Source organism: Sceloporus occidentalis, unplaced genomic scaffold (genome assembly GCF_023333645.1).
Source record: "Sceloporus occidentalis isolate IW3139 unplaced genomic scaffold, rSceOcc1.0.p SCAF_1, whole genome shotgun sequence".
NCBI classification, from domain to species: Eukaryota; Metazoa; Chordata; class Lepidosauria; order Squamata; family Phrynosomatidae; genus Sceloporus; species Sceloporus occidentalis.
Genome location: NW_028316981.1, coordinates 13,798,594 through 13,942,153, shown reverse-complemented (window position 1 = coordinate 13,942,153; position 143,560 = coordinate 13,798,594). Strand labels below are relative to the sequence as shown.

Sequence of the window (143,560 nt, the reverse complement as noted above, 5' to 3'; positions counted from 1 at the left end):
ATGTCCCAGTTTCTCTCTCTCTCTCTCTCTGCCTACTTCAATTGGTGCAAATTGAGTTGAAAGAGTAGTTTGCACTCAGTTTGCTCAGCAGGATGAGGAGGAAAGGAGAGGGAACATCCTGGGGGATTGAGCCCCTTCCAAGATATTAATATTTAAGTCCAGTTGGGAATATCACTAAGCACCAAATGGCTAAGTGTGATCAGCCTTTGCTCCTTCTTTTCTTTGTGGGCACAATAAAAGAATACAAATAAGGTTCTTATGATGAAGATTTTTAATTGCCCGTCTTAAAAGGGTGGAAGACATACAGACCTTTTAATATCCAAGCATGGTTTAAGGGTATTTGGACTATTGTGCTCTATGATAACATCTTTAAAGGGTTTAAAGCATTATATGAACACGAGCAGTTTGTAGTAACATAGCTTATTTTCTTTTAATATATTAAAAATAATTCTCAAAGCACAGGACCACCTTCAAGCCACAAAAGAGTTCCTACCGGCCAAAGTCCCAATTAGGGAGGGACAGTCTTCATTAAATCTCTGTCATCCCACTTTTCAGCAGTTTTAAAAATGTCCCAGTCTCTCGTCCGCACTTTCTCCCTTTGTCTTCATTTTATTTTAACTGGTGCAAACTGAGATTAAAGTGCAGAAGTAGTTTGCTTTCAGTTGGTTTAGCTGGGTGGGAGGAAAGGAAAGGGTGGAACATTGTCCCTCCTAGTAGGCTTCGGCAAAAACAAACTGCTGCAGCCTCACTTAGCTCTTGTCAGGCAGAAATTCTGCAATCTTGATCACACTCTGGTTTTGCTTGTTCACATCTGACATAGTTATAGATGAGGCTGATATTGTGCCTCATTTGTCTTCAGAAAGACAGTGAAGCAAGGCTTTTTCTGTCCAGGGAGGAAAAGATAGATCAACGAAGGCTGAATCACCATTAAGAACATACCTTATTACAGTTTCTATTCCATTTTTGGATCCTGGGTTTTGACAGGTTTTGTTACTTGTTCCTTTGCTTTTCATTATAAACGACATTTAATAATGAGTGTACTTTAGACCTAATTAAAAAGATGTTCTTAACAGATTAAAAGGAGCCAGCTCCAGGTTTGATATTATCCCCACAACATCCCTGTTAGGTTAAGGCCAAGAGATACTGACTGGCCCAAGTTAATTTTAATTGGGGGAAGACTAGTGTGAATCTCAAGTTCTAACCTTGCAACTCTTCCATACAATATAGCAAGAATAGGCAAAACCTTTTTCTTTGGGGGCAATACCAAAGCAACAACTAACAACATCAACAAAACTATGGCGGGATACAGACCACCCAAAGCTGGTGGTCTCCCGCTGCCCTAGTTTGCTCCGCGGGGAAGCCGCAGCCTCCAGACCGCAGGGCTTCCCCGTGGAGCAAAAAGAACCCTTAAAAATCAGGTTCTTTATGCGGTGCGCCTGTGACGCCCCAATGCACCAATGGCACACTTGCGGCGTCACAATGGTGCCGGGACGTGCGGACGTTAAGCGTCCGCCATGTCAAAATGGCAGCGCCCATGTGTACTGGGTGTCACCATTTTGACATACAGATTACGTACTAGGGTTGCGGGGCATGTATGCAGGCCGGCGCTTTCGTCGGTCTGTACAGCGCCTATATTAATTAAAACATGCAACAGTTTAAAAGGACAAATAAGACATACACATTTTAAAACAGTCTAGATTTAAAAATCAACATCTTAATTTACAATTAATTTATTCACTCTAGGTCTGTGTGGGGGGGTCAATTTTGCCAGTTTGAGGGGGTTCAGCCAGAAAGAGCCCCCCTCCCCCCAAAAAATCACAGAAGTGAATAGATGTAACTTTGATCTAAAACGCACTGCAGACATCATCTAGTTTGAGACTGCTTTAACTGCCCTGGCTCAGTGCTGGGGTAATCCGGGGAGTTGTAGTTTATTGTGGCACCAGAATGCTCTCTGACAGAGAAGAATAAATATCTCACAAAACTACAGTTCTCAAAATTGCTTAGTATTGAACCAGGGCAGTTAAAGAGGTCTCAAAGTGGATTATTTCTGCAGTGTGTTTTGGACCTTAAACAGATACAGTGAGCCCTTTTTATCTGCTGATGTTTGGTTCCAGGACCCCCCACGTATGTCAAAATCATAGAATCATAGATGGTTGCTCAAGTCCCATTAAACATAATGTCACAGTAAAATGGTGCCCCGTATATAAAATGGCAAAATCAAGGTTTGCCTTTTGGAATTTATATATTTTTTCCAGTATTTTCAAACAGTGGATGCTCAAATCAGTGGATGAAAAAATCCGTGGATACAGAGAACTGACTGTACAGGTGGTTGGCATCAGTCCTTGCAACTTTGGCCCCTAAAAGGTGCTGGGAGAGGCTTAACCTGTCAATGTTTTTTAAAAATGGGGAGGTTATACTTGGCCCCCAAAGTGCTATGCTGGAAAGGAGCAGTAAAAGCACTTGCAAAGTAGTTCCAAAAGTCAGCAGCTGTTGCTCTAAATGAGGGCAGTTTATGAAGTTCAGGATTAAATGAGCTGGTAGCTTTGCTCTCCCATCCTGCGAGCTCAGCAGCCTTGCACTTTTGCAATGGGTGGGAGTGTGGGGATTTCAGGATTGATTATTTAGTCCCTGTTCTGTCCTTCATCGCTCCCTGATGTGCTCTATACAGCTCTAAATGTGGAACTAGAAAGTAGGTCACTGAAGCTTCGCCAGAGCCACTTTTCATTAGTCTCCCAGAAATGCTGGAGAGAAAGGCGATAGAAAGCATGAAGGAGAGAACACAAGACAAGACGAATTGCTTTATTATAAACCTAATTCAACTAGCTAAACCTATTTCAACTAGCTAAACATGCCAATTTGAAAAGCTTGCGGGGAAGTCCTGATAAAAAGGAAGATTGGGGACTATTCCAGATAAATGGCAAGCTGCTTTAGACCTTGTGGTTAAGTCACAGCTATTCAGATAACCTTGAAAGAGGAGCAAGGAAGGTTGGATCTGAAGCATTGGCGTCCCTAGGGTTGGTGTCATCCGGTGCGATCACTGGTGGTGTCACCCGCCCCCATTGACCTCCTTCCATTTCACATCATACAGAATCCTTAGCCATGCTTTTTTGCACTAATGTTACTCATAAGTCATAATCCCCAAGCCTTGTTCTCGATTGGTTCACATCTTACTTGTCAGATAGATCTTTTTCAGTGGTCTCGGGTGGCCAGACCTCATCTTCTGTCACCTTATCTGTTGGAGTTCCTCAGGGCTTTGTTTTGGGTTCCCTTTTGTTCTCTTTATACACATTCTCCCTTTTGGTTTCTCCTACCATCTGTATGCCGATGATACCCAGCTGTATCTTTCCACCCCTAATCTTTCACCAGAGCTAGAGCAGCAAGTGTCATCCTGTTCAACAGCTGTCTCCCACTGGATGCACCAACGGCATCTGAAGCTCAATATGTCCAAGACCGAGCTTCTTGTTTTCCCACCTAAGCCCACCCTTCACTACTCCTTTTCTATTTCTGTCAATAACGTCTCTATCCAGCCGGTCCAGGAAGCCCGCAGTCTCGGTTTCATCTTTGACTCCTCCTTGTCATTTATCCCTCAGATCCAGACTACAGCCAAAGTCTGTAGATTTTTTCTCTATAATATCGCCAAAATCCATCCATATCTCTCAGCTTCTACCGCAAAAACACTGGTCCATGCCCTAGTGGTCTCACGACTAGACTACTGTAACCTCCTCCTGGCAGGGCTTCCTCTCTCTCACCTCCACCCATTAATTTCTGTTCAGCATTCAGCTGCACGCATTATTTCACTTGCTCGCCGTTATGATCATGTCTCCCCTCTGTTGTCTTCCCTTCACTGGCTCCCTCTTCCTTTCCGCATCAGGTACAAACTTTTGCTACTCATTTTTAAAGCCCTGCATGGGCTGGTCCCTCTTTATTTAACTGATCTTCTCTCTCCCTACATCCCTACTCGCACTCTCCGCTCTAGTAGCTAAAGTCTCTTCTCTCAACCCAGGATTTTCTCTGCCCCGTCGTGGATCCGTCCCTTCTCTCTTGCTGCCCCTCATTCCTGGAACCTTCTTCCTCTGCATGCATGGCTCATCACTTCCCTAACCAGCTTTAAGGCTGAGCTGAAAACCATATTGTTTAGGGAAGTGTTCTCAGGGAATTTGTGATTGTCATCTGGCTGTCTGATAATGTTTGATGTGATGTGATCTGCTTTTATATGTGATGTTTTTAATTTGTCTTTTCTTTTCTACATGGTAATTTTATCTACTCCTCTATTTAATTGTTAATATCTTAGAGTGTACGCCTTGAGCAGGCTTTTATATACTCCTTAATTTTACCGACTTTGTACAGCGCTGTGTATAATTACAGCGCTCTAGAAATAAAGTTTAATAATAATAATAATAATAATCCCCATATACCACTGAATGTAATGCTAATAGTTGTGAAATAAACAACCAGCAATATTGAAATTATACCTTCAAATTACAATATCATATGCACAACTTAAATGTATTTACATATACATGGTGAAGATTTGGTTTAAAATGTAATGTTTTTAAGTAACCTTTTAAAAGAATAAAAAAATTAAAATTTTCAAAAAAAATCACTGTAGATACTTGACTATAAGTCGACATCATGTATAAATTGAATGCAACAAGAAACTACAACTCCCAGGATTCCCTAGCCAGCACTGAGCCAGGGCAGATAAAGCGGTCTCAAACTGAATTATTTCTGCAGTGTGTTTTGGATCTTAACCAGTGGGTTTTCATGCTGATTGAATTATAACTGATAAAAATTAAAATGTCATGCTTCTTAGCCATGCTCAAGATGTGAGCCAAGTGAGAGGAGGGAATAAAAACTAGGACATTTTTTGAAGCCACTAGAAAAGTGGAACAACAAGAGATTAATGGGGACTTTCTCTGCCAAGTCAGGACAATTGGAGGGCATGCATCTCCAAGGCAGCAGCTTGGCTGGGGATTTGGTTCACTGGGAGACCTTCCCCGCCTCTCCAAAATCAGTGACTGAATCACAGGAGTGCGCTCTGCCACTGAGCCCTGCGTTCTGGCAGCTGATTAGACAGCGACAAAGTTGGTCTTGCCAGGAGCCTGCCGTGGCTTCAGCGCCATGGTGAGAAAGGGCAGTTTGAAGCCCACACTAGGCCCTTCTTTTCCAGTACATGTCCATCTGTCCAGGAGGAATTCCAATATGTCCTCCATTTTGAGCATCACTAAGGAGCAGGATTTTGTATTTATATTAAGTGTTTTTAGCTTTTATTTGGCAATGTCCCACACATTTCTTGAATGTCCCACACTTTTGCGGTGCCTTTTGTCCTCATTACTACTACTACTACTACTACTACTATTACTACTACTACTATTATATTTATATTAAATTGCCATTCCCTTCTCCTTTTGCATCATATCTTTTTAGATTTTAAGCCTGAGGGCAGGGAACCATCTAATTAACCATTTGTAAGCCGTTCTGAGAGCCTTTGTGGCTGAAGAGTGGGGTATAAATACTCTAAATAAACAAATATCTAGTGAGTCATGCCTTCTCATGATATGGCCAAAGTATGACAGTCTCAAAATAGTCATCTTGGGCGGGTTACAGACCGCCATTTAGGACGCGCTCCGTGTGTCCTAGGGTTAGGAAGGGGCATGCTAGGGTTAAGAAGAGTTGCCCCTTCCTAACTGGTCCTGTTCCCAACATGCGCGGAGCGCGTCCTAAATGGCAGCGCCCATCCACATGGGCGCTGCCATTTTTACATCATGGACGCTGTGCGTCCAGATGTGGCGCGGCGGAAGTGATGCTGCGAGTGCGCGCCTCGCAGCGCCACTTCTGGGGGCCAAAAAGGAGCGCCGAAACCGCTCTTTTTTCGCTGTGGCCGGAAGCCTCACGGTCTGGCTGCTGGGGCTTTCTGCCGCACCTAATGGCGGCGGCGGGAGAATGGCTGCTTGAGGGCGGTTTGTAACGCATCTACGTTTCTAAAGTTTGATTTGCTCTAGGGTCCATTTATTGGTCTTTGTAGCAACACACAGTATCCACAAAACTCTTTTCCAGCACCACATTTCAAAAGAGTTAAATTTCTTCCTATCAGCTTTTGTCACTCCAGCTTTCACAGCCACTCATAGAAATAGGAAACAGGATGGTATGCAGCATCCTGACTTTAGTGTTCAATGATATATTGTTATACCTCAGGATCTTATCTAGTTCATTCATAACTGCCCTTCCATGTTTTAGGGTGCATCGCTCTAGAAATAAATGCAGTTTGGCACCACTTTAACTGCCATAGCTCTCTCCCGGTGCTGCAGTTGTTAAATACCAGTACTGTAGCCACAAGGCTGTGAGTTTGATCACAGGGCTCCAAGACCGACTTAGGAGTTTATCATACGGGAGGAATTTCTCTTAATTTCGAATGAAAAGAAAGTGGGGCCAGAACGCATTCATGTGAATTCGCTACTTCAGCGAATTTACGTGAATCTGAATTGCGTTCGAACTGACTTCCCATTGCCTGAAAATAGCTTGCCATTGCCCAAAATTGCATGTGATCACGTCTCACGCAATAACGTGAAACCCCATGATTGCATTCGGACTGACTTTCCATTGCCCGAAATTGCATGTGGTAGTCTATCACGCAATAATGTTAAACCCCATGATTGCGTTTGGATTGCCATTGGATTATACTTCCAATTTCCCTTGTCTGATAAACTCCTGAGCCTTCCATCCTTTCGTAGGTTGGCAAATGGATAAAACAAGTAACCAGCTTGTTGGAGGCAATTGGCTTACAGATTGCAAACTGGTTAGAGAATGCTGAGTTCACTGATAAGTGGAATAGAAATGTAAATACTATTGCTATCCTACAGAGTCCTGGGATTTGTAGTTTTGTGATGTGCCAGCACTCTTTGACAGGGAAGACGAAAGACCTATTTCACCAAAGATGGGCAGCTAATGTCTCGTGGACCAACAATGGTCTGTAGATCATGATTTTTGAGTAGCACTCCTTTACTGCTCCTTTAGAGCTGTATACTTTATGCTACAAAATAGAAAAAAGATTAAGAGTGTAAGTTAAATAACATAATCATGGTTACATAAAGATAGAGTGTTGTTGAGAGTGTCGCTAGGCTATTACAATAACATATCAAGTGTTTTGCTTTCCCCTTCTTACCAGACAAGCGTCCTTTTAACGTAGGGCTATGACACTTTTCCACCTAGGAAAAATAGCAGGTCAGGACCCTATTTATCTTCTTTTTTATACTAAAAGGGCAGTGGAAATGCTCTTGGTGGCTGCGGGAACGAGGCGGCTCCCAAAAGGAGCTCTGTTTCGGAGCTCCTTCCCGCGCCATGCCCAGGCCACCATAAGCGGCCTGGGGAGGCGTGGAAACGTCATGCACACGTCACACCATTTGGATGCGGTGCGTGCGTGACATAGTCATGGCGCTTCCCATGTAGATGGGAGGCTGCCATGATTACGCCCTCATCACGTGCTAGGGTTGTGGAGTGTGTGGAGGCTCTGACCCCATGCAACCCTAGTATGTAGCCAGGCTAGCGCAAAGCGCTGGTCTGTATCAGGCCCAACTTATATTTTAGCATGTAGAGAGACCTTGTAGCACCTTTGAGACTAACCAAAAGAAAGAAGTTGGCAGCATGAGTTTTCATAGACTTCAGTCTACTTCCGTAGATGTTTTTATATTTTAGCATAAGCTTTTGTGGTTATCAGTCCACTTTTTCAAATGTAAAAACACAGTGATATTAAAGTCCCAGGTTATTAAGTCCATTTATATAGATATGTTTGTGTGTGTGTGGGAGGGGAATGTAATAGCATCCAGAATGATGCAAATCGTGATTCTTGTCATTAGTTGAGAATAAAGACAATGGTTTCATGTCTTACTACTTATTAATACACGAGTCCTCACAACTGCACGTATATTAAAAAAGAAATTGTGAACGCTTTGACCCCAAGGGAACTGATATGATGTAGTGCTTGCACTGGTTAGTTGTTGTTCTGTGCCTTCAAGTTGTTTCCAACTGATAGCGACCTATCATTCTCAGCAAGTTTTCCTCCGAGGTTTGCTCTGGCTATGCTCTGAGGCTGAGAGGATGTGACTTGCACAGGGTCACCCAGTGGGTTTCCATGGCTCAGCCAGGATTCGAACCCTGGTCTCCACAGTCAGAGTCCAGAAACCACTATGCCACATGTTAAGACCCCTGTTGAGCCGCCCAGGTGAAAATCAGAAAATCTCCTTTTTAACCTTTCACTGTTATGTAGAAATGGGAATTTCAGCAGGTGTTGCTTCTTACCTGTCTGCCTGACAAGCAACACCTGCTGAACTTCCCTCTCCTTCCAAGCAACCCTTAAAGGTACAAAGGCCTCATTTCCACTATGATTTAAAGTGAATTACTGATTGGCTTATACAGTGTGGCTGCGTCATACGCAGGTGCGCCTTATGCAGCATTCAGCATACGCTGAATGCCGCGCTGGGAAAAGGGGTGGCATGCCCCATAAAGGGTAATGGCCCATGCACTTGTAGTGCGCATGTGCTGCTGTGCTGCTGCACCACTGCGCCGCCACATGCACAAGCCCCATTCATTTAAATGTGGCTCGAGCATAGGCGGAATTCCCTTTATGTGGGGAGGGGGAGGTCCAGAACGGATCCCCCATGTAAAAGAAGGGTGGACTGTATGGCTGTCGTTCCCATTTGAAACTGGTTCCGATCCTACTGTGATAGGTTGAAGAAAGGCAAATATGAAAAACCAGCTCTTTCCTGACGGTGGTTCTTTTGAAAAGAATTGATTCCAAAGCGTGTTCAAGAATGGGAACAACGGATCTGAATCGCATCATTCTGGAGGGGAGGTACTAATGGCAGAGGGGTTGTTTATCCCTCCTTGGTTTTTGGTACATCCACCATTCCCCCGCTCAGCGCTGCTTTTGTGCTTGCAGTGTGACCTATGTGCGCATGATTATTTTTTTTAAAAAATTGATAGAAAATTTGATTCATTGGTTTTGCAACTACTGTACTTGCAATTACCCAGGCAACCTAATGGCAGCTCATAGTGAGGCAGGTAGTTGCAAAACCAATGAATCGAATCTTCTGTCAATGTATTTTAAATATGTGTGTGTGTGTGTGTGTAGTTCCCAAGCCGGGCTGCCCAGGCTGCCACTTACGTCACTGAAGACACTCATTTGATTTGCATGCATTTTGAAATGATGCAAACTAGTGTGGATGACAATTGTGCCAAAAAAGAAGCTATTACAGAGGATAATGAAAAGGTCTGCTTTCGGAATCGGTTTACCAACATGGAGCGAAGGTGAATTGCAAACTGGTTTCAGTGTAAGCAAAGAGTATTTAAAATCATGCTTTTAAATATCTTTTTAAAATGTAATTTAATTTTTTAAATAAATCTTTTAATGTCTTTGCCGGATGAAGAAGCCAATGAAGCTACGAAAGCTTGCAACATGTATTTTTTTTTTGCATTTGGTTGGTCCAATAAAGGCATAACTGTATTGTAGTTGCTGCTGCTGCTGCTGCTGTATGTCTTCAAGTTGTTTCTGATGTATGGAGATCCTATCATGGGGTTTGCTTGGCAAGTATTTTCAGAGGTTTTCTTTTTTTTTTTTTTTCCCATTGCCATCCTTTGAAACTGAGAGAATGTGACTTGCCCAGGGTCACTCATTGGGTTTACATGACTGAACTGGGCTCCAAAATCTTCAGAGTCATAGTCCAACACCTAAACCATTATACCACACTGGCTCTTGGTGACTATGTCACGAAACTACAAATTCCAGGGTTCTGTAGGATATGTCATGGCGGTAAAACTGCTTTGATTCTACAGTGTGGCTACACCTGCAGAGAGTGGGATACACATGTTGAATCTCAGTTCTGATTGTATGAGAGGTGCAGTGCCATCCTAAAAAGTGCTAACCTGTGGTTAGGATGTCAAATTAAGATAAGGGGAGAACTGCTGTTATGTGCTTTATCCGATAATCCGACTTATGCCAACAGTAAGATGAACCTAGATTAAGGTTTTCTTGGTAAGATTTGGTCAGAAGGGGGTTTGTCAGTGCCTTCCTCTGAGGCTGAGAGAGTAGGGCCTGTTACAGACAGCCAAAATAAAGCTGCTTCGAGTCACAGTGGAGGTATGGTGTTTCAATGATGCATGCGTCCTAAGAGTCCAGAAGTTGCACCAAAGCCACGCTCCAGCCCTAAGGACTGGAGCGTGGCTTTGGTGTGGCTTCTGGACTCTTAGGACGCATGCATCATTGAAACACCATACCTCCACTGTGACTCGAAGCAGCTTTATTTTGGCTGTCTGTAACAGGCCTATGACTTGCCCACGATCTCCCAGTGGGTATCCATGGCTGAGTGGAGATTCAAACCCAAGACTTCAGAGTTGTAGACCACTCACCATGCTGGAAAGGGACATTTTAAAATCCAGTCAAAGGCTGCTCTGACTAGGATGGGTAGTGGCCACCCATTTGCAAAAAATGAAAATAGGGACCTACTGTTATGGTTTGAGTGCTAGACTACAACTTTGGAGACCAGGGTTCAAATCCCGGCTCAGCCATGAAAACCCACTGGGTGAGCTTGGACAAGTCACACTCTCTCAGCCTCAGAGGATGGCAATGGCAAACCTCCTCTGAAGAAACTTGCCAAGAAAACCCCATGATAGAGTTGCCTTAGGATTGCTGTAAATCAGAAATGACTTGAAGTCACACAACAACAAGGTGGCCTCTGAGCAACATTTACTGGATAGGCAGGGACAAAGGGAAGACATACAGTGGCAGTTTGAAGGCAAGCTAGTTACTATTTTACAATCCAGGTAGTAGCAAGTCACATGTTCTCAGCCTCAGGGAAGCCAATGGCAAACCTCTGAATAAACTTTGCCAAGAAAATCCCACAATAGATGTGCCATATGGTCACCCTAAGTCAGAAATGGCTTGAAGGCACATTACAACCAGAAAAGGTTGGGCATGGGAAATATATTTAGTCTGCTCCAGCACAAAGAATACAGGAAGGCTCCTGTTTCTTTAAAGTGTTGTGCAAAAGAGGGAATTGCAGCAGGTGTTGCCTGTTACCTGACAAACAACACCTGCTGAAATCCCCTCTTCTTAGCCACCATTAAAGGTGTGTGACAGAACCACCTCCATTTTTTGTGCTGGCAACCCTAGCTTTTATGTATAGGGGTCTTGTAGCACCTTTGCTCTCCGACTTTACTTCTATCCCACTTGTTTTTCAAAAAATAATTGTTGGACTATAGCACCTAGGATCTCTAAGACAGGTATGGAAATAGTAGTTGAAAAAGTAATTTCTTTCAAGCTTTGCTTTCGCACAGTAAGTCTAATGAATGTATGTGTTTTCACCTTGCAGCATTGCTTAGTCTCTGTCCCCAAAACCCAAAGCCTGCCTTCTTGTTTAAAAATCTTTTAAAGTTCCTTAGGATTTCTCGCTGCTACTAACTCCCCCAACATCCTAGGCACAAATCAGTTTTCTGGCTGTTTGACAGGGCTTGGTAAAAATTTCCCCAGGGATGGTTTTAATCGAGGAAGTATGTTGAAAAGTGAGAATCATGCAAGGAGATTTTTCAACCTGGTGGAAAAGGTTCAGCCTATGAAGAGATTCAGTTTCTAAAGCTACAGACATTTAGTTTAGCACAGGGGCAAGCTGTGGCTTTTGAAATATTTTGTTGTATATATTTTGCAACTTTCTGTATTTACGTAAAATATGTTTTGCATTCTACGGTTCTATAGGAACGTGTTGTGTTCTAACCTTTGCAACTTTCTGCCAATCATTTGAATGTCAGTGAATAAGAAAATAAGGAAAGAAATCCTTATTTTAAAATCCCCTGCCCTCCTCCTTGTGGATTTAGATCCGAGATTCCCCATAACCACATTGCTGCATCTTTTCCCTATGCAATGGCTGCAGATACCATGGAGAAAGGAAAGGAAAGGCAACTCATGGATTTCCAGCATTTGAAAGAGAACTTCCGAATTTCTTCAGATTACCACTCAGGTGAGCAACAGATGTACAAATCTGTGATTAGAAAGAGAGATGAACAATTCCAGCAGGTACAGGAGCCATTTTTTTGTCCCTGTATCCTTTGTGGGTAGATCCAGCATAGTGTAGTGGTTTGAGCATTGGATATGACTCTGGAGACCAGGGTTCAAATCCCCGCTGGCCTATGAAACCTACTGGGTGACCCTGAGCAAGTCACACTGTCTCAGCCTCAGAGGATGGTCAGGGCAAACCCCTCTAAAGAAACCTGCCAAGAAAACCTCATGGTAAGTTCACCTTAGAGTCACCATAAGTCAGAAACGAATTGAAGGCACACAGCAACAACATCCTTTGTGGAGGCTGCATACACTTTAATTACAAAATTACAAACAATTTTTTAAAAAAACCATCGCCTTATAGCAAAACAGATAAACAGTAGAGCACAGTTCTGCAGGGCTCAGTGTCTTTAAGCAGTTACTTTTCAAAGGCCTACTGAAATAAAGAAGTCTCAAGCTCCTGGTGGAACAATAGCAAGGAAGATGCCAGTCCAGAGTTACCAGGGGCTCATAACCACAGAGTAGGACAAGGCACCACAAAATGTAGGACATTCAAGAAAAATGTGGGACATGACTAAATAAAAGCTAAAAACACTAATATAAATGTAACTTCATGCTCAAATGGAGGACAAGGCAATGTCTGGATAAAACTTTGCCCATCCCTTCTTTAGAATCTTAACTCCAGTAATTCACAGAAATTAGGAGGGTGATTTCTTATCTGTTTCCTTATTTTTTGCTTTGTTTTGGGAGTTTGTGTGTGTGTGTGTGTATTTTGTCTTGTCTTTCTGACTGCCGTTAAAGATGCTAGAGCAAGTCCACTAAAGGAGGTGGCAACTCTGTATCAGAACCATTTAAAATTTTCAGTCATGTACCTGAGAATAGAAAGAGCCAGCATGGTGTAGTGGTTTGAGTGTTGGACGAAACTCTGGAGACCAGGGTTCAAACTCCACTCAGCCATGGAAATCCACTGGAGGTCCTTGGGCAAGTCGTACTATCTCAGCTTCAAAGGAAGGCAATGGCAAAAACCCCTCGGAACAAGTCTTGCCAGGAAAGGGTCACCATAAGTCAGAAACAACTTGAAAGTACATAACAATAAAAACAATGAATTGGAATACTAGTCAAAACAATTCTAGTTGCATAAAACAGCAGCACAGGGTGTGGCTCAAATTAAGAAGCCAACATTTCAAAATGTTAAAAAATGTTAGTCCATCTCTGGTGTCTGAAGATAACCTGAAATTTACCACTGTCAACAGTCCTTACATCTTCCGCTTATGTCTTGTCTCTTCCTTAGGACTTTCTAATGGGACAGTGAAAGAGGAGGAAAAACCATGTGTGTTGCAGCATCAGGAACTTTGGAAAAATGAGATTTTCCCAGATGCTGACTCAGGTATGGGTTCAAGGAAATCTGGATTAATAGAATATGAATTCAAAGTCTGTATTTACCCTGGTTGCAAAATAAGACATACGCATACATGAAGCATGGCCTGCTGAGTGCAAGATGAAATGATATAGGGCCAGGTAGACTTTTAGGCTGTGTCCACACTGATGGGGAAAACCTGGCTTACTGCTGGGGTTTCCAAATCAACAGGGAAGATGGCTGTTGGCACAACCAGCACCCACGATGGGCCAGGATCAAGAGCGCTGTCAGTACACTCCCCAGGATACCCCTCTCCCTCTTTTCCCATGATTCATGGAGGCAACCACCCTCCTATTGAGTGTCAGTGTGCTGTACTGATGGTATTGTTGTGCTAATATGTACTTGCTTGATCAGTTTGCACATCTGTAAAAGGAATGGCACCGGAGGAACCACACAAACTCAAAATTGAAAATGCTGTGGTGGGGTGTTCGAAGTTCTGGGCAGGAAGAGATCAGTGCAGGGTAGCTAGATGCCCTCCTTTTTCTGCACACATCCTACATTTCAGCCTTCTGCCCAGGAGGAATTCCAAATTGTCTTCCATTTTGAGCGTGTTTGACCCCTGGTGCGGGTCATTTTTTTAACATCTCCAACAAAAGAGAAAACCAGGGATGGGGAAGGGGTGATTTAAACAAAGGCAAGTTCATCAGAAAAATATGGTTGGGTACATAATAAAATATAGTCTTTCTTATATAGCTGTAAAGGAACCATATGAAATGAAATTATCTTTATATGAGTGTGTTTTAGCTTTTATTGTATAATGGCCTATAATTTTTTTGAATGTTCTACATTTAGTAGTGCCTTGTGTTCCTTTGTGGTTATGATATCTGGTCACCCGGGATCAGTGGCTCACTTGTCCGCTGGCATTTCTCCCACCATCCCTGCACTGGCACCCAGGTGATTCTCTGGAATTTCTGCCCTGATCTGGAGCAAAAAGGGACCCTTTTTATTCTGGCAAATTGCCTTGTGACACAGATTAGGCTCATGTTCCACCTGTTTTGGTGGGAATGTTTCTTTTCCTTTGTGTGGACACCACCTCAGTCTTCCTCCTTTTACCCTTCTGTGTTGGTCAGGCTTTCCCAAAGTGATGATTAAGACTGAAGAAGATGACATAAGAATCTATCCTGCAGAGGAAAACAGGACCCAGGAAGGCAGAGCTGTGGTAAAGATAGAAGAAGGTAAATGGAGGCACCATCCTGCTCAGGAAGGTGCAGCTGTTGGACCTTCCTGTTCAGGTGAGAAATGGGACCATTGCTTGACTTGAACCATATTTAATGGTCTCACCTTGTATATATATTACATGCATATGTGTATGTGTGGGTTTCAACCTACATCAGGGTTTCCTAACCTGGCATGCCGCTGATGTGTTTGAGGACAATTCCTATCGCCACAGCCAGCATAGCTCTTCATGGTTGGGGATGATGAGAGCTGTCCTCAGATGCATCAAGAAGGTACCAGGCTGAGGAAGGCTATCTTACACATCATATTTTGAAAGACCCCACCTCCTCTTCCACAAATTACTCTAATAATTAGAGGTGGGAATCATGCAACCTTCCAACCATTGTTAGACATTGGGGTTTATCACACTGGGGCTAATTTCGACATTATAGAGAGATTAATGCACATTTAAAGCATCCTGCAAATGAAGTGGAAATGGCGAGGAATTGCGTGAATGATTATCACACACAGTTGCACAAATAAAGTGATATTGGAAATGCATTGTCGCTGAAATCCTGAAAGTAAAAAGATGCACATTAAAGCTTCTTTGTGACCACCTTAATGGCAGGTTTTGTGTGACATCATGTGAAGTTGTTATGTGTAATTTCACAATTTTCCCAGGATATTTACAGGATAAACTCCCGATCTCCTTTGTGTGATAAACTCAGGTGAGTCTCTTTAGCCTTGATCAGCATAATATGAGGAATATTTAGAGTTGCAATTCAGCAACAGCATGATTCCTGCTCCTGAACTAAGCCAGTGGCTGATCACATTTTGTGCATGCTAAATGCCATAAATCAGTGGTACTCAAACTTTTTACCGTTGTGATTCTCCCCCCGCCCCCAGTTTACATCTACATGTGGACGTTGCGCCCCTCACTTGATACAATATATGAATAAAAACATTTTGTTTATTTAGTGCACATTTTTTCATTCGCACATTAATGTATGTTCATATTTTAACATTTTATAAGGAAATAATCTTGTTTGAATTATAAGTTTTATTTAAGTAAATTAAATATTCAACATGCATGTGTAAATTTTACACATAGAAAGGTTTGGAAGAGGGACCAGGGCCTTCAAATGTTGTGCCCATCTTGAGCAACTCTTCCTCCCTGGGCCCTGCCTCACAGTTTGATAATCACTGCCATAATGATAAATGATTATCATGATAAATGCTGCCTTGGCCTGGGGAATCTCGAGTTAGGAGAGAGGGATGCAAATGTGCTTGGTGTTTTTCTCTTGCACATCTCATGGCAAGTCTGTGTGCTTTTCAAAATCATGAGCTCGGGTGACTTCTACTGGACTGCATGAGAATTGCAAGGTTTGTATCCTTTGGCTATCAAACCATTGTGTCCAGTTGACAATTACAAATAAACCTAAATTAAGCAATATTTCGGGAGGAGACACTGAAAAGCTTTATTTACTATCAGGAATCTTGTGCATTGATAATGTGGTCTCTGAGCTGGAGGCATGGTTCTGAATTTAATGCTGTTACTATCAGGAGGAGAGAGGGAAATAGGACCTCACATGGCAATGGCAATCAAGACTACACAAGACTAAAAGAATTTCATTCTTTTAATGAGTGATCCGTTTTAATATCGTAATAGTTTAATTTTGTTTTAATGCTCATATGTTTTTATTTTGTACTGGGTTTTTTCCCCAATTGTAAGCTGCTCTGAGTCCCAATTCCTTTGTGGGGAAAGTGGGATATGAATATAATAAGAATAATATACAGTACTGGACTAGAGGAACTGACAGGCTCACTCACTAAAAGGCAGTTTCCTTGTTTGAACATTGCTTTTACAATGAGAGATGGAAGTGCACTCAGTGCACCAGTTGATAGGAACCCAACATAGATTATAGCCTTTTTCTTTCTTCTACCTTACAACTTAATTATGGACATGAGTGCTGTGTAAAAGCATATTGTAATGCCCAGCGATTCTGTTCTGTGTGCCAGCTTATAAGCCATGCCCTTCTGAAGATCATTCTCTAGCCTTGATTTTCTCTAGTCGATAGGTATCTGAACATGAAACTAGGGTAACAAGTGACCCCACCAGGTACACTACTCCCTCCATATGTTGGATGTATTAATGGGAGCATTTAGGGTGTATCATATGATTTGGTTAAATTTGGTTAGAAGGGTTTCTTTTGTGCTTGGCAGGGTTTTCTGTCACCAAGCCTCAGTGGAGCCCCAGGACTGAGCAAAGGAAAGAGGCTTCAATTCCAAAGGAAAAGACTAGGGAAGCAAACAAGGTTTCAGGGACCAACTCTGGTAAGTAGAGTTGCCAAATTTACAGTGTTCAGCCAGAATCTCCAGAGAATTGTGCAGCTTTCTCTCTTCCTGGGAAGGGAGATGCAACCGTGCCCAATAGTAGCACTTTTGCTATTGCCATTCACATATATACCTCACTCCCTGCCAACCTGGTTTCCAATCTTTTGGTATATCTGCAAAGCAGTGACTGAGGCAGCATCTACACTGCAAAAATAATGCAGTCTGATGTTGCTTTAACTGTCATGGTTCCATCCTGTGGAATCCTGAGATTTGACATTTGTTGTGGCACAAAAGTGCTCTCTGACAGAGAAAGTAAAATAGCCCACAGAACTACAAATCCCAGAATTCAATAGCATTGAGCCCTGGTAGTTGAAGTGGTGTTAAACCGCACTATTTCTGCAGTGCAGATTAAACCTGAGACACTATAAGTGGCACAATGGTTGCAGGTAACTGAGACATGCCTTGCCCTGTAAGTGAATGATTTTGCCATTTAGGTGTTTTCTTAAACAGGTATGGGTGTTGAAATCCTTATTCACTTTCATATATATTAGCTCATTATTCTCTGAGTTTTTGAATGGGCGAGATCATATTATTCCATGATTTTCAAACACAGGTAAATGCACTGGCTTGCTTGTTTGCTTGCTGGCTTGCTTGTGCATAGTACAGGTAGGGTTCCCACACACATGGGCTGCAATTCTGTTTGTAACATGTAGTGTAACTTAGGGTTACATACTGAGCAAAGTGGTATTCTCTGCCACTTTGAGGAATGAACACACAGGTATTGGATTCAAACTCCAGGGAAAGAGAATCCATCTAAATATTAGGAAGAACTTCCTGACAGTAAGAGCTGTTTGACAGTGGAACTTGCTGCCTTGGAGAGTGGTGGAATCTCCTTCTTTGGAGGTTTTTAAACAGAGGCTGGATGGCCATCTGTTGAGGGTGCTTTGATTGTGTGTTCCTGCATGGCAGAATGGGGTTGAACTGGATGGCCTTTGGCATCTCTTCCAACTCGATGACTTTCAAACCCTGGGGTTCATTGCTTGAAACTGCCTTCCAGATGTGGGGGTAGCACAGCTCTGCACAGGCACAGCATTATGATGTGGCACTGCAAGCAATATTTGTTTTTTATGCATCTTTTGTTTTAGGGGTTATTTGTGTGTTTGTGTAGGGCGGACAAAATTTGAATACTGTAGCTGTAGGTTTATATCCTTTTTCTTTTTAGCTGCTGCACATCTCAGCAGTAAAAAGGATCTGTCATCCGTTGGCAGTGTTGTACGGAAGAAAAGGTAAAATTTCCTCATACTCAAATTTTATTGTGTGGGAATATGGGATTTGAGTTCTGATGCTTTCTCTTTTCTTTCTTTTAGTTGTCACACTACTTGGCATCCGAAAGTATCTCCTGAATGTGTAGGTAAAAAGGTAAAGTTCATCATATATTTGGGATTTTTTTTAAACTTTAAAATTACTTTCAATGCTGCATGATGTTTACTCTCAAAAACTTAATTATCATCAGTTGTAGAATCCAAAGATATAATAATAACAATAATACTGTTTATTTATAGCCCGCTTTTCCAAAGAGATCAAAGCGGGTTACAACAAGGGTACTAAACAATGTACAATTTACAACAGTATCTATATTATAAAATCGCATAACAATACATCAAATTTTAAATATAGTAGTGTTTGTCTGTAGAGTCAGTATATAGAAAGATCTTGTAGCACCTTTGAGACTAACTGAAAGAAAGAAGTTGGCAGCATGAGCTTTCCTAGATAGACTTAAGTCTACCTCCTCAGATGCATTTGGGGTTACATGACCAAGCTGGGATTTGAACCCTGGTCTCCAGAAGTCCAACCAGTACAAGGCCTTTCCCCCCTCCTGATCCCTATCCAGGTGAACCTTGAAGATGAGGAACAGAGTCCAGCAGGCCTGAAAAAAAGACACATGTCATCATTTCAGGAAGACTGGAGACACAATGGTGATTTTAAAGAATGGATCTTGAAAGTTGACGATACTACTGCACAGTGTGGATACTGTGGTACCAAATTCACTGTCAAGTATGATGGTGTCAGAGCAGTCCGGAGACATTTGGAAAGCGAAGGACATGCTAAGTACACAAGAATGTTGATGGGCAATTCCCTCTCTCCAGAGACTCCCAGTTTTGAGGCTCCCAGTGTTGCTGCTGTTGAGGTTGGGAGTTTATACCATGCTGTCATGCATCAACACAGTTATTTAAGTACAGATTGTGGGATGAAGCTTTCCTCGGTCATGTTTGAGGACTCGGTGGTTGCCAAGAAAATACACTGTGGAAGAACCAAGGCGAAGTGCATTATTGAAAACATACTTGGACCCAAATCTGTTCAAGATGTTGTGCAGGCACTGGGTGGACATTCAGTTCAAAAAATCCCCTTTTCTATTGCTGTGGATGCTTCTAGCAAGGGGAACCATAAAATGGTTCCCGTGGCTGTGAGGTACTTTGATGCTGAACTTGGAGTCCAAGAAAAACTTCTGGATTTCTATGAGTTGTCGTCAGAGACTACTGTTGCAATTGGCAATCGCCTTCTCAGGACACTGAATGATCTGAGTTTATCCATTGCCAATGTAGTGGCATACATGTCAGACAATGAGCCCATAAACTGTGGGGCAAAGAACACTGTATTTCAGGTACTCAGAGTGCAGAAATGTTCACTTATGTGGGCTAGTTGTTATTGCCAGGTGCTCCATAATGCTGCCAGATATGCCTGTTTAAAAATCAATTTTGATGTGGAGATTCTTGTACAGAAAGTATATGCCGAGTTCTCCCGGAGCAATTTTAGCAAAAAGAAACTCAATGAATGCTTTGAAGAACTAGGCGTGCAGTTGAACACACTTTTTACTCAGGGAAACACAAGTTGGCTTTCTCTGTTTCCAGCTGTTGAACAGTTGCTCCTCTCATGGCCTGCCATCAAATTGTATTTCTTGGAGCTGGGGGAGGAGGAGACCAGCAACACCATATGGCAGTTTGTTTGTGGTCATGTAGAGGACATAGAGCATGGTACCACTTCAAAAATTTCACTTCCAGAGTGCTATCTCTATTTTGTCCATCATTTCATGAAAATGTTCCATGGTTGTGTTGCTGTTTTGGAAACCAAACATGCTGCAGTCCCACAGCTCCACACAGTGATGTGCAACTTGAGGCAGAAACTTGTTGATTATAGGGACAATGAATTTTTTGGTGAAAAATTGTCATTGAGCTTAGAACAGCTACCATATTCTCAGATAGTACATTTCAAAGAGGATGCCATCAAAATGTATAATAGGGCAGTTGCTTACCTAGAGAAGTGTTATGATTTCAATAACTCATCCCTTAAAGAATTTATAGCCTTTGATCTTGACCTGTCGTCTGAGGAACTAACCCTTGAATGTGTATGTAAAGTTGCTAAGATTTTGGACCTTGATGTAAATGTAGACAGTCTTTTTGAGGAGCTCAACTTGGTGCAGAAGTTCCTGCCAGAGGTAAGAAAAATGGATCTTCCTCTGGATGAGAAATGGGTGCAACTGCTGAAGCACATCAAGTCTAGATCTCTTGTCCAAGTTGTGAGTGCTGTGTTAGCCATCCCGATAAGCAATGCTTACACCAAAAAGGTGTTATCTCACATGGGTGGCATATGGAGAGGTGACAGGAACCGGATGCTAGCTCCCCTGGTTAAAGCAGAGCTCTGCATTAAATTCAACTATGAAATGACTTGTGTTCAGTTTTTCCAATATGTTAAGAAGCAACCACAGTTGCTGAGAGCATGTATTTCAAGTTCTAAATACAATTTTTAAGCACTATCTAAATACAGTTGGCCCTTCACATTTTGTGTCTTTGACTTTTGTGGATTTTATTATTTATGGATTTTATTAATATATTTTCTGTAGGACCTCCAGGGTAACTCTGCCAGAAATTGATCACAGAGTCCCACTAGAGGACCTAGAGATTCCTAGAGAAACTACTACTCTAGGCATTTGTAGGTCCTCCAGCACGATTCCCTGGTCAGTTTCTGCCAGATGTTAACCGCAGAGTTGCACTGGAGGACTTAGAGTTTTTCGGAGAAGTGTTCTATCTCAGGTAGAAAAAATAGTGGCTTTTTATTTGTGGTTTTCCTTCTTTCACAGGGGTCCTGTGCCCTAACCCCAGTTAATGTGGAGGGCCTACTGTATTTATGGGATTGTGAACTCAGATCTGAGAGCAGTGTTGTCTTCTGTCACTGTGTTAAAGGGAAAAAGTACTTGCCTGCCCACCATTTATATGTTGGATCCCCAGAGTTCTTTATCCTATCATAACAAATCGTGGGATAAATGTGGTCAATGCTCACTTTGCAATTTCTTTCTTCTTTTTCCTTCTAAGGCAAATACTGTTTGTAAATCTTCTTTGTAAAGTTCATTTCCAGCCAGCTGTGTTTGATTCTTTATTCCATCCACACCTAAACGTGTGCTGTAAGTTGTGCTGATGTTTAATTTTGTTTTTCACTCGCTCATTAGGCAGGAACACTGGAACTAGGGTTGCCATATCCTGCCGGGGGGCGGGACAATCCCGGTTTGGGAGGGGCCAACCCGGTCCCGGTCCGGTTTGGCGCCCAAACCGGGACGGCCCCGCCCACCGCGGCCACCTCAGGCCCCGCGGCGACTCCAAGGCCTTGCTGAGGCCTGGGAAGGCTCTCCGCGGTTGGAGCTCCAGCCGCGGAGACGCTCCCTCCCGGGCCCCAGCGAGGCCTTCGAGGCGGCTCCGCGGTCGGAGCTCCAACCGCGGGGTCCTCCAAGGCCTCCGCAAGGCCAGGGAGGAGGAGCAGGCCGCTTCCCCTTGCGGCGATCGCCGCGATGAGGAGCAGCCTCCGCCTCTTTCCCGGCCTGGGAGCCGGCCTAGGCTTCCTCTCAGGCCGGGGGGAGGAGGAGGAGGAAAAGGTTTAAAAATCTAGGACTTTTTTTTTTAATTTCCTAGCCAGGAAATTAAAAAAAAAATGTCCTACATTTTCAAACCTTGTCCTACATTTGTCCCGGTTTCGAGGTCCTCCAATATGGCAACCCTAACTGGAACACTAAAAGTGATGAGTAATTGCATCATATCCCCCAGAGAGATCTGCCATCACCATAAATAAAGATTTGTCCCCTGGAGTCAACCAGGTCCCAGATGCCCGGCTTTGAGGAGCAATCATTGTGGGAAGCTACCTGTACTGTTGGATCATATTTGTCCATGACAATATTGGAGGGCAGTATCAGCTGCATTGTATGGTTGACAGTGCCCTCTACAGAGAACTGGCGTGGTGGCAAGCAAGTTAGGAGAGATAAAGGGAAGTCTGAGGTGGAGGATGATCTCTCCTACTGCATTTGGACATCCTGGGCACATTCCCACTGGAAGTATAACCCGTGTTCTGCTCCAGCTCCAGTCAAGCGATTCCAAAAGGTCCATCGTTCTCACTACAAAAAGGAATCCCTTGTAGAATCGCTTTTTTTTTGGTTGGCATGCTTGTCGTTCCCATTTGAGCGGGGGAAGGTGGAGCAGCCCTTCAGCCTTTGGAAAAAACACCACCACAAGCTGCCAATGCCTGGCTGGGGACTTGGGAGCTGCTGATCTGCAGTGCCTGGCATCTGTGGCTGGGGATTGCGGCTACTCCGAGATGCCTGGCTGGTATAAGAACGCCCTCCCTCCCTCCCTCAAGCCTTCCTCCCACCAGGGACGTAGCCAAGGGGGGGTTCTTGGGGTCCGGACCGCCCCTTCCATTAGAAAAATGAATGGTGTGTGCTGCTGCGCCACCGCACCCAAGCCCCATTATAATGGTGGCACTTAGTCTGGACCCCCCCCCCCCCTTTCTAAAATCCTGCTCCGACCCTTTTTGCCTCTCACCTGCAGGTGCCCTGGTCTATCCAGGGGCTTGCAGAAAGTGGCAGTGGGATGGGTGCAAGTGTCTGCCCTAGCCTTGGGAGTGGTGGCGGAGCAGGCGAGGAGGAGGAAGCGCAGAGGCTGGGGAAGGGACCGGAGAGGAGGTGGAAGTGGAAGAAGAGCAGGCAGACGAGATGGAGGACAAGACTGTGGAGGAGTTGGAGGCAAGGTCGAGGGACCGGGTGGAGGAGGAGGAGGGACAGAACCCCCCCTTTTTCTTTTAAATTTTTTAAATAAAAATATCGCTAGATTGTTAAAGCAACCACTTGCCTTTATATGTGGATGCTTCAACAATATAGAGATTTTTTGAAGTTTATTTTTTAAACAAACAAACAAAAAAAAAACAGCTCTGGGGGTGTCTCTAGGGAGAGATGGTGACAGCCCTCTGCCATTTGTTCCTCCTGCAGAAAAAGAATCAATTCCTATCCGGCGTCCCCACCTGTTGGGAATGCGTCAGAATCGATTCCTAGGAAAAGAACCACCAACAAACTAGTATCAGGATACCTCAGGTTTTTTTATGTTTGCTCCGCTTTTTCCCCACTGGAATCGATCAAATGAGCATCAGAATCGATTTCCAAATGGGAACTAGGGGCATATACTGAATCAAAATCCGAAGTTTATCATAGTGGGAATGACCTCCACATGAAGAGAAGGGTGCTAATGTGATGTTTGGGGGGAAGTAGTGAACCGCGAACCACCACTGGTGTGGGAAAACTGTGTGCCCCCATGGCATTGCTGCACCCCCTAAATCTCAGGATTTTTAATTGCACTCCCATGGTAAATTGCCATTCCCAAGGGATTTCAGCAATGGCACAAAGGTAACTGCATGACCATCACCTCAAGAGTGTGGAAAATATCTGAAACCAGAGGTCACTTTCTGTATTTTGACTGCACCGTAGGCAATTTTTGGGCCACAACAGCCATAAAAAAAGGTTCCCCGTGCCCTTCAAAGTTGCCCACCCCTATGTTAGATGATAAAACAATACTAGGCTGGCAGAAAGGAGTGTGTTTGGGACTTGGAGAGAATTACAGCTGCAAGAGCGAATCCCTTGACATATTAAACATGGAGGCAATGTCATTTTTTCTCTCCATTACGTGTCCTTTATGGATTTTCTTTTTTAAAAGAATGCTAAGAATGGAGACTGCAGTCAAGAAATCAGAAAGTTAGGATTGGGAAGGGCAGCTATGAACGAACTAGACAGAATCCTAAAGTGTAAAGATATATAGCCAAACACTAAAATTAGAATTGTTCAAGCCATTGTATGCTGTATTACCATGTACGGATGTGAGAGCTGGACAAGGAAGAAAGTAGATTGGAAGAAAAGAAATTCATTTGAGATGTGGTGCTGGAGAAGAAGAGTGCTGCGGATGCCACAGAGAGCTAAAAAGACAAATAAATGGGTCCTAGAACAGATCAGAACAAGTCAGAATTCTCCCTGGAAGTCAAGATGACTAGACTGAGGCTGTCATACTTTGGACACATCATAAGGAAGGAAGGACTCATTAGAAAAGACAATGATGCTGGGGAAGGTAGGGGAAGTAGACACAGGAAGATGGTGTGCCAGATGGATAGACTCAAAAAGAGAGACTATGGGCCTGAGTAGAGAAGTATAGGATGGGGGGAGGGCTTGGATACGTCTCATTCACAGGGTCGAAATGAGTTGGTAGACGTGAAGGCAGCTAGCAACAAGCACCAAAAGCCACTGGGTGATCTTGGGCAAGTCACACACTCTCAGCCTCAGGGGAAAGCAATGGCAAACCACCTCTGAATAAATCTTGCCAAGAAACCCCTATGATATGGTTGCCTTAGAGTTGCCATAACTTGGAGATGATTTGAAGGCACACGACAACAACAACAACAAGGTGCTGGCCTATGGTACAAATTGCACTGTCCCAGGTTGTCTTAAGACACCCATGCTCCCAACACTAACCAACCAACAACAGTGCAAGGAATACCAACAGGAGGTAGTGGTTGTTCCTGCTCCACTATTTAGTGAGGTCAGATCCCTTGTATTATAAAAATAACTTGAAAGTATAGTGCCCCTGCAAAAGTGGTGAAGTTATTCCTTGATAAGTTGCAACCATAGTATGTTCATTAACTGGAATAGTATGTTTACTAACTGGATTACAGTCCCACCAAATTTACCAAGCTGCCTGGGGGATTTTGGGCATTGCAGTCCAATAAAAAAGGATCACTTCCTAGCTCTGCCCTAAGAATCAAATGGCAAATCCTCTTTCATTTTAAATCTGAGCAAAAATAAAGTAAAATAAAATAATATTAGCTATAACTATATAAAATAAATAAATAAATAAATAAATAATTTTTTAAAAATGTGCAACATGGGTTTTTTGGGTGTATTTTGGCTGGCCTGGTATCACTGTTTTGTGGATTTTGGATGATGATGTACTTCTACAGCTCCCCCATATGATCCAGCTTCCTGGGGGATTGTGGGCATTGCAATCCAAAATGTTTCTTCCTAGCCCTGTCTCAGGATTCAGGTGGCAAATCCTCTTTCATTTTAGGTAGAAGCAATCAGATAGACAGACAGATAGATATAGGGTTGCCATAACCCGGCGGCCCTCGTGCCATTCACGGTTTCGGGGGGGCCCTCCCGGTCCTGGTCCGGTTTGAGCCCCCACCCGTGCCTTGTTCCCGGTTTGGGGGCCCGCTCCGGCCATTGCCGCTGCTGCTAATGCGGCTGCTGCGGCGCCAACCCACCTCCTCCTCCGGCTCCGCCTTCCTCCTCCTCCTCCTCCTCAGTGGGCCGGTGGCAGAAGCGCCGCCGCCACCGCACCCCCACTGGGAGGGCTTGCGCGCCTTGGCGCGCGCCGCCCAGGCCTCAGCAGGGGCCAGTGGCAGCGCGCGCGCCTGCCCATTCCATCCGCACGCGCCTGCCCGCCCCACTTCTTTCCCCGCGCGTGCGCACCTGCCCGCCACACTTCCCTCCGCGTGCGCGCACCTGCCCCACTTCCAGGAGGAGGAGGAGGAAGGAGCCGGAGGAAGGGTGCCTGAAGGCCAGAACACAATTGGGCCAGAGGAGGAGGAGGAGGAGGAGGAATGCTGAGTCAGTGGCCATTAGGTCTGCCTTGGTATTTTGGTTTTTTTTAAATTATTTTTAAAAATATAAAATACTTATTTTATTTAATTTTTTAATTTTTATTATTGCTTTTTATTTTTTATTTTATTAATTTTTATTATTGCTTGTTTTTATTTTATTTCATTATTTTTATTATTGCTTGTTTTTTTATATTATTAATTTTATTATTGCTTGTTTGTTTTATTTTATTAATTTTTATTATTGCTTGTTTTTGTTTTATTTTATTAATTTTTATTATTTCTTGCTTTTTATTTTATTTTATTAATTTTTATTATTGCTTGTTTTTTATTTTATTACATTAATTTTTATTATCAAATATATAACCCCTGCCTTGTTTTTTATTTATTTTTTCATTATTTTTTATTATTAAATATATGCAAGTGCATTTTTTGTGTATTTATGGTGCTTTGAATGCTAACAAATGCCTTTCCTGGACAATTATAGTGATGATGATGATGATGATGATGATGATGATGATGATGATGGTGATATTGATATCAACAAGCCTCTGAGGCACGGCCAATGTAACTTGCTGTGATTTTTACTAACTCATGCGCAGTGAAGAAAAACCACAGTCCCTTGACCAAGTACACATTTCTGAGAAGTACAGTTGAACCTGAGGGCAAGTCCATTTCTGCCATCTGTCTAGGAATAATGCCAAAATGTCCTCCATTTTGATCATGCCTAAAAACATGCATTTATATTAACATTTTTTAAAAAAAACCTCAATTTTTTGCGCGTCCTCCATTTTTATAAAAATGTGTCCTACATTTGAAAATGTTGCCCTACATTTGTCCCGGTTTGGAGGTCCTCACTTATGGCAACCCTAGATAGATAGCAATGGGAGCAGATAGATAAACAGACTGACAGCAATGAAAGATAGATGGGTGGATGGATATTGATGATGATAATAATAATAATAATAATAACCCCGCTCTTCAGCCAAAAGGCTCTCAGAGAGGCTCACAGATTGTTCATGAGACCTTTCCCTGCCCTCAGTCTTACAATCTAAGAAGACAAGTCAGATAGATAGCAAACCCCACGAGGTTTAATTCATTTGTTTTTTAAGATCTGCCAAATAAAGAAATAAAAATAAACTCCTAACTCTAAAAAAACCCCAAACTCCTCCTACCCCCCAAACCCTCCCAACTCTCTCAAGCCAAAGCAATGGATGCCCAAGTAAGGCCTGCACCCTGGGCCTCCAGCCATTGGGAGGAGGGCTTGGGAGGCTGCCTTGCATTGCAAAACTACTTTTGGGGCCCTGCCCTCCTCCTTCCCTCCCTCCTTCCTTCCCTTCCTTCCCTGCCTGGGATCACATGGTGGGAAGCGGAAAACAAAGGCCCAGCCTCCTTGCTTCCCCCTCCGGCTGAATGCCTCCTCCTTGATCTGCAGAAGGATCTCTGGAGGGGAAAAGAAATATAAAAGAGGGTTTGGGGAAGAAAAGGAGGCCCCTTCCTCCCAAAGCTCCCCTTGGAAATCTGCAATGGCGCTGCTGGAAGCAGAAAAAGAAGAAGCAGAAGCAGAAGAGGCTCAGGGCTGAGAGGCAGCAAAGAAGAAGACATCGCTGGGAAAACCCAGAAAGGAAAACTAAACATCCCAGCCCCTCTTTGCCTGGATCTCTGGTAAGGTTAAGCAACATGGGAGGTTACTTATTTTGGAAGTCTATCTGTTTACTTTTTTGTGTCCATGTTGCTTCCACCCTCTGCCCTCTTAGGGTGCATCTACACTGTAGAAATGATACAGTTTGACACCACTCTTAGGGCTGTAGCTCCATCTTGTGCAGCCCTGGGATGTGTAGTTTTCCAAGGACTTCAGCCTTTCCTTCCAATGAGCTTGCTGCTGTTGATGATGCCTGCCTTCAAGACATTTCTGAATTATGGTGACTATAATAAAGTGGGCTTTTCTTGGCCAGGTGGGTTCAGAGGGGGCTTGCCTTGCTTTCCTCTGAGGCTGAGAGAGTGTGACTTGGCCAAGGCCATCCCTAGTGGCTTTCCATGGCTGAGCAGGGAATCAAACCCTTGGTTTCCAGAGTTGTAGTCCAGCATTCAAAGCACTGTGTCATTCTGGCTCAGCACTACAAATCCCAGGAGTCTGGAGGATGGAGCCATGGCAGTTAGAGTGGTACCAAACCGCATTATCTGTGCAGTGTAGAGGCACCCATGATGTCAGTCCTAAACCTGTACTGTTTTAGGGATTCAGTATGGGACTCAATATGGATGGACAGGTTGCTAGTAATTTTGACTACTTCCAGGTGCTTTCCAAGGGGAGAGCAAACTACATTTCTCCTCCATTTGGGGAGTTGGGAATACCTGTATTTGCATTATATGTACATAATAAGAAACCTTGGAGAGGTTTTGGATACATCTTATAGGCATAGCCTGAAGTTCAATTCAAACAGGTATTTGTTAGAAAGCCAAGTTTTAAATTTTCTATCTCTTATACACAATATTTTTAATAATTTTGTGCATGAAACAATGTTTGTGTATGTTTGAACCGTCAGAAAGTACTTTCTCAGCTACCCATGAAAAACAGTTTTTGGAATATTTCGGGTTTTGGAATTCCAGATAAAGGAGATTCAACCTGTCATAGCCTTTCAAAATACCTTCATTCGTTAATATGAAAGTTAAAAATCCATTCAAAAGCACTTAAAGAAATCACACTGAAACATCAGGGTCCACACTTAATCAGATCTGAGTAACAACAGAATTGAATTTGTGAAAGAACTGTCTATGATACAACATTTTTATTGTTGTCCAGAACAGTGTTATTAATGCCAGGAGCCTCAGTGGGTGACACATTCTTAGCCTAACCTACCTTGCAAGGTTGTTGTGTTGAACAAATGTGGTGAGTAGGAGAACTGTGTAGGGCACCTCTTTGTACTCCTTGGGGGAGTGACAAGAAAGGTTTAGTAGATCAGTGTTTTTCTACATAGGCCCTGTTGCTTTAGCGGCACCTTAGCAACTGTTTCCAGAGAGGTTTTTAAGCAACTGCAGCTCTTGCTAAATTTAGGATTGTAGGCATGTGGACCTCTCCATATTTTAGCTTTCATTTGTTACTCATCTTCACATGGATTCGTTCGTATATGTACATGCAAATGTACAATCTGTGTTCCTCTGATTAAATAATAATAATAAATAATAATAATCTCCAAATGAGCAAACCTAATCCTCCTTTCCAATGTTGTTGTTGTGCCTTTTCCGACTAATTCTGACCGTAAGGTGAATCTATTGTGGGATTTTGTGGGGCTGAGAGTGTGTGACTTGCCCAGGGTCCACCACTGGGTTTCCATGGCCAAGTGGGAAATTGAACCCTTGTCTCCAGAGTCGTCCAGTGCTCAAATCACTGTACTGTGCCCTGTGTGTGTGTGTGTGTATATATATATATATATAATGTGGGGTGGGTGTGTATTTTCATAGATACATATACACACATACATACAGGTTGGTTCTCCCTTACCCAAAATGTGTGGCACCGCAAGTGTTTTGGATTTTGGATTTTCTGGGATTTCGGAATATTTGTGTATACCTAATGTGATATCTGGGAGATGGGACCCAAGACTAAACATGTATGTTTCCTATACACCTTGTACACAAAGCCTGAAGGTAATACTATACTCAATATTTTTGAAATTATTTTGTGCATGAAGTAACATTGTTGTGGGGGGGGGGACTACTTTCTGGGGCAAGTTTTCTATGAATGCTGTAACAAAATGTTATTCTAATGTGCCCCCATCTTCCTGGATGATCAAAGTGTAGTTTGGAAAAACAGAAGAAAGAAATATATAACTGTTTGTTTTGAGGGGCAAAACATTTGTATGTTTGTATATAATACAGTTATATCCTTTCCTGCAACCCCAGGAAGTCAAAATCTCTGTCCTGATCACTTTTTCTTTCATTGTTCTTCCATCAGATAGTCTTGCTATGATGGAACAAGAAAAGAGGCAACAAACTGTAGAGCTCCAGGGATCGAAGTATGTTGAGACTTCCCTGGGTGACCACTTAGGAGGTGAGTAAGAGGCTCATAAAAATGTTGTAATTGGAGGTAAGTAATGTATTTGGGATTGTTTTCAGACTTCTCTTTAGAACTGTGACTGTTCATGCAGAATTGTTCTTCATTTATTTATTTATTTATTGCATTTACACCCTGATGTTCTTCCAAAACTTCCAAATCCAAGGTGGCTTCCAGTAGTTTAAAACACAATAACAGCTTAAACATTGATAGCAAAAGTTAAAAGAGAATTAAATAACAATATTATTTTTTTTAAGAAAAAGCATGGTTAAAAACATATCCAGAGGTAGCCATGTTGGAGATACAGCAAAGTACAACAACATCCAAAATCCACAAAACAATGATACTTTTATTAGGCCAACCAGAATGCACAAAGTACTGTACATAACAGCTTAAACATTGATTGCAAAAGTTAAAACAAAATTAAATAACAATATATATATATTTTTAAAAAACCATGGTTAAAAACATATCCAGGGGTAGCTATGTTGGCGATACAGCCAAGATTCCCATGACTAGGATGCGCCTACATCATAGAGTGCTGCATTCTGGCAGGGCAGAATGTCTCCTTCCTTTACTGTTTGCTGGTGGGAGGGAGCTGCCTTTGAGGTCTAGAGGCTTTGCTTTTCCAGTGATTCATGCTTTCTCATGATGTGGCCAAAGTACAAAGTATAACAGCCTCAGTTTGATTGTCTTGGCTTCCAGGGAGATTGCAGGCTTGATCTAGGACACATTTGTTTGACTTCTTGACTGTCCATGGTATCCTCAGCACTTTTAATAATAATATAATAATAATAATATGTTTTATTTACAGACCGCTATTCCGCGATGATCATAGCGGTGTACAGTAAAATCGTAATACAATATAAAACACAGTTAAAGGAGGGAGAAGTCTCGTCCTTCAGGCAGTCCCTGATGTTGCTGGTCTGCCTGATGGCTCCCTCTGAGGCCGAGATGACAGTTGAGGAGGGAGGGGCCTCTTCCTTCAGGCAGTCCCTGATGTTGCTGGGTCTGCCTGATGGCTCCCTCTGAGGCCGAGGTGACAGTTGAGGAGGGAGGGGCCTCTTCCTTCAGGCAGTCCAAGATGTTGCTGGTCTGCCTGATGGCTTTCTCTGAGGCCGAGGTGACAGTTGAGGAGGGAGGGGCCTCTTCCTTCAGGCAGTCCAAGATGTTGCTGGGTCTGCCTGATGGCTCCCTCTGAGGCCGAGATGACAGTTGAGGAGGGAGGGGCCTCTTCCTTCAGGCAGTCCAAGATGTTGCTGGTCTGCCTGATGGCTTTCTCTGAGGCCGAGGTGACAGTTGAGGAGGGAGGGGCCTCTTCCTTCAGGCAGTCCCTGATGTTGCTGGGTCTGCCTGATGGCTCCCTCTGAGGCCGAGGTGACAGTTGAGGAGGGAGGGGCCTCTTCCTTCAGGCAGTCCCTGATGTTGCTGGGTCTGCCTGATGGCTCCCTCTGAGGCCGAGGTGACAGTTGAGGAGGGAGGGGCCTCTTCCTTCAGGCAGTCCAAGATGTTGCTGGTCTGCCTGATGACTCCCTCTGAGGCCGAGGTGACAGTTGAGGAGGGAGGGGCCTCTTCCTTCAGGCAGTCCCTGATGTTGCTGGGTCTGCCTGATGACTCCCTCTGAGGCCGAGATGACAGTTGAGGAGGGAGGGGCCTCTTCCTTCAGGCAGTCCAAGATGTTGCTGGGTCTGCCTGATGACTCCCTCTGAGGCCGAGGTGACAGTTGAGGAGGGAGGGGCCTCTTCCTTCAGGCAGTCCCTGATGTTGCTGGTCTGCCTGATGGCTCCCTCTGAGGCCGAGATGACAGTTGAGGAGGGAGGGGCCTCTTCCTTCAGGCAGTCCAAGATGTTGCTGGGTCTGCCTGATGGCTCCCTCTGAGGCCAAGGTGACAGTTGAGGAGGGAGGGGCCTCTTCCTTCAGGCAGTCCCTGATGTTGCTGGTCTGCCTGATGGCTCCCTCTGAGGCCGAGGTGACAGTTGAGGAGGGAGGGGCCTCTTCCTTCAGGCAGTCCCTGATGTTGCTGGTCTGCCTGATGACTCCCTCTGAGGCCGAGGTGACAGTTGAGGAGGGAGGGGCCTCTTCCTTCAGGCAGTCCCTGATGTTGCTGGTCTGCCTGATGGCTCCCTCTGAGGCCGAGATGACAGTTGAGGAGGGAGGGGCCTCTTCCTTCAGGCAGTCCAAGATGTTGCTGGTCTGCCTGATGGCTCCCTCTGAGGCCGAGGTGACAGTTGAGGAGGGAGGGGCCTCTTCCTTCAGGCAGTCCCTGCTGTTGCTGGTCTGCCTGATGACTCCCTCTGAGGCCGAGGTGACAGTTGAGGAGGGAGGGGCCTCTTCCTTCAGGCAGTCCCCGATGTTGCTGTGTCTGCCTGATGGCTCCCTCTGAGGCCGAGATGACAGTTGAGGAGGGAGGGGCCTCTTCCTTCAGGCAGTCCAAGATGTTGCTGGGTCTGCCTGATGACTCCCTCTGAGGCCGAGGTGACAGTTGAGGAGGGAGGGGCCTCTTCCTTCAGGCAGTCCCTGATGTTGCTGGTCTGCCTGATGGCTCCCTCTGAGGCCAAGATGACAGTTGAGGAGGGAGGGGCCTCTTCCTTCAGGCAGTCCAAGATGTTGCTGGGTCTGCCTGATGGCTCCCTCTGAGGCCGAGATGACAGTTGAGGAGGGAGGGGCCTCTTCCTTCAGGCAGTCCCTGATGTTGCTGGGTCTGCCTGATCCCTCCCTCTGAGGCCGAGATGACAGTTGAGGAGGGAGGGGCCTCTTCCTTCAGGCAGTCCCTGATGTTGCTGGGTCTGCCTGATGGCTCCCTCTGAGGCCGAGATGACAGTTGAGGAGGGAGGGGCCTCTTCCTTCAGGCAGTCCAAGATGTTGCTGGTCTGTTGCCCAGCACCACATCTCAAATGAGTTTATTTTCTTTCTGTCCGTATTCTTCACTGTCCAGCTCTCACATCCATACATGGTAATGGGGAATACAATGGCTTGGACAATTCTAATTTTAGTCCTCAGTTGTATATCTTTAAGATCTTATTTACACTTTAAGATCTTGTTTAGTTTTTTCATGGCTGCCCTTCCCATTCCTTGTCTTCCCCTTATTTCTTGACTGAAGCCTCCTTCCTGATCGATATTTGATCCCAGGTACAGGAAATCTTTTAACTATTTTGATTTCCTCATTGTCTGGGTTGAAATTTATGTAGATCTTCTGTGGTCATTATTTTTGCTTTTAAGAGCCCTGGTGGCACAGTGGTTAAATGCCTGTACTGCAGCCACTCACTCAAAACCACAAGGTTGCGAGTTCAAGACCAGCAAAAGGGCTCAAGCTTGACTCAGGCTTGCATCCTTCCGAAGTTGCTAAAATGAGCACCCAGATTGTTGTGGGCAAATTAGCTTACAGTTGTAAACCGCTTAGACACTGTTAGTTCTGTATGAAGCAGTATATAAATGAAGCTTGTTTGTTTTATGTTGAGCAGCAAGCCTGCCTTGCACTTTTTGTCTTGACCTTCCTTAATAATTGTTCCAAATCCATGACGGCTTCCACTAGTAATATAGTGTCATCTGTGTATCTTGGATTGTTGATGTTCCTTCCTCCTATCTTTGCTCCTCTTTTTAAGGGAGGGGGGTATTAAAAAATTATCCATCAGATGTCAAACATACTAGGTAACTTATTAGTCAGAACAACACAGAGATTTGTGAGAAACCAGGAAGCATTTACGTCTAGCTATTTGTGACTAGAGTCTCTGTCCCTACTCTATCTTTTGATATTTTTGTATTGACAGAGCTCCCCCATATGAAGATGAAGGAGGAACAAGTTTCTGAGGAAACCCAAACCTTCCCAAGTGCTCATTCAGGTGAAGGATTTGTTCAGGAAATCAGGTTGTATGTTGAGGTTCTTCATGTATTTATTCAGAAGCTTTTGAAGATCTTTGCAATTCCCATGGAGTCTGGAAGAGTTAACCGTGAAAAGGCCCCCTTGATGTTCTTTGGCTGCATTTCCCATCAACTCCTAACTTCCTATTCTCAGTTGTGTTTTTAATATGCTTCTATGTATATTTTAAATGTGTCTGAGTTGCTCAGATTTTACTGTCAGCCATCTAGCATGCCTTATTTTGGCAGAAAAGATATAATAACCAGTGGTGAAGAACATTGGGTGTTGGAGTGTAACAGCATTAGGAGACTCCATGATTCCCAAGCCTGCATTGTTTCTTGGGAAGAAAGTCTGGAATTTCCAGTAGAACTAGCTGCAAATCATGATTTCCTCTGTATTGATCAGGTTATCTTGGTATGCCAATAAAGATGGAAGAAGAAGAATTAGACATCCCCACTGGCCATGAAGGCTTTCCGCAGAATGAAGCTGCCGAGGATTCCTTTCCAGGTGAGAGATGGGATACATTGATAGATTTATTTACACAAGTGGTGTACCTACTTGTGAATGTGATGAAAAAGAGAGATTGTGTGTGTGGATGTCATGTACTGGCTCACTTCACTTCAGAAACACAAAATTCAGTAAACAGAAAGCTTTATTAAAGAAACAAAAGTTGTTCTGAGCATGGTGTTATTGCCAGGAGATAGTATTAAAAGCTGCTAGTAATTCAAACCTTTTTGCATGCTCACCACCCAATGCTCTCTAAATGTTTTCAAAGCAATTGGAAAATCAGCCTGCAGGGCTTTTTTTATTTTTAAATGTGTTCCCACAGTTTATGTCTAACAACTGAACTCAGAGCATATTTTGTAAAAAAAAAAATGTAAATCCTTCTTAATATAAATTGTTCATGAGTTACCTTTTCACACATTTTCCGCAGCAGTATCTGGGCTTTGTGCATGCTCAGAACTTGGGTGACAGGATTAAGAAACTTCAGGGGTAACTTTGTTGGCCATTTAGTAAATTCAAACAAAAATCCACCAAACAGTGATACCTTTATTGGCCAACCAAAATGCACAATATACTTGTTGCAAGCTTTTGAAGCTCCACTGGTTTCATCATCAAGCAAGATGTTACATACCAAACAGGAGAAACATTAAAGATGTTAATAAGATGCCTGCATTTTTTTGTTTCTGGCCTAAGTTACTTCTTTCATGAAACCTTCCACCAAAAGTTCACAGTCAGGACTACTGGTAGTTATCTCCCCAGGACCATTTCATGCCACACTGTTATAACACAGTGGTTCCACTTTAGCTGTCACGGCAACAATCTGTTGAATTAAAACAACTTAAAACAGATTTTAAAAAATAAGGGGTAATCTAATTGGTCTAAAAATATATTAAACAAATAAAATTTAGAACAAGTTAAAACTGGTTAAGACCATTTTGTTGTGTGCCATCAAGTTGTTTCTGACTGATGGTAGCCCTAAGGTGAACTTACTAGGTTTTCTTGGCAAGTTCCTTCAGAGGGGGTTTGTCATTGCCATCCTCTGAGGCTGAAAGAGTCTGACTTGCTCAAGGTTACTCAGTGAGTTTATGTGGCCAAGCTGGGATTCAAACCCTGGTCTTCAGGATCCCAACACTTAAACCACTACACCATACTGGCTCTCTACATGTATAGATTTAGACAGAAGCTCGACATTTCCAGACTGGTTCCTCTTACAGGTTTTTCATTTTCTCCCAGTACACCATATCAAGCTCATCAGGTTTTACTATAAAGCCATGTTTTAACTTGGTGCCAGAATGAACCCAGTGTCAGTTTCAATCATCCCTCTAGCCTAGGGGAGGGCACGACACAGCCAGGGTGCTACAGCAGAGAAGGCCTTTCCCCTTGTCCTCATGGAGTTCGTTGCTCTCCTTGGTGGGGCACAGAGGAGGCCTTCTCCTCCTCCAGCAACTCTTAATTCTTGGACAGGTGTGTGTATAGAGAGGTTTTAAAATATTACTAGTCTTTAAAAATCTACTCATTTGAGATGTGATGTTTGAGAAGAGTTCTGAGAATACCACAGACTGCAAAAAACCTCAATAAATGGGTCCTCATTACCTAAAAGCAAAGATGACTATGCTCAGGTTGTCATATTTTAGCCATATCATGAGAAGAATGGACTCACTAGAAAATACTATAATGCTTGGTAAAGTTGAAGGCAGTAGGAAAAGAAGAAGACCCTCATTCTAGGTGGATAGACTCAATAAGAAAATGCCACAACCATGAATCTACAAGAGCTGACCAGGGCAGTTGACTTTGCAATTTCTTGTTCATAGGGTCACCATAGGTCAAAGTCACTTGAAAGCAGTTAACAAAAACAACAAAGGTGCCACAAGACCCTGTCCTTCTGTTATTTTTTTACAAGAGTCTGTGGAATACTGGTTGTTTTACTTCACATCATTTATCTTATCAGGTTTTCCCATTGTGACCATAAAGATGGAAGATGAAGAAGAGTCACAGGCATCAGATAATCAGGATTGTGAACAAGGTAAGACCTTTTCAGGTGAGAAAAACGGGTGAAGTGATGTTAAGGGTTTTGGGCAGTGTGTGTGGGATTTTGCACTTATTACATAAATTAAGGTAAGGTATATCATTATGCAAAGGGATCTTGCAGCACTTTTGAGACTGACTGAAGGCTAGAGGTTGATAGCCTGAGGTTTCCTAGACGATCATCCTTCCTCAGATGCATGGGGTGGACAGACCTATATAACCGTCTATGTGTAAGACTATCTATAGGAATGTAAATTTTTGTGGGTGTGGAGGTGAAGTGACAAGGTCAGTTTTAACAATGGTTGGTTGTTGGGGGACCAGGCAAGGATGTTTCCTCAAGCAAAGGTTAGTAGATAACAATATGAATGAGTACAGTTGGCCTTCCACATTTGTGGATTTGATTATTTGCAGTTTTGATTGGTATGTTCTCTGTAGGAATCCCTATGTCCTCCAGAACAAACAAACAAACAAGCTTCATTTATATACGGTTTCATACTGCCTAAGCAGTGTCTAAGCGGTTTACAACTGTAAGCTAATTTGTGAAAACTATATGGAATGGGGTGAGAACATCACATTTTCTCTTGCATCCTTCTTCTGTTCAGGATTTTCTGGTGTAATAATAAAGATGGAACCTGAAGAAGAGCCTTGGATTTCAGATCTCCAGCAAAGAAGTACAATGTTCTCAAGAGTCCAGCCAGGTGAGCGATGGCCTCTCTCGGTTGGAGAGAGCAGTATAGTTGGCTATGCCTGGCATTTTGCTATGTGAGGTAGTTTCCTCAGTCTTCCTGATGGAACGTTAGAGCCTTTTGGAACATTTGGGGCATGTGGAAACATTAGAGATGGGTTTAGTGTGCAGTGTGGACAGTGAGAACTTGTGCTCTCTTGCTGCCTTCCACTGAGGCAATGGGGCTAGTATTGCCCAGTCCCATCCAATAGTTTCTTTACACCAGTATAATTGTATACTAAGTCAGAGAGCAGAGGAAAAGTCTTCACCTGTCTTGCTAGCTGAAAGAAGACCAGTTTTTTGGGGGGTCGGATTAATTCCTTAGGTTTATTGGCATCACAGACAAAAAGCCCACGTCCAACACACTGTCCATCTTACTTCTAGTGGAAGAGGAACAGAACTTCCTGAAAATCCATCTTTGGCCTTTGACTCACACAGTCAAAGGAAAAGGAGGTTTCTTAATATTATCTGCTCACAGGCCAGAATTCACATCTTACATTCATATACAGTAGTCCCCCCCTTATTCGCGGTTTCACTTTCCGCAGTTTCAGTTACCTACAGTCAACTGCAGTCTGGAAAATTCCAGAAATAAACAATTCATGTGTTTTAAATTGTGCACCGTTCTGACTAGTGTGATAAAATCTTGCTCCGTCTCACCTGAGACGTGAATCATCCCTTTGCCCAGTGTATCCATGCTATATATGCTACCCAACCATTAGTTAATTAGTAGCCATCTTGGTTATCAGATCAACTGTTGTGGTGTCACAGTGTTTGTGTTCAAGTAACCCTTATTTTACTTAATAGTGGTCCCAAAGCGCAAGCGTAGTGATCGTGGCAATTCGGATATGCCTAAGAGAAGCCGTAAAGTGCTTCCTTTAAGTGAAAAGATGAAAGTTCTCGACTTAATAAGAAAAGAGAAAAAATCCTATTCTGAGGTTGCTAAGATCTACGGTAAGAATGAATCTTCTATCCGTGAAATTGTGAAGAAGGAAAAAGAAATTCGTGCTTGTTTTGCTTTCGTGCCTCACACTGCAAAAGTTCTAGGCAGAGTGCGTGATAAATGCTTAGTTAAGATGGAAAAGGCATTAAATTTGTGGTTGGAAGACATGAACAGAAAAAGTATTCCAACTGACAGCAACATGTTGCGCCAGAAAGCATTGAGCCTATATGAAGACTTCAGCAAGGGATCCCCTGAAATGCGTGACTCTAAGCCATTTATTGCAAGTAAGGGATGGTTACACAGATTCAGGAATAGGTTTGGACTGAGAACTATAAAATTTACTGGAGAGGCTGTATCTCCCACTGAAGATGCTGCCGTCACATTTCCGGTAGACTTGAAAAATTTGATTATGGAGAAAGGATACCATCCGAAGCAAGTCTTCAATTGTGATGAAACTGGGCTCTTCTGGAAGAAGATGCCCATTAGAACCTACATTCATAAAAATGCTAAGGAGTCACCAGGGCATAAAACATGGAAGGACAGATTAACTCTAGTACTATGTGGCAACACTGCAGGGCATATTATAAAGCCAGGCGTGGTGTACAGATTGAAGAACCCACGTGCTCTCAAAAACAAACATCATCTGCCTGTGTTCTGGCAACATCATAAGAAAGCATGGATGACAGCCATCTTGTTTATGGACTGGTTCCACCAATGTTTCATTCCACAAGTGAAAAAATACTTGGAAGAGGAAGGGTTGGAATTTAAAGTCCTATTGATAATAGACAGTGCACCTGGCCATCCTGAATCTGTTTGCTATGAAAATGAAAATGTTGAGGTTGTATTTTTACCTCCAGATACAACCTCATTGCTTCAGCCCCTTGACCAAGGTGTCATTTGGTTTGTCAAGGCCACATACACCCGCCTGGTATTTGATCACATTATATCAGCAATTGATGCAGACCCCAGTGTGGACATAATGCAGTGCTGGAAATCATTCACAATTGCTGATGCAATAACATTAATCAAAGCTGCAGTGGATGAATTAAAACCAGAAACTGTAAATGCCTGCTGGAAGAACTTATGGCATGAAGTCGTGAATGATTTTAAAGGCTTCCCAGGGATCGATGAAGAAGTTAAGAAAATCATTCACGCAGCAAGACAGATTGGTGGAGAAGGATTCACTGACATGATTGATGAAGACGTGAAAGAACATATCGAAAGCCATCGAGAAATGTTAACAAATGCGGAGTTGGAAGAACTTTTTGAGACTTCTATGGAGGAAGAGGAAGGAGAAGAATCCAAATCAGAACCAGCAATGTGGACATTACCAAAATTTGCTGAAGTTTTTCAAATTGCACAGACTTTAAAGGACAAAATTATGGAATATGACCCTTGGATGGAACGCAGCATTAAAGTCACCCGTATGATCACCGAAGGATTGCAACCTCTTCAGGAACACTTTGATGAATTAAAAAGAAAGAGACAACTTCCGAATGCAATGTTATTTCAAAAGGTTTCGACAAAACACCCTTCGACTACTGATGACCCCCAACCATCAGCATCGTCTGCTCCTGACATCCAACCATCAGCATCGTCATGGCTCAATGATCCAGGATCACCTGAAGCTGATGATTCTCCTTCTGACTTGTTGTCAGAAGGTCAATAGTAGCCTAACATTACATCACAGTGCCTACGTCATTCAACTCACTTCATCCTCATCACGTAGGCATTGTATCATTATCACATCATCACAAGAAGAAGAAGGGTGAGTACAATACAATAAGATATTTTAAGAGAGAGAGAGAGAGACCACATTCATATAACTGTTATTACAGTATATTGTTATAATTGTTCTGTTTTATTATTGGTTACTTTTGTTTATCTCTTACTGTGTCTAATTTATAAATTAAAAACTTTCTCATAGGTATAGGCATGTACAGGAAAAAACATATTATATATAGGGTTCAGTACTATCCACAGTTTCAGGTGTGTTGGAACATATCCCCCGCAGATAAGGGGGGACTACTGTACAGTGGGCCCGCTGTATCCATGGGCTCAGGATCCGCAGATTCAATTAACCTTGGATTCAAACTATAGTACTGTACATAACACAGTATATAATATTTTACACAAGAAGTGTAGTACTTACAGTGCTGTATTTGTGAGGCTGGCGAGGCTGCAGACAGACACGGGGTGGAAGTGGCATGGTCCCCAGAGGTGGGAAGAGAGACGTGAATGCAAGTCTGCAGAGGGATTGCTTTTGGAATCTTGTACTTGGAATCTTGTAAATGTTGTCTCCCTTAAATAACTCCTTATTTATAAGTTTCTTATTAATACTATGGCACAGGGCAGCAGCAGATGCAATGGCAAGCCCCAGCTGCCAAGTACACATTCTTCCTTCTCCCCCAGCTCCAGAGAGCCTGCCAGCCAACTGCTTCTGCTCTTGGAATGAATAAGCAGAAGAACTGCAGCCGCTGCCTCAAAGGCAATGTGTATGCTTCTCTCAGGAGAGCCCAAAGAATATACACCCAGTGGCTGGGGCTTGCCGCTGCCTGCACTGCTGCCCTACACCATATTATTAAAAAGGATTAAATTATCCACATTTTAAACTATCCAGGAACAGAACTCCCACAGATACTGAGGGCCCACTGTATGTGTAAACTGCTTGAAAAATGTGCTGTGGTATAAAATGAAATTGCATGCTGATTTAATCAAACAAGCAAAACAGCTCAGTTTCTTTAACACCCTGGTCTATTTGTGAGTTGTGTAAGGTTGCCTTTCTTTATGTTTGCATTACTTGTCATTGTGGTATGCTTGAAATGCTTTAATTTTTTTGCAACAATAGGCACAGTTTCATGATTTTCTGTTGTTTCTCACAGGCAATGGTTATGTGAAAGAAGAAGATTTTCTACCAAGAAGCATTAAGCACATGGCTATCAATACAGCAATGACTCAAGGGAGCATTGCCCATTGTTTGGGAAGAGCCAATCAGTATAGGGCAGAAAGACAACAAAGAAGCCACAAAGGCAAAAGAGGTAGTAAGAGACCATACAAAAGTTCTAATTATGGCAAAATCTTCATTTGGAGAAAATACTTTCTTGCCCAAGACAGAGCTCACACAGGAGAAAAACCATACACATGTTCCTATTGTGGAAAAACCTTTAATGTGCGATCATACCTCTTTGCACATGAGAGAACCCATACAGGAGAAAAACCACATAAATGCTCGCTTTGTGGGAAAGGGTTCAATGTGAGGTCTTACCTTATTGCACATGGAAGAACCCATACAGGAGAGAAGCCCCACATATGCTCGTTTTGTGGGAAAAGTTTCAGTGGACGGTCCAACCTCAATAGACACCAAAGGAGCCACACAGGAGAGAAGCCATACACCTGCTCAGCGTGTGGTAGGAGCTTTAGTCATAAAGCACACATGATCAGACATGAGAGAATTCATACGGGAGAGAAGCCCTATAAATGTTCACAGTGCCTAAAGAGCTTCAGCCAGAGTTCAACCCTCATTTCTCATGAGAGAACCCATGTTGAGAAACCATATAAATGCTCACACTGTGAGAAAAGCTTCAGCCAAAGTACCAAACTTGCTACTCATGAGAGAATCCACACAGGCGAGAAACCTTATGAATGCCCAGTTTGTGGGAAAGGCTTCAGTCACAGATCAGATTACATTATACATGAGAGAACCCACACCGGAGATAAGCCCTATGCTTGTTCTATCTGTGGGAAAGGCTTCAGTGGGAGGTCTAACCTTACTAGACATGAGAGAAGCCACACAGGGGAGAAACCGTATCTCTGCTCACTTTGTGGGAAAGGCTTCTGCCATAAAGCACACCTGCTTCGACATGAGAAAATCCATACAGGAGAAAAAGCTTACAAGTGCTTGGATTGTGGGGAAAGTTTCAAACACAAAACAGATCTCATTGGCCATGAGAGAAGCCATTCAGGGGTTAAACAGTATACCTGCACAGCCTGTGGGAAAAGCTTCAGTGGGAAATCAAACCTTAACAGGCACAAAAGAAGCCATACAGGCGAGAAACCCTATACATGCTTGGTCTGCGGCAGAAGCTTCAGTCATAAAGCACATTTGATTAGACATGAGAGAATCCATACAGGTGAAAAACCATATACATGTTCTCACTGTATGAAAAGTTTCAATCAGAGTTCAACCCTTGTGGCTCATGAGAGAACTCACAGAGAAGAGAAGCTGTATAAATCCTGAGTTTGCAGAGAAAGCTATTTTTGGACTTTTGAAATTCCTTGCAAAGTGATGTTTGTGTATAGTACACTTTTAAAACCTCATACATTGCCTGAGACTGCCTTTTAGGAAAAAAACGACAACTTTAAAAATGTATATGGATAAATGCTAGGAGGAAATAGTATTTACATTATGACTGGAAAGCACATCAGTCTTTTTAGATATTAAAGACCTGCCCAGGGAGGTTTTTGTGTTTTGAATGCTTCTAGGCTCAGAAGAGAAACTAGAAACTAATACATTCACGCAAGCAAATCAAAATATTACCCATTAAAGAAAGGTGCTGCAGCTAAATAGTAGAGTCATCCCACAATGGACACATCCAGTCTCATTTGGCTTCAGAAGCTAAGCAGGTGAGGCCTGGTTAGTACTTGAATGTGAGACCACCAGGAATCTCCAGGAATGGCTAGCAAAGAATCCCTCTTGACAACCTGAAAAGCTATTGCTGCCAGTTAGAGTTGACAGTATTTGGTTGGATGTAGCAATAGCCTGACCATATCTGTTGGGTATGCTTTGACTGAGATTTCCTGCATGGCAGGGGGTTGGACTGGATGGCCCTTGTGGTGTCTTCCAATTCTGTGATTCTATAAGGTAGTTTTCTGTATTCCTAGGAGAGTGCATGCTGTGCATGTACACCAGGAGTGAGCAGCCTGGGTGGCTAGGGGGCCATATTAAGTGTCTAGGAGACCTTGGGAGGCTGCACTCCTCACCCCATCCACCGTCTCAGAAAACATATTGCCCCAAATGCCTTCTAGTTCCCGGGGGCATTCTGCCAATATTTTTCAGTCCCCTGGGGCTATCTTAGGCCCAAGAGAGGCCTTTATTCAAAACAGCAAGTGTCTAAAAGTCACTTCTGGTCTAAAAAAGGCCTTTCCTGGTATTCAGATGGCCTCAGGATGGGGAGAACTTGACAAAAATGCCCCCAGAGAATAACTGGAAAATTTTACAAAGTTTTTTCGAGCTCTTGTCATGGGCCACAAAAATTATACAGATGATAAAAAATGTTGCTCACGTCAGCAATATCAGCAATGGGACCTTATATTTTAGCAAACCATGCCATTTGCTATATTTAAAAAGGGGGATATTAGATGTCTTGTATTTAGATGTAAATGTTGAAGCTATTGGGCCTGGAGGAAAGATGACTGAATGGGGTCATTATAGTACATGGGCTGCGTGTTGTGTGTGTTGTCCTCCTTCAAGTCATTTCCGACTTGCGGCGACCCTAAGATGACCCTATCATGGGGTTTTCTTGGCAAGAGTTATTTAGAGGAGGTTTGCCATTGTCTTTCTCTGAGGCTGAGAGCATGTAACTTGCTCAAGGTCACCCGCTGGGTTTCATGGCCAAGCTGGGGGTTGAACCCTGGTCTCCAGAGACGTAGTCCAACAACTCGAACCACTGTGCCAACTAATACCTGGGCTAGTCCCACTCTGTTAATAATATTATGAGCCTAAGTCATAGCTGGTATGGGCAATGTCACTGTCAAACTACCTGACCAGATGTCTCCAGGTTAGGAACAGGTGAAAGAGCTAACTTGACCACCACTGCTTCGAATTCCCAATTGTGATACATGTTTGTCCCCAGGGTTGGGATCAGAAGCTCTGTGTGAATACATCTCTCTGTCTCAGGACTTTATCACCCAAGCCTCAGGAGATTATCGGGTGAGGCAAAAAAGTGGAATTAAAGCAGAATACATGCCTCTGTGGCTGAACCTTATCAGATGATGCTGTGGCTGAGCTGTAGCTGGCCTGTCTTCCATTCATGACTATCACACACATTTTCATTTATGGGCTTCCCCCACCAATTGCTGTCAGTGTCACCACTGTAGCATTAGATTTATGTGCAATAATGTCTGGGCCACAGTCACTTGGTGTCAGTTTCCTCCTCTCCCTCATTCCCTGCCCCTCCTATTCCCAAGCAACCTGTTTTGTTTTAAAAAAATATTTTATTTTCTTTCCTTCCTCCCAGCGAAATCGCATTGCCATAATGCCTAAGAGAGAAAAATTAAAATAAAAAACCCAAAAGGCATGCTGATAAAACAATGGGAGAGGGAGCCAGGTTTAAGGAGCAGTCTGGTAAAGTCCCAGACTGGCAATGGCTGGTACAGTGATTGCAGATACATGCGACAGGAATTGCTCCCAAGCTAGTATGAATGTGTTTCTTTAACACGATTGTGGTGAGAATGGGAGATCTTGCGATAATCTCCTTGGTCTTGCCACAATTGCATTATTAAAAAAGAATGAAAACATACTGGCTTTGGAAATTTTATTGCCACCTGTCTTCACTAGTACAACGGGCTTTTGTATCATCAACAGTCCCCCGTGCATTGTTGTCTTCATAGTTCCTGCCCTATGCCCTACTCAGCATGCCTCCCCCCCCCCCTTTTAAGTTTGTTCTAGTAATTCCAGAGTTATGGGAATATGATTTAGTTTTTTTAAAAAGTGGAAAAAAGTTGGGGGGGGGGAGGAAAGAAAAGAGTCCACCTGGGAATAGTGTGAAGGAGGGGGAGAAGGGGAAAGGGAGGAGACTTACACCACTTGACTGCCCAATATTGCGACTGCCATGGACTGTCACTATTGCACTTGTGGAGTAATGGGGTGGCAGCATGATTGTCTGCTTTCTGACTGGTTTTCCCATCGATGAAAAGAGGCCTTCCAGCAACACTTCAGAGGTACAGTAGCAATGGGTCGGAGGTGATAAGGTACTGCCAAAGGTGCTATTTTCTTGTTAAAATTGCAGTTTCAAAGCATGTGTGATAAGGCCATATCTCGGTCTACATTAGATTGTACTAAACAAAAACTGGGCATTCTGGGATTGCGCCAGACATTTTTTATTGAAATAGAATGATCGTGGAAAGGACAAATTGGGAATGTATCCCTGTGCATTAACATTTTATACCAGGTGCAAACAAGGCCTGCAGGGCCTGGTACACAGAGAAGACAGTCAGGTCTTGAAGAGGAGACATGAAATTATGCTAACAGTGTTCCACTGTACCTGTGCCGATGTGGCCCTAAGCACAGAGGGAGACAGTGTATGGCTGTTTTAAATGTTGTTGGGCTACAACTTCCTATCAGTTTTTGCAACTACAGCTTAATAGTATAAGAGCTGACTGCTTTTGTCTAATATGGACCAGCCTCTGGCTACTCAGTGACGTAGCGGCCTCCCCACCTGGAGTGAGGATTTTACACCACCTTGAATGATTTGCATCATCTGCTTTCCTGCCAAGGGCTGTAAAAATCCTTGATGGCAAAGGCTGCATCAACACTGCCGAGACCAAGCAGATTGACACCGCTTTAACTGCCATGGCTCCATGCTATGGGAATCCTGGAGTCTAATTTGTTGTGGCACCAGAGCTCTCTGATAAATCTCTCCCCAAACTACAAATGCAAAAATTCCATAGCCTTGAGTCATGGCAATGAAAGCAGTATCAAGCAGTTTCAGTATCTGTATCATTTATGCAGTGCAGATAAAGCCATAGAGTTATTGGTGCTATGGTAACCCTGCAGCAAGTCCCCCTTCCTCTTTGCTTCACGTCCTTAGGCAAAACTGTGACATAGCATCATCATATTCTGTGGCTGCTGCTCCCCTGATGTGGAAGGGGAAAGCAAATAAAAGCAGTGAGCGAGGGAACCATATCACAGGGTTTCCATAACTCCATGGTGATGATGAAAGTGGCAGGGAAGTGGAAAAATCAGCCTAGATTCACCATGGCAAGAAGAGGAATCCTATACTTACCCCCAAAGTGGCTGAAATCCTAGATGTGGGTAGTCTTATCCACAGGACTATGTAAGAAGTGTACTTTAACTATCCGAAGGGAGAAGTGGGAGATATAAATAAAAATTATTATTATTATTATTATTATTATTTGAAAAAATAAAGGAGCCGTCTAATTTCTGTGAGTAGAGTGAAAAAGGTGGGCGCTTAGTCCATCCTGGGGGCACCTAAGAGAAGCACTGCCCCTCCTCTACTCTCTCATCCATCCAGGCTTTTTGAGTGAGTACAAAGAGTTATGCCTGATGGAATTATTTGGCATCATTTTCCTTTGCTTCATTTTTAGATCCTTTGTTACACGCCCCTATGTTTTACCCTTGACTTACACGGGACTTATCAAAATCTGTAATTTTGGTCCCAAAACCTGCCCTCGACTTACACATGAGGTCGACTTATAGTTGAACATACACAGTAAGTTACATTTTCATAACTAAGCAGCTGATCTAGGATTCCAACTGATGTGTTTTGATAGCCTTCTCCACAGAGCATGTTGTCAAACCATGGAGTTCTCTACCAAACAATGTGCAGCTATTCAGGATGTTCATACTGAAGATGGAGTTTTGTTTTCTGCAGCTCGAGAGACAAGGTCCTGGAACAATGGATTCAAGCTACAAGAAAAGAGATTCCACCTCAACATTAGGAGGAACTCCCTGATAGGGAGAGCTATTTGACAGTGGAATAGGCTTCCTTGAAGTGTGGTGGAGTCTCCTTCTTTGGAGGTTTTTAAACAGAGGCTGGATAGCCATCTGTCAAGAGTGTGTCCTTCATGGCAGGGGATTAGACAGGATAGCCCTTGAGGTCTCTTCCAACTATAAGATTATATGATCAATTTGGATGGCTTGAAAAGGGAATTCGATAAATGCTAGGAGAACAATGCTATCATGTCAACTGTATACTACAGTTGGCCCTCTGGATCCATGGATTCTGCATCCACCTGTTCAACCAAACAAGGTTTGAATACTGACACACAAAAACCGAAAAAGCATTTTCGTTTTATATAAGGGTTGCCATTTTACCATTCCATCGTATATAATGGGACTTGAGCATGCTCAGATTTTGGTGGATTTTGCTACCACCGGGGGTTCTGGAACTCCAGAGGATACCAGGGGCTCACAGTACATTTTATCAGAGGCAATTTGTCAGTTAATGAAGAATGTAAGTGGGAAAGAACAGCTGAAATCATGTCCTGCTTATTGGCTTCTCACTGGCCATTTTGTGAATAGAATACTGCCATAGTTTTTTGTGGGTTTTTCGGGCTATGTGGCCATGTTCTAGAAGATTTTCTTCCTGACATTTCACCAGCATCTGTGGCTGGCATCTCGAAGATGCCAGCCACAGATGCTGGCGAAATGTCAGGAAGAAAATCTTCTAGAACATGGCCATATAGCCCGAAAAACCCACAAAAAGCTATGGATGATGGCCATGAAAGCCTTCGCCTTCACAGAATACTGCCAAATCAGGGCAGTTGAAGAATGTGACTATGCAGTCTGTCACAAACAGACCCCACACTTCAAAATGTACCACTCCACCACTGATGATACCCAGCTCTTTTTGCACATGGATCTTCTTACCTACCTACCAAGCTGGGATCCCCATAGTGTTCCTCAAGACCTCCACGGACAGCTGCATCTTCACAGTGTTTAAGAGAAGAGGTTCTCTTTGGGATGAAACAACCGTTTCCACATTCGGTATCTGGGGACAGAAAAGTGAGGACACTGAAAGAGATGTTGGTCAAAGTCTGCCTATTGTACTACTCAGGACTTAAAGATTAGCATCAGTGCAAATGAGTAGCATGGACAGGAGATGGCTTCTCTCTGGGTACATCTACGCTGTAAAGGTAATGCAGTTTGACTCCACTTTAAGTGTCATGGCTACATCCTATGAAATCCTGGGATTTGTAGTTTGACAAGGTCTTTAACCTTCTTTGCCAAAGAGTGCTAGTGCCTCACAAAACTGCAAACCCCAGGATTCTGTAGGATGGTACTATGGCAATTAAAGTGGAGTCAAACTGCATTATTTCTACAGTGTAGATGTATCCTCTGCGTTTCTTTCACTGAGGTTTTGCAGATCCAGATTTATTTATTCATCTTGTTAAAAACTGCTCCATTGAAACACTTTTCCCTGAAGAAGAAGCCAGTGGAACTTTGAAAGCTTGCAACATGTTTGTTTGTTTGTTTTGCATTTCGTTGGTCCAGTAGAGGCATCACTGTTTTGTGGATTTTGGATGATACTGTACGATGCTAGGAAACATAACCAGGGTAGACACATTGGCCATATAGCCAAGTATAGTATCATACAAAATACACAAGACAGTGATGCCTTATGGGCCAATCAAACTGCTTATTATACATATTGCAAGCTTTCTAAGGTCAACTGTCTTCTTCAACAGGCAAAGTGATACAGGAGGAATGAAAATGATGATGTTAGTCCTAGCCCTGCATTTGGTAAGGATGTTGTAGTTGTAGTCCTCAGTTCAGATGATATGGAAGGATATTGATGCAAGCGGGCCGCTCTTCTTTCTAGTCATGTGGGTGTGCTACTGCTTTTTGTCTTGCAAATGGAATTTAAAGTTGGTTTCCTGGATTGAATCTCCCAGCATCCACATGGCCATAGAATCATAGTTGGAAGAGATCACAAGGGCTATCCAGACCAACCCCCTTCCATGTAGGAAATCACCATTAAAGTATCCCCAACAGATGGTCATCCAGCCTCTGTTTAAAGATATCCAAGGAAGGAGACTCCACCACTCTCCAAAGGCGTGTGTTCCACTGTCGAATAGCTCTTACTGTCAAGATGTTCCTCCTAATGTTGAGGTGGAATCTCTTTTCCTGGAGCATGCATCCATTGTTCCATGTTCTAGTCTCTGGAGCAGCAGAAAACAAGCTTGCTCCCTCCTCAATGTGACACCCCTTCAAATGCCTAAACAGGGCTACCATATCACCCCTTAACCGTCTCTTTTCCAGGCTAAACATCCCTAGCTCCCTAAGTCTTTCCTCATAAGGCATGGTTTCCAGACCCTTCACCATTTTGGTGGCCCTTCCTTGGACACACTCCAATTTGTCAACATCCTTTCTGAATTGTGGCACCCAGAACTGAACAGAGTATTCCAGATGAGGCGTGACCAAAGCAGAATAGAGTGGCACTATTACTTCCCTTGATCTAGACACTATACTATCGATGCAGCCTAGAATCGCATTGGCCTTTTTATCTGCCACATCACACTGTTGATTCATGTTCAACTTGTGGTCTACTAGGACTCCTAGGAGTTTATCACACAAAGGAGATCAGGAGTTTATCCTGTGAATATCCTGGAAAAATTGCGAAATTATGCATAACGACATCACATGACGTTGCACAAAACCCACTATTAAAGTGGACACAAAGAAGCATTAATGCACATCTTTTTTACTTTTGAGATGTCAGCGACAAAGTATTTCTGATATCACTTTATTTGTGCTATTGCCTGTGATAATCATTCATGCAATTCCTCGCCATTTCCATTTCATTTGCGGGATGCTTTAAATGGGCTTTAATCTCTCTTTAATGTTGAAATCAGCCCCAGTGTTATAAACTCCATAGTCTTATTATGCCAGGTGCCCCCCATTCTATATTTATGCATAGATATATCTATGCATAGATACACCAAAAAGAGGAGGGGCCTACCTGCATGAATGCCCTTCCATACCATCTGGACTAAGGACAACTACAAGATCTTGATCAAATGCAGGGCTAGGACTAACATCCTCAACTTTTTTCCCCTTCTGTATCATTTTTAAGACCTTTCTCTGATGATGAAGAAGCCAGTGGAGCTTCGAAAGCTTGAAACATGCATTTTGTGTGTTTTGGTTGGCCCCATAAAGTTATCATTGTTTTGTGAATTTTGGAAGAAAGGTTGAATGTAGCGCAAGAGAGGAAGACGGATAGATTCAACCAGGTTTAATTTTTATTGATTTTTTTAATTGTATGTACAGTGCTGTGTAAATCTTCAGCGCTATATAAATAATGTTTAATAATAATAATAACAACATCAACCAGGGAGGTCACAGACATGAATTTGCAAGACCTAAGCAGGAGGTGGAAGGCAGGCAGGCATGGAGATAGTTCATCCACAGGCTTATCATGAGTTGGGGTCAACTTAAAGTCAATTCACCACCACCACCACCAGAGATGGACATCACCTGTTTTTCAGTCTGTCTCTAGCCTTGCATCTTTTCTTCCCAGCAGTGTCCCTGCACCCCTTTCCAAATCTGCCCTCAGTCACCCCTTCTTTGCAGCCTCTGCATTGCATTCAACACAAGGTGTGCAACCTACAGTTCACAACTCTTACTACACCCTAAAAGCATTGATGATCCCTTAGTGGAGGAAAGTGGGAGGAACAGGAAAAAGCCTTGAATTTTTTCTTTTCTTTTTTAAAGTCACATCTGCCCAATCACACATCTCCTGCCTTCTCACTCCATCTAGGAAGCTCAGCTCTGTTTGTTTAACTGTTTGTGGAGCCACATGCAGGGAAGGCACTAAGGCAGAAAAACTGGGAGAGCATCCCACTGTATCTGGGTTCATCTGCACTGTAGAAATAATAGGGCCTCCTATTCCCCTCCAGCTATACTCTGACTGTGTGGGGGAGAGGCTTGCGTACCATAATGAAGTTGTGAGCTATACTGGCGGTGGTATAATAGCTACTGGTAGGGCCTCCCATGCCAGACAGGTCACAACCGAAGGGTCTGGCCAAGAGCGCCAAAGGGCAGGATGGGCTCTCTAACCCGGGCAGATGGTGCTTGTCTAACCCTGTAAGGTCAACCATCTCAGAGAAGGAAACACTAACCAAACCTACGACCCAAGGACCTCGCTGCCACCATCTATGATTGTCAAGGCCTCAGCAGTCAAACCTCTGGTTTAAAGGGTGAGGCCAGTTCTGTGCACGCTGCCCTCCACCAGAAAAATCCATTGCACAGGCTTGAAGGATACGTCCAACGTCATCAACGCGCTTGTAGAAAGCACGGATGAGTCCTTCCTGAATCTTTGTTCGTGAAGTAAAGCCAAGAAGAAGAAGAAGAGAAATAATGCAGTTTGACACCACTTTAAGTGCCATGGCTCCATCCTGCAGAATCCTGGGATTTGCAGTTTGGTGAGGCCTCACCCATATGCTTTGGCAGAGAAGGCTAAGGACCTTGTAAAACTCCAGATCCCAGGAGTCCAGATCATGGAGCTATAGCTCTTAAAAGTGGCATCAAAGTGCATTATTTCTACAGTGTAGATACACCCTGAGTCTGGGCAGGATGATTTATGGTCAGGCTGATCTGCTCTTAGGATTTTAGCAGATGTTTGGTCTGCAGAAACCAGCTGGCTGGGGCTGCTTTGCAAAACGGGAGTTACAAACAAATAAACAAACAAACCTTTTGTTCCTTCAACACAATCTGAAATACATAGAAGCTGAATTGGCAGCTGGCCATCCCATTGCTCTAAGCCTGAATTAAACCCTAGTCTCTGGGAACTGTAATCCAACATGCAAACCGGTACACCATGTTACTGCTAGGAAAACATCAATAGTAGTTGTGTGATTCTTTATGCTGCATCTGCACTGCAGAAGTAGTGCGGTCTGACACTGCTTTAACTGCCATGGCTCCATGCTATGGAGTCCTGACACTTGTTGTGTGTTGCTGCACCAGAGCTCTCTGACAGAGAAGGCTAGATATCTCACAGAACTACAAATCCCAAAATTCAAGGTACTGAGCCATAGCAATTAAAGCTATGTCATACTGGATTATTCCTGCAGTACAGATCCAGCCTCAGGGGGTACTTACACTGTAGAAATCATGTAGTTGGACACACACCCACTATGGTGTCCAACTACGGAATCCTGGGATCTGTAGTTTTGCAAGGTCTCTAGCCTTCTCTGCGAAAGGGGGATGTGCCTCATCAAACTACACATCCCAGGGGATGGAGCCATAGCAGTTAAAATGGTGTCCCCTTGACATGGATGTCTAGTCACAGTGATGGGGAATACCAGGCTTGGACAATCCTGACCTTACTCTTGACATTTTAGGATTTTGTCTAGCTCTTTCATAGCTGCCTTGTACATAGTGATGGGGAATACGATGGCTTGGAGAATTCTCATTTTAGTCTTCCAGGTTGTATCTTTACTCTTTAGGATCGTGTTTAGTTCTTTCAGTCTATTCTAGTCTAGTCTAGTGTCTAGTCTAGTTGTCTAGTTGATGGGGGGAAAGCATGGCTTGGACAATCCTGGCTTTAGTCTTCAGAGTTATATCTTGACACTTCAGGATCTTGTCCAGTTCTTTCATAGCTGCCCTCCCCATTCCTAGCCCTCTGATTTCTTGACTGGAGTCCCCATGCTGAAGAAGGTGTCATCCCAGGTGGGGGACCTTGCTCATGCCCTCCTGGGGCCGCATTCCTACTTACAAATAAGTTGCTTTGCGATCCAAATCAATGGATTGGTTTGGCAGTGGAGTGTGGTTCACACTACCTTTGCCCCAATCACATTTTCTTGCTACAGAATAAAATAAAATAACCCACTTGTGGTTCACGTTGACATATGAATCGATTCAAAACGGACCCGCTCCAGCCGGCCAATGGGCAAAGTCAAAATGATTCCAATCCGCATCTGGTTCACACTTGCGCAGAATCGATTTATCCAAAAAGATGCGGGGGGAAATCAGTGTCAAAAAGATGCAGGTTAAATGGGTCTAGCTCGTGGCCTCCCTCTCTGAATGGCTTCAGCGATTCGGTTCAAACTGATTTGCAATCTGGTTTAAAAGGTAGTGGGAATGAGACCTGGTAAATGGGAAAGTCCCTTTTTCAGGTTGATGGAGAGGAAGGGCTCCCCCCCCATTGCCTGGACCTCCTTCCTCCAAAACACCTCAGGCTAGGAAGCTGCACTGCTAGGAAGCAGAGATCTCTTGCCTTCCTTCCCTCCCTTTCCAAAATCCGATGGGAAGAAAGGGAGGAGGAAGGAATGGATGGGAAAGATACATACAGAGAGAGATTCCTCTGCAGCAAGCTGGAGGGCTGCTTTGCAAGGCAGATGCTGGAGCTGGGACCCAGATGGGAGGCATCTTGCAAGAAGGTGAGCCCAAGGGAAGAGAGGCCAGGAGGAGGTGGGACCCAGGGAAGGAGGAGGGCATAATAAGAATGAAAAAGAAGCCCAGAGAGGCAGGAAATCCGTGGGATGACGCGTTAGAGACAAGCCCTCCGATTCCCCCCCCCCCCAAAAAAAAATCAAAATCAGATCCCATCCTTTCCCTTCCATAAGATTTAGAGGGAAGGAAGGTGCTTTGGATCTCCTGGGGTCCCCTTCCTGCAGACCTAGATCCAAAGAAGAGCCAAATGAAATACTCATAGGTTGCATTTTATTTCTGATGTGAATCAACAGGGCTTGCAAGGGTGCTTGTATCCTTCACCAGGACCTGACTTGTCTCCAAAGTACCTGGGAATCCCACCTGCCTCTCAGGTTGGAGCCTTGGAAAGCCTTGGGTCCATTTCCAAAAGACTGACTCCCAGGTAAGGGTACGGTTAAAAGACTGAGTGGTTGTTGTTGTGTGCCTTCGGTATGGTGATCCTTAAGGGGATCCAATGCTGGGGTTTTCTTGGCTAGATTTGTTCACAGCAGGTTTGCCCTTGCCTTCCCCAGAGGCCGAGAGAGTGTGACTTGGCCAAGGCCACCCACTGGGTTCCCAGGGCTGAGCAGAAATTTGAACCGTCGTCTCCCACAGTCCTTAGATTCTTCTTCCACTTCTTCTTTTATACTTTGTTTTCACCATTTTTTAAAGAAATGTTTTACAGTCTATACACATATATTCTTCAATAAAACTATACTCAATAGTATTCAAACTATTAACATAACATTTCAAGGCATATCTTTTCACTTCCAATAGATCCTTTTTTGTGCCTTGTATAATTATGCTAACAAAATTCAGTAATTTTGTCAAAATCATTTTGGTTTCAGTGTACTTGTTCATTTTGTTATTACTACTACTACTATTTATTGGTAACCTGCTTTCCTACCAAAATTGTTACTCAAAGCGGCATACATTTAAAAGCACAGTACAATTAAAATTTTACAAATTAAAATGGAATTAAACTCAACTGCAATATTAAAACAGATCATTTGTTTAAAAACAGAATACAGTTAAAAAAGAGAAAAGCACTTAAAAGCCATATACTGTACTTTAAAACAATACAGCCATAAAAAACGTATTTTAACAATACTACCCCTCTCCTTTTCCAGATGTTCTTTTAAAACTTTCTGTTTTAAATGCCTGTATATGATTTTGTGCAGTCATATCAACCTTAAACAGTCAGCACTCCGTATGGGTTCCTTATCCATGGATTCAACCATCTAGGGCCACATTCCCACTTACAAATAAATTGCTTTGTGATGTGGATCGATGGATCGGTTCGGCAGCAGAGTGTGGTTCACACTACATTTGCCCCGATCACATTTTATTGCTGTAAAATAAAATAAAATAACCCACTTATGATTCACATTGATGAATGAATCAATTCAATTTAAACCATTTCCTGTGGGAGTCTTTCAAAATAACCCACTTGTAGTTCACCTTGGCAAATGAATTGGTTCAATTTGAAGCGTTTTCAGTGGGATTTTTTTCCTCTGTCCATCACTGCAATCGTATTTATGTACTTCCTTACGAGGGTCAAAGAGTGGGCAAACACTGGTTGTTAATTTCCGCTTTCCCACCCAGCGACCCCTTATCACGGCATAGTAAATCAATTTCAATCCACATCTCGTTCACACTGACACTGAATCGATTCATGAATTCAATTCTTCAAATCGATTCTTGAAATAGATTCCAATCTGCATCTGGTTCACACTTGTGTGGAATTGATTTATCCCTCCCAAAAAGCAGGAAAAAGACGTGGGTTAAATGGGTCTAGCTCATGGCCCCCCTCTCTGAATCGCTTCTGCGCTTCGGTTCAAGTATGAACCAGGGTCATTTAAACCACTTCAAATTGATTTGTGAACCGGTTTAAAACATAGTGGGAATGAGGCCCACAGCTACTAAGGCTCAAACCATTACGCCACGCTGGCTCTGCATTCTTGATACTTCAGTCCTCTACAGATTGAGTCATCTTTATCCAGAATTACAAAATCTGAAATATTCCAGAATTGTCCACATGGGTGGCTGAGATAGTGATACCTTTGCTTTCTGATGGATTAATGTACACAAGTACTAACCAGGCTGCCCCTGCTTAGCTTCCAAGATTAGACAAGATCTGGTGCCTTTAGGGTATTTAAAGCGTAGATATTCCAGTTAACAGTATTAGAAGTAGTGTCATTTAATAGCTAGAAATTCAAACATTCTCCCCAGTGTTACATTGAGGACTTCCAGATTCAGATGTGTGCTTTTGTGTTCAAAATGAAGTGTTTATGAAAATTACATTTGCTTTAATTGTTGTAAACCATCTTGAGTCCCAAACCGGCGGGGGGGGGGGGGAATCAGGATATTTGTAATTGTTGTTGTTAATTAATCCTTGGGTCACCTTTAGAGCCTGTACACATCTTGCAGACTAGCCTACATTACAGGGTTGTCGTGTACACCATTGTATTTAATGGGACTTGACCATCCACAGATTTTGGTATCCATGGGGGTCCCAAATTCCAGCAGATACCATGGGCCCACTGTATAGCAGATTAGATACTTTGTGAGTGTTGTGCAGTCATTGTTAAAAGACAAGCCAAAGTAGCTGGAGATTGTTGATAAAAGTAAGTTAAATTTTGTCAAGAGTTCCTTTTAAACGCACAGGGCCTCCTTCACCTTTCGTTTGACTAATGCGCAAGGCAGGCTGAATCAGTTAATCGTCTGGTCACACAACTCTTCACCGCATGGATAAGGAACAAGCAGAGGCAAGTAAGCTTGCCAGTTTACCAAGGAAACAAACTGGCTTGGCTGGTTGGTTTGCTTTAAGGCTACTCGCCATAAATAAAAAGGGGCTAGACCAGTTTCCCCCCCCCCCCTTCTCTGTTAGTTCCCTTTTTGAAAAAAGCTGTACACGTCAGACGAACTTTTGAACTGGCTTGTGTCTGTGTGTCCCTGAGTTTGTCCACAGGTCCTTTCTTTGAGAGAGAGATAGCAAATAATTGTGCCTGCATTCAGTAAGATGTACAGTACTCCCAAGTAAAAATGAAGTCTTATAATTCAAACATTTGTGTGCTTACTCAAACGAAAATCTTGCTGTGTTGGGAGACTTGTTGTTGTGCACCTTCAAGTCGGCGACCCTCGAAGCAAATCTATTGCAGGGTTTTCCTGGCAAGATTTCTTCAGAGGTGTTTTAGCTTCCCTCTGAGGCTGAGAGAGTGTGACTTGCCTAAGGTCACCCAGTGGATTTCCATGGCTGGTTTGCACCCTGGTCTCCAGAGTCATAAGAGATTATCACACAGGCAAAAAAGATGGGAGCATAGTGATATGCCCCTGTCAGTATCGTGTGATAATGTGAAGATTATCACATGATGTTGCGATGATCCCGCAGTTGTCCCATGCATAAAGAGGAATTCTAGCGCCACGTTTTATTCATGGAAAATCCCTGTGAATAAAAAGTGGTGCTAGAATTCCTCTTTATTCATGGGATAATTGCGACGTCATGCGACGTTATGTGATAACCTTTGCGTTATCGCATAATATTGACTGGACATACTGCTATTCTCCCGTCTTTTTTGCCAGTGTGATAATCTCCATAGTCTGCTTTAGGCAACAGATGCTGTAGGAAAACAGTACTCCCATAGTTATTCATTCTGAGCCCTACAGCCATCCCTCTCTGTTGGAGAAAAGAAAGGATAACATGTGGCCTATCTAGCCCACCCTTCCAACTAACATCCATCCTGAGGTGATGTGAAGGAAACTTTTTTTTTTGCTACCCTTGGGGTATTATTATTATGATGTTTATGTTTATTTATATCCCACCTTTCTCTCAGTACAGGGACTCAAGGTGGCTTACAAATCTAAAACAGTCCAAGTTAAAACACTATAAAACATGCACAATACAAATTTAAAAAACAATTAAACAATTAAAACAATTAAAAATGTTACATTATTAAAATTTAAAGTTAAAAACTTTATTTCAGCTCTTGGCTTTTTCACAAGAATGAAATTGGGGGGGGGGGATTGTCTTGCCCTTTGCTACAGTCAGCAAAATGTCTTGGGTCCTGCTAATGTCTGGCCAGAATTGGCTCTAGGTTTGAGTGGGGCCCTCACAACAAACAACTATGGAGACCTGGATTGGAATCCCTGCTCAGCCATGAAACCCACTGGGCCACCTTGGGCAAGCCACATGTTCTCAGCCTCAGAGGAAGGCGATGGCACAGCTCCTCTGAACAAATCTTGCCAAGAAAACTCCATGATAGACTTGTCTTAGGGTTGCCATAAGTCAGAAACTACTTGAAGGCACACAAGAACAACAAGTATTGCAACAGCACTCCATGTAGTGCTAAATGGTGGAGGACACTATTTAAATTTCCCACAGTGTTTCAGTTTTACTCTGGGACATTGCGATTTGGGGGGTTACGGAACAACAGGAATGTAAGTTGTCTAAATAGCCTTCTGTTTGTTTGCATGCAGAGAGATGCGGGTGAGATTTTCTAACTCACAACTTGGTCAACACAAAACAACTGACACAACTTGCCAAACACTTGATGTTTCTGCTTTCAGGCCAGGATGTGCAGTCAGGAATGAAAGTGGAGGAGGAGAACACAGCTGAGCAAGTTCTAGGGGAGAAAATGGAAGAACAAGGAAGAGACTCTAAAGTTGGGTCTTTTAGAAAGTTTTTGTCTGGTGTTGATCCAGCCCAAATTAAAGGGGAGCCAGATGAAGAGTTGCGCCAGGATGCTCAGTGGCAGCATTTCCAGGAGGAGAATTATTCGGAAGTAAACAAATCCCAGCTGCCTCGATCTGAAGATGAGGACAACATGACATTTTTCTCAGCACTGTGGAAGGATGTTACTATTAATGCAAACCACAGGCCTAAACCTGGAGGAAAGTTAGTGCCTGAAACCTTGTTGGGTCCCAGTGAGAAAGCCCATGAGGACTCCAAAAAGCTGAATTCCTCTAGGAAAGAGAGAGAAGCAATTGAGGATAAAGACATGAATAACTTGGAGAAACTGCGCAAGCAGTTCAGGACATTTAGCTACCAGGAGGCTGAGGGACCACAAGAGGTGTTTGGACATCTCCAAGATCTTTGCCATCAGTGGTTGATGCCAGAGAGTCACACGAAGGAGGAGATCTTAGAGCTGGTGATTCTGGAGCAGTTCTTGGATATTCTCCCAGTGGAAATGCAGAACTGGGTTAAGGAGGATGAGCCAAGGACCTGTGCCCAGGCCGTGGCCCTAGCAGAGGATTTCTTGCTTTGGAAGGAGGAGGCAGAGATACAGGGACAACAGGTGAGTGAATTTTGCCTTGGTGACCCAGGCGAGAAACATAGCCATCCCACTCTTGATGTGGAGTGGCTACGTTATTGAGCTATCTCCTGTCTAGTAGTGTATGTTCTGGAAAGTTTTGAACTGGAAATTTTTTGGAACCTATTTCTGGAAAAGTTAACAGGTTTGTTTTGACTGATGTTTATCAAACAGAACTCTAAGAGGTTGTCCTTGTCAATATTTTAGGACACAACAACTCAAGATTATACATGTTCATTCAGTTAGATTGTAAAAGGAGGAAAAACAAAGGCACTGAATTGTGAACATATTAACCTCAGCACATAGTGATGAGCCATATGCATAAACCGAGTTGTTTTGTTCTTGTTAACTGCTATCAAGTCAACTTCAACTTATGGCAACCCTATGAATGAGAGACCTCCAAGCCATCCTGTTATCAGCAGCCCTGATCAGGTCTTGCAGACTCATAGCTGTAGCTTCCTTGACTGACGCTATCCAATACAGTTTTCCTCTTTCCCTTTTGCCTTCTACTGTACTACATATTATTGTGTTTTCTAGTGAGTCATGTCTTCTCATATTTCCAAGGTATGATAATTTCAGTTTCATCATCTTGGCTTCTAGGGAGAGCAGGCTTGATTTGCTCTTGGGCCTGTTTATTTGTCTTTTTGGCAGTCCATGGTATCTGTAGAACTCTTCTCCAGCACCACATCTCAGATGAGTTGATTCTCTTACTATCAGTTTCCTTCACTGTCTAGCTTTCACAACCATTCATGTTGTTTTGTTGTTAACTGCCCTCAAGTCAATCTTGACTCATGGCAACCCTGTGGATGAGACATCTCCAAGCCCCTCTGTCCTCCACTGCTCTGCTTAGGTCTTGTAGATTTAGACTCATGACCTCCCTAACTGAGTTGTGATCTTCTTCTTTCTCTTCTGTCCTCTACCTTTCCTAGCATTATTGTCTTTTCTGGTTAGTCTAGTGATGTGGCCAAAGTACGACAGCCTCAGCTTGGTAATCTTGGCTTCTAAAGTGATTTCAGGCTTGATCAGTTCCAGGCCCCATTTGTTTATCTTTTTGGCTGTCCACGGAATCCTCAGCACTCTTCTCCAGCACCGCATCTAAAATGAGTTTTTTTCCCCTATCATCTTTTTCCTAATGATTCATGCCTTCTCATTATGTGGCCAAAGTATGATAGCCTTAATTTAATCAACTTGGCTTCCAGTGAGATTTCAGGCTTGATTTGTTCAAGGACTCATTTGTTTGCCTTTTTGGCTGTCCACAATATCCCCAGCACTCTTCTCCAGCACCACATCTCAAATGAGTTTTTTTCTTTAAATCCACTTTCTTCACTGTCCAGCTGTCACATCTGTGCATTGTGATCAGGAATACAATGGATTGGATTATTGTAACTTTAGTGCTCAGTTGTGATAGAAATGGGAAATACAGTGTCACGGACAATCCTAACTTTAGTATTCAATTGTGTATCTTTACATTTCAGGATCTTGTTCAGTTCCTTCCAAGTCCTAGTCTTCTGCTGATTTCTTGACTGCAGTCTCCATTCTGATTATTGACTGAGCCTAAGTATGAAAAATCTTGAACTGTTTCAGTGTCTTCATCATCTCCTTTAAAGTAATGTAAATCATCTGTGGTAATTATTTTTGTTTTCTTAATATTCAGGTATAAACCTGCCTTTGCACTTTCTTCCTTGATTTTCTTCAGTAATCATCCAAAGTCTTTGCTATTTTCTCCTTGTAGTATAGTGACATCTGCATAGCTTAAATTGCTGATGTTCCTTTCTCCAATTTTCACCCCTCCTTCCTCCAAGCCTAATTCTATGTTACATATCATATGTACAGTAGACAAGTTAAACAGACAGGGTGATAAAATGCAGTCTCGCCAGTTGGAAACAATTTAGTGTTTCCATATTTTGTCCTGACGGTAACCTCTTGTCCTCAGTACAGGTTTCACATCAGGACAATCAAATGTTGTGGTACACCCATTTCTTTAAGAGCAATCACACATCTGAACATCCCTTCAGCTTGAGTCCAGTTGCATCATTAGCCACAGTTCTACTCATATTTGTCATCTGCTGTATCCCAGTAACTCATTGAGTGCCATCCAACCTGGAGGTCTAATCTTTTAGCACTATTTCTTGTTTCATTTTGGACTGTCTCATGATATGATTTTCATGGTAAAAGACATTCAAAATGGGCTCATCATGCTTCTTTCTGTGTAGTACTAACAAGCATTAGCTACAGTGCCACTGCCTTTGTCTCTGAGAGTTATTCCATCTGTGTTATCCGCCGTCCACTACTGTTGCTGCTAGGTATCTGTTTGGTACATTTCATCTGATTCCTCAGCAAAAGCCTGTCTGACATGGGAGGCCCTACCAGCAGCTCTGCTACTGTCAGCTTCGCTTCCTGCCTCACACTAGCATGAAATCCCCCTACACAGAAAGTTCTTTATCCTCTGCATATTACACAGTATAAGGCTGTCATCTTAAAGTGTTTCTTGCAATCTGCCCACATGGTGGGCTGCTGAACTTGTTTTAGGGATAGGACTTCCTAACTTGCCTTGCAAAGCAATTGCTAAACCTAGTTATGGTTGCCATTTGTCCCGAAAAACCTGGAAAATCCCAGATTGAAAAGATTAAAAAATGTCCCAGCTCACTGGGCCAGTTGAAGCAGTGAATCCTGGATTTCTCCTTTGTTACAGGTTGATAGGCAGATTAAAATGTGGCAGTGGCAATGAAACAGGAAACCATGCAAGAAGACTGGCACTGACAGGAGACTCATCCCATTCTGCAGGCTGCAGTTGCTACTGCCCAGGCATAGCATTGCCACCTTATTCTTCCAATCCTTCCCCACTTCCCCTGACAGGCACAGAAGGCAGGAAAGGAAAGGAGGTGACAAGAGATGGCCTTGTGTTGTGTGGTGATTATGTCGGTGGCTTGAGCCTAGGGCTAGGCAGCAGGGTATTTAGCTTCCTAAATAGCCTAGAAAGAGTAAAGGGAGTTGCTTTACTCTCTGGGGCTGCTTGGAAGCCCCCCCTTTCTTCACACCTGCTAAGAGAAGAAAGGAGAAAAAAAGAGCTCTTACTTGGTACTAGAATCATAGAATCGTAGAGTTGGAAGAGACCGCAAGGGCCATCCAGTCCAACCCCCTTCTGCCATGCAGGAAATCTCAATCAAAGCATCCCCAACAGATGGCCATCCAGCTATACTATATTCAGGGTTAGCTATTTTGGCCATATGGCAAAGTTCAATAACTTCCAAATCCATAAAACACTTATACCTTTAATCAGCCAACCAAAATGCACATAATGCACCCTCAGGTTGAAACATAATGGTAGAAAAAGTGCGGTGATCAATGTGTTCAATTTGTATAATCAGAATGCAAATTAATAATAGGCATAATTATAATAATTTGCATAATATACAAATCAGATATGAGGGACTGGAATATGGCAACCCTAAACCTAGTGGACTTTGAGAATGATCCAGTCAAGTGAGTCTTAACATACCTAAGCCATCCAATGGTGTCAATGTGATCTGTATTGTTTTTTTCCAGAAGTCAGAGTTGTTTGAGAACAACAAAGTTGAGCATTCTCCGCTGGATCCTGTGACAGTGCAGCCCTATCTGAAGGTTCAACAGAAATGTGAAGAGAAGGCCCACCTCCTAGGTAATGTTGTGCTGGCTTGGTCCTTACAAGGTTTAAAAGGTGACTTCCTTGGAACTGTTCTCTGCTTTGGTGTTTACTTTGAATTCAGAATATAAAAAGACATAAGTGTTATTCAGTGTAGCCAATAGCTGAGAATGCTGGACATTGTGGTTCACCAATGTCTAGAATGCTGCACAATTCCCAGACCTGTGGTACACCAGATATTTAAAGACTGACTGAATTATCAGATCTGTAGTCCCCAAAAAGTAGCTTTTCCAAACTCTGGTGCAGAGCAAGTATGGCAATCTGATGGGAGGTTCTTCCTCTTGGTCTCCTCCACTGAATGTGTGGTTGGACTCAAAGGTCTTTAATCTCCTCCTGTTTGACTCCATCAGAGATGCTTTGCTTGATGTTGTGCTCAACCATGCTTAGCCCAGCTGTTAGATAACAGTTCCCATCATACCAGAGCATTGTTTATTGCTGGCTGAAGTTAATGGAAAATAAAGTCCAATAACAATCTGGAAGGCCATAGATTTATCATCCTTTGTCTAAAGTGTGGTAAATACCACTATGGATTGGTGTGGTGTCTGAATAGATCTGTGATTTCAATACATTTTTTTTTTGTTTTAGAGTCTCTCTTAATAGAGATGGATAAGACTTCCTTTAGCAAAGAGATTGGGAGTACATTTACCTGCTAAAACTAGCAAGCTTCTGCAAAAGAATAAACTGGAAAAGAGAATGGTATCTTTGAGAAACATATATTTAATTCAGTTCCCCAACACATTATAGACTTCTGCAACAATCTGGAGCCCTCTTCAGGGACTAAAAGATCAAACCAAGCAAAGTAAAATAGAGTGTTTAAAACACAAAACAAATGTATATTGCCCTGGAACCTATGTATAATAACTTACAATGATGAAGCCTTCCTGGATTTTGTAGCAAATTCTGAAACAAACAGCTGACAGCCTTTTCTATCTGACTCCTGTGCTGTACAGGTGAGATTAGTAGTTCATAAAGCTCATGTTTTACTAGTTTTAAAGAAAGAGTTAAGGGACTGTATGCAAAAAAAAAAAAGAAAAGTGTTTTTGGGACCTGGTGGCCTGTACAAATTAGAGAAGAGAAATAAATACTTCCTCTTTTAAGATGGGGTAGGGGTCAAAGTTTTCAGTCTAAATATTCACTGCAATTCCTTTCTTAGTAAGAACCTGGCATTACCAGTATCCACTTTATCAGTTGCCCATAATTTCCTGTTTAATGCCATGTGTCCTTTCTCTATGAAACGTTTTACCAGTGGAACACCTGACTTTGTTTCTGATATTGTAAGGATGTCCTCCAGTTCTCCCAATTAATGTTTTTCCAATATGCACTTACTTACAAGGACACTAAATAATAAATACCATAGTGGTTGTTGTGCCTTCAAGTCATTTCTGAATCATGGTAACCCTAAGGCCATCACAGGGATTTCTTGGTAAACTTCTTCAGATGGAGTTTGCCATTGCCATCCTCTGAGGATGAGAGAGTATGACTTGGCCAGGATCACTCAGTGTTACTAGTGTTATAGTGAATACCAGTGAAATATCTGAAGGTTTGTTTTGTTAATGCAGCCTTTGGGTTCTGTCATTCCAGTAGTATGATTGCTGTAAATATATTTGCCAACAGAAACAATATCCCATTGATGGTATACGTTCTGGTAATTTATTAGGATACTTATGTTGCATTCTGTAGCCTTAGCTGGAGGATTGTGGGAACTGTAACACAAAAAGTAACTTTTCCAAGTTCTAGTTATAGCTTATGTGAACTGGGCTCTGTATGTTGGTCTAAATGCAGAAGTGTCAACCAAACTTTGGGATGTTAGGATGAAGGGCAGTCTGGTGGGTACTTTGGATGGGTGCAGTTCTGATTGTGTTCACACATACTGCATCCAGTTCTGGGCACTAGAAATTAAGAAGGATGTGAACAAGCTGGACCGTGCAAAATGGTGAAAGGTCTGGAAACCATGCCCTGTGAGGAGTGGCTTAAGGAGCTGGGTATGTTTAGCTTGAAGAAGAGAAAGTTAAGAGGTGACATGATGGCCATGTTTAAATATTTGAAGGGATGTCATATTGAAGATGGCGCAAGCTTGTTTTCTGCTGCTCCAGAGAATAGCACAGGGAGCAGTGGATGCAAGCTCCAGGAAAAGAGACACCACCTCAACATTAAGAGGAACTTCCTGACAGTGAGAGCTGTTTGACAGTGGAATGCACTCCCTCAGAGAATGGTGGAGTTTCTTTCTTTGGAAGTTTTTAAACAGAGGCCGGATGGCCATCTGTGGGGAATGCTTTGATTGTGTATTCCTGCATGGCAGAAGGGGGTTGAACTAGATGACTCTTGTGGTCTCTTCCAATTCTGATTCTAACTGCACATGCTTAGTGTGTGTCTCCACTGAAGAGTGTTGCTCATGCTGTGATTCGCTTTTTTCCATCAGGTGATGGTCAAGTGGCTGAAAATGAAAAGAAGCCTACTAAACCAGAAGCTCCTAAGCACTTAGAACCTTCTGGCATTTCTTTTGATGAAGTCAGCTGGAATCTCTTCACATTTCCTCAAATGAAAAACAGGCCAAAAAGTCTGCAAAAGATAAAGAGGACTGAGGGGAGCCTCCCAGGAGGGAGTAAAGGAGGAAAACATACTTGGGAGAATGATGGTGATAAAATCCTACACAAAAACAACTTCCAAGAGAGAGCACACAGAGATCAGAGTATTGGGATGAAAACTGACTGCAGAAAAAGCTTGAACCAAACCCAAAACATTCTTAAATATCAGAAAACAGAAACTGAAGACAAGCCACACCAGCATGTGGCTGATGGGAAAAGTTGGGATTCAGTTCCCCAACAGGAGAACATCCTAATGGGAGAGGAAGTAGATATGGATTGTGGAACCGGCTTGAGTCCGAAAGCGCACCTGAATAATCCTCATCCACTCCTCACAGGAGAAAAACCACATAAATGTTCTGAATGTGGTCACACTTTCAGCCAGAGCTCAGATCTTACTGGAGATGGCCTTTATATATGTTCCAACTGTGGTAAAAGTTTTATTTCTAGTCCTGTGCTTGGAAGTCAAAAGATAATGCACAAAGGAGAGAAATCATCTAACTGTTCTGAGAATGAAAAAGCATCCCTGGAGTCCTCTGATCTTCAGACAGGAGAGAAACCATATAACTGTACAGATTGTGGGAAAACCTTTAGCTTTAGGTCCAGCCTTGTTCGTCATCAGAGACTCCATACGGGAGAGAAACCATATAAATGTTTAGTCTGCGGGAAGAATTTCAGTCAGAGTTCAAACCTACTCAATCACCAGAGAATACACACCGGAGAAAAACCCTACAGCTGTACAGATTGTGGGAAATCCTTTAGCAATAGCTCGAGCCTCACTTCACATGAGAGAACCCACAGGGGAGAAAAACCGTATAAATGCTCCAGCTGTGGGAAGAACTTTAGCTGCAATTCAGTGCTTCGAATCCATGAAAGAATTCACACCGGCGAGAAGCCATATGAATGCTTGGATTGCGGGAAAAGCTTCAGCCGGAGAGAATTCCTCATCGGCCACCAGAGAACTCACACAGGGGAGAAACCATACAAATGTTTGGAATGTGGGAAAAGCTTCAGTCAGAGATCGAACCTTCTTAATCATCAGAGAAGCCACACTGGAGAGAAACCATTTGAATGTTTAGACTGTGGGAAACGGTTCAGTCATAAAGCATCCCGTCTTAAACATGAGCGAAACCATGGTCATGGTCCAAGACTGGGAACGGAGTTGGCCAGGGTTCAACCTGTTTTGCATGTGGCAGAACACACATAAGAAATGAAAACATATCCACGAGGCGATCAGAGAATGTTTTCCAATACCCTAAAGGTGCCATTTCCAACCAGGCTGAACTAAACAAAGGATACTTGAAAAATTAAGGTGACTGACAGGCCAATTACACTCCTTTTGAGAAGATGTGATGAACTGATCTGTCACCCACCTAAATTTTTAAACATCCTTTGTTTAGTTTAGCCTGGTTGGAATGGTGTCCACATACTACTGAACTACAACTCCCAGGATTCCTTACCATTGACTATACTGATTAGAGGTGCTGGGGCTATGGCCCTGGAGATCAGGGTTTGAATCCCTGCTTGGCCACAGAAACCAGGTCAGTGACCTTAGGCAAGTCACAGTCTCTCAGCCTCAAAGGAAGGCAAAAGCAAATCTGAACAAATATTTTCAAGAAATTCTTGTGATAGGTCCGTTTTAGGGTCACCATAAATCAGGAATGACTTGAAGTCACACAGCAGCAGCAATAAAATTTCTAAACATTAGAGACGATGAAGAGATTTCAGATCTAAAGCTCATAAAAGTGGCTTGATTTAACGATGTTCAGGTTTCTTTCACACTATGCAGCTATTGCACTTTGGTACCACTTTAACTGCTATGGTTTCTTTGTGTGGCATCCTGGGATTTGTAGTTTGGTGAGGGGCTAGAGTTTCCTGAAAAAGAATTCTAAGCGGCCATTCAGACTACCTTTTGTACTGAATCGTAACCCAGATTAAAAGTCGGAGGTTCCCATTGGCACCGGTTTAAACACATCAGAAAGAAGGTCTTGCACACACGATCCAGGGCAAATCCCCCTTAGAGCAGTTGGGGGAGTCACACTCTCTCAACCTCAGGGGAAAGGCAATGGCAAATCTCCTCGGAACCAATCTTGCCAAGAAAATTCCAGGATGGGGTTGTTTTAGGGTTGCCATAATCTGTAATGACCCAGATACCCACAACACACACACACACACACACACACCTGGAGGTTTTAAAATTTGTCCAGGTGACAGAATATGTGCACACTGCCACCAGTTTTTTTAAAAAGGAGGGGAGAAAGCACCCATTTGGTTGGCCAATGGTTGTAGGATATGTCACCTTCGATGAAAGCGGAATTTGATTGACAACAAAGGAGGCTCCATTTTAAAGCAGTACTGTAAATGTGAACTTCAGAGGGGCAAATTGCATCGATCAAGGTAAAGGGTAGTCAGAACTTCTACCCGGGGAGATTCGGTATAGGGGCAACCGGATCTGCCCAGTTCTATCCAGAGCAAATGGGCTAATTACAATGGGGCCTAAATGACTTTCAAAACTACAGATCCCAGGATTTAACTGGACGAATGTAAGGAATTAAAGTAGCATTAAAACATAATTTACATGGAGTGTGAATGAAATTACTTTGAGCATGTGTGTATGTGCCTTCAAATCACCTGTTGACTTTTGGCAACTCCATGAATTTCACAAGGTTTTCTTAATCAAAGAATCCTCAGAGGTGGTTTTGACAGTTCTTTCCTCTGAAATAGAGTCTTCAGCACCTGGTATTCACTGGCAGTCTCCCATCCATGTACCAGCAAGGGCTGACTGCTTAGTTTCCAAGATCACGTGATTTGGTACCTTTAGAGTATTTAGGTTCTTAGTATAAGTCATTGTGTGTGCATGTGTCTTCATATCGCCTGCCAAGGAAGATTCAAAGGTGGCGTTGCCAGTTCCTTCCTCTGAAATAGTGCTGTATAGCACGTTGATGGTCTCCCATCCAAGTACTCACCACAGAATGGATTAGGAAATGTGCGGTAGAGACAGTGTGGCCTAGTGTTGGATTACAACTCTGGAGGTCAGGGTTTGGTTCCCGGCTCAGCCATGAAACCCACTAAATGATCTTGGGGAGGTTGCATGCTCTCAACCTCAGGGGAAGGCAATGGTAAACTTCTTCTGAACAAATCTTGCCAAGAAAACCCTATGATAGGTTGGCCATAGGGTCAAGTCGGAAATGACTTGAAGACACACAACAACAAAGACCAATTTTACATGTTAAAACATATTGAGGAAAACTTTTAATAGAGATGCACTGAAACCTAAAACCAGTGGGTGTTTGGCCAGTTATACGACTGTGATCATGCCTGATAAGTGTGATACCTGTTTGTGACCATGGTGTGTAAATGGAACGTGTTTAGGATCTAGAAATTACTCGAAATCTAAATTTCTATTTTAAATTTTAAATATTTCTAGCACTTTTGGGGACAGGGTTGTACTACTGTGTAGGTAGACTACACTGGGTGAAATATAAAGTGATGGGACTCCCAGTATATGGGAGTGGGATTCCAGTAGCTCTTTGCATTTTCCCCAATAGCAGCAATGAAATAAATTGTGGCAGAAAACCAAGAGTTAAGAGAATTTTAATTGGCTTTAATCCACAATGCGATTGTTTTTCCCCATTATCACTAGGAGCCAATGTTAATCAGTTAAAGGATATTTTATATCAGTAGGCTACTAGTTAAAATCAGTTTGATTTGATGGGGGAGGGCAGGGAAACACATATTTGAGTCTGGTGCAGTACTGTAAGTGAATGGAAAAGAAGTTATTAAAATCTGCCATCTGATGAATTTTAGTTTTTCGTTTATTGAGATGTTTGTTTCCTTGTATTTCAAAAATTGGGAAGGGTCTAAATGCAAAGCAAAGTGTACAAACCTTCTATTTAATGGATGAGGAACGTGTAACCGTTGAGCTGTTGTTGGGACTGCAGCTTCAATTCGACCTAGCCAGCAGAGCCAAGGAGCCCTGGCTAGAGAGAACAAGGAAAAGTTCCACTAATAAAGCAAAGAAAATATGTCTCTAGGGTGGCCACCTTTTCCCCCCAAACAGGCTCCTGTGCACTTTTTTCTTACCTAGCAGCAATTTAAACAATTTTGCACCAGTATTTTTTAGTGGAAGGTGTACTTTTTACAAATGTATGGTAGCCTTCTTGAAACATTGTCCTTTCACAACAAGTTTAAGAGCATCCTGTATATTGTACACCATTGTTTTGTTATTTGTATTCACAGGCTGGTACCATCAGTCACCTTGATCAGATTTGTTTTATATTTATCTTTATTATTTACACTAAAATGTATGTATCAGCTTTATTATTTCCTGACTTTTGAGTTTGTTAGTTGTCATAGGTACATTCTATTTACATTTAATTAACTGTAATTAACTGCACATTCACCCTCCATACCCACGGATTCTGAATCCATAGATTTCACCATTCATGGCTTGAAAATATATTTTAAAAATACATCCACAAAGCAAGCCTTGGTTTTGCCATTTTATATTAAAGGACATCATTTTACTACACTGTTGGATATAATGGGACTTGAGCATCCGTGGATTTTGGAATCCATGAAGGAGTCTGGAACCAAACCCCAGTAGATACAAAGGACCCACTGTAATTACATTTACATTTAATTAACAGTAACTATACTTATATTTTATTAATGACTTTATTACTTTTTTTTAAAATAGTTGTAATTAATTAACTTTAAACTGTATTGATTTAAATATGTTGTTAGCTGCCCTGAGCCCATTAGGAGAAATATGAGATATGAATGAATGAATGAATGAATGAATGAATGAATGAATGAATGATGTAAGTGGTCATGGTGATGTGGAGAGGCTCAGAAAGTTGGACTGGGACCCAAGAAGGCAATAGCACTGAATTCCCCAGAACTGATCACTACATATTGTTTGATTCAGATAAATGACAGTAAAAGTAACTCCACAAGAGTAATCTTTATTTTATTTTCAACCTCACAACAACCTTGCAAGTGATGCCAGAAAACTTTGATTTTAAAGATGGTCAACTAAGGCTTGCACATAGCAAGACTATACAAGGGTTATGACCTGAACCAGCATTCACACACGCAAGAAAAAGCCTCTAAATCACTGAGGCACCTGACACATAATGATAAAATCACTCAGAGGAAAAGCAATACCCCTAACATTTAAATTTAAAAATAAGATTACAGCTAGAAGTAGATTAGGGCATAATACAGTAAGAAATAGATTTGAGTAGCCCAGACCCTATGTATGCTTACTGAAATCCACATGGTGGGAAGTAAGCATGCATACAACTGTGATTAAATGCTTTTAAAACCAGATAAAGTGTGCTTTAATTTAAGAACTTTAACTGCTATCAACAGGAAATTATTTCACTGATAGCCAAAGATGTTACTGAATTTATGAATTCAGCAAAGTATCACTAATATTCCTAATCACTATAAAACTAAGAATATATTTGAATAGAGCACTGATGAAATCTCCTAATTGCAGCCTTGCATTAAGATCCTAACTGGTCTCCAAATGTGAGGAAGGTTTCCACCAGCAAAGAAAGGATGGATAACACTATTTCGCCTTTGTCAGCTTGCTTAATTTCTCTGCTTCCAGTGTGGAAACAGAGAAAGTTGGTGAAACAGAGAGTAGCTGGTAAAAATTAGGATTTCTCTTTTTTTAAACTGGTTCAAAAGGTGTAATCAAAATGAAAATGCAACCTATGAGCCTCTTAGTAGGCTAAACATTTTTAAGGCTATTTATTCTTTTTGTGGACTTTTAAAATTTTTATCCCAAATGCCTAAATCAGGATCTGGACCAATAAGTGGTGAAATGTACTAAGCTCAGTTGCCCTTCATAAAATTTGGAGACACTTAAATCCCTGCATGCTTGTTTTCCTATAGCTTTGTAGGTACATTGAGATCCCCGTTTTACAAGTGTGTGGCTCTGTTTGCTTTTACTGTATCAATTTGCACAGATGTTTCATCATGTATGAGTTGATATGACCCATATATACATATATAATTTTTGCATTTATTTACTTGATATCCTGTTTAAAATTATTAATGGCTGTATACTGTCCCAGTCCCACAGCCTTAACAGCCCTTGTTGCAGTCTATACAAATATCCCTTAACCAAAATGCAGCCAAGTATTCCTTGTAATAAAACCATATGCACCTGAGATGCTATTTCTCCTTCGCATCCAGTAAGCCATCTCAATGCTCTCACCCGATAGACACCACCAGCCCATGGGATTTTGTTGCATGAAGCAAAGCACAAAATTGTGCCTTGGGCCTCCATGTTCAGAAGCGGACCAGACTGGCAGCTTAACCTAACTGGTGATGGGAGAGCATCCTCCAACACACTGAGGATGGCATGCTAGCTTAGGAGATGCAGGGCAGGTTATGTGGAGTATAGAGCTACCCTTGACACCACCCATCATCCACTATCTGGGGTGGCCACATCACTCTGTTTAATGATAGGGCTTACTCTAGCCTCTAGTTCCACCCTCTTCCTTTTCCACATCCTGCGTGTGAACTATATTTTCAAAGAAAGCCTGGTTGTCCTTGGAACACGTACACAATAGTCCCTCTCTTGAGGCAATTCATTGCACATATAAGGAGGTTCAGCTGTGAAATCCTTCCCTACCAGCCCCGCAGAATGTCTTGCCCACCAAGCCAAACACAACACAGCATTTGTCCAATAAAACGTCCCATTGTTGCCATCAAGAAACAACAAGACTTTTGTCAAGTAGCTGGCAAATCACAGTCACCAATTGTGCAGGCCTCGCTTGCTCACAAACCAAGCACTTCTGTAGTTTCATCCTGAATACACTTGATTCTTTTTGAAAGAGGGTCTCATCTTTTCTTACTGAGTAATTTACACAGACTTTCCCATGTGGGTTCTCTCATGTGCCTTCAGGCTAAGATTTGGATCAAAGCATTTGCCAGAATCAGAATATTTTGTGAGGCCCTGCTGCATGTGTATTCTCTCATGTTTAAGGAGACCAGAACTCTGCTTAAACTTTTTACCACAGTGCGAACATTTATAGGGTTTCTGGCCTGTATGGTTTCTTTTATGTCTTGTGAGGCTGGATTTGTTACTGAAAGTGTTCCCACAGTCCGGGCACCTATAAGGCTTTTCCCCAGTGTGGATTCTCTCATGTTTCACAAGGTTTGAACTTTGGGAGAAACGTTTCCCACAGATTGAGCAGCTATATGGCGTCTCTCCTGTGTGGGTTCTCCCATGAACGAGAAGGCTGGAACTCTGCTTGAAGCTCTTCCCACAGTCTGAGCATATATACGGTCTCAGGCCTGTGTGGTTTCTCATGTGCCTGATCAGGCTGGAGCTCTGACTGAACCTTTTCCCACAGTTTAGACAACAAAAAGGCTTTTCTCCTGTGTGCTTCCTCTTATGTCTTGTAAGGCTCGATTTGTTACTGAAACTGTTCCCACAGTCTGTACATTTATATGGTTTTTCTCCAGTGTGGGTTCTGTCATGGGTGAGAAGGGCTGATTTTTTCTTGAAACTTTTTCCGCAGTCAGAGCACTTATATCGTTTTTCAGCCAAGTTAGGTCTCTCACAGTTTATTCTACTTGGTTTGTCACCGAAGCTTTTACTGTAGACAGAGCAGTAATGGAGATTGTCTCCTGTGTAGAGGCATTCATGTGTATTGTCTCCTGGAACAAAGAAATGTAATCTCAGTCTTAATACAGATTGTTTAAAGAAAACAACAACTGTCCTGCAGAAAAATAAGCATCAGGCAAATTATTGGCAAAAGTTTCTTGTCAATTGCTTAATCAATACTTCACCATAAATGATTTTAAGAAATAACACTGCCCCAGTCTCCCCACCACCATTATTCTTTACTATGTATTCATAACCAACATGCTGCCCTTCTTACTTAAAGGGGCACTTTATTGTTAACATTATCATTTCATTTTGCTGACAAATGACACACTGCTGAATTATGTGGAATCTGTCAAACAGACATCACAATTGCTTGTTTTAGTGGCCAAAAGGCCTACATTGGAATACTGGAAAGAATACAGTATCATCTTCACAGTTTTTTGTGGGTTTTTCGGGCTATGTGGCCATGTTCTCAAAGAGTTTATTCCTGACATTTCACCAGCATCTGTGGCTAGCATTCTCTAAAGCTCATGCTGCCAACTCCTTTCTTTCCGTTAGAACTTTACCGCATCATGGGCTGCTGGCATGGAACGAGAAGGGAATGGAAGGGGCCAGGAACGAGTGTGGAAAGAGTGGGGGACGCATTTTACTGCACACAAAGTCCCTCACTCGTTCCGTCCTGTTCCCTATCTGATCTCCATCTGTTCCAGAGAGGACAGTTTTTGAGAACTGTTTAAACAGTTCTTTATAATCTCCTCCTCTGGGACGTATAGGGAACAGAAGGGCAGGAAACAGAATAGGAGAGGGACTCTGTGTGCAGTAAAATGCGTCCCCCACTCATTCCGTTCTCTTCCAGGCTCCTTTTGTCCCGTTCATGTCCCTGCCTGGAGCCCTGTGTGATAAATTTCTTAGTCTCAAAAGGCTACAAGATCTCTCTACATACTTATTTTACAGACTAACATATATTTTTGAACCATATCTTTGAATTTTGTAATCGGACTTTATGAAAGCTATAGAAATACATAGAGTCTGATGATAAAGGTCCTTCCTGGACACCAGTTCACTCCATGCATCTGAGGAAGCAGACCAAGTCTACAAAAGCTCATACTACAATTTCTTTGTCTCAGCGATGCTATAAGATCCTTTTGCATGCTGATATTCCAGACAAACAGGGCTATTCCCATCCCACTTTGCTATTCTAAGAACACAAAAGCAGACATGTTGGATGAGAGCAAAAGGATACGTGGGACAAAATTCTGTTCCCACAGTGGCTGAGCTGAGGAAAACTAAGATAGGAACTCAGCATCCAAATCCAAGATGGAAGAAAGGCGTAGTTACCCAATGAGATGACACTGCCATGATCTTCTTGCATGTTTTCTGCTCGGATAGATCTTTGGTTCAAATCCAGCAAAGCCACTTGTTTCTCTGCGGAATACAGTCACATAATTCATTATGAGAAACAACATATATTTTTCACATACAGACACACACAGCACAGACCAGTTTGGGGGGATATTTTGGGTGGGATCATACAGGGTGTGTGATATTTTTTTCCTTGATCAGCCAAGGATAAGTTGGCAACAGCTGACTCTTTAGGACTACAGACAGTGCACTGTAGTTGATGAATAGTAAATATTGATGAATAGTAAATAGTAAAAACTGGTACCAATTCTAGAGGGCACCATGCTGGAGAAGCCTTTCTTAAGGGGACAGCAAAGAGTTTCCTGATACCAATTAAACAGCCCATTCAAACGTAATTGTCCGGTTAAAGAGGGCATAGGATCATAGAGTTGGAAGGGATCCCAAGGGTCACCCATTCCAACCCTATTCTGACATGCTAGATGACACAGTCAAAACACTCCCAACAAATGGTCATCCAGCCTCTGTTTAAAAACTTCCACAGGAGACCACACAGTTTGAGGCAGCATATTCCACTGTCAATCAACTTTTACCATCAGAAACTTTTCCTAATTTTAAGTGGGTCTCTTTTGTTTGAATCCATTGTTCCGGGTCCTCTTCTCTGGAGCAGCAGAAAACAAGCTTGCTCCATCCTCAATATGACATCCTTTGAAATATTTAAACAGGGCTATTGTGTGACACAAAGGCTATCTTAACCTTCTCTTCTCCAGGCTAAACATACGTTCCCTAAGTTTCTCCTCATTGGGTTTGATGGTTTCCAGATCAGGCAGACAGTATTTTGCTACTTTCAGATTGAACTGTTGGAAGAATTAGACACTAAATAAAGTGAACCTTTCACCCCCTCCTTGTGCTATATACACCAACACTGACTTTCTAAAAAAATAAACTGTTCAGGTGGCCTAAATAATATTGTTGCTGTTGTGCGCCTTCAAGCCGTTTCTGACCTCTGGTGACTGTAAGGCAACCCTATCAAGGGGTTTTCTTGGCAAGTTTTGTCAAAAGGAGTTTGCCATGGCCATCCACTGAAGCTGAGAGAGTGTGCCAAGATCACTCAGTGGTTTCCATGGCCAAGTGGGGATTTGAAACCTGACTTCCAGAGACATGCTTTGCTAGCTCAAATGATATGTGCTCTATTGCACTGCAGGGCACACAGCTGGACTGAGCCCTGGCTCAGGAGAGGAAGGTACACATATACCACACATCCCAGGATTCTGGAGGATGGAGCCATGGCAGTTAAAGCGAAAACAAAATGCATTATTTCTACAGTGTAGATGCACCCAAAGGAGTGCATGTGCACACCCACCCACCTACTCACCCACAATCACACTTCCATAGCCCTGTGAACTTTCCCATTCCTCTCCTTTTTGGGTGCATCCACACTGCAGAATGAAAGCCCTGACTCATTCCAACAGAATCCTGGGATCTATAGTTTGGTGGGGTATTCTACCTGGTCTGTCATTGAGAGAAGGGGGGGAGGAGAGAGAGAGAGAGAGACGTCTGATGCCTCACCAAACTACAGATCCCAGGATTCTTCAGCATAGAGCCACTGGCAGTTAAAGCGGTGTCGAACTGCTTTCATTCTGCAGTGTGGACCCACCCTTTTCACAAATCTTGGGGCTCTCCTACCGATTTTGCTGCTGAAGTCGCTCCTTCCCCTGGCAGACCGGGTTCTCTCTTCCTTCTGCAGTGATTCCACACAAACTCATCAATCCATCCATCAATGAATCAATGATCAATACCCTTCTTTTGCAAACATCTCCAACACAGGCAGGTTCTTGCTTCCTCGCTGGAGATCGTGAGGACAACACAGAGGAAGGGGACAGTAAATTTAAAGGGCATTGGTCCAAATTAAGAGATTTGGATGCACAGGATACATAAAGGCAGGATCTCATAAGGATCTCAGAAGACTCCTTGATTAGTTGGGGAATGCAATGGTATTGCAATCAATGTTGTTCAGTTTTCCTCTTATTGTTAGATTATTATTATTATTATTATTATTATTATTATTTTAAAAGAGGCTTTCCCTTTGTTTTCCGCTTCCTATCATGTGATTGAAGCCAAGCCCCAAAACTAGCATCTATTTTTTGTCTTTAGACCCTACCAATCTGATGCTGGAGCACATGGATGGCCAGGAGAGGGAAAGAGGTGGAGGTTTGCCATTGCCTGGCCCTGAGGCTGAGAGAGTGTGACTTACTCAAGGTCACCTGGTGGGTTTGCAAAGGGGATGCTTGCCACAGTGTGACCTGTGACTTTTCATGGCCGAGCCAGGATTTGAACCCTTATCTCTAGAGTTGGAATCCAAAATTGAAACCACTACACACTTCATATGGGCTTTAAAAAAACCAACCCAACCCAAGTTACCCAACAGTTTAAAACTTCTTATTTTCCTTATTTGCAAAAGGACTGTAGACTTTTTGGGCTGAATGATGGTGCACTAAAAAGGCTAGAATATTTCCTTTTCCTCTCATATATAGATCCAGGGTGACACGATGTAATGAGATTGAGAATAAATGAAACAAATACAATTTTCAGAATAATATGACAATTTGTTTTATTTTGTATTCTGTGTTTCCGTGCGTAGCTTTCTGTTTTATTTTACTGTTGCATTTTTAGTACTGTCTTTTAGTATTTTACAGTGGGCCCTTAGTATTTGCTGGGGTTTGGTTCCAGGACCCCAGTGGATACAAAAACCTCTGGATTACAATGGCAGAGTAAAATAGTGTTCCTTATATAAAATGGCAAATGATTTGTAGAATTTACATTTTTGGCGGGGGAATATTTTCAATCCATGGACGCTTGAATCCATCGATTGAAAAAAAAATCTGTGGATATGGATATGGATCCGTGGATAACTTTACTTTAATTTGTTGTCTGCTATATTTTATTCTTTGAATGTTAAGATGTGTATTAGTATTATTACGTTTCATTATTTTCCTAGAATGTACATCATAAGTCAGGTTTATTTAATCTATTTGAATTGATTGTATTTTCTGCGCTGTATAAATTTATAGCGCTTTATAAATAGAGCTTAATAATAATAATAATAATAATAAGAAGAAGAAGAACAATGGAGCACCAACTGTATATTGAGGTAGTTATAAATGTTTTCTTCTGTTGTAAAGTGCCCTGTACATCAATGGTGCCATAAACACTAATATATAGATAAAAGATCATAAAAATCCAAATTTGTAGTAGAGAGCTAGTGTGGTGTAGTGTCTTCAGCATTGGACTGTGACTCTGGAGTCCAGGGTTCGATTCCCAGCTCAGCCATGAAACCCACTGGGTGACCCTGGCACACTCTCTCAGCCTCGGGGGAAAGCAATGGCAAACCCCCTCTGAACAAACTTTTCCATGATAGAGTCGCCATAAGTCAGAAACAACTTGAAGGTGCACACAACACAGACACAAAGAGCGCTAGAGCTCTCTGGCTGAGGATTCTACATGTCTCTCCTTAAACTGGAAATCCCAGCATTCTATAGGATGTCGCCTTGGCATTTAAAATGGGGTCATAATACTTTCATTCTGTAGTATGAAAGGGTTTGATTTCCAGTTCTGTCAGGCGACACCCTCAACTGTTGTTGGCACTCATTTAGCCCTACTACCAGGGCAGCAGACACATGCAGTTGCTTTTTCTATGCAAGCAAAGAACACCCAGTTGTAACTAATTGTATTGTGGGGTGTTTTTAAAATAACCGTTTGATTCATAGACTCCTGGCCTAGAGTTGGAAGAGACCGCAAGGAACATCCAGTTCAACCCCCTGCCATGCAGGAATTCTTTGACTGCCTTTCTCCAATTTCTGCTGGGCAGACAGCCTTTTAAAGTCTCCCAGAAGTGGTTGTAACCCTTCATCTGGGGCTCTATGTTCTAGCAAGCCAACACTGACTGGACTGCCAGATGAGTGCAAGTATTTCAAAAAATAAATATGCAAACAACAGTGCCTTAGTGTGGCCAATGGAGGTAATGGCAGAAAAAGCAGGAACTGGCATCAACTGGATGACCTTTTGGTAGGAAGGCGAAATCAGTTGTGAAACAAATAATAGAGTCATAGAGCTGGAAGAGAAGTAAGTTGGCATCCCTGCTCTGTCTTCCAAGAATTTTGTTTTGTGGCTCTCTTTTTCGTTCTCTTTTCCATCACCATCCATACTGCAGAAATAATCCAGTTTGGCACTGCTTCTAACTGCAAGGCTCCCTGTGATGATGGGATTCTGGGCACAACAAACCACCAAGCCCAGAATTTCATGCATGGAGCCCTGGCTGCCAGTAAAAGCAGTGTCTCAACATGTCACAACAAACTACAATTCCCAGGATTCCCTGGTTTGACAAGGGAATTGCCTCCACGCTTCCAGATCCCAGCCCCAGAGAATGAGTCTACAGGATATCAGTGTTGCCAGTTTAAGTCCACTTCTTCAGCTGCATTTGGATTTAATAATGATAATAATAATAATGGTGATGATGATAGAGAGATAGATCTTGTAGCACCTTTGAGTCTCACTGAAAGAAAAGTTGGCAGCATGAGCTTTCCCAGACTTAAGTGTACTTCCTCAGATGCATGGGAATTGTAGTTCATTGTGGCACCAGAGCTTTCTCTCACAAAACTACAATTCCCAGGGTTCCCTAGCACTGAGCCAGGACAGTTAAAGCGGTCTCAAACTGGATTATTTCTGCAGTATGGATTGGACCTTGAGCATTTTTAATAACGAAGGTCCAAAACACTGCAGAAATAATCCAGTTTGTGACCGCTTTAACTCTCCTGGCTCAGTGCTAGGGAATCCTGGGAATTGTAGTTTGTTGTGGCACCAGAGCTCTTTTTGATAAAGAAGGCTCAATGTCTCACAAAACTACACTTCCCAGGGTTCCCTAGCACTGAGCCAGGGCAGTTAAAGCAGTCTCAAACTGGATTATTTCTGCAGTGTGTCTTGGACCCAACTCAGGCTGCATCTTCACTCCAGACTCCAGAGACAATTCCCAGGATTCCATAGCACTGAGCCAGGGCACCTAAAGTGGTCTTGAACTGGATTATTTCTGCAGTGTGTCTTGAACCTAACTCATGCTGCATCTTCACTACAGAGACAATCCAGTTTCATACCGTTTTTACTGCCATGGCCCAGTGCTATGAAATCCTGGGAATTGTAGTTTGTTGTCACACCAGAGTTTGCTGAGAGAGAAGGTTAAATGTCTCTGAAAACTAGAATTCCCAGGATTCCCTAGCACTGAGCCATGGCAATTAAAAGGGTGTCAAACTGGATTTATTTCTGCAGTGCGGTTGCAGCCGAACACTTTTCTATTTGGCACAAAGCTTCCTGAACCCCCTTCATGTCAAAATAAATATCTTAAAAGGACTGAAAGATTCTTTGTTTGGTTCAATGGTGATTTTGAGGGTTGAAATAAGTTACAATTATTTTTATTCAATTATATTTACGTTTATTTGCAAAACATCCGCCATTTGAACATTATGGGAATTTTCCGGGAATTGTGACTGAATATTCCGTGTGATCTGGGGGGATTCAGTGTGTTTTGGACAAACCTTTTCGGGAATTATCTTCGAGGCTTGTTGGCAACACTGAAGAGAAGGGCCATCCAGTCCAACCCCCTGCCATGCAGGAAATCCTAATCAAAGCCATCCAGCCTCTGCTTAAAGACCTCCAAGGAGGGAGACTCCACTACAGTCCGAGGAAGTGTGTTCCACTATCAAACAGCCCTTACTATCAGGAAGTTCCTCCTAATGTTGAGGTGGAATCTCTTTTCCTGGAGCTTGCATCCATTGCTCCAGGTCCTAGTCTCTGGAGCAGCAGAAAACAAGCTTGCTCCTTCCTCAATGTGACATCCCTTCAAGTATTTAAACAGGGCTATCATATAATAATAATAATAATAATAATAATAATAATAATAATAATAATTTATTATTATTATTTTATTTATATACCGCTTTTCCAAAAGATCAAAGCAGTTTACATAGAATTAAAACCAATTACAAACATCATAAAATAGATAAAAACCAATAACACAATGTACAGTATACAGATATAAAAACAATCATTCAATAGGGTGAGGCAGAGAGTCGATGGGATCAAGTACATAACTTCATTTTCCAGAGGGGAAGGCTTTACAGAAGAGGAAGGTTTTAAGCCTCTTTTTAAATGTTTCCAGGGGGGTGATCAGACAGAGTTCCTCAGGGAGACTATTCCAAATCTGTGGGGCCACTACTGAGAAGGCCATCTGGGATGTAATAACATATTTAGAAGGTGGAATTTCCAGCACATTCTTCCTGGTTTCTTCTGAGTGTGTGGGGCGGATTATATGGGGAGATGCGGTCCCTCAAGTAACTTGGGCCCAAGCCATGTAGGGCTTTATAGGTAATAACCAACACCTTGTATTGTGGTCGGAAGCGAATAGGCAGCCAGTGAAGATCTTTCAGAATAGGTGTTATATGGTCAAACCTGGACGCACCGGTGACCAATCTGGCTGCCATATTTTGTACTAACTGAAGCTTCCGAGTTTGGTACAAGGGTTGCCCTATGTAGAGCGCATTACTGAAATCTAAGTGAGAGATTACCAGAGCATGTACCACCGTTTCAAGGTCCCTTTGGCCTAGGTAGGGTCGCAGTTGGCGTATCAACCGAAGTTGATAGCAAGCACTTCTAATCGTCGCATCTGAGATGTCAACTGCAGAGATGAGTCCGGAAGTATTCCTAGACTGCGAACTTTGTCCTTCAGGGGAAGTGTGACCCCATTCAGGACAGGTGGATAAACTTCCTTCCCCAGGGCTGGGGAACCTATCACTACTACTTCCGTTTTCTCTGGATTCAAACTGAGTTTGTTTTCCCTCATCCAGCCCATTACCGACTCCAGGCAGGCATTCAGAGGAGAGACTCCATCCTTAGTCACTGCATCAGTCAGAGGCAGAGAAGCATATTTGAGTGTCATCAGCATAATGATAACACCGTGCCCCATGTCTCCAGATGATCTCTCCCAGCGGTTTCATGTAAATGTTAAACAAAGTGGGGGACAAGATAGCTCCCTGAGGGACACCAGATGTCAGTTCCCTCTTAGAGGAGCAAGTGTCCCCCAATTGCACCATCTGGAATCTGCCCAAGAGATAGGAATGGAACCACTGGAGCACAGGGCCCCCACAATGCCTAACTCCCTCAGGTATTCCAGAAGGATACCATGGTCAATGGTATCAAAAGCCACTGAGATGTCCAAAAGCACCAACAAGGTCACACTTCCCCTGTTGATGCCCAGACGGAGATCATCAACTAAAGCGACCATGGCAGTCTCAACTCCATAACCTGCTCTGAAGCCAGTTTGAAATGGGTCCAGATAATCGGTTTCATCCAAGACAGCTTGGAGTTGGAAGGCAACTGCTCTCTCGATCACCTTACCTAAAAATGGCAGTAGTGAGACCGGCCTATAGTTGTTTCTTATCAGGGGGTCCAGGGAGGGTTTTTTAAGCAACGGTTTAACTGCTTTAGGCTGCATCAATCATAGAATCATAGAGTTGGAAGAGACCACAAGGGCCATCCAGTCCAGTTTGCAAAAGTAAAAAGGAACAGGTTTTGTCAACTTTGTGTTCAGATTAATGTCGTGTTATTTCTCATTGACTCAGATGTCAACTGAAAAGTTACCTGTTTTTGCAGGTTATTTCTAATTTCTGTTCAGGACCCAGTTAACACCAAATGTCTTGTGAAAAACAACCCACTTCTCTGGTGGGTTTTCCACTTTAAATCAGGTTTCTGCACAGGATCCATCCCATGTGATAAACTCCAGAGAGTGTTTTCAAAAATCACCTCATAGAACAAGGTGCCAATAAAAAGATAGTGTCGAATAATTTCTTATTTTCATGGAATTACAGAATAACAAAATCCTAGAGTTGGAAGAAACCACAAGCGGGGTGCAGTCCAACCCCTTGCCATGCAGGAACTCACAATCAAAGCACCCCGAGAGATGGCCATAAAGCCTCTGTTGAAAAATCTACAAAGGAGACATAGGCAAGGTGTTTGTATGTGTGTGTGTTGTTAAATTTTGAAGGTAGCGTTAAGAAATTATACTTTAGCTGATGTTAACACAATCTTGTTAATAACCAGTTTCTAACTTTTAATTCTGTGCCATGTTGCTGTGCTTCACTTCTGGAAGTAAAGAATTTTGACTGTCTTATTGCTGTTTTGAAAGCCTAGCAAAGACAGCTGATCATGGAAGGTGTGTCATTTCTGAGAATTAGATCTGGGAAATAGAGCCAGAGTGCTGTAGCAGTTTGAGAGGTGGGCTACAACTCGGTAGACTAGGCTTTAAATCCCTGCTCAGCCATTGAAACCCAGAGTGACACACTCTCTCAGCCTCAGAGGAAAGCAATGTAGACCCATTCAGAAAAAAATCTTACCAAGAAAGGGTTTGCCTTAGGGTTGCCGTGGGCCCGAACAGCAGGCCAAAATAAAGCTGCTTTGGGTCACTTTGCAGGTATGCTGTTTAAAGGATGCATGTGTCCTAAGAGGCCAGAAGCCACGCTAAAACCATGCTCCAGTCCTAAAGACTGGAGTGCCGCTTTGGTGCAGCTTCTGGCCTCTTAAGATGCCTGTGCCATTTAAACAGCATACCTCCAAAGTAACCCGAAGCAGCTTTATTTTGGCCTGTCTGTTTGGGCCCCATAATTCAGAAATGACTTGAAGGCTCAAAGACAACCACAAACCTATGAGATTAATGTGCTATTGTCTTTTTAAGTTTTAAAGTTTAAGAATTGACCTCCATAGGATATTCTGGGAAAGGAGAGAGAAAAGTAGGACTTGAATGAATGGGTGAGTTTTGTTGACTGGTATGCTTTGATAGAGATTTCCTGCATGGCAGGGGGGTTTGGACTGGATGGCCCTTGTGGTCTCTTCCAACTCTACAATTCTACGACCTCCCTGGAGGTCTTGGGAGAAATGCATAAGAGACTTGTACATGGCGTAGTAGTGGTTTGAGTTTTGGACGATGACTCTGGAGAACAGAGTTCGAATCCCCTCTCAGCCATGAAACCTACTGGATGACCCTGGGCAAGTCACACACTCTCTCAGCCTCAGAGGATGGCAATGGCAATTGCCCTTTGAAGAAACCTGCCTGTCATAGGGTTGCCTTAGGGTTGCCATAAGTTGAAAATGACTTGAAGGCACACAACAACAACAACAAAAATCCTTTTTGTATTATTTATGTTTATTCATTAAAACATCTCAAGCCCACTGTCTCTCTCTCTCTCTCAAAAGCTCTCAGGGCAAGAATATAATCAATACAACCATTTTAAAAGAATTCAGAACAAATTCAATTTGAACATTTTAAGAACACTTTTAAAAAAGAGCTCAACTATTATATTATAATCACCCCTGGGTTTAGAGAACAAGGCCTTTGAGACAGGCTTGGCTGCTTTATGGTGAGATTTTAAGGTGGCCTTTGCCATACACGTAAAAGAATGGGAGGATAGTGTCTCCGGATAATGGGATTTCTGAGAGTAGGTAAATCTGGGCTCCTGTATCAGCATCATAAAAGGCCACTCGGTTTGCAGGACAGTTCAGGGACACTCGCACCCGCCTGGTCTTTTCACTCAGGGACAGAACAGAGCTAGAAGGGTGAGGGGTAGCCTGGTAGTTATCTTTCCCCTTGCCCACAGCCCAGATCCCTTCCTCAGGAACAATGCTAACGGGGCCCTTTCTTTTCACAGACTTGTTGGTGACCCCCAGAAACCAGGCTTCCTTCTCTGCCACAGAAACTTCCCAGAAATGCCTGCCTATGGTGAATCCTTCCTGTCCCAACACAAAAGCTTGGGAGTTGAATCTCTCAGGATTGTTGGGCAGATTTTGACGTTTGCCTTCGTACGTCACACTCTTACGATCCTCAGAGAGAACGAGAGTGGGATGTGCTGTGTCTGGATCCAGAGTGACATTTGCTGTTGGAGACAGAGAGAGATGAAGGCAAGCAAAGAGAAGCAGAATGAGCTGAGAGAATAACTGGTACAGAAAATGTTAACAAACCACAGAAATCACACATTCTCTAAAATCAATTTAGTTCCACTCACTATGAAACATTCTCCTTATAACTGTGATAAAGGTTGTGTGTGAGTTCATGCTACTGAAGTCGCCTGTCAATTTATGGTGACCCCATACATTCATAGGTTTTTTTTCCTTCAATGAATACTCAGAGGAGAGGTGCTTTGACCAGTTCCCTCCTCTGATATCTAACCCACAGTGCTTTGTATTTTTTGGCAGTCTCTCATCCAACCTGTGCTGACCCTGCTGAGTTTCTAGCAGGGAGCCAGAATCTCACAGGAGGAGACCAAGAACATCATAAAATGAACTAAGTTATTCCTGCCTGAGTGTACAAAACCTACTCATGTGGATTCTGTCTAGAATACAGTACGTTACTAGATTTTTCTCAGAATTACTTCTTTTTTACAATCCTCAGAATGAGATTTAATCTAAAACAGGCGCATGTTGGTATAAAGCTATTCCTTCTTAATCTGTGTTGGATAATTTGCCTCTTCAAGCCATTGTATTACCTATTATCATGTATGGACAATAATGCTAGGAAAGGTGGAGGGGGTATGTAGCAACAGATGAGGACGGCATGCTAGATGTATGCATTCTATTAAGGTCATGGGCTTGAATTTGAAGGATCTAAGCAGAGCATGGGAAGACAGGGAGTCGTGAAGGTGTCTCATCCACAGGGTCTCCATGAGTCAAGATTGACTCGAAGGTGATTAACAAGAATAAAGGGAAATGGGGTAGTAATGTATGTGAAATCAAACCTGATGTTAGAACTAATTTTATCAAATGGTAAAGGTAGGTATATAATTGTAGAAATCAATATAAATAGGTTTTTTGTTGGATTTTCAGGCTATGTGTCCATGTTCTAGAAGAGTTTATTCCTGACCTTTTGCCAGCATCTGTGGCTGGCATCTTCTGAGAATGTTGGTATAGAAGAGAGCTGGATGGATGGATGGATATATATATATATATCCAAAACACACACACACTGTGTGACCCTGTGTAGGGAGGAAATTCCATGTTAATCCGTGTATTGTTCTCTTGTTGATGGAAGGGCTTCAGGGTGGGAGGATATGCAGAGGATTAATGTCTGCTAATTGGTGATCATTATCTGCTGGGTAAGACCCTGGCCTTGCAGCCCTGGTGGTACATGCCATGTTTACATCCTGTTTGGACTACTGTAATGGGCTCTACATGGGGCTGCCTTTGAAGACTGTTTGGAAAATTCAGCTGGTTCAAAAGTGTTTGGAAAATTCAGGTACTGCCAAGCTGCTTACAGGGGCAGACTACAGAGACAACACAATGCCCCTTTTGAAGCAGCTTCATTGGTTGCCAGTTTGTTTCCGAGCACAATTCAAGGTGCTGGTTATTACCTACAAAGCCCTACATGGCTCAGGTCCACACTATTTGGCAGACTGTATCTCCTTATATGAACCAGCCTGGACTCTGAGATTCTCTGCAGAGGCCCTTCTCTCTGTCCCAACACCATCACAAACACGGTTGGTGGGGACATGAGGTAGGGCCTTCTTGGTGGCTGGCCCTAGACTCTGGAACTCCCTGCCCAGGATGATCAGAATAGCTCCCTCCTTGATGGCCTTCCACCGGCAGGTGAAGACCTACCTGTTCACACAGGCGTTTAAGGAATTGCTTTAAGGACAGGCTGGGATGTTGTACCTTTTCAAAACATTTTGATACAGTTGTGTGTGTGTGTGTGTATCTGTATCTGTATATCTATATCTATATCTATATCTATCTATCTATCTATATAGTTTTATCTTTTTAAAATGTGTTTTATTCTTTTAATAACTATCTGTTTTAATATTGTGATAATTTGATTCCTCTTTAATGTACTTTTTAAATGGTACTGTTTTTTAATGTTGTGAAGCCACTCTGAGCCCCAGTTTTGGGAAAAGAGCGAGACACAAATAAATATTATTAATAATAATAATAAGAAGAAGAAGGCTGGGTGAAAGATTCAGGAGAGATCTATGGAAGACATGGGTTGATGACTGGGTCCTAGAGCAAACTGAGCCTGAACTCTTCCTAGCAGCCAAGATGACTAAACTGAGACTCTTCTACTTTGAGTCAGCATGGTGAGTGGTTTCAGAGTGGGACTTAGAAAACCATATTACAGGTGGATAGACTGAATCAAGGAAGCTGCAGTCCTGACTTTGAAAGACCTAGGATGGGCTGGTGATTAAAGGAAGACTTGGAGATCTCCCATTCATTGGGTTGTCATAACTCCATCTGACAGCAATTGACAACAACAACATCCAGACACCCAGCATTTCCTCCCATGGACATCAGAGTGTCAGACTGATAACTTCAACATGAATAGAATATAATATAATATGTTTTAAAATGTTTCTTTTAAACAAAAAAAATGTAACCTAAGATTGCTCTGTAACTTTGTAGCTTTCCTATGATGTGTTTGAGGGGAGGTTGTCCTCATGTATATGATCCCTTCAAAAGCAATTTGCTGTTAACTTCTGTCAAGTTGACTTTGACTTCTGGCAATTCCAGGAATGAGAGACTTCCAAGTCACCAACAGCCCTGCTTAGATCTTGCAGATTCAGGTGTGTATCTTCCTTAATCAAATCTAACCACCTGTAATGCTGTTTTCCTCTTTTCCTACTTCCTTCTTAATTTAGATTTAAGATTTTCTTATTATAGTCACTTTGTCTGGAACTCTGTAGCAGCTACAGCGGGCCCTCCCCTTATGCGAGGGATCAATTTGGAAGTAAGGGGAAATATGCGTATTAAAAACAATGGGGCATGTGCTTGTGGCACTGGGAAGCACACGCACCCTTACTTTCACTGGTGCACGGCTTCCACATAAGCTGGAATTCATGTATAGTCCGCCTGCGTATGGCGCGGGCGCACTCTACCTAGGTCCAAATTACACTGCAGAAATAATCCAGTCTAAGACAGCTTTAACTGCCCTGGTTCAACTCTAGGGAATTCTGAGAATTATAGTTTTGTGTAACATTTGGCCTTCTTTGAAAGAGAGCTCTGGTGCCACAATAAACAACAGTTTCTAGGATTCCCTGACACTGAGCCTAGGCAGTTAAAGCAGTTTCAAACTAGATTGTATCTTCAGTGTGTTTTGGACCAGAGTTAATTAACTTAGGGACTGTACAGACTGGCACTTTGCAATTTTCCTGTACGTACAGTAACAGCTCAGCGCCTGCACACTTGAAACCCTTACTGTGCCGCTCAGCTTCCATTATGGCATGCACCCGTCCACACGGTGCGTGCCATGATGACGTACGCCGGGCTCACAACCCAAACGGCCCTGCTAAGAAGGGGCCGCATTGCAGCACTTATGACACCCCTTCCGGGATGCAAAAAGAAAAAAGAAAAGAAAAGAAAAAAAGCCCACTTTCGGGGCTTCTTTTTGCTCCTTTCGGAGGCTGCAGCATACAGTTGCCGCGGCCTCCATCCGGGGTGAAAAGGAGTGTATAGGGGCAGTCTGTATAGCCCCTTAGTTTCCTAGGGCTAGAAGCGGCCGGCAAGAAGGGTGGCTTGGAGCCTCCCAGCCAGAGACACCTTGGGACTGTGGCAAGCACACACCACAGTTCCAAAGGTGCCCTGTGTCAATGGCCCAAATAGGAACAATTTAGGCTGGGTTTGGGCCAGCAGAACTTCTAGGTGCTCTGGAGGTATGTGGTGTCAAAACGATGCACCCCTGGAGTGCCTTGAAACCACTCTCATGTGGTTGGCTTCACAGCTTCTGGGCATCTTGGGGGTATGCGGCGTCAAAACGCCACACTCCCAAGCTGCCTTTTGCAGCCAGCCTGTTCTGCTCTTAAGTTAAGTAAGTAACCATTCCTGGCCCAAACCCTGGAGCCTGATGGAAAAAATATTTGCCTATGTCCTGAACGCTGGCAAAATGGCCCTCCATCTCTCTATGTAGCTGATGGTTGCAGTAAGGCTGGTTGGGGATCAAGGCAACAGTGTCACAATCATGACTAAGTAACAATCATAAACAGAAAACAGTTACCTAGATTTACTACTGTAACTTAGGCGCCTTACAGACGGGTCTAAGTGGCGTCGTCGTTGCGCCAGGAATACGCGCGAGGGGCGGCGCTTCCGGACGTGCCTTGCCCCTCGCGCATATTCTGTACGGCAAGATGGCGGCGCCCTATACAGGCGGGCGCGGCCATCTTGACATAACGGACGTGCAGCGTCCGGACGTCTAAACCTGGAAGAGACGTCGCGAGTGCGCGCTTTGGCACTTGTGACGTCTCTTCCGGGTTGCCGGAAGGAGCGCGATTTTCGCGCTCCTTTTTTACAGCACGGGGGAGTCGCGCGGTTTGGCTGCAGCGGCTTCCCTGCGCTGCAACCGGTAGCGGCCCAAGACCGCCCCTTTTGGGCGGTCTGTAACGGGCCTGAGTCACAATTGCTACTTAAATTTTGAGGGAAGACTTCATGTTTTCTGTGCACTTGAAACTTCATCAGACATAATCCAATTTTTACCTTTTTTCTGCTGAAGTCCAGATTCCAGAGTGTCTAGAAAAAGAAAAGAGAGACTCAGCACCACATGGCGATTCAAAGAAAACCAGGAGGAAACAACACAGTACAGCTGAGATTTCACCCAAGAGATGTAGCCTAACTTTGCCCTCAGAGTTATGTCTCATTGTGTTATGCTATTAAAGAATGGTGACACTGCACAATCAATGTGCATTGTTGTATTGATGCACAATGTACAACCATGCAGGAACATTCAATCAATGTGCTACAATATTCAATGCTCAATGTGTAATATGCGGTCTCTATAGCAGTACATCAGTGGAAACCTTTGATGCATAAAGGGGGCTGTAAAGAGACTGAATGGAAGGAGGACAATCTTACTTTGTCCACTCTGGAAGGAGAGAAAGTAGTCTGCTTGTATCATTGCTAGGTGTGTCTGAATGCATTTGTAGTTATGACTGCTATATAAAAATGCCAACCACCTCTCAGATCAAGGTTGAGACTAATGTTTGAGACCAACAGGGTTGCCAGGTGGGATAAACGACAAGGCTCCTGTCTCTTCAATGGCTGTATAGAAGAGGGAATTTCAGCAGCTGTGGTTTATTACCTGGTTGTGTGAAAAGCAACACCTGCCAAAATTCCCTCTCCTTCACAACAATTAAATGGAAATGTCCCTCATTTCACCTGGCAACCCCACTGTTCAATCACATGAAATGAAATGGAAAAACAACAGCAACAGAATAAACAGAATAGATAAAATAGAATTTTGTTTCAGATTTGAAATAAAATGAATATTTCCATTGTTATTCCTGTTTTTTTGCCCTAACTTTCCTATTGCCTTGGAATCTCTCCTTGGCCCTTTCACGTCAATGTAACATTTAATGTAAAAGCATTGTAGAGGTTCTCTGTTACCTCTGAATTGCTTCATGACACCTTCCAGAAAGGGATTTATATCACAGAAGTCCCAGATCTTCCATTTCAGGGCAGGAGGAAAAACCACAGGATTCTCAAACCTCTCCTTCTCCTTACACCTGGAAGGGGGGGGGGGGACATAGATTCCTAATCAATGCATCCCCAGCAGGTACTATAGTCTCTTTTTGAAGATGTCCAGAGAAGACCCCCACCACCTCTCTCATCATCTTTGTGCAAGATTATTGTTTTTTTTTGCCATCAAGTCAATTTTGATGTATGCCAACCCTATAAATGACAGTCCTCCAAGAGCCCCAGCCATCAGCTGCCCTGTTCAGCTCTTGCAAACTCATGGTCATGGCTTCCTTGATATAATCAATCTACTTGTAGTCTGGACTTCTTCTTTCCCTACTACCTCTTCCTTTACCAAGATCTTTAAATCACATCAACTCATGATATGTCCAAAGTATAACTGCCTCAGTTTAGTTATCTTCACTTCTAGTGAGAAGCAACCGCATGTAGCGTTTTGTAAAACCACATCTCCCATCCTGGGGCAGGTTTTCAACATCATGGATATTTATTATTATGAGGGTTTCCAAGGTGACATGGCATCATGTTGCTGGAACCACTGATAGCTTTCCCAGGGGTTTCCAGCACTGCCCATGTTGATCGCCTGCTTGGGATATAAGCCTGGTGAAAATTGAAACACCCTATGGCACATTACAGACAGCCTAAAAGTGGCGGTCTGCCAGCGACGCCTGTTGCTGCATCCAGGAACCACAGCGGATGCAACGGAAAAGAAGCGCCAAAATGCGTCACTTCCATCGCGCGACGTCAGGAAGCTATGTGTCCACAATGGCAAAATGGCGGCCCCCGTGTGGACGGGCACCGCCATTTTGTACGGACTCAGTCTGTACTAGGGTTGAGGGGTGTCAGGAAGTGACGCCCCTTTGTAACCCTAATACGCCCCTTCCTAACCCTAGTACGCAGTATAGGCGTGTCTGTAACACGCCTATGTGAGTCTGATTCCTCTTCCTAATGACAGGGAACTCAGAAATTGCTGTCCTGTCACAGACGGAACAATGGTGACCAAGGGAACATTGCTTGCCATTGTGTTCAGCTGCCCTTTTTGATTTATAATGCAAACTGGCAATAATGCAATTAACTAATAGAATAACACTATAAAGGGAATGCAAACTTTTAATTGGCTATAGTGTGATTCCCATCTTGAGCATTCATAATTGGTGAATGGGCATCTCTCCGCATCTCAATGTTAAGTGGCATAAGGCAATTTCTCCGGCCTGGTAAATGCTCATTGCCTCTCTGAGCTTCCCATTCCCCTCTCTTTCTACTCCATCCCATCATCTTCCAACAAAGTCTTGATTCTCTTTGGTCTCATCCCACTCTAGTTGCCAATCACCACAACTATCACACATTTTGTTGAGACCATGCAGCCAAGAAGTGGCCTCCTGGGAATTCTGCCTCATCCCACTCCATCTTCCTTTCCACCCACCAGGGCATCCCAGCCAAACACCCACTCCTGCAATTCACTTAGCAGATGTTACTTCAATATGAGTATTATTTAATTATTTTTTTAAACTTTTGTAATCATTGTTTTGGTTCTGTCTTTTTATGTTACTGTAAGCTTCTTTGAATCCCATTTTGGGAGAAAGATGAGATATAAATCCAATAAATAAATAAATAAATATATAAATATATGTCTCTGTGCAGAAAACTCCTGAGACCCAGCCAGAGTGATTTGTGTCCTTGAGTTACAGGTCACAAGCAGTCACTCAGCAATCTCCCAGTGGGCCTTGAGATGTGGTACTAAGTGATAGTGTTGCAAGTAGTTTATTTAATTAAAAGGAGAGAATTTTACAATTTACAATTGTTTACAATGTTTTCTGAAAAAAATAGAATCTAATTCTCTGAAGATGCCAGCCACAGATGCTGGCGAAACGTCAGGAAGAAACTTTTCTGCAACATGGGCCACATAACCCGAAAAACCCACAAAAAACTAAGAATCTAATTGCTCAATGTAGGCCCCATACAGACAGGCCAAATTAAAGCTGCTTCGGGTCACTTTGGAGATATGCTGTTTAAATGACACATGCATCTTAAGAGGCCAGAAGCTCCACCAAAGATGCACTCCAGTCCTTAGGAATGGAGCATGGCTTTGCCATGGCTTCCAGCCTCTTAGGACATATGCATCATTTAAACAGCATACCTCCAAAGTGACCCAAAGTAGCTTTATTTTGGCCTGTCTGTATTGTGTCATAGATTAGCATTTTATACAATACACTGATTTAAAAGCTTTTATTTCTTTTAAGTTCAGTTTGCTCACCTGCTGTATTATATGTGGTTCAATTTGCAATTTAAAACCTAAAAATTAGATTTCTTCATCTTCATATATGCTGTTAGTTTTGTAAGGGATGCGAACATTAACTAAGTATTTCCTGGGGTGTGGGACACAGAAACGGCTGGGAACCACTGGGCTATAGAAACAAAGATACGAAGATATATTGCAGAAGATAATTTCATATGCTTGGGAAATATGATAGATTAGGGTCTCTAGAAACAGTGATATTTTAAGACCAACGCAGTAATAAATTGACACTTTCAGGGCAGCAAAGCTGCAGGGTCATCCCAAGAGCCGCAGGATTTTTAACCCAGATCTTCTCAGGGGGCAGAGAGGAAGGTATGAGACAGAAGGAGGGCATCCATCTTCACAAGCCTAAGACTGCCAGAAGGAACTTAAATATTGGAGAACATAAAAAGGAGGCATTTTGTGGATGTGATAGCAATGGTTGTGGATTCTCAGGTTATCAAATCCTCCTGGGCTTATAACAAGACTCACCAAAATGAGAGGAAGAAACAGGATCTCTCTCAGCCATGGAAATCCATTGGGTGACCTTGGAGAAGTCCCATTCTCTCAGCCTCAAAGGGAGGAAATGGTAAACTCCCTTTATTCAAATCTTGCCCAGAAAACCCCTTGATAGGTTCATGGAGCACAACAATGATAACAATCCAAGAAGATCCATCTTTTGATAGGTGATATTTTGGAGGTTCTCCAGGCTCTCTCCCCCATGAGACTGGAGGGGCATGTGCCTCACATGCAAATCAGAGCTTTTTGGAAGGAGAGGAGATTAACTTACCTTTTTACAAAGCTTCCAATATCCTGTAAATGAAAGAAAGAATCCACTCAGCAAAGGCATTTGAATGGAGACCACTCTCATCTCTTTAAAGGCAACATCTCCAACTCTTTGAAATATCTGCAGCAAGCCTAGGAGGGTGAAACAACTATCCTTCCTCCAATTATAGCGATGGGTTGATTTATGTCATGAGGTATCTACTTCAATGGGACTGTTTTGTAAACAGCTTTTTTGGCCAAGCCACCAAAACACTGTTAAGATGCAAGCCTTCAAGCTCCAGTATGCTGGGAAACTGGAACTCTTAAAGGCCACACACCAAACAAATGCATGATTTAGGGAAGGCCAGTGTGGTGAGGCATCCTAGGCTGTAGTTAGTCCCAGCTTCACCCAATACCCTGCAAATGGATAGCTATCAGAAGCAGAGAAGTGGATCTAAGGCTCAGACTCCCCTATTCACGGGAAGAGATACTGTATATAGAGTAACCAGAGCTTTCATGTAACTGGGTATAGGATTCCCCATTGCCAGTATACAGTGGGCAAACCATACCATCACTAAGAATGATGGAAATGGAAGGGGCCTTAAAGGCTGTGTACTCCAAACCTCTGCCTCAAGGAAAACAATTATAGGCATACTTCAGAATAACACCAACAACATCTTGACAAATTCCAGGCCTGTGACAAACATCCCCCCTCTCCTGTATGATTTTTTCAAAACCTAACTCTAACCTTTGCCTGATGTTGAAGCCAATGGAGCTTCAAAAGATTTGTGATATGCATTTTGCTCATTTTAGTTGGCCCAAATAAGATCACTATTTTGTGGATTTTGGATATTACTGAACTTCTTTTTAGCAGGTTAAATGAGAGAATGGACTCCCTCCCTTGGATGTTTTTGTTTTAATCATTTGTTTCATTTGTAGTGAGAAATAAACCCTAATAATCTTTTTTATTAACCATAGGGCTCAACAGGCGGGTGGCCTCCATGCCGCCCGTTTTTGCCCCCCATTGTTCCCGCAACAACCAAATGGTGTGGCAATGATGCGCTGCGGAAAGGAAGCTGCCTAGAGCGGCTTCTCTTTTGTGATACTATAAATGGGAAAGGGTGCCACCATGATGCCACTTCCTGGGAGTGATGTCTGCATGCTGTGTGGCGTGTGCATCATCATGGCGGCCCCCATGTGGATGAGGCTGAGCCATGATGGTGCCGCTGGCGCATACTAGGATTCAGGAGTGTGTGTTCGCTCCGTTCCCCCGAATCCTAATTTTGGCCCCAGGCTGCTGCAAAGCGGGCCTACCTACACTTCCTGGAGTGAATGACTTTAGCACATCATTCTAGTCTACTATGAACTAAGGAGTCAGGAACTGACAGGATCCCGTGCGTCTCTCATTTTCACACAGCTCTTGTTTAAAAGTTGAGGGGGAGGGAGAAATCGTTTAAGCTATTTTGTATGGAGAGAGACTCAACTCCAATATTTTCCAAAGGTAATACTGCTACTTGCAAGAGATAACTTCCATATTCTGGACAGGATGGAAGCTGTGCTAACACCAGGAGAACAGTGTTGTTCAGGGAAGGTTCAAAATGGGAACCCTCTGCCTTGAGTTGGAGGTGGGACTCTCCAGCCAGCCCCTTCAGGATCAGGCCTTACCTGGAGGAGTTCACTTGCCGGTTGCTGATGCTTCTCCTCCATCTCCCGGATGAAACCCTCAAGAGAGGAAACTTCTTCTGAAAGGATGGTGAGATGTTCTTCCCTTTTGGCAGAAATCTCCTTCTCCACCTCTTCCATCTGGGCCAGCAGGAGCTTTTCTTGTTCGTCCAGAAACTGATGTATTTGCCTGAATGCAGCCACAGCCTTTCCTTTCTCTGTATTAGTTTGCTTCTAGAATAAAGAAAATGAGACACAGGACTGAGAGGCAGGAAGAAATTGTATCTGGAACAATAAGAGGGGAATAATCAGCATTCCCTTGGAAAGGGGCTTGTGTCTCTTCCCACAGAAAATGTCAATATTTAGTAGTGAAAGCATTTCTTAAAGACTTACATGGAATAGGCTTTTGTCAGTATTTTCTTCAGGATATTAGGTCACTTCAAATGGTAGATAATTTTTAAAAATGATTTCTATATTGCATGTGGAGTTTAACCAGACCCTCCCTCAAAGCTATAATACTTTCCCACTTCCCAGGAACAGTACCACTTACAAGCAAATCTTGGCTTTCCTGTTCTGTGTCTGCTTTGTATGCCAAAATGTCCTTTCTGTCCTCCTTCAGAATCTTCACCAAACTCCAAATCAGATACTGAAGAGAAAAACAAAGTCCCTGTTCACTTCTTTTGTTCAAGGTTTTAAAAGGTTTCACACGAAGCTTTATCATCACACCTCACTGATGGCCTCAACAGACCAACACTAAATGCCAGCATCGAGGCAGAGTGGGGGCAGGGGGTCCACATGCTGTGCCCCCGACTCCGCCCCCATGCGGGCATGATGCATGGTAGGAGGCATCAAGGCACTCCCTTGGCTCAGCATGTACATGTCCTGTGCTAAAGGAACGCCAAAAAGCTGTGGCAGTGGCGGCTATGGTGCCCTTTCTACAGCACAAAAAGGAGCCACTTTTTGTGGCTCTTTTTTGTGCCGTGGAAAGGCTAGATCAGGGCCGTGGCATGTGGCTAGCAAAGGGGTGGCGTCCCACTGCCCCTTACAGGCTGACAGCCCCTTAGTGAATTTAATGGGAGCTTTGGACAGTGTTGTCCTCTACTTGCAGCCCTCTTCTCTTTTGTAATGCTGCTTCCACCATTTTCCACTGCAAAGAATACCCATAGAGAGCCCCTTCAGACAAGAAAAAAGTCTCTGAATGTCCTGTTTTTTGTTCCTGTAAAAAAAAAATCAATCTTATTTTGGAGATCCACATTAAATTTTCTTCATCCTGAAGTATTATCAAAGACTTTTCATTCCTGCTTCCCAGGTCAGTTTATATTAATCTAACATTTGCTAAAATGAAATATACCTCTACTTCTTTGTTTATTTGTATTATCCCAGAACGAACTAAGATGGCTGCTAATATTAAACACAGTTGTCATTTCTGGGAAACAGGCTCAACAGAGATCAAGCAAGGGAAAGAGGAATGTTTGCACCACAACAAAATTATCCTAATGGTCTACTAATATAATAATGCTAAAGCATATAATAATGCTAAAGCGGGTATGCTTTGATTGAGAGTTCCTGCATGGCAGGGGTTGGACTGGATGGCCCTTGTGGTATCTTCCAACTCTATGATTTTGGCTGTAATGCCTCAGTAATAACAGTAAAAAAAGGCTGAGTGGAAATGGGTGAAAATCAATTTCTGAAATATTGCTTGTGACACATGGTGAAGGGGGAAGAAGAAGGCAGGTGGGGGAAGCAAGAGAAATCCAGAATATTTCAAGAAACAGTTTGCATGCAAACCTGGGAATATGCCAGTGAAACCAAAACAAGAAGAACTGGCAACTCTCAACACTTTCAGAGACTTTTTTCCAAGCACAACAGTTCAAGAAGAATATCGACAAATTAAAACATGTCCAATGTGTAGGCAATGGAGATACATTTAGCTTGGAGAAGGGATGTCTGTAATGTGATATGATTTTGTTGTTGCTGCTGCTGTTATTATTATTATGGGCCTTCAAGTCCTTTCTGACTTATCACAATAACCAGAACCTGTCTGATCTGGAAGTTAAGCAAGTTCACAGCTGGTTACTACTAGGAAGAGAGACCACCAGGGAATACCAGGGGCTGTAAGATATATTTCAGAGCAATTTATTTATTTATTTACTGTATTTATACCCCACTCTTCAGCCAGAAAGGCTCTCAGAGCAGCTTACAGATAGTTAATTGGGCAATGTCAAATAGGCAATGTCAAACCACCCCCGAGTACTCCTTGCTCAAGAAAATCCTGTGAAACTCAAGAGGGTTTGCCATAAGCTGACAAGTGACTTGAAGGCACATGTACACAAGGTACATGCACACAGTGTGACATGATAGCAATTTTTAAAGACCCAAAGAAGTGTCATGGTGAAGCTTATTTTTTGCTGCTCAAGACATGAAATTCACTCTGACAAAACAACAAGAAAAAGGAATCTACCTAAATATTGTGAAGAAGTTTTGACAGTAACAGCTATTCAAGAGTGGAACTACAGTAATTGTCTGGGAAGGTGGTGGACTCTTCTTCCCTTGAGGCCTTTAAATGGAAGCTGGACGGCTACTTAGTACATAGCCCAGATTCCTGTTGGTAATCCTGGCACAGCCTAAAACTCAGCCAGCCAATTTATGCTGGTAGTGGAAATGGGGGAGCTGCTATTTCTCTTGCCCCAGATACTGTATCTGTTGACTGATAAATTAAGCTGCTCAAATCACCGGCGAGAGCCAGGCCTTTTTGTTTCCATGTATTTGTAACTGAAAAGAAAAATGCATTTTAACGCCTCCCTGAGAAAATCCTTTCCATGCATGCTATTTTATTCTTTGTCTGATGAAGCAGCCTGAAAACTTGAAAAGCTGATGTGATATCATTTGCACCTTTTTGCAATTTGATCATGGTATCAAGATAGGGAATTTGATTTGATTTTTTTTAATGGCCAATATTGTTGCCTCTACAACTTTTCTTGAGAGTGAAGGGATCTTATTTCTCCTTCCTCTTTAACCTCCCTCCTAAGGCTGGAAGGAGAACTATTTTCAGGGCACAGATGGGGAATATGTGGTCTCCCCGATGGCAGATGGATAGCCATTTCTCTTTTATGACTGGCCATACTGGCAAAGGCTGATGGAGGCTGCTGTTCACCAATCATCTGAAAGGTCATACATTCCTCACTCCATATAGAGAGATGACAGCTGTCAGGGCTTAAATATTGATTTTTTGTGGGTTACGTACAGGTGGGAGATAAGGGTGCAGCTTCTCCAGGTCTGCTCAGCTCATCCCAGGCAAGAGGAAAGAGCTGTATGCAAATCTCCAACTCACCTAGTAGAATACAAGCAGGATGGAATTTGCTAGCCTTCATTCCTTTATTGATGCAACTTCCAAATACTCTCCAGAAGGTCTCCTCTTTCCCTCTCTGCTACTGTAGCGCCAAGACTCACCTTCGTCTGTGCTCTGCAGCCACCTTCTAGGAGACTAGATTAAAGGCTGATTATCCCACCTCCCTAAGGGATAACCCCTTCATTTCATCTTGATCTGGGAGCAGCCCTTTTAGTTAAGATTTCTGTCCTAATTTCCGAATGGGAAACATGTTCTCATTTTGTGTGTCTTTGAACCACAAGCTGTGAGCAATTGTGGTTGGTATTTAAGGCATGATTCTTAATGGCATATGACCAGGGACAATCCCTGAGTCTCAGGTTTTGTCTTGAAAATCTAACGGTGACTAAAACACCTTGTTAGAGGTTTCCCTTTCCTTTTTCCTACCTTGTACTCCTCTGAGGCCTCATCCACAGGAATCACCTTATGATTTTCATGCTCCTTTGACCTGTCGCACACCACACAGATGGAGACTTTGTGGTCCTTGCAGAAGAGTTTGAGGGGCTCCTGATGCTTTTCACAGCACCTCCCCTTTTCTTCTGCTCTCTGGCTCCTTCCTCCCTGAAAACTCAGTTCCTTGGCTATCTCCATCACTTTGGCCAGCTGCCGATTTGGCCTGAGGTTCCTTTCCTGAACTTTCTCCCTGCACTGAGGACAGGAGACCTCTTTCTCCAACTCTCCCCAGCACTGGCTCAGGCAGGCTTGGCAGAAATTGTGCCCACAGGCAATGGTCACAGGGTCCTTCAAACACTCCAGGCAGATGGGGCAGGCCAGTTCCTCGCAGATGTTCTTCATAGGATCTGGAGTCTCCATGGCTGTGCATGATGAATAAAAGAGAGAGACAGAATTATTAACAAGAAAATGAATTTCAACAGGAAGAAATGTAGGACACTACACTTGGGCAGTAAAAATGAAATGCACAGATATAGGACGGGGGACACTTGGCTTGATGACAGTACAGTGGGCTGTCCAACAGAAGTTGAATGGCGCGTGCGCCACACTGCACATCATGCACGAGCCCCATTATTTTCAATGGGGCTTGAGCATACACACTATTTGCCTCATGCTGAGGGTTCTGGAACGGATCCCCGTGTAAGACAAGGGCGCACTGTACATGCAAAAGGGATCTGGGAGTCTTAGTGGACCACAGACTGAACATGAGTCTACAGTGTGATGCAGCAGCTAAAAAAGCCAATCTGATTCTAGGCTACATCAATAGGAGTATAGTGTCTAGATCAATGATTCCCAGTCCTCCAGGTGTTTTGGACTTCAGCATCCAGAATTTTTGACCATTGGCCAAGGTGGCTGGGGCTTCTGGGAGTCCAAAAACACCTAGAGGAGGTTGGGAATATCTGGTCTAGGTCAAGCTAAGTAATAGTGCCACTCTATTCTGCTTTGATCAGGTCTCACCTGGAATATTCTGTCCAGTTCTGGGCACCACAGTTCAAAAAGGAAGTGGAGAAGTTGGAGCGTTGTTAGAACTAGTAAACTCTGATCCCAGTGTTCAAAGAGTCTTGGTATGAAGAACAAACAAAAGACTTTTATTGCAGACATTGAACAGAAGTTACAAAAAAAGTGTCTAGGTCAGAACTAAAGGGTCCCCAACCCCCCCCCCCCAAACAATAATATTAAAACTCAAACTATCTAACTCCATCCCCCAACTAATTAACGGTCCATTATCACCCCCCCTACCCCCCTGTCAGAATCCACCTTCAGTCAAGCCTTCAGGGTGTATTCTGTCAGATAGATAGATAGAGAGATAGATGGATAAATAGAGAGATAGATAGATAGAGAGATAGATGTCAGAATCCACCTTCAGTCAAGCCTTCAGGGTGTATTCTGTCAGATAGATAGATAGAGAGATAGATGGATAAATAGAGAGATAGATAGATAGATAGATAGATAGATAGAGAGAGAGAGAGAGAGAGAGAGAGAGAGAGATAGCATTCAGGGTGTATGCTGCCAGATAGATAGATAGATAGCGATAGATAGGTAAACAGACAGACAGATAGACAGACTGGCAGACAGACAGATAGAGGGATAGATAGATGGATATAGATAGATTGATAGATAGATAATAACGTGAAGAATAAGGGGGGATGCCGCCATGGGGACTAAGCTGGATGGTCACGTAGAGCAGGCTCACATAGGGCCTGGCAGTCGGGCAGTTTATGAGGGGTTGTTGAGAATCTGAAACCCAACCTGTATACAGCTTTAGATCTCTACTTGGTAGAAGAGACAAGAACCAAATGCTCAAACCCCCCCTCCTTCCTTCCTACAGATCAAAGGGAGGAATGCTACATCAAAGGCAGGAGAGTAGGGTATCGACTCAAAGGGGAGGGTTTGGGGGATTTTAAAGTTCTGACTCTATTGGGGACCCTCAGTTTCGACAAAGACGTGGCTAGAATACTTAATCCCAAGTCCTCCAATAAACTTTGCTGTACTATCTGAAGGTTGTTGTGGATTTTTGGGTCAGAGTATTTCCGAAGTCTCACATAGCATTCCTTAGCTCTGCCATTCTGCTACAGCAAAAATCCTCCCCCATATTCTTGAGCTTCCAAGGAGGAACAGGCTCCATCTCTAGACCCATAAATCCCACACAATACATACCAATGCCAAGCCCCCTTCCCACTATAGAGACCAGTCCCACAATACTATTTTGAATCAATAGCAGATCAATACACACACCCTTCCCAATACACCAGCATCATGACAGAACCAAACCATGGATTCTGACAAGCATGTCCAGAGGAGGGCAAGCAAAATGGTGAAAGGTCTGGAAACCGTGCCCTATCAGGAGAGACTTAGGGAGGTGGGGATGTTTAACCTGGAAAAGAGAAAGTTAAAGGGTGGCATGATAGCCCTGTTTAAGTATTTGAAAGGATGTCATATTGAGGAGGAAGCAAGCTTTTTTCCTGCTGCTCCAGAGAACAGGACCCAGAGTAATCAATGCAAACTACAGGAAAAGAGATTCCACTTAAACATTAGGAGGAACTTTCTCAAGGTAAGAACTGTTTGATAGTGGAATACGTTCCCTTTGTGTGCAGTGAAGTCTCCTTCCTTGGAGTTTAGGAGAGTGTGACTTGCCCATGCTCACCCGGTAGCACACTGACAACACAACACACACACACACACTGCTGGTGTGGAAAAGGAGTCTTTGGGGACTCTTGAAGTTAGAAAAACTCTTGTGGTAAGAACTACTAGGATGGGGATGGAAGGAGAGGGGACCCTGGAAATGTGAGAGTGTTTAGTTCTGTAGGCAAATGGGGAGCAAGCCCATTAAAGTTTGCATTGCACTGTGCTTTAATTATGCTGTGTAACAGGACATGTCCTACATTCCACCTTTCTATCCAGAAGGAGTTCCAAAATGTTCTCCATTTTGAGCATTACTTTGTTGAGCACTGACCTTGTGTCTTCCAACACCTCTAGTACAACAGAGTTATTACTGCCCCGGCCACATGGTGGGGGTTGTGTGTGTGTGTGTGTGTGTGTTTTGTTTTTCTGCAGGAGGTGTGGAAGGAAAGGAGGATCTGGTGCTTTTGGGGCTGAGAAAGAAGCAGGAGGGATGAGAGAGAGCAAAGCAGGAAATAACTGAAATGTAGATTCAATCAATGGTTTGTTGTTGTTGTTCTTGTGTGCCTTCAAGTTCTTTCTGCATTTTGGTGATCCTAAGGTGAACCTATCATGGGGTTTCTTCCAGTGTTCAGAGGAGGTTTGCAATTGCCTTCCCCTGAAGCTGAGAGAGTGTGACTTGTCCAACGTCATCCATTGGGTTTCCATGGCCAAGCTGGAAATCAAACTCTGATCTTCAGAGTCGTAGTCCAAAATTCAAACTACTTTGCCATGCTGGCTCTTTTGTTGCTGGCAAAGTACAATTTTAAGAATTTGTTTTGCTAGGAGTTTACACTTGTCCCTCCACATTTGCTGGAATTAGGGGCACAAGACCTGCATGAATGTGGGAAAACCACAAATTTTTTTTACCTAAGAGGACACTTCTCTAGGAATCTCTAGGTCCTCCAGTGCAACTTTGTGGTCAACATCTGCCAGACATTGACCATAGAGTTGTGGTGGAGAAACTACAAATGCCTGGTGGAGTGTTCTCTTTAGGAATCGCTAGGTCCTTCAGTGTGACTTTTGGTTAAAGTTGACCACAGAGTTGCCCTGGAGGACCTAGATATCCCTAGAGAGATCGTATTAATAAAATCCATGAATAATCAAAGTCTGTAAAAGTCAAAGCCACAAATGCGGAGGGAAGAGTGCAGAAGTATACTGCAAGCCTACAAGGCATTTTAACGAAGATACGTCCATCAGAAAAATATGGTGCAGTACATAATAAAATGCAAGCCAGCATGGCAAAGTGGTCAGGAGACCAGGGTTCAAAATCCCAGCTTGGGCATGGAACCCCACTGGGTGACCTTGTGCAAGTCACACTTTCTCAGCCTCAGAGGATGGCAATGGCAAAATCCTTCTAAAGAAATCTTGCCCCATGATAGGTTGGCCTTAGGGTTGCCATGAGTCAGACAGGACTTCAAGGCACACAAGAACAACAACCCTCACAGGACATGGAAACCTACTGGAGTGACCCTGGACAAGAAGTCACACTCTCTCAGCCTCAGAGGGAAGGCAAGGGCAAACCCCCTCTGAACATGATAGGGCCACTGCCTTGGAGGCGCCCAACAACAACAACATCAACAACAACAACAACAAGAGGGTGCTGGCGTTGTAGTGATGCCCCTGGAGAGGGGCTGTGGGGGCCAACCCTATGCCTGGCTTACCTGGCTCAGGAAGACGGGACAGTCCCGGTATAAGAAGGCGCGTCCACACTGCACCGAACCTGCGCCTGAAGCAGCAGAGCGGGAGATTCAAATGAGAGGAAGGAAGAAGGAAGGGAGGAGGAGGAGCAGAGGAGGAGGAGCAATGAAGCAAGAGGAGGGGGATGGAGGGAGCCCTCAGAACTAGAGTTGCTCTTGGTTGGTGTGGTGTGCATTCAAGTCCTTTCTGACTCATGGCAACCATCCTGGGATCTTCTCGGCAAGTTCCTTCAGAGGGGGCTTGCCCTTGCCAACCCATGAGGCTGAGAGTGTGTGACTTCTTGCCCAAGGTCACCCCAGTGGGCTTCCAGGCCCTATGAGGATTGTTGTGGTTCTTGTTGTTGTTGTGTGCCTTCAAGCCCTTTCTGACTCATGACAACCCTATCACAAGGTTTTCTTGCAAGATTTTCTTCAGAGGGGGTTTGCCTCTGCACTTGGAGGACAAAATTGGGTGCATACTTATCAAATTTGCAGATGACGTCAAATTAGGAGTAGCAGCTAATACTCCAGAGGACAGGATCAAGATTCAAAATGACCTGAACAGACTAGAAAACTGGGCCATAGCTAACAAAATGAAATTCAACACAGAGAAATGTAAGGTACTGCACTTTGGGCGGAAAAATGAAAAGCACAGATATAGGATGGAGGACACCTGGCTGAATAAAACCATGTGGGAAAGGGATCTGGGAGTCCAAGTAGACCATAAGTTGAACATGAGTCAACAATGCGATGCGGCAGCTAACAAGGCCAATGCGATTTTAGGCTGCATCAATAGAAGTATAGTGTCTAGATCAAGGGAAGTAATAGTGCCACTATATTCTGCTCTGGTCAGGCCCCACCTGGAATATTGTGTCCAGTTCTGGGCACCACAATTCAAAAAAGACATTGAGAAACTGGAGCGTGTCCAAAGGAGGGCAACTAAAATGGTGAAAGGTCTGGAAACCGTGCCCTACAAGGAACGACTCAGGGAGCTGGGGATGTTTAGCTTGGAGAAGATTAAGAGGTGATATGATAGCCGTGTTTAAATATTTGAAGGGATGTCATATTGAGGAGGGAGCAAGCTTGTTTTCTGCTGCTCCAGAGACTAGGACCCGGAGCAATGGATGCAAACTGCAGGAAAAGAGATTCCACCTCAACATCAGGGGGAACTTCCTGACAGTAAGGGCTGTTCGACAGTGGAACAAACTCCCTCGGAGTGTAGTGGAGTCTCCTTCCTTGGAGGTCTTCAAGCAGAGGCTGGATGGCCATCTGTTGGGGATGCTTTGATTGTGATTTCCTGCATGGCAGGGGGTTGGACTGGATGGCCCTTGTGGTCTCTTCCAACTGATTCTATGCCATCCTCTGGGGTTGAGAGAGTGTGACTTCTTGCCCAAGGTCACCCACTCCTGCCTCCTCTCTGGGCCTGGCTCCCGGGTGGGTTCTTATTCCTTTCCCGTGCTGCAATTTGCAAGGGGACATATACTAAAACAAATGGCAGTAGTTGCTCCTAGGGAAACCGCACTTGCCCTTAGGGAATCATTGCAGAATACTTCCCTATAGGGAAATACAGTATTGGGAATTACCTGCCCATAGGGATCCATAGGGAAACGTAGTTGCCCATAGGGAAACATTGGGGAATACTTACCCATAGGGAAATACAGTATTGGGAATTCCTTGACCATAGGGATCCATAGGGAAACCATACTTGCCCATAAGGAAACATTGCAGAATATTTCCCCATAGGGAAATATAGTACAGTTGGCCCTTCTTATACACGTATTTTTTATACACGGATTCAAGCATCCACGATTTAAAAATGTTCAAAAAAAGTATAAATTTCAAATAGCAAACCTTTATTTTCCATTTTTTATAAGGGACACCATTTTGCTATGCCATTATAGTTAATGGGACCTGAGCATACACGGATTTTGTTATACACGGGGGATCTTGGAACCAAACCCCAGCGTATAACAAGGGTCCACTGTACTGGAAATTACCTGCCCATAGGGATACATAGGGAAACCTTACTTGCCCACAGGGAATCATTGAGGAATACTTGCCTATAGGGAATTACAGTACTGTATTGGGAATTACTTCCCCATAGGGAAACATTGCAGAATACGTCCCCATAGGGATACATTGAGGAATACTTGCCTATAGGGAAATACAGTATTGGGAATTACTTGGCAATGTTCGTCAGAGGAGGTTTGCCATTGCCTTCCTCTGAGGATGAGAGAGTGTGACTTACCTCACCCAGTGGCTTTCCATGGCTGTGCCAGAATTCGAACCCTGGTCTCCAGTCCAGCATCTTAGTCCAATGCTCAAACCACTACATCACACTGGCTCTCATATCTCTCACTCATCATATATATTTATGGCATCATATATATTTATATATATGGCTCCCATTATAGTTGACATGAAAACTTATTTTGTCATAGTTTTCCAGCAAAGGGCTTAAGTGGTTAATTTATGGAGAGGTACCTCTCACACCTCTCTATAATTAACCACTAAATGCTTTCCTCAAAAACTATTGCAAAATAGGTTTTCATGCAAACTCTCTCTCTCTCTCTCTATATATATATATATATAGTGTGTCAAGAAATAGTACCTTTGAGAGTAACTGAGAAAGTAAGTTCATGTCTAGGAAAGCTCATGCTGCCAACTTCTTTTTTTCAGGCCTGATTCTCACTACCTTTTTAACCAGATCACAAATTGGTTTGAACTGGTTCAAACGACCCTGGGCCTCATCCCCACTTACAGATAAATCAGTGTGCGATCTGAATCGATGGATCGATTCGACAGTTGAGCGTGGTTCCCACTACATTTGCCCTGATCGCATATGGCCAATGTGGCTACCCTGGATGTGTTTCCTAGCATCAGAATCATCCAAAATCCACAAAACAGTGATGCCTTTATTGGGCCAACCAAATGCAAATAAATAAATACATATCGCAAGCTTACAAAGTTCCACTGGCTTCTTCTTCAGGGAAAAGTGTTTCAATGGAACAGTTTTTAACAAGATGAATAAATAAATCTGAATCTGCAAAACCTCAGTGAAAGAAACGCAGAGGATACATCTACACTGTAGAAATAATGCAGTTTGACTCCACTTTAACTGCCATAGCAACATCCTACGGAATCCTGGGGTTTGCAGTTTTGTGAGGCACTAGCACTCTTTGGCAAAGAAGGCTAAAGACCTTGTCAAACTACAAATCCCAGGATTCCATAGGATAGAGCTACGGCACTTAAAGTGGGCTCAAACTACGTTATTTTTACAGTGCAGATGTACACAGAACGAAGCCAGCTCCAGTCCATGCTACTCATTTGCACTGATGCTCATCTTTGAGTCCTGACTAGTACAATAGGCAGATTTTGACCAACATCTCTTTTGGTGTCCTCACTTTTCTGTCCCCAGATACTGAATGTGGAAACGGTTGTTTTATTCCAAAGAGAACAGCCTCTTTCAAACACTGTGAAGATCCAGCTGTCCGTGGAGATCTTGAGGAACACTAATGGGGATGCCAGCTTGGTAGGTAGGTAAGAGGATGGCAAAATCAAGGCTTGCTTTTTGGGTGTATTTTTAAAATATATTTTCAAGCACAGTCTGGGGACCACTGCTTTAGAGGAAGGAGCCCCACATTTTCTCAGAGAATATCATTCCAGAATTTATAGTGATTAGGAAGTGAATCAATAGGAGCCAGGTAATCATTTATATGTGTAAAGATAATAAAGGTATACCTCAGTTACGTATGGCTTTTAAATGATTTTATAATGTTTCATTCTGGGCAAAGAGCAAAATGATAAATAAGGTGAAGCAAAGCCACTGTATTGCTGTGAAGGCCTTTTGTTTGACCTGCTTTTCCCTTGCATCAGGGGTTAAAACAGATTGGTTTAAATCATGGTTTAAACTAAGGTTTAATAGCTCCTGGGTTTTTAAAATTGAGTCTGAGTGTGGTCCAAAGTAAAACACAGGTTTATTCACCGATCGGGGCAGGCAGCACACCAAAACGGTGGTTCCAAGACTGCCACACCCTTCTCTGTTCATCTTACATTCTTATACGTTTCTCTATCTGTCTGTGTCCTAGCATAAGCCAATTACAGAAGCAGAAACAGCCAATTAGCTAATAAGGGTCATACTTCCTACCTAGCTATGGGGTGATCAGGCACTGAATTGTTAAAAGCAAGATTCAAAAAGTTCATGGGCTGGTTTTAAAACTGCTAGCAAGATAACAAGATGTTTTTGCAGAAGTTGCTTTGCAAACGGAAGCTAACTGCCGAAATAGCTTTGCAGTTAAGCTACAGGAAACTGACAGAGGAGAGGGAGAGCAAGGTGCAGGTGCTGTGGGTACTGGCTTGCTAATAATCTGCTCAAGAGAAGTGTTCATGTGAAACACTGCTGTTTAAGCAGAGCTTGTCTACATGGCATTTCTAGCCTTTGTTCCTGTTTCTTCGTGCAAGCGGATAGCATGAGCATAGCCATTTTATATTTACAGACTTCAAACCTCTCATAGATAGACAGACAGACAGACAGACAGATATATTAAATGTCTGGCCATTATTTCTATTTTTCAGTCCTCTTGCTGGAAAGATGACTGTTGGAAATTAAACAAAAGCAAATCATTAAATTGACATGAATTCAACCAAAACAACTCTTTGTGCATCTTATTATGTATAGTCTACATATGTTCAGATTTAACAGGAATAATAAGCAGTAAAAATTGGCATTTCATTGAAAGATGTAACCCATATCAAAGCTGAATAACTTTGGATAGTTAATGTTAGAGAGCAGTAAAACATTGTTAAAGAAGCTTTCTAATACATAAAATAATGTTTCACAGTAATAATATAATAAGCAGGATTCAAAATTTTTCATTAAAACAAAAAAAAAAAAAAAACCCTAGGTTTTTCTTAAATCGCTCCCTCCCCCCCAAGTCTGCTTCTCACCTTTTTCATCATACCCATTTCCTTTCTCTTCTCCCTTTTTTGTATAATATTTTGCATGGATCATTCATTAAGTTAATTTAATTGTAGCAAATGTATTTGATTGTCCCATGCCGTTCCCTGGGATTTTCTAGTGCAGTTAGTTGTGTTGTACAGTCTTTCTGTGGGTTGATGCCTGTCATTTTTCTCTGCCAGTGCATTCACATGTAAGAGCCTTATCACATTATTAAACCTGGCAGGTGAAAAAAAAGACATTAATTTTGTTTACTCCCTCAGCATGACATTAGTTCCCTTCAGTTTGTAAAAACAAGGGGGAGCATGGTAAAAACATCATTTTTGCCAAACAGATTTTTCTAGCTTGGCAAAAGGGACACTTTTGCAACCCTCTCCCACATTTTTACAACCCAGAAAATAAAGGTGAACAGCTCATGCAGAGGGAGTGGCAGGAAAGTGTCTTTTTGTTTGCCTGCTGGGTTTATTTAAGAATGTGATTAAATTAAAGGTTCTAAGAGCAGGCATGTGGTTTAGGAGTTTTCCTTCAAGGAATAATTTAAATTGGGGTGGGCAACAATGGTAGGGGGCTGCACTTTGCACACCCCTAATTTAGCCTCTCTCTTTCCTTTGTGGGTTTTTCTTTTGGGTACTGAAATGATAGACTTCAACCAGAAGGCTTCCGCCACACTCACAGGATTTAAATAGGATCTATCCAGTGTGCACTGCATTATGTCTCGTAAGAGCTGTACCGTTAGTAAAACCTTTCCCACATTCCATACACTTAAAAGGCCTCTCTCCCATGTGCATTCTTGCATGATACGTAAAGGCTGCCTTGTACCGGAATTGTTTTCCACAATCAAAGCACTGGTATGGTTTCTCTCCTGTGTGGGTTCTCTGGTGCTGTTGAAGATCTCGATGTGCAGAAAAGCTTTTCCTGCACTCTAAGCATTGATATGGAGTCTCTCCTGTGTGAGTCTTCTGATGTTGCAGAAAGCTGGAATGACTGACGTAGCTTCTCCCACATTCTGAACATTCGTAAGTTCCCCTTCTCAGATGAGATTCCTCGTGTCTGGCAATTTGACCTTTGTGTGTAAAACTCTTTTCACACTGGGAACATTTGAATGGTTTTTCTCCTGTGTGGAGCCTTTCATGTTGAATGAGGTTTTCTTTTGTGGTCAACGTGTCTTCACAATATGAACACTTGAATGGCTTCTCTCCTGTGTGGATCTCCTCATGTCGATAGAGTTTATGCTTTGTGATAAAGCCCTTTCCACACTGTAAACAACAAAATGGCTTCTCTCCTGTGTGAATCCTTTCATGAATGATCAAGGCTGATCTACGGTCAAAGCTTTTCTCACAGTGAAGGCATATAAACGGTTTAGTGTGTTTCCTTCTATGTTTCTCAAGGGCTGAGTTTTGGCTGAAGTTTTTCCCACAGTCAGAGCATTGGTAGTTGTGTGTCTTCTGATGGTTAATCCAGGAGACTTTGTGCTTTAAACATTTGCCACATTCTAGGCATTTGTAGGGCTTTTCTTCACTGTGGGTCCTCCTATGTGTTACAAGGCCAGAGCTGCGAGAGAAGCATTTCATGCACTCTGGGCACTGGTAGGGTTTCTCTCCAGTGTGGATTCTTTCATGAAGACAAAGGTTTGAATTACTTCTGAAGCTTTTCCCACAGTATGAACAAGCATACGGTTTCTCACTTCCATGTATTTTCTTGTGCCTGCTCAAGTTTGATCGGCAATTAAAGCTCTTCCCACAGTCCAAGCATTTATATGGCTTCTCTCCTGTGTGGATTCTCTCATGCGCATTAAGTTGCTCTCTTTCCGCAAAGCCTTTCCCACAATCCAAGCATGTGAAGAGCTTCTCTCCAGAATGGATCTTTTTATGTCTACGAAGATGGTTTCTGGCGCCAAATCTTTTCCCACAATCCGAACATTTGTGTGGCTTCTCTCCTGAATGGATTTTTTCATGACATCTGAGGTCTGATTTGGTAATAAATGCTTTCCCACAAACTGAACATGCATGTGGTCTCTCCCCCGAATGAATTTTTTTATGTGTTGTAAGAGTCGTCTTAGCAGAGAAACTTTTCCCACAACTCTCACAAGTAAATGGTTTCTCACCAGTGTGGGATCTCATGTGTATTATCCAGACCCCTTTGTAAGTGAAGGTACTCCCACAGTCAAAGCATTTAAATGGTTGTGCAGAAGTCTTGTCACTTTTATTGGTAGACGTTTCTACCTTTTTTTTCTTACTGCTCTGGCTTCTCTTTTGGATTGTTATTTCATTCGAAGTCTGACTGTTTTCCTCAGAGGGAATGGCTTTTTTCCTGAAGGTCTTGTTTTTGGCTCTCATTTGGACCATGTTGTCTTACAGAAGTCTCTCCTTTCTTTCTGTTCCCTGAATTCTCTTCTGCCAGATTCCCTCCCTTGATTTTGCCGGTGGAAAACCTTTTCTCTGCAGAAGCTGTTCCTCTTCCCTCACTTTCTGAGCATCTGTTAAAAAACAAAACAAAACAACAAGCCTTGAGTCACCATTTCCCTCTCATTTTCAGAATGAATGATCTAAGGCAGTAGTACTGAAAACTTTTTACCCTTCGGACCCCCTTTTATATCTCCATGAGGGTGCTGCCCCCCTCCACTCAACATAGTATACGAATAAAAATATTTTGTTTAGTATGCATGTTTTCATCCGCACATTCATGTATATTCACATTTTATAAGGAAATACGATTGTTTGAATTAGAACCTTTTTAAAGGTAAATTCAATATATAATTCAACGCATCTTTAATTTTTACACATAAAAAAGTTTGGGAACCAAAGAAGAAGAGATCTGTCGGTAGCACGGAAAAAGAAGATAGGGAAAGGGTTTTGTAAAAGAGTAGTCAGAGTCCAGCTCGAAGGGTTGAGAAAGCAGGGCAGAGTTTCTAAGGACTCTTTCAAATGAGGGAAAATTGGAGAGTTAAAGTGTTCCCAATGCAGGGTCATCCAGGGTTTAGGGACAAGTTCACAGCTGCTTTTCACATGACACTGCATGCAATCAGAAGAGAATCCAGGGAGAATGTGAGGTCAATCAGGAAATAAGCAAATTCGCAAAACTACCAGATTTACGTTTGCATTTTGCTTGTGAACTGATTCCATTCACATCCACTGTTCCATGTTCTAGTCTCTGGAGCAGCAGAAAACAAGCTTGCTCCCTCCTCAATATGACATCCCCTCAAGTATTTAAACAGGGCTATCATATCACCTCTTAACCTTCCCTTCTCCAGGCTAAACATACCCAGCTCCCTGAGTCGTTCCTCATAGGACTTGGTTTCCAGACCCTTCACCATTTTAGTTGGCCTTCTTTGGACATGCTCCAGTTTCTCCACATCCTTTTTGAATTGTGGTGCCCAGAACTGGACACAATATTCCAGGTGGGGCCTGACCAGAGCAGAATAGAGTGGCAATATTACTTCCTTTGATGTAGACACTATACTTCTATTGATGCAGCCTAAAATTGCATTGGACTTGTTAGTTGCTGCATCGCACTGTTGACTCATGTTCAATTTGTGATCTACTTGGACTCCCAGATCCCTTTCACACGTACTCTCATTCAGTCTCCCTTATCCAAAATGCTTGGGACCAGAAATGTCGAGGATATCAGATTTTGGTACACAATACAAAACTAGAATACATGACACAACAAGTTCTGTATTTGCCAAGCTGGAGAAAGACACAAGGATTTGTGAAGCTTTCTGTCAAGCTTTCCCCACTGTAAAATGAAGCTGTGTAATCCCGTTCCCATCGATTCTCTGCCTTACCCTGTTGAATGATTGTGTTCAGATTTTGTATAATTTGTATTAGTAGATTTTATCTATTTTTATGAGATGTTTTTAATGGTTTTTATATGGTCTGTAAACCGCTTTGATCTATGGAAAAGCGGTATACAAATAAAATTTATTATTATTATTATTATTATTAAATGGCAGGAGGCATGGATTCGCATCAAATACTATGCTTGGATTAATACATTTTAATTTTAATACATTTTAAATTCTAATGCGTAACTGTTTAAACTTTTAAAATTGTTTAATGGTTTTTTATTTATATTTCTACATTTTAATGCGTTTGTGTTGTTTTTAAATTTGCTGTTTGCCGCCTTGAGTCCCTATATTAGGAAAAAGGTGGAATAAACAAAATAAAAATAATAACTGGATTCTTGCCATTTCACAGATCCTCCCTTCTCTCGCCAGTCATGTCTCTCTCCAGCCTCCAAAAGTTTCAGATTTTGGAGCATTTTGGATTTCTGGATAAGGGATACTCCACCTATATACTACAAGGGGTGGCAGAATATACAAAAGTTTAGAAGTAGGAATCAGCATTTGGAATGGGCCTCAGCAAGGGAGCAGCAGGGAACCAGCTGTTAGCAATGCAGCAAGAATAATGTGAAGTAAACAAAGTCTGGGACAGAGCAGGGGAACTGTGGCACAGCTGAGGACCAGTTTCTAGTCACTTCCTTCAGGAGATGGGACAAGGAACATTAAGACTGCATCTTTACTGCAGAATTAATGCTGTTTGACACTGCTGTAATGGCCGGGGCTCAATGCTATGGAATCCTGGGAGTTGTAGTTTTCTGAGTTATTCACACTTTCTCTCCCAGAGGTCTGGTGCCACAACAAAGTACAAGTCCCAGGATTCCAGAGGATGGAGCCATGACAAAGTGGAATCAGACTGCATGCAGGGACGTAGCCAAGGGGGGGGGAGGGTTTCTGGGGTCCGGACCACTCCCTTCAGGTTTGGGGACGTTCAAGCTCCTTCCTCCCCCTCCTCCTCCCCTCCATCAAAAGCATGAAGACAGAAGTGGTAGCCAGGGAGGGAGCAGGGAGGCCCAGAGAGAGAGAGAGAGAGAGAGAGAGAGAGAGGGAGGGAGGGAGGGAGGGAGGGAGGGAGGGGGAGTGGGCAGGGGTCCCTCTTTCCCTTAAATCCCTTTCGTTTCCTCTCCATCCAAATCCTTCCACTCCTCCTCCTCCTCCTCGCTTTTGCCAGAAAAAAGTCTCCCTTCCTGGGGGAGGAGGAGGAGGAAGAAGAAGAAGGGACGGAAGACAGGAAGGAAGAATGATAGGAAGGGAGGGGGTCGAAGTAAAGAAAGGAAGGAAAAGGAAGGAAGGAAGAAAGGCTCTAAAGGGAAGTATAAAAGAAAGAAAAGGTGACTTCTGACTTTCCTTTCAGCAGTTATATCCCTATACAGTGGACCCTTGTTATACGCTGGGGTTTGGTTCCAAGATCTCTCGTGTATAACAAAATCCGTGTATGCTCAAGTCCCATTAAATATAATGACATAGCAAAATGGTATCCCTTATAAAAAATGGAAAATCAAGTACAATATAGTAAAATAATAATAATAATATCTCTTACCCAAAATGCTGAGGACTAGATGTATTTTGGAGTTTTTCAGAGTTTGGTATATTTATATATGTATAATGTGATATAATGGGAGATGGGACCCAGTTCCAGCCATTAAATCCATCTTTTGTTTCTTATGTATCTCATAGACATAGACTGAAGGTAATTTAATACACAATATTTTCAAAATAATGTTGTGCTTCTTTACACTGAGCTTCTTGGGGTCTCTTCCAACTCTATGATTTTATGATTAATTAATTAACATAAGGAATCAATCTGAGTGGGTCTTCAATGAAAGGTCGGCTGCAAACGTCTGGGCCTCTTCTGCCTTCCTGCCTTGTAAGCAAAGTCCATTGGCAGACCTCTGGATTTTACTTTGCAAGGAGTTTTTATTTTCTTTATTTTTTCCTTTTAAAGGAGTTTCCCCCAAATTCTGCCAGAGGATGAATCGGGGCTGTGGAGTCCTATGGCCCTGCTCCAGGCAATGCTAGACTTCAGGTCCCATCATCCAGCAACACCACAGACTGCTGGGAACTGCAGACTAATAAGGCTGCACACTGCAGAAATAATCCAGTTCGACACCAATTTAATGCTATGGAAAATCCTGGGATTTGTAGTATGTTGTGGCACCAGAGCTCTCTGACAAAGAATGCTAAATGTCTCACAAAACTACAATACCCAGATATTATTATTATTATTATTATTATTATTATTATTATTTTCTTATATCCTGCCTTTCTCCCAATATATGGACTCAAGGTGGTGATTTTCCATAGCCTTAATCTAAAGTATGTCTTTCTACAATGTAGGTGGACACCCCCATTACATAATTTGTTGGGGATGCTTTGATTTGGATTTCCTGCATGGCAGAATGGGGTTGGACTGGATGGCCCTTGGGGTCTCTTCCAACTCTATGATGAGTCTTGGAATTAAAAATGGTGTGTGTGTGTGTGTGTGTGTGTGTACACATACATACATACAGTGTATGTCTTGGAATTAAAAATCCCTCTTGGAAGTGGGAATGAAATGTTGTGTGGATGCAGCCTGGGTTCTTAGCTCAGCTCAGAAGTTGGAATGCAGTGTCTCAAAGCATGAACAGAGTGTCTCTGAGCATAAACAGGGTGGCTGCCACTCGTTGCTTTGCTTTATCGAGCTGAATTTATCTGATGTAAAGACCATCAGAGGAAGGACTCACTTTGCATCTGCACTGAAAAAATAATCCAGTTTGATGCCACTTTAACTGCCCTTGACTCCATGTCATGGAATGTTGGGATTTGTAGTTTGTTGTGGCATCTGACAGAGAGATGGCTAAACAGCTCCTCAAAACTACAAATCCCAAGAGTCCATAGCATGGAGCCATAACGGAAGTTAAAGTGGTGCCATTCTGAGGTAAACGCTTGACCCTCTTTTTGTGTCTGGGGGGGGGCTCTTAGCCTCTCAAAATGGTGGCACTTAGTCTGGACCCCCCCCCTTCCCAAAATCCTGGCTACGTCCCTGCTGCATGAATTCTGCAGTGTGGCTGCAGCCAAAATCTGACAAAGAGGCATCTTTTTACGACGTCTTTTTATGCCTGCATTCCCTTTTCTCCTTGTTTTCTGTGAGATCTGTGATTGTCAGACCAGTGTTCCACAAGGAAAACTCATTCAAAAGAAAAGAAGTTTATTGAAGAACTAAGGCAGAAACAATCCATTGACAGGTTTTTGCAAAATCTGAAGCCCTGAAGGAATACTCCTACACTTTAAAGCCCCTGGCCCCTCCTTACCCAACCCCTCCTTGTCCAGCACCAACTATCCCACCGCACACGCATCACCATGGCTTCCATTTCTCTCCCAGGTCCCTTAACCTTGAAAGCAAGACAGTTCACAAGCCCTTATCACTAACATTCCACTACTCCTTTCTAGGCCCCTCCAGACTAAGCTACAGCTCACTAAACTTTTCTACTCTACCTCCCATTTAAAACTTTAAGGCAGAACCTTTATTACTGGTTCTGATATACATGATTAAACATTGTGAGAAAGGAGGCATAAAATGGAGTCTGAAGCCAAACAGACTGGATCTTTGTGACTCTTTCTCAGACAGCGTTGTTCAAAACAGTTAACACAGCAACCTTGGATTTTTGGAACTAGAGAACTGCCAGAAGCTTCAAAGGCAAGGCCTAAACATGAGGTAATATGCTGAGCTTGCTAGCATCAAATTAGAAAGATAAGAGGTGTTCGGGTTTTAGGATGGAATATGGGGTCAGATTGACCAATAGATTGGTTGAAGGCAGACAGATGGAAAGAAAAGTGTTTGATGGGTGAAAACTGTCGAAAATGATGTGTCGGACCAAGTAGAAACAAGGATGTGATGGCTATAAGATGGAAACATACGGGCTAAGATGTCGAGCTGACCTATACAGTTGACCCAGGTATGGATTTGGGGTGCCAAATAACTGTGCCTGGCAAGTTGAAGTGTAATAATCAGTATAATACCTCCTATTTCGATTACACATTAGACTTCTACTTGGCATGCGCAAAGTTGTTCTGGCACTCAAAAGACACACCTGGACCGCTGTTGGTTGTGTGGTTTGTGGCTTATCTAAACCCCATCCTTGCTTTCTAATGTTCCAGCAGATCCTTTTCTATTTCTGCGCCCACCAGTCACTCCTCTTCCCATCTGTCTGTTTAAACCAGTCTCTGGGTCTCTTCTAGGTCAGGCTGGCCCTATGTCCCATCTCAGGCCCTGTTTCCCATTTTATACTTCTTACAGCAAGCAGGCTAGCTCTCTCTCCCTTTTGTTCCAGCCTCACTACCATTGCCTTTTGCAGTTTAGCTAGTTCCAAGATGCAAACTTGTTCCATCGCCTATTTTAAACATAAAATAAATATAACTTTGATAAAGAGTTACCAAGATTAATACTGTGTTTGCCTCTGGATGATGCCTAACTCAGACTCCATTTGATAAGTAGCTTCCCTCTTCTCTCACATGCCAACTGTTAAAGTTAAAACGTTGCTTCCGAATTTCTGAGCCTTTAAAATTAAATGATTAAAAAGAAGCAACTGATGCTGGATTCAGTCTAACAAGGAATAAAGCTAAAGTTTAAATGTTTAAATTCAAACAATCATTGTTGTTTCTAATTTTCTGACACTATGAAACAGTCATTGCTCCAGGAAGAGGGTTGTAAAGAAGTAAGAACAGACAGACTTTAAAACAATTAATAATCATTTTAAAAAACAAACAGGAGTGATTTTAAAAAAAGAAGCCATTTGGTTTAAACCAACCTGGTTAATTTAAACTAGCCAACCCTGGCAAAAAGTGAGCCTCTGTTCAGACCAACTACCCTTTAAGAGCCCTGCTTGCTGAATGCTGATCATTCCCATAAATTCTTCTTTTCATTTAAATGCCATGCCCCCATGCCACCCCTAAGTTGGTGTATTATGCTGGTCTGTTTTGCCCCCAAGTCTACGAAATCAGTTGGCAGAGATCCTGTTGCACCTTGAAGACTAAAGGAGCATGGGATTATCCTCTAACCCTCCAAACCTCCCACACAGGAGAAAAGGCTCCTGCTTTTCCCAGCTGACTTGCTTCCTTGCTTGCTTTCAGTTAGGGGCAAAACAGACCACCATAATACGGCAGCTTGGGGGCAGCATGGCATTTAGATGATGCATGCCCCAACAATATCCCTAAGCAAGTATCACGCCACCTGCATGACTAGATGGCAGACAGTGTTGCAGCACTACAGTGGCATGGCATTTATACCCCGCATGCCGCAGGAGCACTGAAAAGAGCAGCTTTTTTCCACCACAAAAATCATTTTTTGCTTCTTTTTGGGCCAGAAAAACACCAGATCATGTGGTTGCCGCAACCCCAATCCAGGGATCAAAGGGGTGGGCTCAAGCCATCACTTATAGGGCCATCTGTACCAGCCCTTAGTTTCAAAGCCACCATCTGATGGAGACTTCCAAGCAGCGCCTTTGAGACTGATCCATGCATCGTAAACCACGACTAGGAAACCTGATGACACAACTTCTTTCCCACAGTCAGTCCCAAAAGTGCCACAAGATCTCTTTGCATGCTGATATTCATCCAGACTAACACAACTGTCTCTGAATCAAGTCTACCTAAACCCCCTTCAACACTCCTTTTCTGTCTCTGTGGACAACATTTCTATTCAACCTGTCCAGCAAGCCCGCAGTCTTGGTTTTATCTTTGACTCTTCTCTGTCGTGTATCCCTCAGATCCAGACCACAGCCAAGGCTTGTAGATTCTTTCTATACAATATTGCCAAAATCCAACCATATCTCTCCGCTTCTACTGCCAAGATCCTGGTCCATGCCCTAGTGGTCTCACGACTGGATTACTGTAACTCCTCCTGGCTGGGCTTCCTCTTTCTCACCTCCGTCCTTTAATCTCTGTCCAGCATTCAGCTGCATGCATTATCACTTCCACCCACTGCTCTGACCACATCTCTCCTGTGTAGGCATCCCTTCACTGGCTCCCCCTCCCTTTCCGCATTCAGTATAAGCTCCTGCTGTCGACATTCAAAGCCCTCCATGGACTGGCCCCTCCTTACTTATCAGACCTTCTTTCTCCTCACCTTCCCACCAGGGCCCTCCGTTCTGGTAGTCAAGGGCTGCTGTCCCAGCCCAGGATTTCCTCTGCCCCATCCCGGATTCACCCCTTTTCACTTGCTGCCCCTCACTCCTGGAACCTTCTTCCCCCGCAAGCAAGAGCCATCACTTCTTTAACCAGCTTCAAAATGAAGTTGAAAACCATCCTGTTCAGAGAAGTCTTCCCAGGCATTGCATAATTGTCGCTTACTATCTGATGTTCTTTTGGTGCCTGTTTATCGAACCATTTCCTGTATTGCTATGTATTGTATATGTATTATCCTATTTGAGAGTATGTATTTTCCCTGGATGAAGATTAACCTTCCATTATGAAGCCAAACCCTCCCTCCAGTCCATCTGCCTTGGTCCATGCCTTGGAGGTAGAGAGGAACTGCTGGACCTCTTACCCTTTCCCTCCACCACTCCCTTCTCCTTCTGTGTCATGTCTTTTTAGATTGTAAGCCCGAGGGCAGGGATCCATCTAACTAAAGAGATTGCATGTACAGCGCTGTGTAAATTTATAGCGCTTCATAAATAAAGGTTAATAATAATAATAATAATAGTCCAGGGGTAGGCAACCTGCGGCCCAGCGAGGCCTTGGGACCGACCCCAGCCCGGTCCTGCCACCGATTGCCACTGGGGCCTTTGGGGGGCAATTGTCTATAGAAGCCTCAGAAACATGCATTTATATTAACATTTTTTTAAAAATCAGCAATTTTTTTCACGTGTCCTCCATTTTTTAAAAAAAGTCTCTTCCATTTGAAAATTTTGTCCTACATTTGTCCTGGTTTATTTATATATTTAAATTTTTTTAAAAATTATTTAATTATTTATTTTTTGGCTTCGGCCCCCCAGTTGTCTGAGGGACAGCAACCCGGCCCCCGGCTCAAAAAGGTTGCCTACCCCTGCCTTAGTCAGTCTCAAAGGGCTACAAGATCCCTTTCCAGACTGATATTAGTGCAGGCTAACAGAACTATGGGCCAAAACACACTGCAGAAACAATCCAGTCTGAGACCACTTTAACTGCCCTGCTCAGTGCTAGCAAATTCTAGGAGCTGTGGTTTGTGAGAACCCAGAAAGCTCTGGTGTCATAATAACCTACAATTCCCAGAATTCCCTAGCAATGGAGGCAGGGCAGTTAAAAAGGTGCCAAACCAGATTATTTCTCAAGTGTGGTTGCAGCTTTAGAAACTACCTTTTTACCTTTGTATTTCAGAGTAAAGTGATGGCAAAACACCCCTGGGCTGGGAAAAGCCCATGAAATTCCTGGGACTGGAAGGCACACAACACACAACATTGGCCCTTTGCACCTCCAGATTGTAAATTTCTTTTGTTTCCTAACACTCTTGGAATTTTAGATTATTGCTCTAGATTTTTTTTAAATTACAGTGGACCCTTGTTATACGCTGGGGTTTGGTTCCTAGATCCCCCGTGTATAACAAAATCCGTGTATACTCAAGTCTCATTCAATATAACGACATAGCAAAATTGTGTCCCTTATAAAAAATGGAAACTCAAGATTTGATATTTGAAATTTATACTTTTTTTGAACATTTTCAAACCGTGTATGCTTGAATCCGTGTATAAAAAATCCGTGTATAAGAAGGGCCGACTGTATAACTGTTACAGCGGGAATCAGTAATTAGTAAACTTACAATGACGGAGACAACAGCCAGAAGTTCAGTAGCTCAGATATGCTGTTTATTTGCTATAGCAAAGAGATTGACCCTTTGAATCACTTCAAGAAGAGCCAGCCTCGAAGGTAGGCTGGTGGCTCTCCTTTATGCACAGAAACCACAAACTGTCACAAGTGTTCAGTTTGACCAGACAATTACACCATGTCTCATTGTTAGTTTCTGCAACTTAAGCTAGCAACCTAAGCAAGTCTATATTTGCAACCCTTAGTGTAGCATCAGCAAGCTAGCAAGTTAACATGTGGCCCCCTTGTCCCCCATGTCTCCCCCTCCCCTATACATTTCCCGTTAGTCTAACTGCAGGATAGAAATTTCCCGTACAGTGAATGTCCAGTATACTACCTATGCAATTTTGGTTATCCCTTGTCACACATCTCTTACAGTTAGGTTTGGCAATTTCTTGTCACATAGCAACTTTGAATTGTCAATGGCTTCTAGTTATCATTTATTACCTTTAGCCCTTAATTTAGCCTCCTTTTTACCCTATCATAACTATCTGTTTTGTTCTGTATTTTGGGTCTGGACGTGTGGCTTTTCTTTCTCCCTTTCTGTCTGCATTGTAGTTCTCCATTGCAGTTTGAGTCCTGGGTGCTAACATTGCATGATGTACATCTATGGCACTGTAAAACAATAAACAGGACTAAGACTAAGACTTTGCACTCACCATGAACTCCAAGTTGGGTCTTGGGTGGGAGGCAGGTCCTGATGCTGGGTTCAAAAGAAAAGGAATCCAGAAGCCTTCAGCCTCCCTGGAAAGAAGAGAGGGACCTCTGAGGCCAAAGGGAGGAGGAAGGCAGCAACTCTTCTCCAGATGAAAAGGCAGAAAGCTTTAGAAAGCTCTCCCTCTTTTCTCCTTCCTTCCCTCCTTCTTTCTTCTTCTGATTTTGCTCTTCTTCTGTAAAAGCAGAACTTAAAGTGGAGCAGCATGGGAAGCCTCCCACTACGCATGCTTAGAGAGCCCAGGCACTTTGCCCATGCTCAGTGGCCCCCAGGGAAGCCTCTTTGCCCTCACCTGGCCTCAGGTGGGCCTCTCCACTCTCTGGAGGAAGAATAAGGCACTTTCAGGGCTTGAGCTGCCCTGGCTATGCCTCCAGGATCCTGGGATTGGTAGTTTTGGGAGGCACCACCCCTTTGGCAGAGAAGTCTACAGCCCTTTGTAAAACTACAACTCCCAGGATTCCCTAGGATGGAACTACAGCACTTAAAGTAGTGCCAAAGGGCATTCTTTCTTCAATGCAGATAACAAAACCCACAACACTCTTTCCACCAAAGGGCAGCACAGTCAGCCTGCTGGATCCGCAGATTCAATCATCCTCAGCTTTAAACTATTTTAACAGATAGATAGATAGATTCCAAAAGGAAAGTTTGATTTGTTATAGTGGCCCTGTTCTAGAAGAGTTTATTCCTGACCTTTCGCCTGTGAAAAACCCACAAAATACTATGGATGCCAGCCATGAAAGCCTTTGACTTCACAAAGCTTGATTTTGTCATTTTATATAAGGGACACCGTTTTATTCTGCCATTGCCTTTAATGGGACTTGAGCATCCACGGATTTTGTCGTCCAAAGGAGGTCCTGGGACCAAACCCCAGCGGATACCAAGGGCCACAATACAGTAATAAAAGTAAAGATTAAAAAAACCCCAACACTGGGATTTGTAGTTTTGTGAGGCACCAAGCACTCTTTGGCAGAGAAGGGCTACAGACCTTGTGCTGGTTTCTTCACGAGGCAAAAGGTGTCAAAATACAACACCACTATGATTTTTTTTTTTAAAAAAACACCTTTTGGCTAGATGAAGAGGGCAGTGGAGCTTCCAAAGCTTGCATTAAGTGTTTCTACATAAACTACTTAATATTGTCATTTATTCAATAAATAAATAGGTCTGTGGTAGAGTGGTTAAAATTCAGAATTGTCCTTATGCTCAGAAGTTTAAAATTATAGTGCCAAAATGAGAGCAAAGTCTGTTATTCAGGTCATGTCAAATTCTCTGCTTTTTGAATGTAAACAATTTGGAAATGGCTCCATTTTTTAAAGTTGCTAGCCAAAATAAAAGGAAGTACTGCATAGACAGTTTGGGGACTTTGAAACAAAATACAGCATAAAAATGGGTATGCTCAAGCCCCATTGATAATAATGGGGCTTGTGCATGGTGCGGTGGAGTGGTGGTGCACGCGTGCTACAGGCACCCTTCAGGCACACACCCTATTATTCTCAATGGGGCACACTGCTGCTTGCGCCCCGCGGGCTCCCAAGCAGATTTCAGTGTATGCTGAAAGCCGCATATGGTGCATCTCTGTATGACGTATGTAGATCAGTTTACCCCACGAGGGGCAGTGACATATGTTAGGTGTAATATGTGAATATCCAATGAATATACAGGGGTGCAAATGTTTAATTCAGTGTAACCAATGAAATGTGATTTTTAGTTTTCTTTGTTCAAAATGCTATAAAAACTCACTTCACATTGAATTCAGTGTCCCAGAATTTGGAATATGAATTTCCTCTGGGAATAATGCTGCAGCTAAATAAAGTACAGTATGTTTCTTTTCCAATCGACTCCTTGGTCTCCCTGCTGATTTCTGGTTAAAAATCTAGTTTTAAAATAATCAATAATTTATAACAGGGCTATAATTTTTTGGTCCAGCCAACCTGTGTCATCTTTTAGAATCAAAGAAATGTTTGCAGAGCTCCAAGAATGAGGAATTTCACCAGATCTCAAAACTGAATTCATAGAATCATAGAGCTGGAAGAGACCCCAAGGGTCATGCAATCCATCCCCATCCTGCCATGCAGGAACACACATTCAAAGCACCCCCAACAGATGGCCATCCAGCCTCTGCTTAAAAGCCTCCAGAGGAGACTCCACTACTCTCCAAGGTAGCATATTCCATGGTCAAAAAGCTCCTACCATCAGTAAGATTTACCTAATGTTTAGGGGGAATCTCTTTTCCTGTAGCTTGAATCCATTCTCTCTCCATATATGAAAAGAGTATATGCTGCAGAATGTTGAGCATGTCAGAATCCATGGCATAATGATATGATGATATTATAGGATGAAGATTTGCTGGAATTCTTTGGCTCGCTCCATTCTCCATCGTATGTTTGTGATGTGGTCCCTAGTGCCTCTTCCTTTCCTGAACCCCACTTGGACATCTGGCAATTCCCTCTCTATATACAATTGGAGACTGTGCTGCAGAATTTTGAGCATGATTCTGGTTGCCTGGGAAATTAATGCTGTTTAAATATTTGAAGAAATGTCATATTGAATATGGAGCAAACAGGTCCTAGTCTCTGAAGCAGCAGAAAATATGTTTGCCCCATTTTCAATATGACATTTTAAGTACTCTTTTTCAAAATCCAAAGTGGAGCTTACCCGCATCACAGGTTCCTTCTGCAAACGGCTTTCAGTAAAAGAACAGGGATGGGGGGGGGGGGGCACAAGAAACTGATGGAAATGGGGAGATGGCTAAATGCATTTCCATTTTGTGCAAATATATCAGAGCTTGGAAAAGAGACTTTTGGATGAAGGCTCCTCACCCTGAGGATTTCCAAGCCAGCATGACCAGGGCCATGCTGACTGAAGGATCCTGGAAGCTGTAGTCCAAAATATAGGAAAGGCTGAAACCCTGAAATGACTTACATTTAGGGACAAGTAGAAAGTGAGAATTGGTGCCTCTACAAAATACACATCAGGTTGACCTGTACATGAGAGGGGACATGATAGGAATAAATACAGTAGACCAGCCAACCCTAATAAGCAGTGTAATAGAAAAGCAGACCAAAGAAAGCCCTTCATGGCAATACAGGGCCATTGCTTTACCTTCTTTACCTTTTTGCTCTTTGACCCATTGTCACTATGTTCAGCCCTCACAGAACCTCTCCCTTATGTCTTTCTACGAATATATAGCCGTGTTACTCTGGAAAGTAGCCCACTCCTCAATAGTACATTAGGAATCACTGGTTTAAACCATGATGTAAACGTTGATTTAAACCAAGTCACTTAAAGAAAAAATCCTGTTTTTTAAAAATTGATTATTCCTATTTTTTAAAAAATAACTGGCTACTATTGCAGTCAGATCTTCTTATCCAGAGATTTCTTATACACAGATACAAGCATCCACGCTTTGAAAATGTTCAAAAAAGTATAAATTTCAAATATCAAACCTTGATTTTCCTTTTTTATAAGGGACACCATTTTGCTAGATCATTATATTTAATTGGACTTGAGCATCCACGGATTTTGTTATCCACAGGGGATCTTGGAACAAAATCCCAGCGTATAACAAGAGTCCACTGTGCTGTCTTCCAACCCTCTTACTGGATCAACAACAATTGTCTGTATTTAAACATTTAAACTTCAAAAGTTTAACAGTTTGTTGGCACCTGTTCCTTCTTAGATCAACGATCAGTTGCTTCTTTCAAACCTCTTTATTGTAGTGCAAAAAATGCCATTCACAAACAAATCATTGAATTAACCTGAAGTTCAACCACAACAACTCTGAAAGTACTTTGTATGCTTTATGATGTATACTCCCTATATATCCAAATTTAATAGAAATAAGGCAGAAATCAAATGTTTTCATTAAAACATTAATGCAAAAAAATAATTTAAAAAATATCCAAAAACTGGTTCAAACAAACATATATACTCAAAACCAAAGGTTTTAAATCCCTGGGTTTTTAAAAAATCTGTTTTTCCAAAACACTGCTCCTCAACCTTCCATCGTACCTATTTTCTGTCCCTTCTTCCTTTTTTGTGTCACATTCTGCAGGGATTGCTCATTCATACTGTTTCAATATAGCAAATGCACTTGAATTTTCCATGCCATTCCCAGGACCAACAGTGTGGATTTTCCAGCGTATACTTAGTTGTGCTATACAAACTATGGGCCAAAACAGGATGCAGAAATAATCCCTATGGAGAACACTTTAACTGTCTTGGTTCAGTGGTAGGCAGTTTTTGGAACTGTAGTTTGTTTTGGCACCAGAGCTCACTAACAGAGAAGGCTCAATGCCTCAGAAAACTACAGTTCCCAGAATTCCCAGCCAGGACAGTTAAAGTGGTCTCAAGCTTGATTCTTTTTGCAGTCTGTTTTGGCCCTAAGTCGTCCTCTGGGTTGATGATGTATGCCATTTCTCTCGGCCAGTGGATTCATGTGTATGGCATGTGGTTAAGGAATGTTCCTTCAATGAAGCATTTAAATCAGGGGTGGGCAACAATGGAAGGGTAGAGAGGCACCTTTTGCCCACCTCCGATTTAACTTCTCTCTTTTGTTTGTGGGTTTATCTATTCTGTACTGTGAGGACAAACTTCTGCCACACCCAGAGCATTTAAATGGGTTCTACCCTGTGTGCATTGCATTATGTTTTGTAAGAGCTGCACCATAAGTAAAACTTTTGCCACATTCCATGCACTTGAAAGGTCTCTCTCCCATGTGCGTTCTTTCATGATATGCGAGGGTTGATTTGAGCCGGAAATGTTTTCCACAATCAAAGCACTGGAACGGTTTCTCTCCTGTGTGGATTTTCTGATGCTGTTGAAGATACTGATATGCAGAAAAGCTTTTCCCGCACTCTAAGCATTCATATGGAGTCTCTCGTGTGTGGATCTCCCGATGTTGCAAAAGGCTGGAATGATGGATGTAGCTTCTCCCACATTCTGAACAGTCATAAGTTGCCTTTCTCAGATGAGATCTTTCATGTCTTTCACATTGACATCCGTGTGTGAAATTCTCTCCACACTGGGAACATTTGAATGGTTTCTCTCGTGTGTGGAGCCTCTCATGTCGAAAGAGACTTCGTTTTGTGGTGAATGTGCTTTCACAGTATGGACACTTGAATGGCTTCTCTCTTGTGTGGATTTCCTCATGTTCACAGAGTTTATGCTTTGAGTTAAAACTCTTCACACAGTGTAAACAATGAAACGGCTTCTCTCCTGTGTGAATCCTTTCATGCATGATGAAGGCTGATCCACGGTCAAAGTTTTTCTCACAGTGAAGGCATATAAACGGTTTAATATGTTTACTTCTATGTTTCTCAAGGGATGAACTTTGGCTGTAGTTTTCCCCATAGTCAGAGCATTGGTAGCTGTGTGTCTTCTGATGTTTAATCCAGGAGGCTTTGTGCTTTAAACATTTGCCACATTCGAGGCATTTGTAGGGCTTTTCTTCACTGTGGCTCCTCCTATGTGTTACAAGGCCAGAGCTGCAAGAGAAGCATTTCATGCACTCTGGGCACTGGTAGGGTTTCTCCCCAGTGTGGATTCTTTCATGAGTACAAAGGTCTGAATTACTTCTGAAGAGTTTCCCACAGTATGAACAAGCATACGGTTTCTCACTTCCGTGTATTTTCTTGTGCCTGTTCAAGTTAGATCCACAATTAAAGCTCTTCCCACAGTCCAAGCATTTATATGGTTTCTCTCCTGTGTGGATTCTCTCATGCGTTTTAAGGTGCTCTCTTTCCACAAAGCCTTTCCCACAGTCCAAGCATGTAAAGAGTTTCTCTCCAGAATGGATCTTTTTATGTCTACGAAGATGGTTTCTGGCACCAAATCTTTTCCCACAATCTGAACATTTGTGTGGCTTCTCTCCTGAATGGATTTCTTCATGACGTGAAAGGCCTGATTTGGTAATAAATGTTTTCTTGCAAACTGAACATGCATGTGGTCTCTCCCCTGAATGAATTTGTTTATGCCTTGTAAGATTCGTCTTAGAAGGGAAGCTGTTTCCACAACGGTCACAAGTAAATGGCTTCTCTCCAGTGTGGGATCTCAAGTGTATAACCAAGACCCCTTTGTAAGCGAAGGTTCTCCCACAGTCAAAACACTTAAATGGTTGTCCAGAGGTCCTGTCACTTTTATTGGCAGACTTTTCTACTTCTTTGGTCTTACTACTCTTTTGGATTATTGTTTCATTCAAAAACTCACTGCTTTCCTCAGAGGGACTGGCTTTGTCCCTGAAGGTCTTATTTTTTGCTCTCGTTTGGACCATGTTGTCTTACTTTCTCCTTTCTTTCTGTTCTCTCAGATCTCTTCTGACAGCTTGCCTCCCTTGATTTTGCCGGTGGGAAACTTTATCTCTGCGGAACTTCTTCTTCTTCTTCCCTCACCTTCTTAGCACCTATCAGGGGGGCAAAAGTCAAGGATTGAGTCACCATTTCCTCCATTTTCTCAGAATGAACAGACTAAGGCAGTAGTATTCAAAATGTTTTACCTTTGGGACCCCCTTTACTTCTATCTAGTTGTGGATGTTGTCCCCTCCCACTTGATGTAGTGTATGAATAAAAATATTTTGTTTATTTACGGTGCACATTTTCATTTTCACATTCATGGATATTCATGTTTTAATATTTTATAAGGAAATAACATGGTTGAGATTAGAACTTTTGGGTAAATTCAATATTTCACTCCACACATCTGTCAGTCTTACATATAAAAACGTTTGGGAACAGAAAGTGGAGTGATCTGAGCCTCTACGTCTCGCAACCCTCTTGAGTAACTTTAACGCACACCTCCGGAGCAGTTCTGGCCCACCGTTCGAGAACCTCTGAGCAAAGAAACAAAGACCTGTGGATGTGCGGGGATTTTTCCTATTTTGGGACTGTGGTGAATAGAACCTCAAGCTGACCAATGAGAAGGCAGCTAGAGCTCAGCCAATCAGGTGCTGGCTGAGGAATTGGAAGATTGTGTGTGACAGTTGGGATTCTGACATTTGGAGGGGAAGAGTCAAGCCTGAGATGAGAGAGGGGTGTGTGTTCTGGGAGTTCCTGAGGGAACAGATTAGAGTTGTTGACAGACCACAGAAGGGTCTGACAAGTTCAAAGTGGGATGGTGTAAGGTACAAGACGGAGTCTGAAATAGGAGTTTGGTCAGTTTATATTCGGAAGGATAGTAGTGACTTTGTGGCTGAGATAATATTAAGAGTCAAATAACAACTCGTAACTAATTAACCAAGTCTAAAGTAACAAGTCAACAGTAAAAACTTTGAAACCAAGTTAGAGTTTATTTTCTTGCCTTACAATAAACTTTTGTTATTATTTAAGAAGCACGTGGCTGGTGTTTTACAATCAAACTATGCTTCCAAACAGTAGACACAATGGTGTTGTCCATCATGGGAAAGACTTCTGGGTGGACATCACATAAATTGGTGGCAGCGGTGGGATAAAAAGGCCCAGGGTGCTGTCATCAATACAACTTAGTTGTGTGTGTTACAGGGACCCCTTTAACTGCCCTGGTCCACTGCTAAGGAATTTTGGGAATTGTAGTTTATTGTGGCACCAGAGCTCTCTGACAGTGAAGATTGAATGTCTCACAAAACTACAGTTCCCAGAAGTCCGTAGCATTGAGCCAGGGCAGTTAAAGCGGTCTCAAACTTGATTATTTCTGCAGTGCATTTTTGCCCTATGTCTCTGAATTAAAGTCCACCTAAAATCATGCTGCAACCTCTTTCCAGTATTAGCCTCAAAAGTGCTGCATGGTCCTTTTGCGTACTGATATTAATCCCGACTAACACTATTATGGCTCTGAAAGGGGGCTTTGGCCTATCTTTCTGACAGAAGGGTCCTTCCTGGACTACAGATCCCACTTTCTGGGAATGCCAGTGGCGACTGCAGGCAACTTCAGGGTCCCCAAAGGACTTTGCTCTGGTGCCACAACAAACTGCACTTCCCAGAATTCCAAAGCATGGAGCCAGGGCAGTTAAAGTGGCATCAAACCGGATTATTCCTGCAGTGCGGATGCAGCCTTAGAAACTACCTTTTTACCCTTGCAATTCAGAGCAAGGCAGTGGCAAAACACCCCTTGGCTGGGAAAAGCCCATGAAATTCCTGGGACTGGAAGTCACACAACACTCAACACACACACAAAACACTGGCCATTTTTAAATCCAAATTGAAAACTTTTCAGATGAATGCTCTAGAGTTCTTTATTTTTTACTATCACCTTTTACCTGTTTTATTCTGTATTTTGTGTTTGGCTGTGTGGCTGTTCCTTCTTGCTTGCTTGGCTGCATTGCTGTTTGCTGTTGCATTTTGAGGACTGTATCCCAGTACTGCATTTTAGTATTTTATAGACTGAAGTAGTTGCAAATGTATCCACTGAAAAGTATATACAAAGGAATTTCAAATGTATAGGTTGAAGTACAGTAGTTACAAATGCTGTAAAGCATCATGTACATCAATGGTACTGTATAAAATGAATGAATGAATGAATTTCTACTCACAAAATAAAAGGAGGCAGCTCAGTCCAAAGGGAGGAGGAAGGCAGTCATCCCGCTCCAAGGAAAAAAGTAGAAAGCGTTAGACATCTCTTCCTCTTCCTTCCTTTCCTTCTGCAAAGAATTCAAAGGCAGGGAGCCACCTGGGAAGCTTCCCACTGCGCATGCCCAGAGAGCCCAAACACTGTGGACATGCTCAGTGGCCCCAGTGAAGCCTCCTTGCCCTTCTCTTTGCTCTCAGATTGCATTGGCCTCCCTCTCCAAGGGAGCATCTTTGCAGTGTGGGAATAAGGCACACGGACAGCACTTGAACTGCCCTGGCCCTATCCTCCAGGATCCTGGGATTTGTACCCCTTTGGCAGAGAAGTCTAAAGCCCTTTGTAACACTACAACTCCCAGGATTCCCCAGGATTGAGGTAGAGCACTTAAAGTGGTGTCCAAGAGCATTCCTTCTTCAATGTAGATACTAATACACATTGTATTATTTCTTCAGTGTAGATATTAATGCAACGTAGATACGGCAGGGAGAGGAGGCAAAAATAAATATTTTAAAAATATTTTTATTATTATTAATAACAAAAACTACAACATTTATTCATAACTCTCTTTCCACCAAAGGGCAGCGCAGTCAGTCTTCTGCAACCAGAGGTTCTCCATCCACAGATTCAAGCATCCTCAGCTTTAAACTATTTCAACATTAGATAGATAGATAGACAGATAGATAGAGGTATACACAGAAAATAAAAATTCAACTGTTATTATTATTGTTGTTGTTAAGCTTGATTTATAAAGCGCTGAAATTTACACAGCACTGTGCATTCAAAACGGTAAAACAAATAAAATAAACCTGCCTATGGAGTACATTCTACAAAAAGAATTAAACAAAATATATTAATGCATCTTAATATTCAAAGAATAAAATATAGCAGACAACAAATTGATTTATTTCTTATTTTATTTAATTATTTATATAAATTTATTGTTACTAGAATGTATGCCTCCGGAAGGTTTTTAATCTATTTATTTTAATTATTCGGTTTATTCTGTATAGTGCTGCAGAAATTTACAATGCTTTATAAATAAAGTTTAATAATAATAATAATCGATTTTGCCATTTTCAGTTAGGGACACCATTTCATTCTGCCCTTGTATTTAATGAGACGTGACCATTCGCAGATATTGTCATCCATAGGAGCTCCTGGAACCAAACCCCAGCGGATACCAAGGGCCCAAAGTACAATAAAAAAGGAACGATAAAGCACAGCACTATGAAATGCTAAAATAATATGCTATTAGGCTAAAAACAAAACAAACACAATCACAAATATCACACAATCACAAACAGATGCACAATGATGTAGTTTGGCACCATTTTAACTGCCATGGCTCCCTCTTATAGATTCCTGGGATTTGTAGTTTTCTGAAGCACTGAGCACTATTTGGCAGGGATAGCTAAGTGCCTTGAGAAAACTACAAATCCCAGGATTCAATGGGATGGAGATAGAGTACTTAAAGTAGTGTCAAACGACATTCTTTCTACAATGTAGATAATAATAAGAACAACAACAAAAACAGCAACATGTATTTAGGATGCCCTTCCCACCAAAGGGCAGTACATCAGAACATGCAAAATCAGCCCTCTGTATCCACAGATTCTTTATCTACAGATTCAACATCCTCTACTTTAAAATGTATAAACGTATATATGTATGTGTGCTTATGTTTGTCTGTGTGTGTGTGTGTGTGTGTGTATATATATATATATATATATATATATATATATATATATATATATCCAGAAAAGTAAAAGCTTTCCATTCTGTATGAGGAGCACTATTTTATTCTGCCATTACATTCAATGGGAGTTGAGTGGCCATGGGTTTTGTCATCCACAGAGGTCCTAGAACCAAACCTGAATGAATAACAAATGCCCAAAGTACAAGCAAAAGCAAACAATAAAAGACCACACTTAAAAAATGCTAAAATAATATACTAATATGCTAAAAACAAAATCATAATAAATCACAAATGTCACTAAATCACTAATGGATGCACAATAAAAATGCAGTTTGATACCACTTTAAGTGCCATGACTCCCATCTACAGATTCCTGGAGTTTGTAGGTTTGTGAGGAATGGAGCATTCTTGGGCACAGAAGGCTAAGGGCCTTGTGAAAACTACAAATCCCAGGATTCCACAGGATGGAACTTACCACTCTTAAAGTGGTGTCAAACAGCATTATTTTGGCAGCACAGAAGCAACCTTAGTGTTGCCAAATCAAGCAAAATCCAAAAACCATTCAAAAATGTGAAATTGAAGGCTTTCATGGCCGGCAGGCATCCATAGTTTTTTGTGGGTTTTTTGAGCTCTGTGGCCATGTTCCAGAAGGGATCCGTTTAGAGGCTGGCCAAAATGCACAAAACACTTCAGGTAAGTTTTAGGTGCTCCACTAGCTTCTTCATGAGGCAAAAGATGCTGATATACCACTTTTTCCGTCTACCAGTATGGTTTTTTAAAAACATGGTTTTCCCGAAGAAGTGGCGGGTGGAGCTTCTGAAGCTTGCCTTATGTGTTTCTACACAAACTATATACTATTTTCATTAGCTGATAAAGAAACAGATCTATACTTTTTTTTTTTGGTTCAGCCAAATTGTCATTTATTCAATAAATAAATAGATGTATAGTTTTTTTTGGTCCAGCCAATCTCTGTCATCTTTTGGAATCAAATAAAGGTTTGCAGGTCTCTAAGAATGAGGAATTTCTCCAGATCTCAAAACTGAATTCATAGAATCATAGAGTCACAGAGTTGGAAGAGATCCCAAGGGCCATCCAGACCAGTCCAACCCCATTCTGCCATGCAGGAATACACAACCTCTCCATCTAAGACTATTCTGCGTACAATATTTTCTGCATACCGGGTGAACAAGTAGGGGCATAGTATATAGTAGTAATTGTTTAATTCTTTTTAAAGGGGGACATTGTATAAATATTTGTATGATTTTATATGTTGTTCACAGCTTTGATTGTTTTTACAAAAAGCGGGATATAAATAAAAGTTTTGTTTATTTTATGTATTATGCCCTCTTTGCCAATTGGGAACCCTGCACTCAACCCTCCATTCAATGCAGCAGCTGATGCTAGACCATTCCTGGCATGTAGCTGTCCAGCCTCTTTTTCAAGATGTCCAAAGGAGACCGACGCCACTTCTCCACCACTGAACTGTGTTGACCATCAAGACATTCCTTTTAATGTTGATGATCCTATGATGCTCTTAAGTAAGTAATGCTCACCCCTCAAGGCTGTTTGTGCTGTCCTTGAACAATTTCTCCAGACCACACTTTTTTCGGACAGAAAAGGATAAACTGATCATCCCAGGAGCCTCTGGGTCCAGCATGGTGTGGTAGCTTGAGTGCAGGACTAGGACTCTGGAGAGCAGGGTTCGAATCCCCTCTCAAGCATAAAAACCAAATGGGTGACCCTGGGCAAGTCACACTCTCTCACCCTCAAAGAATGGCAATGGCAAACTCCCTCTGAAGAAACTTGTCAAGAAAACCCTATGATAGGTTCACCTTTGGGTCACCATAACTGTTTGTATTTAAGCATCTTAACTCCAATATTTTTAGTTTAACAGACCAATTATCAGTTGCTCCTTTTTAACTTCTTTATGGTAGTGCAAGAAATGCCATTCAGTAACAAATCCTTCAATTAATATTAAGTTCAACCACTACAACTCTGATTGTATTTTGTATGTTTCATTATAATATAGTACTGTATATACTGTACATATATTCAAATGTAATAGAAATAAGGCAGAGGTCAAATATTTTCATTAAAAAAATTAATGCAACTCCCCCCCTAATAATAATAATAATAATAATAATAGGTTTTATTTATATACCGCCCAATCACTGGGAATCTGAGCGGTTTACAATAGAGGGGATAACAGACAGTTCCCTGCCCACAGGCTTACAATCTAAAAGACACGACACAAAAGGAGAAGGGAATGGTGAGGGGGGAGGGAATCAGGTCCAGCATTCTTCTCTCCCTCTGAGGCCTGGACCAAGGCAGATGGACCGGAGGGAGGGCTCTTCTTCTTCAGGCTAGCCCCGATGGAACTGGGCCAGCCTACTCTCTCCCTCAGAGGCTGAAAGATGACAGTTAGGGAGGGAGGAGCCTCTTTCTTCAGGCTGGCCCCTGATGGAACTGGGCCAGCCTACTCTCTCCCTCAGAGGCCGAAAGATGACAGTTAGGGAGGGAGGAGCCTCTTTCTTCAGGCTGGCCCCTGATGGAACTGGGCCAGCCTTCTCTCCCCCTCAGAGGCCGAAAGATGACAGTTAGGGAGGGAGGAGCCTCTTTCTTCAGGCTGGCCCCTGATGGAACTGGGCCAGCCTTCTCTCCCCCTCAGAGGCCGAAAGATGACAGTTAGGGAGGGAGGAGCCTCTTTCTTCAGGCTGGCCCCTGATGGAACTGGGCCAGCCTTCTCTCCCCCTCAGAGGCCGAAAGATGACAGTTAGGGAGGGAGGAGCCTCTTTCTTCAGGCTGGCCCCTGATGGAACTGGGCCAGCCTTCTCTCCCCCTCAGAGGCCGAAAGATGACAGTTAGGGAGGGAGGAGCCTCTTTCTTCAGGCTGGCCCCTGATGGAACTGGGCCAGCCTTCTCTCCCCCTCAGAGGCCGAAAGATGACAGTTAGGGAGGGAGGAGCCTCTTTCTAAAAACTGGTTAAAAACAAAATGAAAAATCAAGGGTTTAAACCAAAAAAAAAAAAAAAAAAAGCCTTGGGTTTTTTAAAATTTGTTTTTCCAAAACACTGCTCCTCATCATTTTCATCATATCCATGTTCTGTTTCTTCTTTCTTCTTTAAGTCATATTCTGCATGGATCACTCATTAAGACTATTTCAATACAGCAAATGTATTTGATTTTTCCAAGCTATTCTTGGCATAGTTACCAGTAGCTCTGCTGTACAAATGAAGGGGTTGTACAGATGGGTGGCAGGATGCCGCCCCTTTTTGCCCCAGATTGGTGGTGCATCAGCCGCATGCAGCAGCAGCACTGATATGCCCCTCTAGGGAGCAAAAAGAAGCTGCTCCAAGCAGCTTCCTGGAAAGGGCATCATAAACGCTGTGGCACAGCATCATGACACGCCTTAGGCACAGCACCGTTTGGGCACTGTGCATGAGGTGCGCCATCATGGTGCGCACCATGTGGATGGTTGCACACCAAGATGGCATTCAGGTGGTACGGTCAAAGCTCAGCCATCACTGTGTGTACAAGCTGGCACAAAGTCCCGGTCTGTACACCACTAAGTATTTCTCTGGGTTGATGCATGTAATTTTTCTCAGCCGGTGTATTCACGTGTATGGCATGTGGTTAAGGGATTTTCCTTCAATGAATCATTTAAATCAGGCGTGGACAACAATGGAAGGGTAGAGGGGCACATTTTACTCACCTCTGATTTGACTTATCTCTTTCGTTTGTGAGTTTTTGTGTACTGCAAGGACAGACTTCAACCAGAAGGCTTCTGCCACAGTCACAGGATTTAAATGGGCTCTATCCTGTGTGCATTGCATTGTGCCTTGTAAGATCTGTACCGCTAGTAAAACCTTTCCCACATTCCATGCACTTAAAAGGCCTCTCTCTCATGTGCGTTCTCTGATGATATGTAAGGGTTGACTTGTGCCAAAAATGTTTTCCACAATCAAAGCACTGGTACAATTTCTCTCCTGTGTGGATCTCTTCATGTTCACAGAGTTTATGCTTTGTGGTAAAACTCCTTACACACTGTAAACAATGAAATGGCTTCTCTCCTTTGTGAATCCATTCATGTCTAATCAAGGATGATCTACGGTCAAAGCTTTTCTCACAGTGAAGGCATATAAATGGTTTAGTGTGTTTCCTTCTATGTTTCTCAAGGGATGAACTTTGGCTGTAGTTTTTCCCACAGTCAGAGCATTTGTAGTCGTGTGTCTTCTTATGATGAATCCAGGAGGCTTTGTGCTTCAAACATTTGCCACATTCTAGGCATTTGTAGGGCTTTTCTTCATTGTGGCTCTTCCTATGTGAATGAAGGGTGGAGGTGGAAGAGAGCCATTTCTTGCACTCCGGGCACTGGTAGGGTTTCTCTCCAGTGTGGCTTCTTTCATGAATACAAAGGTCTGAATTACTTCTGAAGCTTTTCCCACAGTTCGAACAAGCATACGGTTTCTCACTTCCATGTATTTTCTTGTGCCTGTTCAAGTTAGATCCACAATTAAAGCTCTTCCCACAGTCCAAGCATTTATATGGTTTCTCTCCTGTGTGGATTCTCTCATGCGTTTTAAGGTGCTCTCTTTCCGCAAAGCCTTTCCCACAGTCCAAGCATGTAAAGAGTTTCTCTCCAGAATGGATCTTTTTATGTCTACGAAGATGGTTTTTGGTACCAAAACTTTCCCCACAATCTGAACATTTGTGTGGTTTCTCTCCTGAATGGATTTCTTCATGACGTGCAAGGTCTGATTTGGTAATAAATGTTTTCTTGCAAACTGAACATGCATGTGGTCTCTCCCCTGAATGAATTTGTTTATGCCTTGTAAGATTCGTCTTAGAAGGGAAGCTGTTTCCACAACGGTCACAAGTAAATGGCTTCTCTCCAGTGTGGGATCTCAAGTGTATAACCAAGACCCCTTTGTAAGCGAAGGTTCTCCCACAGTCAAAACACTTAAATGGTTGTCCAGAGGTCCTGTCACTTTTACTGGCAGACTTTTCTACTTCTTTGGTCTTACTACTCTGGCTCCTCTTTTGGATTGTTGTTTCATTTGAAATCTCACTGCTTTCCTCAGAGGGACTGGCTTTTTTCTTGAGGGTGCTGGTTTTGGCTCTCGTTTGGACCATGTTGTTCTACAGAGCTTTCGCTTTTCTTTCTGTTGTCTGAATTCTCTTCAGCAAAGTTGTCTCCCCTGATTTTGCCAGTAGAAAACTTTCTCTCTATAGAAACTGTTCCTCTTCCCTCACCTTCTTAATACCTGTTGAGAAAAAAAACCTGTCAGTAATCTGGAAAAAGAAAATGGACAGAGGGATTTGTAAAAGAGAGTCCAGATCAAAGGTTCTAAAAACCAGGACAGAGTTTCCAAGCTGGCCTAGGTGTCTTCCACAGAGTGGGCCATAGACACTGCTTTCAGTGGCTGGTAAGCATTCAATGCCTGCCTTATGAGCCTGTTCAATTAAAATGGCTGAGGCGGCACCAACTGTGCTGCGTATGTGCTGAATCCCTCCACAAACACAACTATACTGCGCTTTTCCCAGGCATGACTAAGCATGTGTCTGGTGTCAGCACTGAAAACATAGGATGACACAACTGAGGTGTCCTGTCTCCATTTCCCATTCACCTCACTTGAGATTACTGGGAATATATGGGAAATGGTCTGCATGATGAACGTAATGGATAGGTTGTGTGTGACAGAGAAGAGACTCCCTACAGGTTTGGTCTCCCTCATCTGAAATGCTTGGGACCAGAAATATTTAGGATTTCAAATTTTTTCAGATTTTGGATTCAAACTACAGTTACACAATACAAACCTAGAATACACAACACAAGGAATGTATTACTGTATTTATGAGGTTGAGGAGCACGCAAGGCTGGAGAACCAATGCAGTTCTAGGCTGCATTAATAGAAGTACAGTATCTAGATCAAGGGAAGTAATAGTGCCACTCTATTCTGCCTGGTCAGGCCTCACCTAGAATACTGTGTCCAGTTCTGGGCATCACAATCCAAAAAGGATGTTGAGAAGCTGGAGTGTGCCCAAAGGACGGTCACCAAAATAATGAAGGGCCTGGAAAGCACACCCTACGAGGAGAGCCTTAGGGAGCTGAGGATGTTTAGCCTGGAGAAGAGACGGTTAAGAGGTGATATGATAGCCCTCTTTAAATATTTGAAGAAGTATCACCTTGAAGATGGAGCAAGATTATTTTCTGTTGTTCCTGAGACTAGGACCAGGAACAATGGATGCAAGGTACAAGAAAAGAGATTCCACCTCAACATTGGGGAGAAACTTCCTGACAGTAAGAGCTGTTCAATGGAAGAACACACTCTCTCAGAGAATGGTGGCATCTCGCTAGTTCAGCAAATGTACGTGAATTCGAATTGCATTCAAACTGACTTCCCATTGCCCCAAATAGCTTCCCATTGCTCGAAATTGTGTGTGATCACCTCTCACGCAATAACATGAAACCCCATGATTGCGTTTGGACTGACTTCCCATTGCCAAAAATTGTGTGTGGTAGTCTATCACGCAATAACGTTAAACCCTATGATTGTGTTCGGATTGCCATTGAATTATACTTCCAATTTCCCTTGTCTGATAACGTCCAGACCAGGAGTCGGCAACCTCCAGCCCGCGGGCTGGATGCGGCCCGTGGAGGCCTCTTGGCCAGCCCCTGACTGCCGCTGCCACCACCACTGATTGCGGCTTTTTGCCACTCCGAGCGCCGCCATTCCCCTCAAATGGCGACGAAGTCTCGCGGGACCTTCCCCGAGTTTGTGCGAGACTTCACCGCCATTTTGGGGGGGAAAATGGCGGCGGCCTAGAGGCGAAGTCTCGCACAACCACAGAAAAGGTCACGCGAGACTTCACTGCCATTGGCGGCAGCCTCTAGGAGGCCCGCTGCGGTCACTGGAGCCCTCGAACAGGGCTCCGACAGTGGCAGCAGGCCTCTGGGAGGCCCAATGCTGTCACTGGGAGGGCTCCGACGGCAGCAGCGGCCTCTGGGAGGCCCAATGCCATCACTGGGGCCCTCCAACAGGCCCGTTGCCGTTGCCGGGGTGCTCCAAGAGGGCTCCGGCGGCGGAAGCGGGCCTCTGGGAGGCCCGTTGCTGTCGCCGGAGCCCTCTTGGAGGGCCGCAGCGACGACAAAAGGGCTGGCAAAGAGGAGGAGGCCTCCAGTGCTGGCGGCCCCCGCCGGCTTTTTTGCCAGCCTCTGACGGGGCCTGGGGCCCCATCAGGGGCCGGCAAAGAGGGGGAGGCCTCCAGCGCTGGTGGCCCCCGCTGGCTTTTTTGCCGGCCTCTGACAGGGCCTGGGCCCCCATCAGGGGCCGGCAAAGAGGAGGAGGCCTGGCCCCCGGAGGGTGGAAGCTCCGCCCCCAGCATGCGGGTCCGCCCCGGAGGGTGGAAGCTCCACCCCTGGCACATGGCCCTGCCCCCGGAGGGTGGAAGCTCCACTACCTGCTTCGGCCCCCGGTTGTCTGAGGGACAGCAACCCGGCCCCCAGCTCAAAAAGGTTGCCTACCCCTGGTCCAGAGGCTCGATAGCCATTTGTCAGGGATGCTTTAATTGTATGTTCCTATATGGACTGGATGGCCCTTGTCGTCTCTTCCAAGTCTATGATTCTATGACAAAACTGAGGCTGCCGTACTTTCGACACATCAAGAGAAGGCATAATCCATTGGTAAAAGCAATAATGCTAGGAAAGGTGGAGGGAAGCAGAAAAAGGGGAAGGCCACATGCCAGATGGATGGATTCTATTAACGAGGTCATGAATATGAATTTACAGGAACTGAGCAGAGCAGTGGAGGAGAGTGGGGCTTGGAGATGTCTCATCCACAGGGTCGCCATAAGCTGAGATCAACTCGGAGGCAGTTAACAACAAAAAGAACAAATTGTTTTTAAATTGTAATTTTTTAGTTTGCTGTTCACTGCCTTGAGATCCTATATAGGGAGAAAGCAAATAAAATAGTAATAATAATAATAATAATATTCCTGCCATTTCACAGATTCTCGCATCTCTCTCCAGCCTCCAAAACTTTCAGTTGGATTTCTGGAAAAGAGATACTATATACTACAGGGGTGGCAGAATACAAAGTTTTAAAAGTAGTAATCAACCTTTTGAATTGGCCTCAGCAAGGGACCAGCAGGGGACCAGGCTGTGAGCACGAAAAATATGAAGTAAACAAAGTCTGGATCAGGACAGGGTAACTATGGCACAGCTGAGGACCAAATTTTCCCTTCAAGAATTCACTGCAGGATGCACCAGGCCTGAAAAGAGGGGGGGGGGGGGGGCTGAAGATGTTAGTCATCGGTCTGAATTTTGCTGTCTCTGTTCTCAACAGATGGTATGGAGAGAGGGGTATTTCTTGCAGGCTGGCCATGCGGCAACTGGGAGATTCTCAAAGTCCAGGAAATTTAACGTCCATTTGCTACGCAAAAAGACACTTCCTTTGCAATCCAACATGTCTCCATGTTTTGTGAGGCCACAGGCCCCTTTTTTAGGCAGAGGACACTGAATTTCTCAAGAATTTAATGGATCTTATATTTCCTGGACTTTGAGAATCTCCCATTAGCCACATGGCCAGAAGGAGGAGGTTCCAGCCTGCAAGAAATACCCCTCCATACCATCTTAACTGAGAACAAAAACAGCAAAGTGCAGGCCTATGACTCCAAACTAGGTCTTTGAACCCAAGTCTACCTAAATTCAGGCTGCTACTTTCACAGTCCAAAGGTGCCACAAAATCCCTTTGCAGACTGATATTAATCCAAACTAACACAACTACGGCCTAAAACACACTGCAGAAATAATCCAGTTTAAGAGCACTTTAACTGCCTTGGCTCAATGTTAGGGAATTCTGGGAACTGTAGTTTTGAGAGACATTTGGACTTCTCTGTCAGAGAGAGCTCTGGTGCCACAACAAACTACAATTCCCAGGATTGCCTAGAACTGAGCCAGGGCCGTTAAAGCGGTTTCAGATCGGATTATTTCTGCAGTATGTTTTGGACCTATGTTTCTCAGTTCAAGTCTATCTAAATGCATGCTCCAACCTCTTTCCCACAGTCAGCCTCAAAGGTGTCACAAGAGCCCATTGCATGCCGATATTGATCCAAACTAACACAACTGTGTTTCTGAATTAAAATCCATGCAAGCTCATGCTGCAACTTCTTTCACAGTCTCAAAGGTTCCCAAGATACCTTTGCAGACTGACATTAAACCAGACTAACACAATTATGTCTCTGAATTCAACCCCACATAAGATCATGCTATACGACCTTTTTCCCACAGTGAGCCTCAAAGGTGCTACAAGAGCCCTTTGCCTACTTTTGAGAACTCTCTAGCAGGAGGCCCTTTCCTGGACTACAGAGCCCACTTTCCTCAGGTGCATGGGAGGGCCAGTGGCCATTGCAGAGGATCTGAATCACCAAAGGAAATGAACCCCAGAACTGCAGTTTAGGCTGCATCTGCACTGCAGAAATAATCTAGTTTCACACTACTTTAACTACCCTGGCTCCATGCTCTGGAAGTCTAGGAACGGGAGTTTGTTGTGGCATCAGAGCACAGCAAACCACAAACTACACTTTCCAGAACCCCAGCACATGGAGCCAGGGCACTTAAAGTAGTGTCAAACCGAATGATTTTTGCAGTGTGGATGCAGCCTTAGAAATTGCCTTTTTACCCTTGCATTTCAGAGCAACAGCCTCTTGACTGGGAAAAGCCATTGAAATTCATGGCACTGGAAGGCACACAACACACAACATTGGCTGTTTTAAAATTCAAATTGAAAGCTTTTTTCCCCTAAAACTTTTGGAATTTCAGATCAGTGATCAAGATTTTTTAAACTATCATTGAGTGAGAGGTTTGAAGTTTATAAATATAAAATGGCTACGCTCATGCTAAGAAATAGGAACAGAGGCTAGAAATGCCACGTAGACAAAGCTCTGCTTAAACAGCAATGCTTCACTTGAATAATAAGACTATTGGCAATTCTGCTCTTTGCTCTCCCCCTCCCCTATTAGTTTCATGTAGCTTAACCACAAAGCTATTTTTGACAATTAGTAGTTTCTGCAGAGACACCTGGTTGTCTAGCTAGCAAACTTTGAAACCTGCTCATGAACTTTTGAATCTTTTTTTAACAATTCTTGATCACCGCATGACTGAGTAGGAAATATAACCCAAATTAGGAACTGGCTATTTTGCTTCTGTAATTTGCTTATGCTAGACACAGACAGAGTAGAAAATGTATAAGTATGTAACTCAAACAAGGGGGGTTGCGGCAGTCTTGGTATCGCTATTCAAGCGTGCTGTCGCCCTGCGCAGTAATAAAGCGTTTTAACCTGGACCATCTCGGACTCCTGACTTCTTCTTTGTGTCGGATAGCTCAAGGACCCCTCCCGGTCTCATGGGGTTAGAGTCCCCGCTACATGAGTATCTGTTTTATTATGTATTTTGTGTTTGTCTGTGTGGCTTTTCTCATTTGCTTGCTTTTTTGCACTGTCGTTTACTATTGCATTTTTAAGCACTGCATTTTGAGGACCCGTATCCCAGTATTGCATTTTAGTATTTTATATATGGAAGTAGTTACAAATGTTTTGGTGTTCCAGATGGCTTCTTCTGTTCTAAAGTACCATGTACATACCTTTTGAGGTATTGATATGGGGTATAATTTTCTTCACTCCCCATGTAATAAAAATTGTCACAATTGAAATATTGTGATACAAATATCCATTTTTTCATTGCACCTTCATGGATAAAGCTAAGTCAAGTTTTACATCTGCCTTGCTTCATTCTGCCAAGAGATATCCAAATAATTTCCCTATTGAGTGTACCCCCTCCACTCCCAAATGGAAACTAGGGCTAACACATGGAAGGACTGAGTGGGGAAAAGCAGCGGTGTTAGTATGAAAAGAGTAGCAGCAGTGTTTAAAAGCCCAAAAGTGTATTAGCAAAAACTTCCAAGTTGAATGGATAAGAAAGAGAGATGGGATGAATCTACTTGCATAGAAAAAAGAAACATTTAGGGCATTAAAAAAAAGCCAAACAAGTTTTGGGGTAATGGAAAGAAGGTTGGAGAAGCACCTTGAGGTTTGGGTTATGTGGATCGACTGACAACACTCCAATAACATTGTACACAGAGTGAAAAAGAATGGCCCGCAAAGTCAAAACAAGAAACATGTGTTTTCATGTTGAGGGACATAACTGTAAGTGCAGCAGTCAAAATGCTTACCTCCAAGTATTTATTCAATTTATATAATTGCTTATTCAAGTACACGTACTTGTGATAAAGTGTCCTAATAAATTTTATCATTTTCAACTTTGAAAATGGCTTCTTGCCATTCTTACAACCTTCATGATTAAGAATAACGTTCATTCCCAAGAAGTCTGGTTTTAAAAAATAAAAAAGGAAAAAGGCCTTTCATTGCATAATACTAAGAAATTAACTAAGAATAGAGACTTGTATGTTAAATAATTATTCAGGATACTCTTATTTATCAATCAACTTGGCTATCATCTCTTCTTCATTCCTTTGTCTCCTCTCCATTTTTATATGGAGAGGTAATGCAGATTAATTAAGATTCTACAAATTGATAAACTCTATTGATACCAATATACATTCCGATTTGGAATACACTAAATCAGAGGTCCACCTTTTGGATTTAAGGGTTTAAAAAAGAAGATGATCATCTTATCACACCAATGTACAGGAAACCTACAGATGTAAATACAAACTTATTTGAAGTTTGATAGCTGCCATCCCTGACCTATGAAAAATAACCTCCCATATGGACAGTTTATGTGGTGAAGCGACACTGTTCTAAGGAGGAACAATTCATGATGGAATCAGATCTATTAAACAAACTGTTAAGGGCTAGAGGTTACCCACAACCTGTTATAGATAATGGATATCCTAAAACTGCATGTAGGTCTTGCTCAGCACTTTTGAAGAAACAGGATAGACCCCCCCCCATTGTGTAATTACCCCTGTGGCCATTGTGCATACTGTAAATACACAACCACAATGAAAGGATTTAACCATTTTGCAGTCCCAAATGGTATTAAATGACCCATTCCAGTACTTGTAAAAGCATTTTTGTAATCTATGCAATCCAATGTAAATGCAAGAAAATATATACAAGAATAACAACGAGATCTATCAAACAAAGAATAGCTGAACGGCTGTCCAATTTGAGAAATAAAGTGTCTTATTTAAAAATTAGGAACAAATGGCTAAAAATAATTTTAACATTGTATCAACTAGATAGAACAGAGTTGAGTACTTTATGGCCATCTTGCATCATTGGCTCTCTTTGATGATGTTATTTCAAAATTCATAAATAAGAACTTAATGTAGTCTCAGTTTAATACTCAAAGTGTCCACTTTTTTGAAAGTCCGGACTGCAACTCCCAAAATCTCTGGTAATAGGTATGTATATGATAAAATGGATAACAGCTATTTGTTTTTTAAGAACGTATGTTTTTAAAGATGGCTTATGTGATGTCCCTCTACCCCAACTATAATAATTGTACTTTTATTCATTTTACAATAGCCTCTAAGGAAGGCCATTTTGTGACATGACCGAAATGCTTTGGCCTTTTAAGATAATAAACTTGTGGACCATCAACAGCATGTGGGACTTTGAACACCAATGAACCTATGGCTCTGTGTAAGCTAATAGTTAATACTGGGCAGAAGATCTCCCTGCCCCATTCTTCCCCCAAATTCACAGGAGTGTAAGTTAAGAGCTTTTGCCAAAGCTGAAGAGGAAAGGGCTGTGGAGAATAAGTGGTTAAAAACCCCTAGAAATTTATTATCCTGCATCCACCGCTTCTGGGAAAAGATCAGATGCTCCTCTTTATACCTAAAAACTACACATCTAAATAAGCAACAGTAGGAGTCTGCAAACCTCTTCCACATCTCCCTCGCTCGCCCCAAAATCTAACAACTCTGGAAAGTAAGAGAGTTGGTGCACATGGCTTTGAAAGCTGCACAGATGACAAACTATCCTATTTTAAAAAACATCTGTCTTCATTTTCCCCCTCTTTTAACCCCCTGTTAAATGCAAACCAAATAATTAACTTCTGTGTGTAACTTTATGGTGTACTACTAATCCCCTTTATGCTGAGTTAACAAACAAAGCAGTCTTTACCTGATAGAAGAATGTTCTACATTTCATCTTCTGTCTTGGTTCTGCCTCTGAAAAGCCTGGCGGAGATCTTTGAACATTCCTGCCCTTCCTTCTTCCCTTATCTTTCAAAAAAGTGTCCCCTTATTGGTTAATTTGAACAGGTTATTAATTATTATAATTTTGACCTATTGGTCTGATCCTCTCTCCCGCCTTTAATTTTGCTGTGTTGTTTAAAACACCCTTCTTTCTAGCATACCCGGCCTCTATCTTTCCACTTGGAACATCTACATCCTGCCATGTGGCCCTCAGGAGATAAAGAGTATCTTATCAGCTACTGTGCACTGCTCTGACTCATCTTCCATCCCCCCCTCTGGCATGGGGGAAAAGTTGCAGGGTTTTATATTTAATTGTTTTATATAATGAGTTTCTCACATAATTGCCAGGCATTGATATAAAAATTGTAAAATGTTCCTATTTAAATGTACAGTGGTACCTCGGGATACGAATTACCCAGGTTACGAAATTTTCAGGATACGAAAAAAATTAATTTAAAAAAACTGTTTCGGGTTAAGAAAGTTTTTTCGGGTTACGAAAAAACTTTTGGTGCTTTTCGGCGCGATTTCGCACCAAAAAGCGGCTTTTCCCCATTAGCGCCTATGGGGATTCGGCTTGCGAAAGCCTTTCGGGTTACGAAATTGACAGCGGAACGAATCAATTTCGTAACCCGAGGCACCACTGTATACATC

At 42.8% G+C, this 143,560-nt stretch overlaps 6 protein-coding genes across 10 annotated transcripts; 1 reads left to right on the top strand and 5 right to left on the bottom strand.

The window, feature by feature from the left end:
• Positions 1 to 53,400: 53,400 nt before the first annotated feature.
• LOC149320846 (uncharacterized) lies at positions 53,401 to 68,510 on the top strand. The gene is made up of 4 exons (XM_089503816.1): positions 53,401 to 53,555; positions 57,629 to 58,446; positions 62,008 to 62,119; positions 64,563 to 68,510. Exons 2-4 carry the CDS (start codon positions 57,703 to 57,705, stop codon positions 65,930 to 65,932), a joined length of 2,226 nt encoding a protein of 741 aa, XP_089359942.1. The 5' UTR covers positions 53,401 to 53,555; positions 57,629 to 57,702; the 3' UTR covers positions 65,933 to 68,510.
• A 1,203-nt stretch (positions 68,511 to 69,713) lies between these two features.
• LOC149320845 (uncharacterized) lies at positions 69,714 to 75,767 on the bottom strand. Of its 2 annotated transcripts, none has more exons than XM_089506163.1 (3): positions 75,404 to 75,767; positions 73,697 to 73,783; positions 69,714 to 72,408 (listed from the first exon to the last, which is right to left on the bottom strand). In XM_089506163.1, exons 2-3 carry the CDS (start codon positions 73,728 to 73,730, stop codon positions 71,609 to 71,611), a joined length of 834 nt encoding a protein of 277 aa, XP_089362289.1. In that variant the 5' UTR covers positions 73,731 to 73,783; positions 75,404 to 75,767; the 3' UTR covers positions 69,714 to 71,608. The 2 variants fall into 2 exon arrangements, with proteins under 2 accessions (XP_089362289.1, XP_089362297.1); XM_089506171.1 differs by lacking the exon at positions 75,404 to 75,767 and adding an exon at positions 75,287 to 75,316.
• Positions 75,768 to 82,993: 7,226 nt separating this feature from the next.
• Positions 82,994 to 102,186, bottom strand: LOC149320844 (zinc finger protein RFP-like). The gene is made up of 9 exons (XM_089505552.1): positions 102,120 to 102,186; positions 98,755 to 98,857; positions 97,732 to 98,159; positions 94,510 to 94,605; positions 93,963 to 94,193; positions 92,323 to 92,345; positions 89,171 to 89,289; positions 88,265 to 88,297; positions 82,994 to 83,688 (listed from the first exon to the last, which is right to left on the bottom strand). Exons 3-9 carry the CDS (start codon positions 98,155 to 98,157, stop codon positions 83,171 to 83,173), a joined length of 1,446 nt encoding a protein of 481 aa, XP_089361678.1. The 5' UTR covers positions 98,158 to 98,159; positions 98,755 to 98,857; positions 102,120 to 102,186; the 3' UTR covers positions 82,994 to 83,170.
• A 3,246-nt stretch (positions 102,187 to 105,432) lies between these two features.
• LOC149320842 (uncharacterized) lies at positions 105,433 to 125,754 on the bottom strand. Of its 4 annotated transcripts, none has more exons than XM_089505083.1 (2): positions 125,738 to 125,754; positions 105,433 to 109,567 (listed from the first exon to the last, which is right to left on the bottom strand). In XM_089505083.1, the coding sequence occupies exon 2, from the start codon at positions 109,434 to 109,436 to the stop codon at positions 107,781 to 107,783; it is 1,656 nt and encodes a 551-aa protein (XP_089361209.1). In that variant the 5' UTR covers positions 109,437 to 109,567; positions 125,738 to 125,754; the 3' UTR covers positions 105,433 to 107,780. The 4 variants fall into 4 exon arrangements, with proteins under 4 accessions (XP_089361209.1, XP_089361202.1, XP_089361192.1 ...); XM_089505076.1 differs by lacking the exon at positions 125,738 to 125,754 and adding an exon at positions 119,404 to 119,563; XM_089505066.1 differs by lacking the exon at positions 125,738 to 125,754 and adding an exon at positions 111,278 to 111,533.
• Positions 123,422 to 125,727, bottom strand: LOC149320843 (uncharacterized). Its single transcript, XM_089504966.1, has one exon. It carries the CDS (start codon positions 125,725 to 125,727, stop codon positions 124,081 to 124,083), a length of 1,647 nt encoding a protein of 548 aa, XP_089361092.1. The 3' UTR covers positions 123,422 to 124,080.
• A 7,346-nt stretch (positions 125,755 to 133,100) lies between the features above and the next one.
• On the bottom strand, positions 133,101 to 143,082 carry LOC149320841 (uncharacterized). The gene is made up of 2 exons (XM_089505997.1): positions 142,836 to 143,082; positions 133,101 to 134,950 (listed from the first exon to the last, which is right to left on the bottom strand). Exon 2 carries the CDS (start codon positions 134,817 to 134,819, stop codon positions 133,500 to 133,502), a length of 1,320 nt encoding a protein of 439 aa, XP_089362123.1. The 5' UTR covers positions 134,820 to 134,950; positions 142,836 to 143,082; the 3' UTR covers positions 133,101 to 133,499.
• Between the last annotated feature and the right edge of the window lie 478 nt (positions 143,083 to 143,560).

What these genes read in the sequence shown, in the direction of transcription:
- LOC149320846 (XM_089503816.1), top strand. Translation starts at nt 57,703, where the DNA reads ATGTTTCTGCTTTCAGGCCAGGATGTGCAGTCAGGAATGAAAGTGGAG. An exon ending in CAGAGATACAGGGACAACAG is followed by an intron (nt 58,447 to 62,007) that starts GTGAGTGAATTT and finishes GTTTTTTTCCAG; the next exon opens with AAGTCAGAGTTGTTTGAGAA. An exon ending in AGAGAAGGCCCACCTCCTAG is followed by an intron (nt 62,120 to 64,562) that starts GTAATGTTGTGC and finishes TTTTTCCATCAG; the next exon opens with GTGATGGTCAAGTGGCTGAA.
- LOC149320845 (XM_089506163.1), bottom strand. Translation starts at nt 73,730, where the DNA reads ATGCAAGAAGATCATGGCAGTGTCATCTCATTGG. An exon ending in TGGCAGTGTCATCTCATTGG is followed by an intron (nt 72,409 to 73,696) that starts GTAACTACGCCT and finishes TCTTTGTTCCAG; the next exon opens with GAGACAATACACATGAATGC.
- LOC149320844 (XM_089505552.1), bottom strand. Translation starts at nt 98,157, where the DNA reads ATGGAGACTCCAGATCCTATGAAGAACATCTGCGAGGAACTGGCCTGC. An exon ending in TGTCATGAAGCAATTCAGAG is followed by an intron (nt 88,298 to 89,170) that starts GTAACAGAGAAC and finishes TTCTTTTTCTAG; the next exon opens with ACACTCTGGAATCTGGACTT. An exon ending in TGGACTTCAGCAGAAAAAAG is followed by an intron (nt 83,689 to 88,264) that starts GTAAAAATTGGA and finishes TGTCTCCAACAG; the next exon opens with CAAATGTCACTCTGGATCCA.
- LOC149320842 (XM_089505083.1), bottom strand. Translation starts at nt 109,436, where the DNA reads ATGGTCCAAATGAGAGCCAAAAACAAGACCTTCAGGAAAAAAGCCATT.
- LOC149320843 (XM_089504966.1), bottom strand. Translation starts at nt 125,727, where the DNA reads ATGGTCCAAACGAGAGCAAAAAATAAGACCTTCAGGGACAAAGCCAGT.
- LOC149320841 (XM_089505997.1), bottom strand. Translation starts at nt 134,819, where the DNA reads ATGGTCCAAACGAGAGCCAAAACCAGCACCCTCAAGAAAAAAGCCAGT.